General features: G+C 38.6%; 2 protein-coding genes and 4 long non-coding RNA genes across 15 annotated transcripts in view; 4 read left to right on the top strand and 2 right to left on the bottom strand.

The window, feature by feature from the left end:
* Positions 1–39697, top strand: part of celsr1a (cadherin EGF LAG seven-pass G-type receptor 1a) — a 125252-nt gene extending 85555 nt beyond the window's left edge. For 2 of the 7 annotated variants that reach the window (XM_035957994.2, XM_035957992.2), the window contains 30 exons: positions 667–824; positions 2831–2994; positions 3875–4000; positions 6273–6439; positions 7465–7650; positions 7742–7855; positions 7956–8130; positions 8223–8364; positions 10708–10828; positions 12420–12603; positions 14121–14222; positions 16822–16916; positions 17257–17466; positions 18441–18624; positions 18712–18855; positions 18948–19131; positions 21427–21594; positions 21676–21802; positions 21898–22098; positions 28524–28698; positions 30179–30291; positions 30566–30645; positions 30731–30857; positions 30960–31085; positions 32038–32132; positions 35508–35608; positions 35703–35843; positions 36238–36501; positions 36585–36960; positions 38226–39697. In XM_035957994.2, coding sequence (XP_035813887.1) covers positions 667–824; positions 2831–2994; positions 3875–4000; positions 6273–6439; positions 7465–7650; positions 7742–7855; positions 7956–8130; positions 8223–8364; positions 10708–10828; positions 12420–12603; positions 14121–14222; positions 16822–16916; positions 17257–17466; positions 18441–18624; positions 18712–18855; positions 18948–19131; positions 21427–21594; positions 21676–21802; positions 21898–22098; positions 28524–28698; positions 30179–30291; positions 30566–30645; positions 30731–30857; positions 30960–31085; positions 32038–32132; positions 35508–35608; positions 35703–35843; positions 36238–36501; positions 36585–36960; positions 38226–38253 — 4578 coding nt within the window. In that variant the 3' untranslated portion in view covers positions 38254–39697. Of the gene's footprint in view, positions 1–666; positions 825–2830; positions 2995–3874; positions 4001–6272; positions 6440–7464; positions 7651–7741; positions 7856–7955; positions 8131–8222; positions 8365–10707; positions 10829–12419; positions 12604–14120; positions 14223–16821; positions 16917–17256; positions 17467–18440; positions 18625–18711; positions 18856–18947; positions 19132–21426; positions 21595–21675; positions 21803–21897; positions 22099–28523; positions 28699–30178; positions 30292–30565; positions 30646–30730; positions 30858–30959; positions 31086–32037; positions 32175–35507; positions 35609–35702; positions 35844–36237; positions 36502–36584; positions 36961–38192 lie in introns of all 7 variants that reach the window. The other 5 variants (XM_035957993.2, XM_035957989.2, XM_023291895.3 and 2 more) reach the window with 3 other exon arrangements.
* A 7438-nt stretch (positions 39698–47135) lies between these two features.
* LOC129347911 (uncharacterized) lies at positions 47136–50941 on the top strand. The gene is made up of 3 exons (XR_008600251.1): positions 47136–47271; positions 48344–48493; positions 49788–50941. It is a non-coding gene; the product is annotated as an uncharacterized LOC129347911 (long non-coding RNA).
* Positions 50942–56712: 5771 nt separating this feature from the next.
* On the top strand, positions 56713–57616 carry LOC129347839 (uncharacterized). The gene is made up of 2 exons (XR_008600123.1): positions 56713–57067; positions 57411–57616. It is a non-coding gene; the product is annotated as an uncharacterized LOC129347839 (long non-coding RNA).
* On the bottom strand, positions 57263–60007 carry LOC129347838 (uncharacterized). Its single transcript, XR_008600122.1, has 2 exons — positions 57544–60007; positions 57263–57480 (listed from the first exon to the last, which is right to left on the bottom strand). It is a non-coding gene; the product is annotated as an uncharacterized LOC129347838 (long non-coding RNA).
* A 121-nt stretch (positions 60008–60128) lies between these two features.
* LOC129347910 (uncharacterized) lies at positions 60129–63776 on the bottom strand. The gene is made up of 3 exons (XR_008600250.1): positions 63677–63776; positions 62588–62688; positions 60129–60768 (listed from the first exon to the last, which is right to left on the bottom strand). It is a non-coding gene; the product is annotated as an uncharacterized LOC129347910 (long non-coding RNA).
* An 11253-nt stretch (positions 63777–75029) lies between these two features.
* On the top strand, positions 75030–132966 carry gramd4a (GRAM domain containing 4a). 4 transcript variants are annotated; one of them, XM_023285535.3, is made up of 20 exons: positions 75030–75370; positions 86551–86764; positions 92913–93033; positions 112809–112929; positions 114997–115058; positions 118100–118238; positions 118788–118813; positions 119140–119231; positions 119990–120081; positions 120880–120928; positions 121037–121108; positions 121199–121242; positions 121350–121459; positions 122659–122813; positions 124363–124380; positions 125296–125440; positions 125584–125677; positions 125933–126023; positions 126733–126801; positions 128101–132966. In XM_023285535.3, exons 1-20 carry the CDS (start codon positions 75342–75344, stop codon positions 128209–128211), a joined length of 1854 nt encoding a protein of 617 aa, XP_023141303.1. In that variant the 5' UTR covers positions 75030–75341; the 3' UTR covers positions 128212–132966. The 4 variants fall into 4 exon arrangements, with proteins under 4 accessions (XP_023141303.1, XP_023141304.1, XP_035811089.1 ...); XM_023285536.3 differs by lacking the exon at positions 124363–124380 and having other exon boundaries at positions 75031–75370; XM_035955196.2 differs by lacking the exons at positions 75030–75370; positions 86551–86764 and adding an exon at positions 92537–92685.
* The last annotated feature ends 11213 nt before the right edge of the window (positions 132967–144179 follow it).

Genomic DNA, 144179 nt, shown 5'->3' with positions numbered 1-144179 from the left:
CATTTGTGCTATCAAGAGCAGACTTTTTGTGTTTAAATGAGATATGTGAATTAAATTTAGATTAAATGTCACAATTTTAAGCTGAGATTTATTTTTGGTTAATTTTCCAACAGAATGTCATATACTGTGGATATTTTGCAACATTGATTTTGTTTCCATAGTTGTCTCGTCATACTAAGTGTTTTTTGTGTAAGCACAGCCTGCAGTTCAACCGAGTTTAGTCAAAAAGTCCTTGATTTTTTGCTTTGCAACTGTTTATCGCAACTGAGTCACTAAAGACTTCATATTTGTCCCAGGGAGCACAGATTTTTTTCATTTTTACAGAATCCAGTTAAAGCAAATAGTTTATTTTGGGTACATTTTTAAGTGAGACTAGTAGAATAAAGTGATTTTGATTCAATATCCAACATTTAAGCTGGGATTTGATGACGTTTTCCAACAGAATGTCACAGATGACTAGTTCATGGACCATTACAAAGATGAAAATCCAGCCATTCTTTTGGTTTTAAGAGTTTCTGGCTGAGACAAAAGGTGTAAAGTTGGCATTTTTTGGGGTTCAGTTTGAACACTCATGCAGGCAAAAAGAGACAATCGATGTTCTTTGTTATAGCAGAGAAACTCTATATTCTTGTATTTTAAACAGCTTTGTGTTATTTTATTTCTCAGCCTAACATCGGCCGCCTGGGCATCCCTCATGGACCCTCTGGAGAGAAGGTGGCCATGGTCGCCGTGGACGACTGCGACATCTCCATGGCGATTCGCTTCGGAAAGCAGATCGGCAACTACTCCTGCGCCGCTCAGGGCACCCAGACCGGACAGAAGAAGTAAGATGGAAAAACTTTACGCTCTCCGCTGCACCCAAACCAGTCAGAAGCATATCTTGTACCTTCGGGGGGCTCCGTTAAATTACCTTCATTACAGCAGATTACACAACTGGCTTTCTATTGTTCGATCCTCCTTTTATCTTTCTAATCTCTGCTCATCCTCGTGGCCTCTCTGCTGTCAGACGTGACAACCAAGCTAAAAGCTTAACTCAACACGGGCTTTAAAGGATTTACTGTGTGTTTACTACACACTAACCAATTTTTTATTTTTACAATGTGACAGTTTTTTTTGTTTTTTTTTAATGAGTCTTTAGTGGAGTCGGCGTGCTGGGACACATTCAGTAAGTGGAGGGTGGAGACGGAGAAAGCTTGAGAAGAGAGTTAATGAGGTTACATTCCTTCAGAAACCTGCTGCAGATGATGCTTTAACTGTGTCACGCTGCAAAATTCAAACATGGTGTGCACACCTGCAAAAGTGTCCAACTAAAGCACAAGCCAGAAAGTCTCAGTTTGGGCAAAAACCTTTAACCTCTCTTGCAACAATATATAACTTCAAAACAGTCGGTCCAGCTACCAAAAGACACTTACTAAGTGATTTTGTTGTGGGTTTCAGGAGTACGTCAGTATTTAATATTTCCATTGACTTGGAATACAAATGTCCTTGAAACAGAGCGACTAGAGTTAAAATACACTAAGTTGACCCTCTGCACCACGCACAGTTTTGGGGCTTTTCTTTGCCCCTGTTACAATTTTTTTTCTGACTGTTGGCTCTTTTCACTGCAGTAAAATATAACTTTAACTAATATAATCAAGAGAGAAGTCAAAAATGTCTTTGTATGCAGTGTTATAAAATTATAATGCTAGAAATCATAAAAAAGAATAAACAAAATCTGAGTTTCTTTGATTATTTATTTTAGAAAAATTGCAAAAACAAAAACCTGGAATCAACATATACATTTTTCAAAATAGTACTACTACTAATACTTAGATTTTTCATTTGTTTTAACACTTATTTCCTATCTGCTTTGAGTACACTGCCTGCAGTTCAGCTGAAAAGTCTCAGAATTTTTATCACTTGACTGTTGGTTGCTGCTAAGTCACTAACAGTTTGACAGTTGTGCTGAAAACTATGAAGTATTTTGCTTTTTACATAATCTTGTCGGCACCAGAGGTTTACTTTTTATAAATGTTTTTAACTTATATAAATCAAGTTATATTCAAGGCATGCAGAATAACAGAATTTTGATATAATGTCACAATTTTATGTTTGGATTTAGATCATCTTGCCGACAGATGAGTAGTTCAAGAACCATCATAAAATTCTAGATCTCATGAGTTGTAAATCCCACCATATATTTCAACATATATTTCTCTGTCACACTTGGAAAGTGAATAAATCACATTGTTCATATTCATGCATACATATTCTTACTGAATTATTTGGGAAACAGTGCAGCAGTGTTTTTGCAGAACGGCTCAGTAAAGAAATCTCTGTTTTTGTGGTGAGAAACAGCTTACTGATTCCAGTAAGACTCCTTCATTCAGTTCTTCATGTTCCCAGCAGAGGAACGCTGTTTGTGCTACATACGTGAACTCTTGCATGTTTTTTTTGTGCTGTGTTGCACCACATTAAGTCCACATTAAAGCCCTTTGGTGTTTGATGTTGAGTGTTTCAGAAGCTCTAAGTGTAATCAGCTTCCTCAGAGAGTGAGTATGTTAAACCTGAGTGAAATGCTAACAGCAGCCTTGTGACGGCTTAAAACCTTACTTCAGATACATCACATACTGAGGGTCACAGTTTCTGGGGTCAGTTGAGGACACTGATGACACAGGTCAGGATTTATTTACTATTTAAATTCTTAATTATCAATATTGCCAAAGTGTGTGTCCATATGAGCTTCTTACACCCCTGTTTATGAATGATCCAAGCATTTATCATGATCAGATATTGAGTTTTAAAGGATACTGCTTTCATTTTTGCTTTTTTTCGTCCGTGTCTGCTTCAGGTCGCTGGACTTGACTGGACCTCTGTTGCTCGGTGGAGTTCCCAACCTGCCCGAGGACTTTCCAGTCAGGAACAGAGACTTCGTGGGCTGCATGAGAAACCTGAGCATCGACAGCAAACCTATCGACATGGCGAGCTACGTCGCTAATAACGGCACCACAGCAGGTTCGATGTTCACTCAGCAGTAGTCCATTCCTCAAGTCTCAGGATCAAGTTATGCACCAACTTTCCAAGATTTTCAAGGACAAACAGTCATAAAACAACCAAATTCAACTCTGAAACAGACAAATTGCACAGAAATATACATTTAACACACAGATAATATATATATATTTTCTGTGTTTTTATGTGTTATTTGATCAGTAGACTAAAACTGACATTACTTATTTCTCTGATAAACTGTCCTTCTGATTTAAATCCTCAGTAGGAAGTCATATACTAACTTTTCAGGACTTTCAAGGGCAAGCAGTCATGATAAAAAGCCTAATTCACCACCTAAACAGACTTTTTCTGCACAGAAATACACATTTAATCCATAGATGATAATATATTTTCTGTTTTTATGTTCCCGTCAGTCAGTAGACTTAAACCGGAGCAGCAGAAACATTCCTCATTTCTCAGACACACTCTCCTGTTGATTAAAAATAGTCAGGAATAAGTTATATACCAACTTTCCGGGATTTTCAAGGGCACAACAGTTATGAAACAGCCTAATTCAGCATTTAAACTGACTTAAAACTGACAAATTAGAGTTTTTCTACATAGAAACACACATTTAGCACGCTGATGACAATATATTTTATTTGTTTTTATGTATTATTGACTCAATAGACATAAACTGATGTTTTTCATTTCTCTCCTGCTGAGTAAAATTCTCAAAACAAAATTAAATACTAACTTCCCAGGATTTTCAAAGGCATGAAACAGCCTGATTTAGCACAGAGACAGACTTAGAGCTGACTTATTTGGATTTTTCCTGCAGCATTTTAAAAGAAAAAGATGGTAACACAAGATTATAACATATTTTTATGTGTTTAACGTCCAGGTTGTGCAGCAAAGAAAAACTTCTGCACAAATGAAGTGTGTCAGAACGGAGGAGTGTGCGTCAGCAGGTGGAACACCTACAGCTGCGACTGTCCGACCGGCTACGGGGGCAAAAACTGCGAACAAGGTAAGAAACATGCAAGTTTTTTGCACAGTGCAGAGTGTGATTTAGTAATTAAACCACCACAAAGTAAATAGAGCTCATGCTGAGGATGTTTGCTTTCACATTTATACGATCTTACGTTCATAAAAAGACACGTTGCGGGCTCATGTGTGTTTACATTCAGTGGTAGTGTCTTCTAGAAAATAGTGTGCGTTTGGGAGATCAAATGGGATTAGAGAAAACCCTGCCCTGACTCATTCTGACTCATGGAAAGTCACAGTGAAGACGAGGCCTCTGCCCGCTATTGTTGAGTCGCTAAACATGGCCTCAGGTTTGGAGTTTTTTGGACAAAGAACAAACTCTGACTCACTTGTCAAAATGTGGTGGGATGAAACAAACAAAAAAAAAATACACTGACCCAACAAGCAGCTCGTGTATACATTAGACGGTGTACATGTACATAGATAAACAGCGAGGGGTCATTAATTTCCTTGTTAGCGAAGGTAACTTAAAAGCATTTCTGGGGCAACGGTGTTGTTATTTACACTCCATAAGCCCCTCTCATGTTCTGCTGGCAGTAAGCAGAGAACTTTGATTTGTTGCTTCAGGGCGAGCTTCCAGACAATGTGTGAACGTGTGAATACCTTCTTGTGTTATGAGGTAGCCGCCCAGCCAGTGCCAGGCCGCGGTATCCAGTATCTGAACGGGGCCGGGATCACAGCGAGCTGGGAAGAGCTTCTTGGCCGCCATGCCGCTTGTTGACATGTTCGGTTTGAGGCTTCACACTGTTTCGCTGCCATGTGAGAAACAGGAGATTTCTCATTGTGTGTAAATTACGCTGCCAAAATCATCCAGACTGGACGGACATGAAACCCAATGGAAGTCACCTACCGGGCTTAGTTTTCTCCTTTTCTTTTTAAGATCATTCTGTTGGAATTATAGTTGTGTTAGATCAGGTTGCAGTTGACACCAGTTTTAAAGAAAATGAACCACATATTTTTGGCTGACTATAAACACATAATAAACTGGAAACCATTTCTGAAGTCTGGATCTCTGGACTCGTGTCAGTCAAGATAGTAAACTTTTTGAGCTCCAAAACCCACCAGTGGGTTTGAAAGACGTTATTTTAAAAATAAACAGTCAAAATTATACTAATCATCAGAGCTAGAAACTGAAAAAAAATGAAAAAATCTTAAGATTTTTAATTTTCCTTGAGCTGCTCATCTGTAGCATACTGTTTATTGGCAAAATGATCCACATCTAAACTTCAAACTGTGATAATTCATCAAAATCACTTACTGTAAGTAAAAATAAATAAATAAATCATTTGCTGTAACCAAATTTGTTGAAAAACGAAAAAAAATTTGCATTCTTTGACGCAACTGTGAAGCTATTCATGACTCACCTGCAACCAACAGTCACATAAAAAAATGAAAGGGATTTTTTTCATATGAACTGCAGGCAGTGTAACTCAGAGCAGATATTAGACAAGAATGGAAACAAATTAAAATGTGAAAAATAAAATATCTATAGCATGTAGAGCTGTTTTTTTTCCAGTGCTGAAAAACTAAGAAAAAAAGAAAGGTGAGGTTTAAAATTGCAAAATGATGAATGCTTAGAAAATATAAAGCCGCTTTTCAGATTTAACCCCCCTAAGAATTGTCTAGTTTACTGACAGAGTTTTATGCGTATTAAGTGAAGTTCTGGCTCTTGCTAAAGTCATTGAAAACTGTAGAGTGACTGTTCTTACATGTAGTTTAAGCTTCAGCAAAGTAGTCGGACTAAAACTTCTAAAGTTACTTGCTACCTGGAACAAATATGTGCTTTGTCTCGTAATTACAGCTTGTGTATGAGTGTATTTGGGAAGACTTTGGTTCAAATATGTGCCCTGAGGAGCAGAGAACATACAGATTGTGCAGTATACGATGAGGATTATACAGGAGGAAGCTCTACTGAAAGATTGACCACTGCTTTGTGCAAAGAGGTCTCGACATCTACGAGAGCTTATGCAGAATGCGTCACGTCTGTGGGATTTTGTGAGGATTTTCAGGAACGTCTCCAGACACCGGATGTCTGTTTAATAATTACTTAGAAGTAATCCTTTACAGGAAAAAACTTGATTGTATCTGTAACAGCTCCCTTTCTTTTAGATGTACTATGAAATTTTGCCTTCAGTGACCTGAATTTTTCGTAAAATGCTCCTCACAGCATCGTTAAACTCATTTAAAGTTGAACTTTAATCAAGATTTTACCACAGTCTGATTCTTTTTCCTCCTCCTGTCCCGTCTTTTTCCAGTGATGCCGTCTCCTCAGTTCTTTGACGGCCAGGCTCTGGTGTCCTGGAGCGATCCAGACATCACCGTGGCTGTTCCCTGGTACATGGGCCTCATGTTCCGGACCAGGCAGCCTGCCGGGACCCTGATGCAGGCCAATGCTGGACCCTCATCCACCATCAATCTCATGGTGAGATACAGCTTGTTACAAAAACACATCATCAGCATACAGTGTATTTATTCTGAAATGTATATTTTCATAGCTGACGTAAAGGTCCAATGGCTGAACATCCACTCTGTCTTAAAAAGCTGGAGTTTTAAAAGAAAAGCTCGAAGAATATGAAGACACTATTGCCATTTCTCTAGCCCAAGATAAGTAGATAGCCTTCCAGCTTTACAGTTTACAGTTTTATTGAATTCTGTGTAAAAAGTGAAGAACTAACCGTCATTGAGCTAAAGATGTGCATTACCAGCAGGCATGTGTAGCTGCCTCGCTGTCCAGCAGGTTTATTTATTTTCTACAGCTGCTTCTGTTTACTCTAAAATATCTCAGCCACGAGCAAAAAAAAAACACCAGATGTTCTGCTGTTGGTTTCAAGAGTGAACACGAGAGTCTTCATGCACTCCCAGTATCTGAGGAACTGAAGATCAACTGGATTACTTTTATTTGTGATGGCAACGTCAGCACAAAAATTGTAAAATCCTTACTGTTAGCACGTTGGTAATATGGCTAATGTTACCATTAGCTTTGTTTGTACACCGACCTATCAGAGCTCTGTGGAAACTGTACAGCTGAGCAATACTTAAAGATGATGGCAATTTTAAGACTGATTTACTTCTGTGAAATCTAAACTCATTCTGTGTTTAGATCTGCTTGTTTCTTCAGAGGGAGTTTTCTTCCTGAAGGACATGTGGACAGCTGTCGTTCAGCTGCATTTAAAGCTACAGAAACTAAAACAGTCCAATTAGGACAGAACAAAAACCCAGAGTTACATAGTCATGATAAAATAAACCATGCTTGCAGTATTTTGAGCTTAAAATTTTAAAGACACATGCTGGGATCATATGAGACTTTCATTAATTTGCTGAAAAGGAGCACAATATGGGACCTTTAAGAAACTTTTAGTGAGCAAATTCAAATCGCCAAAGGGCCAAGAGGCTGTAAAGTTGAAGTTGCAGTCTTGTCATTAGATTTTCCCTCTTCCTATCATACAGGTGAGTGAGCAGCAGGTCCGTATGGAAGTGTTGCTGAGGCAGCACCTAGTGGCGTCACTGACCTTCCCTCAGGTTCGTGTCAATGACGGCGAGTGGCACCACTTACTGGTCGAATTGAGAAGCATCAAAGATGGAAAAGACATCAAATACATGGCTGCTGTGTCCCTGGATTACGGCATGTACCAGGTACGGGACATATTACATCACCAGGTGTGTAGGTTTCACAGAAAGTGATGAAATAAAAGTGAAAATCTGACAATTCTGTATTGTTAAGCAGAAGTCGGTGGAGATTGGTAATGAGCTGCCAGGTCTGAAGCTGCAAACTCTTCATGTTGGAGGTTTACCTGGAGAAGGAAACCATGTCAACAAAGGATTTGTTGGCTGCATACAGGTGGGTGTCTGAGTGCCCTCCAAAATAAAACATTGTTCCTCAGTGTTTTTCTGTTCTTTGTCTTTACCTGCCCTCTGTTTTTCTGTGTGCTCTCCATCAGGGGGTCCGTATGGGAGAGACGTCCACCAACGTGGCCAACATCAACATGGCTCAGGGCCTGAAGATCCGTGTTGAAGACGGCTGTGACCTCGCCGACCCCTGCGACTCCAACATCTGTCCTGAGAACAGCCACTGCAGCGACGACTGGAGCACCCACACCTGTGTCTGCGATCCAGGTGACACCCACATCCGTAAACCCTGACTACCTTTACAAACACTAAGCCAGATTCTGGGTGTCATTTATCCTTTTTAACTGTCTGTCCTGCAGGTTATTTCGGTAAAGAGTGTGTGGATGCTTGTCAGCTCAATCCTTGCGAGCACGTTTCCACTTGTGTCCGCAAACCGAGCTCCTCCCACGGCTACACCTGTGACTGTGGACAGAATTTCTACGGCCAGTACTGTGAAAACAAGTAAGGCTTCTTCTACTATGTGTATTTCTCTGCTGTACTCGTTTAAATGTAAAACATGTTGGATTGGGGAAGCATTACAGTTACCTACAGACCTTCATGCAGGAATCTCTCAAAAGCTGGGAAACCTAATTTCGAAAATATTTTCTCCCACCTTGTATTAATCATTCCACCTTCTTCCTGTAGAGAAACTTTGAAAACAGTATTTGTAGATGCATGTTTTGTAGAAAGCAAGAAAGACTACAGAATTTGACACATGGGGTTATGTCTAAATAAATCTGACAGCTCGTAACAAAGTTATTTGAGTTTGAATAACTCACAATCTTAAATCAGTGTAATTACCAACATTATTATGTCGACGTAACTCATCAAAACAATTTGCAACTTCAGAATTTTATCTAAATCAATAAATAACAAAATTCTCTTGCATTTTATTGTGTGCTAAGTGACAGTAACAGGTCAGCTGAATTACTTTTTAGAGAGAAATGCAGCATTTGACTTCACTCTCGGTCTGTTTACAAGCATAGGGAGCGCCAACAGTTTCAGTGGGAGGGCCTCACATGCACTAACGTGCAGGCATGGCTGAGTTGGCTGACAAAACATAGAACAGAGAAGTTTGGATTTCAAAACTCGCAGAGAAAGTGTGATCTCGTTCTCTGCTATGTACACTACTACTACACTATATAATTACATAGCCGACAGTTGTTTGCTGCTACATTAATGCTACATTTATGTTCAAAATCTTGCATAATATACCTTTAAAATGCAGAATGTCGCACTTTTAAAATCAGTAACATTTATTCCAACTGCACCGAGATGAAGTTGTGTTACTTCAGGGGCATGCATGCAGCTTTTTAACCCTGTAAAACTGAAATGCAGAGAAAAAGGAATGAATTTATTTTAGTTTTTTATATATATATATATATATATATATATATATATATATATATATATATATATATATATATATATATATATATATATATATATATATAGAGAGAGAGAGAGAGAGAGAGAGAGAGAGAGAGAGAGAGAGAGAGAGAGAGAGAGATAGACATATGTATGTATGTATGTATATGTGTGTGTGTGTGTATTGCAGTATATATATATATTTTTTTTTATTATTTTCTTTATTTTATATACACATATATTTCTTATATTGTTATTATTTATTATTATATATGTATTTCTAATATATTTATATATTACATATATTTTCTAGATTTGGGTTTTACAGATGTTTTTATATATATATATATATATATATATATATATATATATATATATATATATATATATATATATATATATATATATATATATATAACAGTCTAAAACCGAACTTTACCTCCCACTGAGACAAACCTCATTAATCTTTTTCTGGTTTACTTCTGCTCTTTACTTCTGCTAACGTTGCCAGTCTTTCAGTGCAGCTTTATTAGTTTGTAACCTGAGCCCAACAGCATGTGTGAGGGAGGGAGATGGAAAGAAAGATCAGGTATTAAAAAGAAATAATCAAAGTGATCTATCAGAGGTTTGAGCCAGCTGCGATGTGAAAGTTCACCTGAGTTAGCCGGCCCAGTCATTTCCCACCTGACCCCTATGACACGCATCACTCGGGAAGCGGGATTCCCCCTCCACGCTTGACTGACCCTCCATAGGTGTTTAGTCTCCGCTGCCCTCATACTGCTGCTCGTTCTATCAGATCACATGACAGTGATGGAGATCACATCTCTCTCCAGGGAGAAACGCAGTCAGTGTGTGGTTGTTTGAGTCAAACCGCCTTTAAAGTGTGGAGGAAGTTTATTCTAGATTCATTTCTTGGGCGATAACATAATCAGCTGTTTGTCTGATTCGTTTGAGCTGATACCAAACTAGCAACAAAAACCCCCCCAGATGCTTTGTGTTGTATGACGCTTTTTTTATGATATCCCACAAGACCATAAAGTTAAACATGTGTGTTAGTCATTATGGGGACTGAGAGACTGGTGATTAGTTTTCCCCAAACTGGTTTGTCCACGTTTGTGTAGAGCATTCAATTCAAATTAAATCATTGAAATGAATGGTTGCATGTCTAAACCAGTATTGTATCGTGTAGTTATCTTTAAATCTCACTACCGATTTCAAAGGAGCAAAAGGAGCCAGAGTAGTGATTCAAGAGTTAGCATAATTTAAAGAAAAATACAATTTTGTGGTTGCATTTGGTTTGTTACTTAGATTTAGTTCTATCGTTTGAAATTTGAGGTGCAATTTTTGACTTAAAGCATCTTTAAAACATCCTTGTGTTTGACAGATTGTGTTTTCTGAGCCTTATTTGATTAATTTTTCATGTTTTTTTGGTGACAGAGTGGAGAAGCCTTGTCCTCAGGGTTGGTGGGGCAGCCCTGTATGTGGACCCTGTAACTGCGATACAAGCAGAGGATTCCACAAAGACTGCAACAAGACCACCGGAGAGTGTCGCTGCAAGGTAAACACACGCGTAGCTTAGCATTTAGCAAGCCCATAGGGGATACTGGGGGGTTTATTTGTGGTATTTGTCCAAATTGTCCATCCATCCATTTTCTATACACCGCTTAATCCTCATTAGGGTCATGGTGGGGGCTGGAGTCTATCCCAGCTGACTCAGGTGAAGGCAGGGGACACCCTAGACAGGTCACCAGTCTGTCGCAGGGCTACATACAAAGACAAACAATCACTCTCACATTCACACCTACGGGCAATTTAGAATGATCAATTAACCTCAGCATATTTTTGGACTGTGGGAGGAAGCCGGAGTACCCGGAGAGAACCCACGCATGCACAGGGAGAACATGCAAACTCCATGCAGAAAGATCCCGGGAAAGCCGGGACGCGAACCAGGGATCTTCTAGCTGCAAGGCGAAAGTGCTAACCACTACACCACTGTGCAGCCCTGTCCAAATTGTTTTAGGTATTATTCTGTTTAGAGCTAAAGCTGCTTAGTAGTGATGCACAGGTCCAAGTCGGCAACACATAGTCCACAAAAATATGCTTTAATCAACCTAAACATTGCAGGACCCTTTAACTAGAACATTTAATGTAGCTATCTAGAATTCAGTTGCAGATATCTGTAACTCACTATGTAAATATCTAAAACTAAATTATGACCAGTTGTAATTCCAGTTTCAGATATCGACAGTTTAGTTGTTACTACTCATAATTCTAGTTTATATTATTATTTTTATTATGGAGTTCATCGCAAAATTTTCACAGTTAACGCAAGATGGCCGACTTCCTGTTGGGCTTAGAGTGTGGCCGTAATTGACTTTTTTGTGCACCCTGATGTGCTGCATGTGCTTCCCAAATTTTGTAGCTGTAGATGAAATGTCCCGCCGGTTGGGCTAATAACCACTTTTTTCAATTTTGTAAGGGTTGCTATGGAGCTGTTTTGCCACACACATGCACAAGTCCTATAAAATATCTTTTTTTTTGCCAGTTCTGGTGTATGTGCAAATTTTCACACGAATTGGAGCCTGTTTAGGCCCTCAAAAATGCAGTTCTTCTGGCAGGAGAAGAAGAATAATAAAAAACCGTCGCATTCCAATAGGGTGTTCGCACCGTTCGGAATATTATTATTCCAATTATTTATGTTTTTGTCATGCCCCCATGTCTGATGACAATAAAGCTATTCTAGTTCAAGATATCCTTACATCCTGTAAATTCAACGTATCTACATTGTCCTTTTAAAATATCTTAATTTTAGTTTGAACCGGTCATAATGATGTCACATTGAGTCATGAGTCAAAATGTAATAGGATACCCTGAATTACAGTTGTAGACACATGATGGCGCTTCAACAAAAAGTGCAAATGACAAGCAGTTTAACCACCATGCTAGTGCACCCTTCTAGTTCATTTTGACCATGAGTCTGTAATGGATAAGTCTCTTGTGTCTGCCTTGTTTGGTTTGGATCACTGTTTACTACAAATTACATACATCAGCTTTAATTTTGCGCTCAAAAGCTGCACTAAAGCATCACTTTTCCTCATTCCAGCTATCAAAACCTCAAATCTCAGCCATACGTGTGCTCTTCCCTGCAGGAAAACCACTACCGTCCGGAGGGTGAGGACGCTTGCTACCCCTGCGAGTGTTTCTCCATCGGCTCCGAGTCTCGAACCTGCGACGGCGTCTCCGGTCAGTGCCCCTGCAAAGGAGGAGTCATCGGGCGCCAGTGCAACCAGTGCGATAACCCTTTCGCTGAAGTCACTCCTACTGGATGCGAAGGTAGGTGAAACCAATATTTGCCAAATCCAGTGGTATCAATCTTAAATTAGTCTGTGAAAGAGCGGAGTTCAGCTGGTATTACACTAATTTGCTCATGTGTGAAGTGATTGCATACAAAGGGACTGAATAATGATTCATTTATGAAAAATGGAACCATGAAAAGTCGCATGATCTGCTCAATAAAGCCAATGCTCTGGGTTCACAAAGTGGACCTGGATGAATCTGCAAAGTGTCAGAAGGGAGACAAATAGTGTCAGTCACATCTGCTGGTGCTGCAGTTGAGCTAACTTCACATCTTTGTCACCGTCCAGTCAAGCAGAAGAGGCAAGTCTGACCAGTGGGGCTCACTTGGCAGCCGGTCTGCATAGATACAATACAGTAGAGATGAATGGAAGACAAAACCACAAGAGAAAATCAGTGTCAGGGCGCTCACTGTTTGACCCGATATGAGGCTCTGAGGACGTGTTTGGGCTTTTAATGGACTAGAAATGTGGATGCCTTTGTCACAATGTGGTTCTAGTTGTCGAAATTAGTTGTACTCAAGTGGATTTTGGCAATTTTTCAGATTGAAAGGGTCAAATAAATTTCTTTTTATGTTTCTTCAATTTTGTAAATACGAAACACATCCTCACTAACAAACATTTGCATTTAAAGTTACTGAAGCTTTCCCTCTTGAGTTTCAAGCTCACTGTTAAGAGGGATGCAGAGGTCAGTGACATTGAAAAGAAACAAAAACTTCCTGATTGGTTGATTTTATGGATTTTTACTGAATGTTTCAGAAACATTATTTCATGCAACTTAACTCTCTGAACTGGAAAACCTACCAGAAGGTGTGAAAGGTATGTTGTTATTTAAAAAAAAAAAAAAAAGAATCACCAAAATTACACATTTATCACAGCAAAAACCTGTAGGAGCAGACAAAACTGTCAACTTTATAACAGTCCTTGAACTCAACATGTGTGACTATTGGTTTTATTTGAAAAAGCAACAAAATCAAAGCTAAAAATTAGGATATTTCTTAAAAAAAAAATGCCAAAAATGATCCTAGTGATTGTAGATTCTGTAAAACGAACCGCAAACGAAAAGCCGTCAATGAATCAGCTGCAGCTACAAAATTCAGCTATTTTATTAAAAGTATAATCTCAGATTTAAAAAAAAAAAAAAAGGAAATTGAGAAGTTGTTTGTCATGGCAGTGAAACACTGTTAACAGTTAATGAAACGTTGGGGGATTATAGCCACAAACACACTAGCAAACCTGCAGGTCCCAGCCTGGTTTGTCCTGCTGAGATGAATTATGTATCACGGCTTGTGTTATAACAACCCTGCAGGATTAATTGGGTTGAATGTCACTGTGCTGGTCTGTCTGGCTGTTTCATAAGGAACCAAAGCAGGTGTTTGTCTTTTAAAGTGGATTTTTTTGCAGTGAAAGTTGAGGTTGTTGAGCTTTTACTGCAATACTCTCAAACCAGCATGACCCATATGAGGCGTGTTTAAAACTACTCTCTTCTCTTCACAGTGGTGTATGAGGGCTGTCCAAAGGCCTTTGATTCAGGCATCTGGTGGCCCAAAACCAAATTTGGACGTCCTGCTGCCATGAACTGTCCCAAAGGATCCATCGGTGAGTATATTTTAACCTTCTGAGGGTGAAAAATGGTTTAAAAAGCATGTTTTCCTTCTTAAAAATCACCGAAATTACAGCATTTGTCAGAGCTAGAAACTGCAAAAACACAAAGAATCGACATAATTTTAATTTTTCAACAATCCTTGAACTAGTCGACATGGTTCATTTAAAAATTCACCAAAAAGTTAAAGTTTGCTTTAATCAGATTTAGTAAAAAACAAAAAATTCTGTGATCCTTCTTGCAACAGAAAAACTATGTGTGACTCAGCTGTGATCAATAGTCACATGACAAAAATTCAGCGAGAATTTGGCTGAACTGCAGGCATTGTCTCCCCAAAGGAGATAGGATTGTTTGTTTTTTTTTGTTTGTTTGTTTTTTTATTTTATTTTTTTGATTATCAAAATTGTGTCAGACTGTTCATAATACACATTTAAGTTCTCTCTTCTTCTAGTCATGGTTGTGCTGTTTCCATAGAGGTTCAGGACTTTATATCACAGTGAAAAATGAGCCCACAGTGAGTACAAATGTGACAGGAGCAAGAGAACATCCACAAACTGCTTGGAGTTCAGAGGGTTAATCCTTTTTATGACAACTGCTGCTGAGTATTTATGTCTGGATGTCGTCAAAACTGGCTGATGAGTGGAGATCAGAGGAGTTTTAGGTCACCGGCAAAGTCACCGTTGAGTTGATGGGAATAGTTTTGCTGTTTTGCTGCCTTCAGTCTGAGACAGGCGATCTGTTATCTCCTCTTTAACTCCTCTTTAAGTGAGCCTCCAGTCTGTAGCTCTCTTTTTATTTACTTTAGCCCTTACAGCCACTAAGATTGTGTTATTTCTGTCTCCAAAAGTCATCTAATCTGGCTTTTAGAAAGAAAACATCACAGTCTCCGTGCTAAAATAGACACAGTTATTGTAACAGTTGTGTTTTTGTGAGTTAATGTAGTTGAAGGCACATAAACCTGAAGCTTAAAACGGTGTAATAAAGCTGTCTGATTGGTCCGTTAGTCCAACAGAACTTTTGGAACAACACCAGATACATAAAGAGCTGATAGTAATCCCTCCTTCTCACTCCTCCAGCTGTGTGTCTGAGAGAATCGAAGTGAACTCAACAGTAGAACTCGCTGACTTGTTTCCAGTAAAACATTGTCACTTCCCTGGTTACCCCCTTAGTGACTGCAGTCACCATGGCGACCTTTGTTGTCTCCCAAGACTCACTGGGGAATTTATTTGCGAGTATCGCTCTGTGCGTCTCTTTTTCCTTTTCAACAATAACATTAAGAGGGACTTTAGAATTGGATTCAAGTTTTTTCCCAAACTGCACCAGACTCAAGAAACCAAGTGTAGTATCACATATTTAATTCACCTCTAAAACACAAAAGGTCTTCTATTTTTTTTCACTCATTTAACCTGAACGCCAAGCAGTTTCTGAGTGTTTTTCCACTCCCAGCGCTCTTTTACTCACTGTTTTCACTGCAATATAAAGTCCTTTAACTCTGATAGAGATGTTTTTGGTACAGTATGTCAAAGTAATAATATCATAAATCAAAAAAGAGAAAAAATTAAAAGTTTCTTTGAATATTTATTTCACTAAAATTGAAAAAAAGTGAAATCAACAAATATTATATTTTTCTGAGTGTCCACAAGTGTTACCAATGCTGTGGGAAAATGGTGACTGTTTGGATTTTATGATATTTGAATTTGTTTCCATACTATCTGCTTTGTATAAACACAGCCTGCAGTTCAGCTGAAAAGCCCCCAAATTGTTGCTTACAACTGAGTCACTCATAACATCCTAGTTGCTCCAAGAGGTGCAGAATTTTGTGATTTTTACAGAATTTACTGAGAGCAAGTGGTGTATTTTTAGCTACTTTCTATTTGAGACATGTAGAATAAAAGGATTTTGATGAAATATCACAATTTTAAGCTCCGAATTGGATAAATTTTCCAAACAAACAGTATGTCACAGAAGAATAGTTGTGTAATTTTGGTGATTTTTTTTGAAGACAACCTGCCTTTCAAACCGATTTGTGGGTTGTTTTGGACTTTCGAGGCTTAAACTCTGCACATGTTCAAGTCAGTTCTGATCATTCAGGAGTTTGTTGTTGTGCAAAATGTGCAAATCTGATGTTTTTGATAGATAATGTGGGATGTCTGTCTTAACCACAAACAGTCCTGTGCTTCAGAATAATGTTCACTTCATGCACCTTTTTAGGATAATATCATAATGTTTTTTTTTATTTATATATATATATATATATATATATATATATATATATATATATATATATATATATATATATATATATATATATATATGCTGTTTTTAAAAACAATTAGCAATAGCATATAAGCAATTCTTACACCTCAGTAGTTTCTGCAGGTTTTCCTTTCAGACTGAATGCAGCCTGTAAGTAGACTGAGAGGCAAAAAGCATTTTAAGAAGTTAAACGTGTTGTTTTAATGTGTTATAATATAGATTTGTTATTATGCTCTGCTTATGTGGTTTAACATATAGCCTCACCTCCCTTATGTCTGGGAAATACTGGTGTGGAACTTAATTAAACTTTCATTTCTTCTGTTTTTGTCCTGTTTTCAGGTACTGCAATCCGCCACTGTAGTGATGAGAAAGGCTGGTTGTCACCTGAACTCTTCAACTGCACCACCGTCACCTTCTCTCATCTGAAGAAAATGGTGAATTTTAGGCACAATTAAACATAAACTCCAGCTAAAATACTAAGACGAGCCACTGTAATGGTGCTTGTTTTAAAAATCAGAATTATTAGTGTCAGTTGTTTTTAAAATCCACACTGTAACGGAGCTGCTGTGTGTAATTTGATCATCTTTAGGTGATTTAAACAAAGTGTTTGGCCTCTTGTGCTTCAACCTGAACCCAACACTCGAGGCTTGAACTTTCCAAAGTCTCAGTAATCCCAGGATTGACCGGTTTCTATTATGTCTTTATCAACACCCACTCAGCATTACGTAGCCTTGACCTGCCCATTCTTTCTCTTTTTACCCTCCGTTCTTCCAGAATGAGGATCTGAGTCGCAACTCTTCCAGGATGGACAGTGAACGCTCCAAGGCCATAGTTCGTCTGCTCCACAGCGCCACCAACAACACGCCGCGTTACTTCGGCAACGACGTCAAGATGGCCGCCCAGCTGCTTAATCACGTTCTGCAGTACGAGAGCCAGCAGGCCGGATTCGACCTCACCGCCATGAGGGATGCTGAGTTCAATGAGGTAGAATTTTTTTTTTAAAAAAAGGCTTTCTGGTGTTTTGTTTTGCAAAATGTTTCAGAATAATGAATTTGCAACTTAACCTTCTGAATCCCAAAACCCACTGACATGCTTGGAAGGCATGCTGTTATTTAAAAATCAACAAAATTACACCATTCGTCATAGCAAGAAACTGCAAAAACTAAAAAAAACTTTCAACTTTCTAATGGTCCTTGAACTCATCATGTGCGACTTTTGATTTCGTTGGGGAACGCATTAAAATGAAAGCTAAAAATTGGGCTATTTCATCAAAATTACTTCATTCTAAAGGTGTTGTTTAAGAATCTGCCCAAAATAAACCTGTTGTTCTTCCCAGATTCTGTAAAAAAGCAAAAAATTCTGTCTTCCAACAGTCATTTACAAAATTCTATCACTTTTCACCTGGAATAGGATGAACGACAGGCAGTGTAGTTGGAAAACAAGTATAGAAACAAATAAAAAATATAAATAATAAAATATTTATATTATGTAGCGTGAACATCTATGTGTAAAGGCTGATTTCAGGTTATGAAAATATTAGTAAAATTATTAATCTAAGAAATTAAACTTACACTTTTCTTTTTTCTTTTTAATTGCGTTGTAACTTTGTAGTGCTGCACAAAACTTATTTTTAAATTCTCTCTTTCTCTAGTCTTCTAGAAAAGTTTAAAACTTTATATTGCAGTGAAAAATGCGCCCACAGTAGGTAAAAATATCCAGAAACTGCTTAGAAATCAGAGGGATAACTGCAAGTTACATAAATCAAAAATTATTAAGAAGATATCATGAAACCCAGTTTGGAGCACTGGTGGCACATCGACCTGCACTGGTTGATTCTCACTTCAACTTTATCCATCACTGTACATACTTGTCAACTTGCCATCTTGTCTTATTGGGTTTTATATAATGTATATTCCTTAAATTGCTTCCTTAAAGTGTTCACTTTTGTCTTTTTCCAGAACTTGGTGCGAGCCAGCAGCGCCATACTGGATCCCGACACCAAGAAGCACTGGGATCAGATCCAGAGGACGGACGGCGGCACCGCACATCTGCTCCGTAACTTCGAGGACTACGCCAACACGCTGGCGCAGAACGTCAGGAAAACCTACCTGAAACCTTTCACCATCGTCACGGACAACATGAGTGAGCGTCACGACTGTCGTTCAACTCTTTACGTCACCTGTGCAAACAATTACATCCTCATCTTTTTCTGTTTCCTGTTTTCTTCAGTTCTCACCGTGGACTACCTCGACGTGTCCGACCCGGAGAGGGCAACGTTCCCTCACTTTAAAGAAATACAGGAGGAATTTCCCAAAGAACTGGGCTCTTCTGTCCAGTTCCCACAGTTTAACCTGCGAGCTCAGGTCCACAAAGGTAGGAACAGTGACTGGATTAAACACAATCACACTGAGGTTTTTAGCTTTGACGCCCCTTGGGCTCCGTCTTCTTTCTTCTTTCCACCTCAGCAGAACCAACTCCTGCCCCTCCAGCTCAGACCGATGCCCCGGTGGAGGAGGAGCACACGGTGTCCGACAGGAGGCGACGACACCTGGAGCCACCTGCCCCGCTGCCTGTCGCCGTGGTGATAGTTTACAAGTCGCTGGGGCAACTGCTTCCAGAGAGATACGACCCCGACCGAAGGAGTCTCAGGTAGAAATATGTGCAAAAACAAGCCAGCCAATGTAATTACACCCATGTTATGAATACACAAGCATGTATTTTTGTTGGACATTCATCAAAAAGGAGTGCAGACAAACTTCCTCGTGCACTTTACTAGAATTAAATAAGGTGTAATCCAGACAAACAGTTGAAAACACAGCCGCATAGAGTTAAAAATGGTGTTCAAGAGTGCAGAAACAGGAACACACACACTGTCTGAACTCTCAGATTTCTCTACTGTACGTCCCAGTGTGTTTATATTCTGTAAACCTTTGAAGAAACCCTATCTCGCATGAAAAATGTCATCTGTAATTTTAATACACGTCATAATATTTACTGCAGGAGCCACGTTATCACCGCCTGCATGGGCATATAAGATCCTGAATAGTTGCTGAGCTCGGGAGCTTTCTGTGCTGCTGCTCCGTGTGACAAGAAAGAAAGTCATGAGAAATATGTTTCTAAGATAAGATGATTACGTCAACAAAGGGACATGTGAGAATCTGACCATATTTAGACAATATCTGGGTTTGTTATGGTATAAGCTTGCATGAGTGTAGATGTTGAATTCAAGTATTTTGGATTATATTTGTTAACCCTCGAGGCCAGGGGTGCGGCCAGCGGGTCAAAACCGGCCCTCCAGAGGGTCAAAACCGGCCCTCCAGAGGCTCCAATCCAGCCCTCCAGAGGGTCCAATCCAGCCCTCCGGAGGGTCAAAACCGGCCCTCCAGAGGCTCCAATCCGGCCCTCCAGAGGGTCAAAACCGGCCCTCCAGAGGGTCCAATCCAGCCCTCCGGAGGGTCAAAACCGGCCCTCCAGAGGCTCCAATCCGGCCCTCCAGAGGGTCAAAACCGGCCCTCCAGAGGGTCCAATCCAGCCCTCCGGAGGGTCAAAACCGGCCCTCCAGAGGCTCCAATCCGGCCCTCCAGAGGGTCCAATCCGGCCCTCCAGAGGGTCCAATCCAGCCCTCCGGAGGGTCAAAACCGGCCCTCCAGAGGGTCCAATCCAGCCCGCGGGACGACTTTGTAAAGTGTAAAAATTTCAGAGAAGACATAAATTGCAAACTGAATTTGTAGAACTATAAATTTAAAATAATTTCTAGACATTGACTAGTCGTTTTGATCATAAAGTAAAATACTAGATTACTCATTGTTCTTTTGTCCTTTTGTGTCTCATTTTTGTCGTTTTGTGTTTCCTTTTTGTCTTGCTTGTGTTTTTTGTCTTATTTTTGTTATCTTTTGTTTTGCTTTATTCATTGTTTTGTGCATTGTTTTTGTCGTTTTGTGTCTGTTTTTGTCTCGCTTGTGTCATTTGTCCATTTTTTTGCTGCTTTGTAACTTTTTGGTCTAATTTTTTGTCTCTTTTTGTTTTGTTTCATGTTGTTTATCTCATTTTTTGTCTTTTGTTTCATATTTTTGGTCATTTTGTGTGTCGTTTTTGTTATTTTGTGTCTCGTTTTTGTAATATCTTGTCTTGTTTTTGTTGCTTTTTGCCTCTTTTTTTGTCTGACTTTTGTCATTTTGATCATAAAGTAAAATACCACCTCGTTCAGTTCAAGATGCCTGTGACTAAATGTTTTGTTCCTTTATAGACATTATGTGATCTGGAAGTTGTAATGTGTAAATGATAAACTGAGGCATAATGTTGAAATTTAATTTATTTTTCTTAAGAAATTTCAGGTTGTTCATGATGTTTGGTAAAAAGATAATTCCTTAAATGTGAAAATTTTCAGAACATACTTTTTGCACAAAAACAAAGGAAAAATGGGGAGTTGTGCTTATTTATAGGTTATTTTGCTGTGATTTTACTGGTCAACTTGAGATCAAACTGGGCTGAATGTGGCCCCTGAACTAAAATGAGTTTGACACCCCTACTCTATGCAGCATCTTGGCTTTTTTCTTCTTTTTTTTTGCTTCTGTCAGGTTTTTACTCACTGTGGGTTAATTTTTCACTGCAATATAAAGTCCTGCACCTTTATGGAAACAGCACAACTCTGACTAGAAGTAGAGAGAACTCAAAAATGTCTTCTGTTTAGTATGACACAGTATAATAGGTGAATTTCTTTGATGAACTATAATACAAAAATGGACAACATTTTTCCAAGTTGGGTAATTCAAAGACCATCAGAAAGTTGAAATTCAGATAAATCTCTCTGCTTTTATAGTTTCTGCCTCTGATAAATGGTTAAATTTGGGCTATTTTTTTAAAAAGATAATATGCCTTTTAATCCTGCTGGTGAGTTTTGAGGTCTATTCGGTTAATTTATTGGTTGTTTGTGTGCGTTTTCAGGCTTCCCAACCGTCCGGTGATCAACACAGCCATAGTGAGCGCCACCGTCCACAGCGAGGGCCCGCCTCTTCCTGCCATCCTGGATCCACCCATCACTTTAGAGTACACCCTGCTGGAGACGGAGGAGAGAACCAAGCCGGTCTGTGTGTTCTGGGATCACTCCATCACGTGAGTCTGAATACATTTTGAGTAGTTTGTGTAGGATTCTGCTTTGAATGACGCTGACAAAGGTTGTGTTTATGTGTTCAGGGTCGGGGGTACAGGCGGCTGGTCGTCTAAAGGCTGCGAGGTGCTCAACAGGAACAACAGCCACATTAGCTGTCAGTGTAACCACATGACCAGCTTCGCCGTGCTGATGGACATTTCGAAGAGAGAGGTACTGACTAAATCACTTCCAGCTTCATTGAAACCACCCTGCCTTTTATCTCGTTTCTAACTCCTGATCTGATGTCCTGGATCTTCTCTCCACAGCACGGAGACGTCCTCCCCGTGAAGATCGTCACCTACACCACAGTGTCAGTTTCCCTCTTCCTCCTCCTCCTCACCTTCATCCTGCTGTGCCTCGTCCGCCGCCTCCGGTCCAACCTCCATGTCATCCACAGGAATCTGGTGGCAGCGTTATTCTTCTCTATGCTCATCTTCCTGCTCGGCATCAATCAGACTGATAACGTGGTAAGAGAATATTTAAAGCAGAGTGCAGATAAGATGGAGATGCTGCAGCAGATGCTCACTGTTTCCCCGTCATATGACCTTAAATAGCCCAACATCAACACCGCCTGTCATGTTCCAGATGTAGGCAGGTTTTAATTAAAATTGTCTTGAGAAAAATTCCCCAGATTACACCATTTATCGGAGCCATAAACTCCTAAAATGAAGAGAATCCTTCAGAGAATCTTTGAACTACTCATGCTTGATGTGTTCACCATCTAAGTTTAAATTTCATCAAAATTATATTTAAAATTTCACCAAGAATTAACCATTTACTCCAGTGAGATTCTGTTAAAAACAAAAAATTCTGTGCTCCTTCCTGCAACTGAGAAGCCATGAGTGACTCGGGTGTGATGAACATTTACATGACAACAATTCAGAGACTTTTGGTAGGCGTTTCCTCCTAAGACCTGGCGTCCACATATGTGGACATCTTTTTTTTTTTTTTGGAAAAGAACATATTGTTAATGTAATAATACTACTGATAATAACAACAATGCTAATGCTAACAACAACAATAATAATCACAATATAAATTAAATATAAATATACTAAACATAATAATCAGATATTAGATATTATCCAATTATTATATTTATTGGTTACTCCTTATCCCAAATAACTGGAAAAAATCCAAAATGCAAGCACAACTAAAGCACTGGTTTTAGGAGGTTAAATATACCCTTGCAAACAGGCAGGCACATAGACAGGACACCTGGCACGTGTAGTTGTTTTAACCCCAAAACCCAACAGCGGGTTGAAAAAACACATTATCAAAAAAAGTAAAAATAATAAATACACCATTTATCCAATCCAGAAGCTGTAAAAACAGTTTGAATGATCAGATTTTCCAACAGCTCTTGAACTAATAATGTGTGATGTGCAGCTTCATTGGGGAAAAATAACCAAATCTAAGCTTAAATTTGTGCTTTTTTCATCAAAATCACATTTAAAATTTCACCAAAAATTAACTGTTTATTCCTGTCAGATGCTGTAAAACACACAAAAACATTGAGTTACAGGCACACTGGTGAAGCCATGAGTGACTCAGCTTTCATGTGACAAAAAATCTGAATCATTTTCTGCTGAACTACAGGCAGTGTTTAAACAAAACTAGTAGGAGAAAAATATGGAAACAACCTAAAGTCTAAGTAGTAAAATATGTGTAGTATGTCGAGTCACCAGTTATTATTCCAGCATTGGTAACACCTGTGTTCAATTAGAAATATGTTGCACATGTTGATTACAGTTATTTTTTCAGTTTTTATAAAACAATATTCAAAGAAATTCAACTTTCTAATGCTCTTAATGATGTTAAAGGTATCATCTGTTATTATTATCAAGTTGAACATCTTTAGCAGCTTTGCTCTGCTTAAGGCATTTGGTCTGAAAGTGGCATTAGCAAGCGGTTTTTACATTGCCACCTACAGTTTGCATAAATCAGGAGAAATATATTGAGAGAACGGCTTAACAAAATGCCAGAGGAATTACTTGGTAATAATTTCGACGTCCAAGAAGACAGACTTCATATAGATGTGATACAAAAGCACTGCAAGCATCAGCAAGTGGTGCAACTTTAATGGGGATAAAGACGTGTCATGGTGGTGTTTACTGTATTAGTGCATCAGAAACTTCCAGGCAGGCGTCCTCCCATATTTGTTTGGCCTGCAGGCAGCTTTCTACTTGCTGACGGGGGCTTTACGAGGCTTAATGTGCCGAGGCCTACCTGAGAGTCTGTCTTTAGCTGACAGATTATGTGTTTTGATGATCAGCTAATGAGTGTAAATGTTCGGAATGTGCCGCCTGCCGATCTGCTCTCCAAATATAACATTCCTGTAAGTCAATTCCAGCGAATCAACGGTAACTTTATTACTGTAAAACCTCTCTAATGGAAGATTTTGATGTGAGACACACAATGAGCTAATTCTTCTGAGATGATAATCTAATTTGGTGTCGGTTTGGTCTCAGACGTGACCAGAAACACGCATGTGAACACGCACATTGAGAAGTACAGTAGAGGATCACAAGGTGCGGGGTTCCTTTGAAGTCTGCTGACACACACACACACACACACACACACACAGACACACACTCAGCTCTGGAGGCCAGTGGTGGAGACGTGCTGCGACTGGTACTCGTCTCCAGCAGCAGGCCTCGGGGGCGGTAGGTCCTGGCAAAGGTTTCCCAAAACAACCTCGTAGCTTTTACTTGATAAATCTCTTGCAAGTCTCTGATACAGAAAACATCATTAATCTCATAATTGACAAGGAGTTCTGCTGCGTCTTTCTTTGAAAAGCTGAGACACCAAGGAAATACAAGAACAGATTTAAAGGAATAAGTCGCATTTTAATGGTATTAGCAGGTCGACGCCATTCTCATGTCTGTATTTAGCTTTAGCATGAAGCTAGCTTGGCATATCTGCAAACCCAACCTGGCTTAGTCAAAAAGTGCCACAATCCACCAACCAGCAGCTCTAAAGCTCATTAATTCCCATTTGTTTAAGCAGTATCAGCCTTTCTTAGCTGCCTGTCTGCCTTGAAAACAAAACCCATTCAAGGCGTCACCTCTGACTAGTCCGGCTAAACCAGATGTCTGCAGTCTTACGTAAAGACATCAAGAGATCGTCCCGGAACAACCGGTGGGTTGTACCCAGTTGTCAATCAGATGTACATGTTGGCTCTGGGAATCAAATTCAAGATGCATTTTCATGTGCTACTTTTTTTTCTTTATCGTTATTTACAACTAGTTTGCACCTCATCATTCACGGAGGTGAGAGCTGTCAAATCAGGTCGTAAATGTAACCTAGAATTAACAGCTGCCTGTCGATTAGAAGCTGCTGCACAGTTGGGTAAACCTGCTGTAAATCTCATACATGAACATTTTAAAGTATGACATGAGAAAAGACTAAAAATGAGGAATAAATCAAGCCGCAGTTTTGCTTTGGTGGAGTTTATTTTGACTGTTTTCCACCAATCAAAAGCTCCTTGCAGGTCTAAATTAGCTTGAGTTTGTGAACAACTGTACTAACCCTAAAAACCAGTACAGACACATACTAGTACAGTAGCAGGGTGGAAAGTTTAGATTAGATACAACTTCATTCTCTTTGCACAGAGTACAATGAAGGAAACCAATGTGTAAAAGTTCTTGTTGGTTGTATGAGATGTACACAAAACCACTCAGAGTGAACAGACTTCAAACAGCAATGCAAAAGAAACATAAGAGAAGAATAAAAATGTCGAAAAAATGGAGTCGCAGTTTTGCCCTCTGCTGATCTGAGTCTGCTTGAGTTTGTGACTGGTTTTCTTCTTTTTCCAACAGTACCAACAACCAACCACCCATACAGATACTAACTAGTATGGCAGGGCATGTAAATTGAGATTAGGTTAGGTTTGACTTTATTCCCAATGCACAGAGTACAAGTAACAAGGCAACAAAATGCAGTGAAGGACATCAATGTGCAAAAGTTATTTTCGGCTGTATGAGATGTATGCAAAACCATTCTGAGTGAACAGACTTGAAACAGAAATATGACTTGAGAGAAGCGTCCTTTCTGGACTTAATTTCAACTGTTTTTCACCAAATTTCCTTTGCTGATCTGAATCGGCTTGAGTATGTGACTGATTTTCTGCTCCTATTTCAACTACACTAACTTCAACAACCAGCACAGAGACATACTAGTATAACAGGATGTGTAAATTCGGATTAGACTAGATTAGATTCAATGTTATTGTAACTGTACAAATAAGAAGACAATGAAATGCAATGAATGAAACCAGTGTCCAAAAGTTGTGTATATGTGAGAGGTGTAAATTGGTCGTCAACCGAAACAAAAACATGGAGTTTGGATTTTTAATTTTAAAAAGTGTTAGTTTAATGAAATGAACAAAATAAAGTCTAACTGGATAAAGAAATCTCACTTATGTTGGGTTATACAAGGACAAAAATTAAAAACAGGTAGTAAGTTTTTGCCTCCTTCTTTCACTTTATTATTCCATTTCATAATCCTTTCAAAAACAACCAAGAATTGAGAAAGAACAAAATAGTCTTTGGGAGAAGTAGAAGTTTTTTCTTTTGATTGAATATCCACTGCAATATGCAAACATGTTCTGGGTGAACAGATTTGAAACAAAAACACAACAAAAGAGAAGAATAAAAATATAGAAAAAATGGAGCCACCTTTTTGTCTTTTTGGAATTCATTTCAACCTTTTCCCACCATTTAAATTCTCTCAGCTGATTTGAATCGGCTTGAGTTGGTGACTCTACCAACAACCTGTGCAGACACATGCTCATGTAAAAGGGCATGTAAATTTAGATGAGGTTAGGTTTAGCTTTCTTGTCATTGCACACACTACAAGTAAGAACACAACAAAATGCAGTGAAGGAAACCAGCATACAAGTGTTCTTGTCGCAAGACTGTTCTGCAAATCTGCAGATAACTACTAAATTGCAGAATTCGGAGACGCCGCGCCGCCATCTTGGTCTCACGGTTTCCGAGCGCCGGATAAATTATATGAGCTTTGACTTTTTCTCTTGTAAAAACCGTTCTGACTCAGTGTTTTGACTGGGAGGAGTGGGACTCGGCTGAGAACACGCTGCGTTATCTGCAGCTGAAGGTTTGTTAAGTGAAGAAGCCACATCTGCAGGTAGAGCTCTAAAATAACAGAAGAAAGAGAAAGTTGGACTTCATCGGTCTGAATGGAAGCTTGTTTGTGCATGTACACAAACAAGGAGTTTCCAGCGTGTTTGTGTGTGTGCGTTGTGTGTCTGAGCTGTGGAATGCTGTCAGTGTGTGCCTGAGGCCATCTGCCGCAATGATTTATAACCCTGTCAATGGAGTCTCTACTCTGTTTCTGTGGCTCTGATCTCCACTGCATCACTAAAATACACCATATCTCAAAGTGCCGGGACATTCCCTGACACACAGCATTCCTCTATTCCAGCAGCAGACATGGAAAAAGGGAGGAAAGCAGGTGAAGGAATGTGAGGACAGGTTGAATCACTACTGTATTACATAAATAGGTAAAGTGTGTCATGAAGAAGTTTGAGGTGTGTTACCTTCAGGGCTGCAAACAGGTGTTGTTTCTGTTATCAGCTAATCTGGCAATTACTTATTTCTGGAAAAATATTTTTATCTCTAGGTATTATTGGATACAGGCCACATTCGTAGATGAAAGCTATTTTATTTTCCAGCATTATAGCGGTGAACAATTATAATTATTTGGCAAGATATCATACACATCAGTGGGCGAGGTAGCTGAATGGATCATAATAAGAAAGTGAAACAAAATGGAAAAAAGTGCAAAAAAAGCAAATAAAGGTCGTTCTTTCTGCTTAAGGATGCAGGAGTCTACTGGGATTCAAGAGGTATAAAAAGTTCTTGAGAGTCTGGGACACCTTTCTTCAATTTCCCTAACTATGTATTTTACAACTGGAATTTAAAAGTATTTTCCAATTGCCTGTAGATGTTATCAGTCCTGGAACACAATGTTGCCACTTTTCTGTTTGTTTCTATACTTATCTATTATCTGCCCTTTATATAAACAGCCTGCAGTTCAGCTGAAAAGTCACTGCATTTTTGTCATGTGACTGTCGAACGCAGCTCAGTCACCCATGGCATCACGGTTGTGCTAAGGGACACAGAATTTTTTTGTTTTTTACAGGATCTCTTTAATGCGAACAGCGTATTTTTGGTGACATTTTAAATGAGACATGTAAAATATAGCAATGATATTAACCTCAGATTTGGTTGTCTTTCCGGACGTCACACATAATTAGCTCGAGCACTGTTGTTACATTGAATATCTGACAGTTATTTTCTGTTTTTACTGGTTTTGGCTCTAATAAATGTTGTAATTTTTTATGATAACATGCCTTCCAAATCCACCTGCAGTTTGTAGGGTTCAGATGAATAAACCAACTACACATTTGCAGGGTTTTGTCCATGTGCTTGTCTGCAAGCTAAAATAACAAAGACTTACTAGACAAATATGCATCTACTACTGTTGCAACATTAATATTCATTGCATTGCTTATCTAAAACTTGAGATGAAACCAAATACAGAGGCTCAGAATGATCGGAGTGCTTGGTTGATTCCTACATTTTCTACGCAACGTTAATTTTCTCAGATATATCTTTTTTACTTTCTCTTTAAAAAATTTCAATCACAATTTCCTGCAACTGAATTGTCCCAATTAAACAGCTGGAATCAGGCTTTTGGGGATAAATTATTCAACTGGATTGATTTAACGGCTACGTCAACTGTACTAGCTGTAGGCTGCATGGACAGAAAAATAGGTTTACTGGGTGTTCAGGTGATACTGTAAAAAGAGATCTCAAATCGTTTTCTCTCTTTTTTTTAACCATTCTTCTCTTATCTCTTCTTCCAGTTTGTGTGCACGGTCATCGCCATCCTCCTGCATTACTTCTACATGTGCACCTTCGCCTGGATGTTTGTTGAAGGGCTTCATATCTACCGCATGCTGACGGAGCTGAGGAACATCAACCACGGACACATGAGGTTCTACTACGCCATGGGCTGGGGCATCCCGGCTATTATCACCGGTAAGACTCAGAACTGAACACTCACAGAGGAGGCGGCGGGTTTATCAGAGCAGATTCATGCCGAGACTCGTCTCTTCTGACGAGATCCTCGTGAGAAGATTATTGAAAAAGGCAGCATAAAAAAGAGATATGACAAGAGACAGATACTGCTGTACACAATCTGTCAAAATAAGACAAAAACTTAAATATTATGCAAGAGGAAAAGAACCATCAGATTGCTGTGGAGAAGAGTCTTGCCAAGCCACATGAAGAATTTGTGGATTCATGTGTTTTTTATATCTAAAATTTCAACCATCTAATACACATATTAGTGGCACTTTTCCATGCCAGTCACTTTAATAACCGTTTGATGGTACAATAAAGTGACAGTGATGTAGTGGCAGGGCTTTATCAGTGTTAGATGCCAAGGTAGCTTATTGAATTAGACTTTTATATTGACATATAAATCTACTGAGTAAAACTTATAGAGAGCCAAAAATTATAAACAACATTGATAAATGATGAATGCTTATAGGATGATCCCTTTTCCCAAGTTGAGAATTTTTTGGGTTATTTTTTGCAGCATTGGTACATTTCTGTGCTTTTATTTTGAAATATGGAAACAACAATGATTCTACAAAGAAGGTGAATTGTGTATGATTGCCCAAAATGTTGAAACAACAGCCACTAGCACTGGAATTTTGCTCTACGGGACTTTAATGAACAAATCTAGGTCAGTCTATGTGTACAGCAGCTGACGTTTACAAACATTCATCTGCCACATTAATGCACATATGAAGTCAGTAATTCTTTTTTGATCATTTTTGAGTTGTAGTTCCATTAATGTAAATATTACAACTAATTTTTCATATTTTTGCAGCACCACATGACTGTACTTGAAGATAAATGAGGGAAACTCACAGAAATACAAGAAGAATTCAGTGAATGTGCAATAATTGTTAACTCATGATATTTAACCATCTAAACTCCAAGCAGTTGTTGGGCGTTTTTAGTCACGTTTTTACTCACTGTGGACTTTTTTTTCACTGTTGTAGCGAAAAGTGCCATTTGCTTTGCTGTTATTTGCAGAATCATGCTTTAGCAAAATGAGACCTGCAGAATATATGACTTTTTATGTCACGACTTTAAACTCAGTTTCGGTTACGTTTTATGCCACAGGTGAGTATTTTAAGGACTGTCAGAAAATTGACAATCAGACAATTCCTACAGTTTTTACAGTTTTTTGGCTAAGATAAATGGACAATTTTTGCCATTTTTTTCAAATATAATGTGCCTTTTAAACGTTCCAGTAGATACTGGGGTTCAGAGGGTTAATGCAGAGGTTGTCTAGTGAATGAAATCTGTATGTTTTGGGGAGGTTAGAGAGCTGGGAAAACAATCAAAGCAGAGCATAAAAAGAAGAAGAAGAAGCCATAACAAGTGAAAGAAGAACTACTCTGAAATCTAAAGCTTTGTATGTGTTTTGTCTGTGTGTGTGCAGGTTTGGCAGTCGGCCTCGATCCTCAGGGTTATGGAAACCCAGACTTCTGCTGGCTTTCTGTCCACGACACCCTCATCTGGAGCTTCATAGGACCCATCTTTGTAGTCGTCCTGGTATGTGGTTTAATGCCTCCTCGTTTACCGCTGTCTAACCTGACCTTTAATGAAATCACTGGAAGATTTATTAATGTTGCCTGCAGTAATTTTCACCTGGAACACGGCAGAGATTTATTTGAAATGTGATATTATGTGAAATGCATTGAAAGGCAGTTGTGTGACTAACCAATCACAGCCTTTAGTGAGACAAAAGAAAGTTTTTTGACTATGCGGCAATGAAAAAGGACATAAAATTCTAAATAAAATTAACTTTCTCTATGGTGTTTTAAAGGTGAACTTCGTCATCTTCATTCTGGCTGCTAAGGCCTCCTGTGGTCGCAGGCAGAAGGCTGTAGAGAAATCAGGAGCCATGTAAGTTTCATATTCACATTAACTATCACACAAACACTCTAAAAACATAAAATATTTAATGTTCTGTGTGTGTTTCTTACCTCAGTCCTGCCCTACGTATGGCCTTCGTCCTCCTGCTCCTCATCGGTGCCACCTGGCTACTCGGTCTGTGGGCGGTCAACAGCGATGTGATGATCTTCCACTACCTGTTCGCTGGATTCTGCTGTTTACAGGTAACACTGTTGTTTAACCTCGGCAATCCATACACTCTTGGACGTTTTACATGCATGAATTTGGGTTTACCCTTTCTCTTCTCTCTTTTGCTTTCTTCACAGGGAATCTTCATTTTCTTCTTCTACATAATCTTAAACAAAGAGGTGAGGAAAAACCTCAAGAACGTCTTCATGGGAAAGAAGAGCGTCCCGGACGAATCCAGCACCACGAGAGCCTCCTTGCTCACCGTAAGTGGAAAGATAAACAGTTCTTTTAACATTTCTGGAGGATTTTTATCAAATTATACCATGTCATGTCTCAGTTGTTCATTGCTTTCTTTTTAGCCTTCTGAACGCAGCTTTTCATTTGCTGATGTCACATTTTTACTCACTGTGGGTGCATTTTTCACTGCATTCTAAAGTGCTACACCTCTATGGAAACAGATAGAGAACTCAAACATGCCTTTTCTGCAGTGTAATGAAGTTATAATGCCATAAATCATTTTTAAAAAGATGAAATTCTTTGATTATTCATTATGCAAAAATTGAAAAACCCTGGAATTATCCTGTGCAACATTTCTGTGCCCAAAGGTGGTAACAACACTTAAAATTACATGCTGGCTCTATGTTCTATAGGTATTTTACTATTTGCATTTTTAATTTGTTTCCATACTATTTGCTCTGTGTATACACAGCCTGCAGTTCAGCAGAGTTCGGCCGATAAATGCCTGAATTTTTGTCACGTGACTGTTAGTCGTAGCTGAGTCAGTAATAGCTTCATGGTTACACTAAGATGCGCAGAATTTTTTGTATTTAACAGAATCTGTTTATCGCAAACTGTTTCTTTTTGGTGAATTTTTGTTCGAGACATATAGAATATACTGATTTTGAACTGTTATGATTTTAAGCTTGGATTTGATGAGGCTTCCCAATTAAACACACTCATACAGTTTAAAATCGTAGAATTTTCTCTGTTTTTACAGATTCTGGCTCGAACAAATGGTATAATTTTGGCCATTTTCAAACCCACTGATGGGTTTTTGGGGTTCAGGGGGTTAAAATATGTTTCTTGACCTCATTATCTGCAATTTTAAATATAATCTCTGTCATAACATTTTTGTTGGCTGCGTAAAAACTGAGTTACATTTGTTTATGATTTTCTGTCTGACCCTTCCACTCCTTTTTCCCCTTTTATCCTCAGCGCTCTCTCAACTGCAACAACACCTACACTGAGGAGGGTCCGCTGTACCGCTCCGGCATCGGCGAGTCCACCGTGTCCCTGGACAGTACGCTCAGGTCAGCCAAGAGCCGCAGCAGCTACCTGGCTTATACACTCAGGTACAACACGCTCACTGACCGCATGGCTGCTTCTGCTGCACTGCTGCATGATGACTGAGTGTTTGTGTGGACATCTCTATTCAAATTTCTTCCTGTGTACCCTGTTCTGCATGTTGACTGTTTCAAAGTCTCACGCTTGCTAACACTCCCAAAGTCCCTATTTTATAGGCACACTTTACAATTTTGCACACACTCTGTCTTCCTGCCCTTGTTCTCTAGTCTATTCACTGAATTTCTCTATATTTGGAGGGTGTTTCTGTCATTTCTCCCGTCATTGTAAAGTATTTATGCTTGCTTGAAAGACCATACTGAAATTTGCCAGTGCATGGCCTGGTTGCAAAAAAACCCAATACACACATATAGGAAAAGACATATCATCTTTTACTGAAAACCATAAAGTGAATAAAGCACAGTAGTGACGATATTCACCCACAATATTCATATACACTGTTGTTTTGTTTTGTTCTGTGTTGTGTGCAGTGATTAAACTGATAATTCTGTTTATGTGAGGTTTGATCTGGTACATGATTTGCAGAATTGTCTTCTCATCGTGCTAAAGAAATTAATTTTTTCATGTTTTTCATTTTTAAAAGTGAAAAAAATTATGTTAACACACCTGAGTTATTTAGTGATATGTGATATATTCAAAGCACTAGAACAGACAGATAACTAGTAACTACAGTTTCAGCAAAAACTGAACATTATAATATTTGTGAAGGTGGAATTTTCAGCATAATTGCATTAAAATGCATTAATTCTAGCAAAATTCCTGCAAAAACTTGCTAATTTAGTTTTATCTTGGCATACCTAATTGGTATCTCGCTGTGTCTGTCAAAATCTTGCAGTATTTAAAACACTGTTTTTTAAAGATTTGTTATAAACTTTGGCAAAAAAGGAGACAAAGGTTGAATAAATATACTACAGAAACTAAAGTCTTCGGTATTCAGAATTAGTGCATATAGCATTTTGTCCACTGACTAATGCTAGCTCTTTAGCTCATGAAATATTACAACTGCATTGTGTGATAAAAGTGAGAAAATGTACATTTATGTAATTAAATGATAACATGCTAAAGATTGAAATCACTGGACAGAGACAATTGCTATTTTGCGATGTTTTTAAACTTCCTGAAGGTACAATTTATTGCTGAATTACTGCATTAGTTTCGGCTAGGAACTAGCAAAAATAACTTTAGCTTGGGGTAGTTACTTGGTGTCTTTCTTTGAAAATCTTCCAGTGTGAAAAATAGATTTTTTCCATGATGTTTTATGAAATTATGGGTAATTTTAATTTAAAAAAATGCCAACTAGTTTAAAATTGTTAAAATTGTTTTCACTTCTAAATATAAATCTAACATATATACCTATATATTTAAAGAATATCAGGTAATATGTCAATATTATTATTTTGTATCCTCTTATAATTGAAAAATATTGATCCAAAAGTCCAGTGTCAAATCTGAAATTTAGCTTGGTATACACCTTGTTAAAAGGAATTTTGTTTTTAGCTAATGTAAGTTCAGCTATATGCACCTAATAAAATAGCAGCTAAGTCTATGTGCCACTGTCCTGCAGTGTGGAAAATAGTTTTTAGTCATAGGAAGGTTAATAAAACTTGCTAAAGATACTGTAATCCTGATATTTAGCGTTTTGTTCCATTCTAACACTGGACTGTTAGCAACAGCTTCTCTCAGTCATTGTCTACTAGCAGATAAATTTAATATAATTTCATGCAAAATATTGAATACTGCAGTGGAACATGTGTGTTCCTGGTTAAAAATTGACATTTTCAGATAAATCCTTCCCAGAACTTTTTTTTTTTTTAAATCTCAGGTTAATGTCAGCTGTGTGTCTTGTTCAGCCGTGTGTTTTCAGTGTATCACAGACATGTTTTCATTGCAGTGGAGTGATGTTACATATACCTGGTGTTTTACAGAGCACTTTTACAGAAATGAAGTTAGATCTGACTGTACGCCTCGGCTCGTAAAACTGTCATCTGGGTAATACAAGCCGAAGCAAGGGTCAATGAGAGCAAAAACGCCGAGGGGAGGAGAGACGTGGCGTGCTGCCTGAACGAGAGGCAAAGAAAGACATAGATAAGAGTTAGGTGAAGGAAAAGAGAGAGCAGGACAAAGGAGGGAAAGGCAGATTGGATTGTACCTGTGGAGGTGGGAATACCTGCAGACTTGTTGTTCCCTGCAGCTGCTGGCAGCTGCTTCCAGACGCTCCTCTTAGATCAGCCTTCCGACAGGTCAGAGTCTCCAGCAGCATTTTTGCCCTCCAGCACAACTTCTCAATCCAATCTGGAATAAACGATGGCAGGTAGAGGGACAGGAGAGGAGAAAAATGACTGAGAACTTCATCCACTTATCATTTGGTAATTATGGTCCATCAGATAAGAGAAGGTGATTATAAAAGGTAAAAGCTGCTATGGTATGTGCACCTTCAGTTTTTGCTTGAAGTATTTAACCATTAATAGATCAAAGCAGACAAAGATCCAGGTTTCACCCTGTGGACTACATATCGTATTTAAAACTTCACCAAAAATAAACAGTTTTTAAGGACCAGATTCTGTAAAAAAAAACTACAAATTCTGGGCTCTTTGTTGCACCTGGAAAACCATTAGTGGCTCAGCTGCAACCAACAGTCACAAGACAAAAATTCAGGGACTTTTTGGCTCAACTACAGGTTTGTTTACACAAAGCAGATAGGACACAAGTATGGAAACAAATTAAAAATCTAAGTTGTAAAATATCTAAAGTATGTAGATTGACAGTTTTTTTCCAGTATTGCTAACACTTTTGGGCAAATTTTCCTGTTTTTGTAAAATCAATAATCAAAGAAATTTTACTTCTGGCATCTTGAATTAGTTTTACAGCACAAGAGACATTTGTGAGTTCTCTCTACTCTTAGTTCTGATTCTGCTGTTTCCATAGAGGTACAGAACTTTATAGATTGTGGTGAAAAATGAGTCCACAGTGAACAAAAAACACCCAGAAACTGCTTGGATCACAGAGTTAACAATGAATTACTCTGCATATATCCGTCAGTGGCCATCAAGCAGGCGTTTTATTGACTCTAACCTGACCCAAACACACCTAAACCACCATTTCACAACTTGCTTTGTCTTTGTTGAAGCAGTCAACAGGAGCAGATGTTTTATGAGGGATGTCTGGTGTTTCAGCTGTTGAACATTAGTTGTCTAAAACCACGAGTTGGGGCTTGAAGCGATGCTGTGCTTCCCCTCTAAATCCCCACCTCTCCTTTTCCACTCCCATTTCTCTCTCTTGCCTTCCTGTCCTGCTCTTCCTTTCTCCCATCTTCGTCATTTAAGGGAGGAGTCTGGTCAGAAGCCCAGCGTGTCTTCAGGAACAGCTAAAGGACACACCGATCTGGATGGACCTCTGTTCCACAGGAACGGCACCAAAGGAGATGGTCAGTTTTTTATTTGCATGCATGTGATTATGCATATCTCTGTACTGTATTATTGGAGGTAACCAGTTTATATCCTCCCTCTTGTCAACATCAGACTCTGACTCAGACAGTGAGCTGTCAGTTGATGAGCACAGCTCTTCCTACGCCTCCTCCCACTCCTCCGACAGCGAGGATGATGACATAGATGTCAAGCCAAAGTGGAACAATGAGAGGCCTCTTCACAGCACCCCGAAAGGTATATATCTGGTCCTGTTGTGGATGGACAGAACGTCTAGGGTACCATCTTCACCACGATTAGCAGTTTGGATCCCAGTAATAAATTCACCAAAGGGCACATGTTTGTTTAATCATTAGTTTTGGCTAAGTGTTGCAAAATTGAATAAATTTTTTGCAAATTTGGTTTTAGCTCGGAATAGTTAATTGATATCTGACTATCTATCTGTCAGAGTCCTAAAGTACTGAAAGCATTTTTTAAAAGACTTGTTATGAAATTATAAGGAAATTTAACTGGAATGTCAATAAAGGAAGTTAAGCAAATATACTACAATAACTACAGTCCTGTATTCATATTTAGCATTACCAAACGGAAATAGAATAAAGCGAGTTTTGTGTCCTTGTCCTCTTACCAGGTGATTCAGTGGCCAATCATGTGAAGCCTTACTGGCCAACGGAGGCCACCACAGCCAGTGACAGCGAGGATCCAGGCGGGGCGGAGAGGCTGAGGGTGGAGACCAAAGTGAATGTGGAGCTTCACCCAGAGAATAAACTGAACCATGTTGGTGAAAGAGAGAGGGAGGCTCTGCAGGAAGGAGACAGACAGACGCCCAGCAACGCTAAAGACTCAGCACCAGCCGGTCAACCCAACAGCAACCACCAACCAGAGCAGAGGAAAGGTGAGGGAGCAGAATCTTATTTCAAATGGAGCTGAATTAATTCAATCTGAAGTTTTCTGACACGAATGTCTCGTCCTACTCAGGTATCTTGAAGAACAAGATCAGCTACCCTCCTCCGCTCACCGACAAGAACATGAAGAACCGTCTGAGGGAGAAGCTCAGCGACTACAACTCCCCGACCATCACCTCGCCTCCTCCCAACAACAACAACACCTCCTCCCCGCCTCCCTCCTCCGTCAACATTATGGCGCCTTCGTCGCGAACACCTTCGCTGGCCTCCAACGAAGGCAGCCGAGTCGGAAACCACGACGGCAGCTCCATCATCAAGCCGCCCATCGCACCGAGGCCTCAGATCCCCACCAGGCCGCCGCCGGCTGGAATCTACCGGGAAACCAACGGGGGAGTTGCCATGCACTTGAAGTCAGGGACGGTCAATGGAGGCAACGAGTCTGATTCAGAGTAAGAGAAGAAAGTCAGCATGTACCGTTGATAACTCTAATAACAACAACGCTCATATTTAATTGTGTAACTTAACCCTCTGAACCCCAAAACCCACTGGCGGCTTTGAAAAGCACATTGTCTTTAACGAAAATAGCAAAAATTAGACCATTTACCTGAGCCAGAGACTGAAAACACAGAAAGAATCATCTGATTTTCAAATTTCTAATGGTCCTTGAGCAACTCATCTGTAAACTGTAGTTAACCAAATATAAGCTACTCAAAATTACTTTATTTCATTTAAAAATTTGCCCAAAATAAAATCTTTCCTCTAACTAGATTCTGTAAAACACAAAAAATTCTTCCTTCGTTGTCCAAGCTGGGAAGCTATTAGTGACCTGGCTGCGAGCAACAGTCAAGTAGCAAAAATTCAGGGAATTTTTAGCTGAACTAGATTGAACTGCAGGCTGTGTGTAGACAGAGCAGTGAAATGTAGAACAACTACAAAATACAAGGAGTAAAATATTACATAATGCAATATGTGGAACCACTATGTTTTCTTTTCCAGCGCTAGTAACACGTGTGCATGTGGAGTTTATTTATTCATTTATTTTGTAAAATATAATGGCAAGGAAATTTAACTGGATTTTAATTTTTTGCTGTTTATGTCCATATAAAATTGTTATACTGCACAAACCACATTTTTGAGGTCTCTCTACTTCTAGCTATGGTTGTGCTGTTTCCATAGATGTACAAGACGTAATATTGCAGTAAAAATTGAGCAAAATGGGAGCAGAAATGCCCAGACACTTCTTGGGGTTCAGAGGTTTAAAAAAGGATTCAAAATCAGTTTGATAGTGATTTTGAAGTTACAAAAAAAATGTTTAAGCCAAATGACAAACAACAGTTGGCCATAGTCCAAACTGATGCTACACTGCATGTACCGTAACACAATCCATAACTAAAGGAATAGTTTGACATCTTGGAATATACACGTTTTGGTTTTCTTGCTTAATGTACATTGAGAGATGACAGTAATAACAATGTTATTATTCTGTTCTTGGTTGAAACCACATATTCATATTTCCCAAAATGTCAACTATTTCTTTAACTACAGCATGAAATAACATGACTATCCTGCCTTAAAGCTGCACGATGACTCCCTGCACCCCTGCACTAATGTTTTACCTCGCATGTCCTTCCTTTCTCCCTCCCTGCATCTCCTCCTTCCTTCCTTTCCCCTCCTTTAACAGCGGCAGTAACGAGACTTCCATCTGACCTGTTAGGATAACCCAGACCAGCCTGCCCTTGTGAGAGGAGGAGCCCAACAGCCTGCTGGGAAAAGAGAAGGAAAGCCAAGAGTGGAGGAGTAAAATGAAAAGAACGATGGACAGAGGGGGTGCTGAAGATTGGGTGGAATCTCTTCACCGGATCTGTCCATCCAACCCTCCTCTCATGTTTCATCTCTTCAGAGAGAGCAGTATTAATTGCAGACTTTAGGACTGCCTGAGATGAGAAAAAAGGCAGAGATTATGGAAAGATGTGAGAAATAATAAAGGGAATGCTGTGTTGGACTGTACCAAGAAATGACACAGTGGAGCCACGTGTGCCAAAACCACTACAGGAGATGTGGAAGACGAAGAACGCCCCCAGAATGCATTGCAAGTCATGAAATGATGCTCCTGTGGTGGCTATGAGGAGCCTGTGGAGGTGAAGTTAGAGGACAGGCAGATGGACAATCACTGAACCTACACAAGCTGGTACAGTTTCATTTGTAGTCCAAAAGGATTTCAAGGTCTACAAGTCCCACGAGCCGACAGACACAGCCTGTTCTCAGTGACTTTTGAACTCTGGACAGCACCAAGTGCTCTTTTCTGATTTTTTTTAACTTTTTAAACTCAAACGAAGGCTCCCGCAGTCGCTCAGTGCAGTGTATTTAGAGTGTAATTAATATGTAGATAATTTTAAAGGCGAATAAGAAAAATGATCTATTTTGTATTTCAGTTGTCACAAAGGACGTGTTTCTACACTAAAAATAATTCACCTGGGAGCACAGTTGTGAAAATCACTTCATACGCTGGTTTAACAGAGAACACTGGTGTGTTTGTCTTCGTCCAGGGCCGAGGCCGTACAACTTTCACACTCTAAATCTGTTGCAGTTGTGTGTGACTGCACGTTCACATGGGGCCTAAATGAACACTGATGTTGTGGAATGGAGGGGAATTTCCTCTCTGTTTTCCAGTTCGAGCACTATGAACCTGAAGCCTTCTTAGAGAGTGTCCGTCTTCCCCATTTGTTGCTGCAACACACACCAAAGTCACGGTAAATAAGCAGATTAGTGTTGAGGTCAGTTCAGTTTAACTCCGTTTTTTTTCTCAAATTCTTAACATGTTTTGATCTTGTTTCAGCATAATGGATGGACAATTAATATAAATTAAATGGGTTTTTTATTGTAAATTTCTAAATCTGAGTTAAAAGTCAAAATGACACCAACTCTAATGTATCTTGCAGCTTGTATACGGAAACTCAAAATGTTTACCACTCACGGAATGCCTTTGTACCTTCCATACTGTTCACCCCCAGTGTTCTGCCCTCATGTAATCAATGTTGATAAATGTCCTTGTTTTTTTTTGTATGATCCGAGACACTGGAAATGTTTTGTAACATAATGTATATTTATTTTTTATGGTTTTAAGACACTGGAAAGAAAAAAAATGATTGTGACTGTAAAATTAAAAATGACATGATGAATTTTTAACCGTTGTTTGTGTTTACATGCCTTGAGGCTGCTCAGAAAACATCGGGTAACATCAACTTTATGGAAACTAACACATAGTGAGTGATAGAAATTATTATTCACTCACTTAAAAGTTTTACACTAGTTTGATGGTCCTAAATCCTCATGCTGCTTTAGGGATCTCTGCCCTTTTCATTGGTGATTTTTCTTTTTTGGACAATTTTGGATGTGTTAATATGGCATACATATTGGCAATGGAGATTTTTAAATCTCAATATCTGTATATATGCATTTATACATGCGTATATATATCAATAATACATTGTGCACACAAAAATTTGTACTCAGGACCTTGTAGACAAAAACATCATAATTGATACCTACTGAAACTTTTTTTTATCAGCAAGAGGATTCCTGGCTTTGAAACTAGTAATTTTTATTATTTTCTAACAAACTGGGTCATTTTTTCATATTTGGACTATGGAGCAAATACATATTTTATTGTATTGTATATTGTTTTTCTATTATAGAGCATTACAAAAAAATTATTTTAGCATTTAATATATTGAAAATCTTTAATGTTTAAATGTTTTTTCATAAAAATCTCCAGTTGCATCATTTAAACAAACTACAAACTGGGATTTAAAGGGTAGAGCACACAGAAGATTTAGAGATATAAAAAATATAAAGGCACAATTAAGTACATAATGCATATACTAAAGCTAAAAGCTGTAGATGAATACATCGGAATCAACATTTGGCAAAAAAAATTAAACCACAATTCTCAAAAAGTAGTTGTTACATGTAATATTTTAAAGTCTGCTAAAAAGGCTGCTGAGGGCAATAATCATGAATATTTTACAGGTGGAAGTATGCAGATAAAGAATACTGTAAAAAGCTGAAGTAACAGGTAAATAAAAGGTCCAATAATTCCATCACAGATGACTGAATTCAAAAGGAGGTTCACCCTGAAGGACTGTGTATGCAGCAGACATCATGTCCATACAAGGTGATGTATTAGAGGAGGAAACGCTGTACCTCCATCTGTGTTACTGTGTACACACTGGCGTCCCACTACCAGTGTGAAACACAATGGACAGTTCAATCAGCAGAGACATTCTAAGTTGGTCTTCAAAGGGGATTTTTCAGGCAACATGTTAATTTCACAAAGTAGAATGTTATAATATAACTACTTGTGTACTTTTATAACCAGCTTCTGACCTTTTTTTTTTTTTTATCAAACTGCTCCTCCATCTTGGTGTGCGGCGTGAAAATTACACTGCAATACAATTGGCTACAGCTGCCAGCTAGGCTAGGATAATTAGCATAGCCTAGCATAAAGCCAGGAAGTACAAGAAATCTAATTAGCTTAGCCGAGCATAAAGCCAGGAAATACAAGGAAGCTAATTAGCTTAGCCGAGCATAAAGCCAGGAAATACAAGGAAGCTAATTAGCTTAGCCTAGCATAAAGCCAGGAAATACAAGGAAGCTAATTAGGTTAGCCTAGCATAAAGCCAGGAAATACATGGAAGCTAATAAGCTTAGCCTAGCATGAAGGCAGGAAACACAAGGAAGCTAATTAGCTTAGCCTAGCATAAAGTTAGGAAATACAAGGAAGCTAATTAGCTTAGCCTAGCATAAAGCCAGGAAATACAAGGAAGCTAATTAGCTTAGCCTAGCATAAAGCCAGAAAGTACAAGGAAACTAATTAGCATAGCCTAGCATAAAGTCAGGAAATACAAGGAAGCTAATTAGCTTAGCCTAGCATAAAGTTAGAAAATACAAGGACGCTAATTAGCTTAGCCGAGCATAAAGCCAGAAAATACAAGGAAGCTAATTAGCTTAGCCTAACATAAAGCCAGGAAATACAAGGAAGCTAATAAGCTTAGCCTAGCATAAAGCCAGGAAACACATGAAAGCTAATAAGCTTAGCCTAGCATGACGGTAGGAAACACAAGGAAGCTAATTAGCTTAGCCTAGCATAAAGTCAGGAAATACATGGAAGCTAATAAGCTTAGCCTAACATAAAGTCAGGAAATACATGAAAGCTAATTAGCTTAGCCTAGCATAAAGTCAGGAAATACAAGGAAGCTAATTAGCTTAGCCTAGCATAAAGTTAGGAAATACAAGGAAGCTAATTAGCTTAGCCTAGCATAAAGCCAGGAAATACAAGGAAGCTAATTAGCTTAGCCTAGCATAAAGCCAGGAAATACATGGAAGCTAATAAGCTTAGCCTAGCATGAAGGCAGGAAACACAAGGTAACAGTTTGTCGAGCGGGCAGGTGAGACTTCAGGAAATGAAGAAATATTATCCAGACACTGTAAAATGGCAAGTTGTCACTACTATAATTTAGTTTTTAACAAATTAAATAAACAAGCTGTAACATATTAAAGAGTAAGCTTGAAAGGAGTCCAAACAGCTGTCGTATTCTGTTTATTTTCTTTAAGCTAGGCTAAACTAACTAGCTGTTGCGTCATGTTTACCATACAGACCTGAGAACTGTATCAAACTTCTCATGTAAATTTTAGTTTTTCTTGAAAATGTTTTGTTACTTGACTTAAATTTGTTTATATCAATATAATGTATCAAAGAAATGATCCATTAAATGTGAAAAATGTTAACATTTCACTGCACAAGTTCTTCTCAAACTGCTGTTTGAAGCTGCTTTGTTGTTTTTGATAAATGACATTCAATGCGAGGCCTTGCACTAAACCTTCTCCACATTATTTACATTTTTTCCACAGCTCGGTCCACTTGAAGACCTGGCACTTTGCTCTGGTATTCCAAGGTAAGCCGGCTCCATCCAGCCCCTGTTTGTAGGAATTTGTCTTGAGGCATATGTACCAGATTAGTGGATCAAAGAACAGAATCAAACAGCACCGTGGATGATCCATTTGGTTGAACTGAAATGAAGACATCAGTGATTTATAACTGCAAGGTCTATTTTCCGTCCATGTCTTAGTTCAGGTAATCCAGGTGGATTTGGATATTTTGGAGGGTCAGATGTTGTGTCAGGGCCTGGAAATGACAACAGTGCCAAGTCTGTGACAAAAACACATACAGGTGCTGCTGCTGGGTCTTGCCAAATAAATTATTGTGAGCGGGCCGAGTGGAAGGTAAGACGGCAGCGTCAGGTTTCACAAGCCTATTGGGTGGTTAGTTGTCATGCCAACTCAAGCCAGTCCTACCCTCAGGTGACAAAGATCAAATAAGGAACCTGTCAAAATATGGTTTGTTGTGGGATAAGTTGTTGCAGTCGTGAAACCACTTCAGCTGCACCTATAGTCTATATTGCTATATCATTTTTATTATATTACACCACATTAATTTCCATTTCAGCTATTATTCTGTCAAAACAGGTATCATTTTGTCAGGCGGCCTATAATTCACTTTGGAGCTTCAACTTGAAACCTGAGGAGTTGAGTTCTGGTCTCTACCAGCGACCCCTTGCCCTCCTCTTTATCTCTGTCCCATCGCAGGCAGGCAAACTAAATAATTCAGACTCATGAGAGCCACAGTTGGCATCCTGAAGGAACTAGTACCTGCAGACAGGAGGAGAGTGGATGACTGGTACAACTGCACCATCTACTGGTGGACAATGCAAAGTTACATGTAAAGATAGAGCATGTCTTGCATTTCTGCACTTGGGGGCATTTTTTGAAAGCAAATAAACCCCTTAAAATAGACTGCACAATGTTAAAAGAGAAGCAACAGTAAAATGCTGAACTCATACATGATGAAACTCACTGCAGTTTAAAATAAAACACTCAAGGCTTTAACAGCTGCAGCTTGAATTGGTTTGATATGACCATGAACTGGACTGCATATAAAAGATGGATGTATCCTTAAAATCTGAAAAGGGAAGCCAATGCAGAAGTGAATGAAGCCTGCATTCTTTCAAACAGCCAGCAGGGGGTGACTCCTCTGATTGTGATTGTATAGAAGTCTATGAGAAAATGAACCTACTTCTCACTTGATTTGTTTCCTCTGTAAACATGTTTCTAATGAGTTTATGGCCTCAATCACTAGTTTCACATCCCCTTTAATACAGCATGATGTTTGTTTAGTAAATTATGATTCTGTTTTAAGGCTGCCTGTCATTAATCAGTGAAATGACATGGATACTAAAACGCCTCATCCTCAATATTTGGAACCAAAATGTGGTTTTTGAATTTATTTGTAAAATGTGTCAGTTCATTGTAACAAATATTTTGTTTTTGTGTTGTTTTTTTCAGTATCATGTCAGTTGTTTTTGGCTCCAGTCGTTGGTCAGCTGCAGTCAGTGGTCCAGTTTTAGTCAGCATCTCATTATGACTCAGTCCACCATAAATGTTTCCAAAGAACCCGGAGTATTTCAAATGATCTCAGAATTAAAATGTCCGTTTGTACAATATGCCGAGTCACTGATTTCAATAATAGGCACTGTTTTTAAATAATTTTTGTTCAAATTTAAGTACATAAATCGACCAATTACTTCGTGATAGGAATATACCCTTTGCAGTCATACAGACAATAAAACGGTGCTTTCTAAAATGAGGTTACCCTGTGATTGATAAATTGCTACCACATCATGCACATAGTGGACTCAGGTTCTCAGTCAGATCTGCCTTTATTTGTCACGTGTAGTTCCATAAAACAAGATGGTGTTGGCCAAATGCCAAACTTGAGACTTTAAAACACTAGTCCACAAACCAGTGCTGATGTCTCGGTGACTACATCCATCTTTTATATACAGTCTGTGGATACTACAGCTACACTAGTGGTAATGCAGCACTATCTTTAGTCACTTGCAACAAAAAATGCATAATTGTGCTGTAAATTCAGACATAAACCAGTGCATTGGTAATACTTATTAGGGGTTTAACATGGCAAAATTCTATTAATCTGCTCTGATACAGCTGTAAAACCCTGTAAAACAAGCATAAAAAGCAAAGACAAAAACAATGTTAGATGCCCAATGCTGATAGAAAGAAGCTTATGGAAAAATAGGATATTGGGGGCTTTTAAACAGCAGATTTATTAGTTGTGCAGCTGTTTTTAACAGAAACTAGCTTAGGGTGAATGTTATATAAAACAAATCTACCCCAGAGTGTACTTTCTATCACTGTAAACAGTTCTATGGTGATGTGTAGTAAATGTTTCATAAAGCACTTGTTTCTAATTTTAAAAGATTTTTTTGTATTAATTTCCTTGAGCTACAGAAGTTAACTCACTATTGCTGTTTGCATCAGCAGTGCTGTACTGCTGGACACACCCTCACATGTGGTGGTAAGGGTCCGTGTACGGATCTGGTAATTGGATTTTCCGTTCTGAAACGGGTATTGAAAAACAAAAAACGAGTGGTTATTTGATTTTCTTTTTAAAATGCAAAAATTAAAATTGAAATAAATGGCGTTTTTTCTTTCCATGATCAAAAAGGATATAAGATTTAAAAAAAAAAAAAGCTTTCATTTTCGTTTTATATTTAGAATAACAAGAAAGTAAAATCAGTAAGAGACAGAAACGAAAAAAGGTCCGTTTTTTTCATTTTCTGAGACCGGAAGTGGTCATCAGCACGTGTGGAGCCAAACAGAGTAGGGTGCATAGACTGTACATACATTTTTTTCGTGAGTTTTCATGGTCAAAATGAGAGATCAGGTGGCCGATCTTAAAATAAATCAATATTGAATTTTTTTTAGAACCTTAAAGTTTTGCGAAGCCAGGGGGCGGGGTTACTTGATTGACAGTCCGGTCTGGAATGATTGACAGGTCCGATGGAGGAGGCAGCAGAGACGCTGTTGTCCTCGTTTGGATTAATTCTGATATAATAACTAGTGATGGCTGATCGAGGCTTTGTTGAAGCTTCGACACTTCATTCAAAACATGGTTCATTACTCGAGGCCTCAATGACACACAGTGCTCGAGTAGGACATCTAGTGGTCAATAATATGAAGTGCAATCAAGACGTGGTCGGTTCATGGATTGTTTTGGATTTGATTCGCCATGCACACATTCCTCTTTGACTACACTAGATGATTGTATGGGTTCTAGTGGACACAAAAATAATATTACTAGTAATAATAATGACAATAACTATTGAAGAGCACGTTTCTTATTTCCCATGTTTGTCTGTAACCCTATATACTCTTTGCTTATATTCTGTGTTATGAAACATTTAAACGGTGCTGCTACATTCATGAGATGCTCTACAAATACAGACTGATGTCATTTTCACATGGGGCTGGTGCAAATAAAGATTATATGGATTATTATGGATTTTGGCAAAATATATCTTGGGGTTTATTGGTAAAGAGGTCAGTTAAGAGGGTGTGTTTATACAACTGGTTATGAGTTTTTATTGAGAAATAATTTATCAACAGCTTTGGGACTCAAGCAGTTCCTTCTTTTACTCACTATCTCCCCAGCCTTAGGAAAAAAAAACCTGTTCACACGGCACAGATGAGGCTGAGGTACACAGGAAATGTTCGGCTCCATTGTACAAGTTTGGGTAAACGGTTTTGTGGGTTGCCCAGTAAGCCAGTGGGTCTGCCGTTCTTTCTACAATTGCATTCGCAGTGGCGCTTTGCATTTGCCAGGCTCTACTTGCGTCTTCGTCTAATAGGCTCCACAGTTGAACTGAAAAATATTGAAGATCATCATCATCATCACCAGAAATGTCAGTCATTCCCTATTCAGAAGAGAAAAAAAATACCTGTGGAAGGTGCTGCAGGACGAGGCTGTGGTGGTGCTTGTGACGTAGATGACTGCTGCTTGGCATTCTTTATGTTAATTGTTGTGCATTCTGTTATTAAACGTTCTTTCACACTGGCTGCCACTCTGATTGGTGAATCCAAAAGTTTTGAACTGCAGAGCCACAAGTGTAGCAACAGTCAGTGAACTGTTCTTTTCTTTGGTTTGTAGTCTGTCAGCTAAGCACCTGACAAGGTTCTGTGCCAGGTGTTGTGGCATGGGGGTGGTGAGTTGGGAATATATATATATATATATATATATATATATATATATATATATATATATATATATATATATATATATACATATATTTATCTATCTATCTATCTATCTATCTATCTATCTATCTATCTATCTATCTATCTATCTATCTATCTATCTATCTATCTATCTATCTATCTATCTATCTATCTATCTATTCTCTACGAAATAAGAAATCTGACATACTACTCTCTCAAAGCAAATCACGGCAACAACAGCAAAAAAAACAACCTACTCTGCGAAAAACAATTCAAATGAACAACACTAAATAGGGATCTCCTATCCTGGAACACTCTCGATCCCGCTGAGTGATTCACATAACAGACCGAACCAATCAGGTGATTCGAAGCAGTTGCGTGCTTCAAACGTCACTGAAGTGATTCAAACGTCACGAGTCACGTGACCAAACCACGCCTCGGCACAGTGGCTCGATGCGTTCGCTTCATGAGCTACAGCGCATGTGTCGAAGCCTCGGGTATCAGAGGACCATCACTAATAACAACTGTTGGTTTATTTATTGGTGGAGCATCGGTGGCTTGTTTTAACCAGTTTTCTACCTTCGGCTGATTCTACCAGCAGACACTGAAAGGACTCTGATAGTTCAGTAAGTAAATGTTTATTTTCGTATCGGTGCCGCTTTTAATGCACTTTATATGCAGCTTTAGTGTCAGATATAATGTGTGCCATGCACTCCAGATGTTGGTGGAGTTTGTTTCAGTGTGTGTTGACCAGAGAAGAAAGTTAGCATAGTAAATATTAGCTTTAATGTTAGCGATGCTAACCGAGCTAGCTGTTCAGTTGTAGCCTGATTAAAGCTAACGTAGCATCAAGCTAATGTGTTGAGTTGCATGTAAACAGCTGAAGTGTGTTGTGTTCCTGTAATGTGGTTCATTAAGTTCATAAAACTGTGGCTGGTTGACATTAATGTAATGTTCAGGAAACTTAAATGTGATTAAAACAGTAACGTTAATGTTCTAGTTGTCAGTAATCAGCTTTAATTTGACACTAAAACAGACTCTGATAGTTTTAAATGACATCAGTTTCATTAATTTGTTGAAAATTGTCTCATTTGTTGTTGTGATGTTGCTGCTAATTCATTAAAAGCAGATGACCCGTGCTGAAGATACGTTTAGTTCTAGTATCAGAAGTACAAGAAGGAAAATGGAAGTTTAGTTCTGCTACATCAAAGATTTCAGGATTAAAATAACTAAATGAGTCTTTATGCCTCAAACTTTATTTTTACAATAAAGAAATAATGAAATAATCACAGATAATAAAAATATAAATAGCAGAGAAAACCTGAGAGAATAATTTCCTGAAAAGTCTGTGAAGGAAAAGCAGCTTTTTTATCCTGAAAGATCAGAATCAGCTCCAACATCTGCATCTGACAGCATCAAGTCAACCAGAAAGAAAAGAAAAAAGAAAATGACTTCTTTCTGATCACATCTGTTCCGCTGCTCACAGTCTGCTGCTGCTCACATTCTTCACATTTATTTTTTATTTTTATTTTTACATTTCACCCACAGCGTGCTTTAGGGCAGCCAGGTTGGACTTGATGTTTGAAATACTGACTGACAGCTCAGATTTAACTGTCTGTAGTTCCATTTTGATGGATGTTAAACTTTCTCAAAGCCGCCAGGAGCTGGGTCTTTAAAATAACTGCCGTCTCGTTACAGAGTAAAAGTAGCAGTTCCTCCTTTAAGGTCAGAGATTGCAGCATCTGAGGGCCTCTTCCAAAGAAGATGTAGTTGATGAAGGCGTTCTGGAGCAGGACCAGAAGGACCACGACCAAGCAGCCTTGAGATCTTAGACAGCGTCTCCCTCAGGTGGGTGTCAACACTGTTCACGGTCAGGTTTGTGGTAATCCCGTCAAAAAACAAAACAGAAAAAAATCTAGATTATAAATCAATATGTAACCAAAGCACTCTGTGTATAATGCCATAGTATAGGATGTAGTTCAGAAAATGTGAAAGTATAGTATACTTTTCAAGAATAACATAGTATGACCTGTAGTTCATAGTACAGCATGTTGGCAAAAAAAAACCAACTGATTATTATGTGGTTGAAAAAGTGCAAAATGATAGGATGTTGCCTAAAATTGTCATGTATGATATGTGGTTCAAAAAATGTCATAGTGCAGTATATTGTCAAAATAGTATGTTTTTCAAGAAAACATCAGAGTATATGTCGTCTAAAAAATGCCATAAAATAATATTTCATTGCACAAGTGAAAGTATAGTAATTTTTAAAATTGTTCAAATTCTTATATGTTGCTAAAAAACAAAAAAAACTAAAACAAAAAAAAGTCATAGTAATATGTCAATTTATGAAGCCTATAGTATAGAGTGTCACCCAACAAACGTCATAGTATAGCATGTCGCTCTAAAAATGTCATAGTATAGCATGTCACCCAAAAAATGTCATAGTATAGCATGTCGTCCAACAAACATAATAGTATAGCATGTCGCTCTAAAAATGTCATAGTATAGCATGTCGTCCAAAAAACATAATAGTATAGCATGTCGATCTAAAAACGACATAGTATAGCATGTCACTCTAAAATTGTCATAGTATAGCCTTTGGTTCAACAAACATCATAGTATAGCATGTCGTCCAAAAAACATCATCGTATAGCATGTGGCTCAAAAAACGTCATTGTATAGCATGTCGCTCTTGAAACGTCATAGTATAGCATGTCGCTCTAAAACGTTATAGTATAACATGTCACTCTAAAAACATCATAGTATAGCCTTTGGTCCAAAAAATGTTGTTTTGTCCCGGCTGTCTGAAGTAGGTGAGGAGCAACACCAAAACAGTCCAAACGCTGGTTTCCAGAGGGTTAGATGAGTATTTATTTGAAAGAGTAAGTTTGCAACAACACAACATGTGAGGGGGTTAAAAACAAATGGGTGTTAGTAAAAGAAAAATAAATAAACAGAACTAAAAGTGAACTTCATGTCTACATTGAAGGGCATTCCAACCAGGAACAAAGTAAAAGATAATCAATACAAAAAAAAAACTCTTCCTGTTCACCTCTGAAAACCCAAAAACACACCGCAGTAGCACCCTAAACTAAAACTACCAATGGGTTTCCTGTTTTCCTTTGTGAACAATTCAAAGGTCCCTCTCTATCTCCCCACACATCCACCAACCACTGGAACACATCTCCAAAGTTCTGCCGGGCCAGCTCAGCTTCCCCTCAGAAGAAGTGCCGCCACCTGCCAGATGAAGGAGCCTTTTGAGAGGCAGCTGGCATCATGATTGGACTGTACTTTGGTCTGTTCCAATCCAGCTTCAGCTCCAGAGACGGCAGGCGGGACGAGTCAACGGAGGCCGGGTGGACGAAGGCATGCAGCTGAGTACAATCCAGAAAACAACAGAGGAGGAGTGCAGCAGCCCAGAGCCAGAACGAACAGAGTATGTCTCTTAGAAAACATCATAGTATAGCCTTTGGTATGAAAAAACACCATCATATACATCGTATATTGTACAAATAACAAGTCAAAGGAAAGAGACATACATTGTAGAATTGTAGTAATTGTGGGCTGACTGATTTACTGATTATCAGTAATTTATTTTTTACTGATTTACGGTAATAAATACATTTAAAAATGGCGCTACTTTGGCTCTGAACCTTGATCTACCTGTGGTCGCTCTATCTTCTGGAGTGATTTGATTGGTTATACGTCACGAATAAAACTCCTTTAACTTAACATCTGTAAACAAAACAAAAACGTATCAACAAAGTTTACTGTTAGAGTTTGTGTTCTTCTAAGTTTAACTGCAAGATTTTAAATACTTTCATTTACTGCAAATGAATATCTCCTCCAAATGTCTCACTAATAGTCATTATCAGCCTTAAAAACCCACAAAACACCCCTCTATACTCGACCACACTTAATACAGTCCGGTTCCCCCTTCTATAAATCTGCTTGGAATCGTCCACTTCCTGTTTGTCAAAGTGGCCTTCTCCCTGGACAAGTTTTGTTGGAGCTCATGCAACAAACATTTTGGGTAACTGCACTTTAATATGGATGGATGACACTGAATTAGAGTCTGTTTTAATGAGACTGAGTTAAGATGTGTAGCTCTGTCATTAAATAGTAAATTATTTCTCTGAATTCACAGAGAAAAATCTGAAATGTTTGCTAGGTTAGCGTCCCACATGTTCTTTGGCTCAGCTAAAGCTAACTCTCTCCAACTTCTGGATCTCTTGAGTTGCTTGTTGTTAAAATATCTTGCTGTAGGTGCTGAAGCTTAGAAAGTCTGAGATGTTTGTTCAAAATAAGCTCATTCTCAAGTCTGATCTTAACTGTCCTCTTTTCTTTTAACTTTCCTAAGTTTATTAGGAGTTACTGGAAGAGCAGCACATCCAGACTCAGTCTCATTTATGTAGAGATTAAACTTCAGTGTCATTCATTGATGTTAAAGTGCAGTTTTTCAAATGTTTGTTGCACATGCTCCCGACCAAACCAGTCCAGGTGGAAGACGATGTGAAGAGAAAGCTCCAGAGGATGAATATCACACATTTACATTGGAAATAAATGTCCTTTATTTTGACATTGTCATGCAAATGATGTTCAAATCTTTGAGTGTTTTGTTGATGTTGGTTTCTAAATGTTTTCTGACACTCGGCCCCAAAGATTAAAACCTTCTACGGCTCACAAGCTGCAACAGTTCACACATTATCAACTATCATTCTTACTAAACTAAGATAAAAAGTGAAAAACTGTCTGATTCCTGCATTATGAATGTAAATCTTTTTGGTTTTTATGACAGTAAACTGAATATGTTTGGGTTTGACATTTTATAAACCAAAAGAAACGAATTAGTGGAGAAAACAATCAACAGATTAATGGTCAAAGAAAATGTGTTTTCCAACATATATGGCTGAATTACTCCAACATTACAAGATACATACAATTTAAATTCTATTTTATTTACATAACGCCAGTTACAGGTCAAATTGTCTCAAGACGCTATATTTTTTACATTTTTTTCGTCATACTTAAAATATGACAAAGTAAGAAATGTAAACCTCTTGACTAATCCAATTTATTATTTGGTTTTTAAGAGATTAATCGACAATTAAAATAACTTTCTCCACTAAAACTAATAAACATGAGGTCAAATAGAAGGAAGAGTTTTAAATACTGCAGTCCCACGACGACAAGAATAAAGTTTGTCAACAAAAAGTAAATCTGCTGGTGGATTCCATTAAAGTCCTAATAAATGATAATAAAGTGTGATACTAAAGGTTTGTGGTGCTAAAAATGTCCAAGTAAAGATATGAAGTTGAACATGTGGATGGAGGTTGATAAAAGTTGACCTCCCTTCATTTCTCTGGAGCGACTCCATGGATTTTATGGATGGTGGTTAAAGACCTGCTCTTCTAGTGGTCTTCCTTCTAGTCGCTGTAAAAAGTCAGTCCATCCTGGCCGACTTCAACACCTCTTCATGACAACTTGTTCTGCCTCCGACCTGGTGGAAACTCCAGAAACTCGGGAAAACCCATGGAGACTCGAAGAACTCGTGGAGACTCGAAAAACTCGTCGGGCGGGGGAAGGTGTGGTGGGCGGTGGGGGGAGTCAGGGCGGAGAGTAGGCGGGGAGGTGGGTGGTGGCCTCCCCCCTCTACTCCCCCCCCACCTCCCCGCCTACTCTCCGCCCTGACTCCACCCAGACTCCGCCTTGGCTCCGCCCATGTGGTCACTTCAGGAACTACGATGCCAAAGGGACGACGAATTTATTTCTTTTCATCTGATCTATAGCTCAGTGAGTTAAAGACTTGCCTGTGGAGCGGCAGGTCGCTGGTTCAAGACCAGACACTTCTTAAGGTTTTTGAAAATCCTGAGAAAGCCAAAGCATGAAAATTGCCGGTGGTGGGTCTTGAACCTGCGACCCTCCACTTGGGAGTCCGTCTTCTTACTCCCTGAGCTACTCGCTCAGATACTAATTCTTCTTTTTTTTGCGCATTTATCATCTATTTTTTGTCGTTTTCGAATTTTTTTTTTAAGTCGAGTCTCGACTCGACCGTTTTTCTCAGGAGGTTGGACTTCAGCCTTTGGCTGGAGGGTGGAACCCTCAGTTCCAAGACTTTCCAAAGCCTCCACACCTCCCGAGTCCTCAGGACCTGAGCTTTCACACAGTCTGAGGGCTGAAATTTTCTAAGTCCCACAGTAGTTCTCTGTTAGTTTGAGCTTTCAGGCAGTCTGAGGACTGAAATTTTTAAAGTTTCTCAGTACTTCTCTGTCAGTTTGAACTTTCTGGTTAACAGAAGCCTTAAAACTTGTGACCATGAGTCTTGATTTCACATTTAGACCATCCATCTGAGTTCTTCTCAGACCTTCACCTGTGGGTTTTTTAGAAATCCTCAACAAACTTTGATTCTCTTCACTGAACAGTAAAGTTTGTGGAGATCAGAAGGTAACATTAGTTTGATCAATGCCTTCAACTACTAGTAGACTTTATCTGGAAAGCAGTTTTCTGAAATGAGTTCTTAGTAAATCTGTCCACAATCAAACCAAGAACATAGAATGAGGAAATGTTTGAAGAAACAACTTGATGTTTTCATTTCAGACCAGAAAACACTTTAATACCTTTATCTGTTTTTGCTCTTTTGATCATTTTATAGTTTATTCTGTTTAATTTAATCTTCTAAAGTTTAACTGGTGTCTTTTCAAATGTTTTGTTTTTAGTTTGATTCTTCTTAAATGTTTAGTTTTGCTCTTTTCTCACCTTTTATTATTCTCTAATGTCTGTTTTGATTTCCAAATGTTTTGTCTTTTTAATGTTTAAATGTTGTTTTTTCAAATGTTTTATTGGCTTGTTTGAAAATTTTCCTTTCCCCGTGTTTAATTTTTCAAGTAAATCTTTAAAGTTTTTCTTTTTAAATGTTTTACCACCTTTTAATGTTTAATTTTCTTTTTAAATGCTTCATTGTATTTTCTGTTTAATTCCTATTTAAAGTTTTATCGTCTTTAAGATTTAATTTTCTAATTAAACATTTAATTTTTAATTCAGTGTTTTGTCTTTTTAAAGGTTTAATAATCTAATGTTTTGTATTTTTTAAAAATGTTTAATATTCTTCTTGTGTAATTTTTTTATTAAATGTTTATCTAAAAAAATTTCATCTTTAATGTTTCATATTTTTGTTTAAAAATTTTTGTTTATTTTCATAATTACGTTTTGTATCTTCTGTTTAATTATTTCATTAAATATTTTGTGTTTAATATAATTTAATTGTATTTAACATTTAATTTTCTTTTTAAAAGTTTTGTTGTTAAATGTTTTTTTCCTTTGATTTAATTGCTTTTTTAAAATGTAGTTTATTTCTTTAATCTTTATTTTCTGTCAAGATTTTAACCCCAACCTTAAAAATGAAATAAACCCTTAAATCACAATGAAAATATTTCTGTCACAATCATGAGTGAGTCAATTATTCAGTTTATCAATTCAGCTTTATTTGTTTATCGCCTTTTACACAGATGACAAAACTAAACAAGCAAAGAGAAAAAAACTATGCTAAAACTATGATTAAAACATTTAAAAAAAAAAAAGATTTAACGTGGTAATAAAATATGTTGTGTCCAGGGGATGGAGGGAGTTTATTGAAGTCTTCTTGGGCTCACATGGGAAATCATTTAAAATATAAACTTGATATTCAGTCTAAGGAAACTGCAGAGCGACAGAAGAACCAACAATATCTCCTGTTTTCTCCTTTAATGAGTCGACTCTTCTTGTGCTTTCAGACCAAAGAACTACAGACTCTTCACAACCTGCTCAAACTCTTGGTACAGGACCTCACCACATGGGTCAAGAAGGTTTCCGTCTCATTTCTACTCTGAAGCTCACCTTCTCCTGCTCAAACTGCTGACAAATATTTCTGCTGCTCTAAAGTCTGGTCTCCAGAACTTCCTAAAAACTCTCAAAGTCTCTTCTGCTGCAGGTTGCTTTGTAGAACTGTTCCAGAAAACCTCACTAAACCACATGGAGGGGCCTCAAGATAGTCGTCCAAATGAAACCATACAAAAACCAAACTAGCACAACCCAAACGCTAAAGTCTCCTGCAGCCTACCAGAGAACCTCTGAGAACAGAGAATCAGGACAGGAACTCTTACCTTCTGGACAACCAACGCTGGTTCACAAACAAGAATACAGAATGTGTCTGACCAAAAACCTCTAAAGACTCACTACAGCCAAGATAAAGACACAACTCAGCTGGACCAAATCCACTAATCACTGCACACACCATGTGCTAACTGTGGCTAAAGAACCACATTTACCAAGACAACTATCCAGTACAAAGCCCTAAAGCACACCAAGAAACACATTAAAGACGATTTTACTGCTGGAAGCTGCAAGCCAACGCCTAAAGAACAAAGTAAAGCAATGGAGCCAAACCCGGTTCTGCGGTGCAGAGAAGCAGAGGAAATGTTTGTCTGCAGCTAAATAAAGCAGGAAGACAGTGAGCTGCTCAGGTGTTCCTGATAACACCATGCAGCCACCTGGACAGCCAATAGGAACACAGCTTACTGGAAGTCCAGAGGGCTGGCTTAGTGAAGGAAATTTAGTTTAAAGTTGAAGCAGAAAGTTAATAAAGAAAGTTGAAAACCACCTTCTGATACCTGAAATCTCTGAGTTTTCACACAAAGAATGCCTGAACATGTCAAACTGGTTCCATAGTAGAACCATCATTGTAAAAACGTCATATTATGGTGTGTTGCTCAAAAAACATTAGGACCCGGCTGTCTAGGGTCGCCGAGGAGCAACACAAAAACAGGACAAACGCTGGTTTCCAGGGGGTTAGGAGGATATTTATTTGAAAGAGGAAGTTTACAACAACACATGTGAGCAGAAACATCACAAAGTCTGTCTTTAGTTCAGCTGAAAATATTAGTTTTTGTCTTTTTTATTGACCAAACTTTTCAGGAAGTAGATGAAGAATAATTAAAGCTCTCATGTAGAAGTCCAACTTATTTTGGATCCTTGTGGAGAGTTTAATCTTAGAGTTTGTAAAGCTAGAGTCACATGGATTGTTTTGACATTTAATAACAGAGTCCTGAAATAAAATTAGTTGTGGATTTCTGTCATTTCGTCTGGAATAAACAAATAACAGCAGCATAAATCTCAAACGTCATCATGAGGAGTCTGGATTGAGGTTTCTCACTTGATAATGATCAAAACATGAAATTTAGGTTGATTTAAAGGAATATTTCACCTTAAATCTTTGAATGTTGACCTAAAAGGTTGGTTTCAGGAAGTATTCCACCTACAAGGTCCTCAAACATCCACCTTAAAGGAACATTCCACCAAAAATCCTTGGACATGCACCTAAAATGTTGGTTTAACCGAGTATTCCATCCAAAATCCTCAGAGACCTGAGGGGCTGGTTAAAAGGAATATTCCACCTAAAACCTCAAATATAGACCCGAAAGGGTGGTTTAGAAAAAATCCTTCAATGTAGACCAAAAAAGTTAGTATGGAGGAATATTCCACCTGAAATGTAGACCTGAGAAGTGGTTCGGAAGAATATACCATCCCAAACATCCTTAAATGTAGACTAAAAGACGGTTTGGAAGAAAATTCCACCTAAAATCCTCCAATGTAGACCTAAAAGGTGAGTTTAATGGTATATTCCACCTAAAATTCACTACTGTAGACCTTGGAGGTTGGTCTGATGGTATATTCCACCCACCATCCTTGAACATAAACTTAAAAAGTTCGTTCAAAGAAATATTCCACCTAAAATCCTTCAATGCAGACCAAAAAATTTTGGTGTAAAGGAGTATTCCACCTTAAATGTAGACCTAAAGGAGGGTTTGGAGTAATATTCTACTCTAAAATCTTCCAATGTAGACCTAAAAGTTTGATCTGATGGTATATTCTACTCAACATCCTGGAACATTTACCTAAAAGGTTGGTTTAATGGTATATTCCCAGAAGAACCCTTGAACATCAGGCTTAATTGTATATTCCCCCCAAAATACTTGTACATATACAAGAAGTCAGTGTAAAGGAAATGTAGACCTAAAAGGATTGTTTAAAGGAATATTTAAACTATTATTTTCATTATTTAATAATCTGTTATCAGTCAGAACCCTGGCAAACTTATTTTCAGCAGTTTTTTTAGTGGAAGTCACAAATAAAGGAGCTCTTGGTTTTTCCCAGCGTTACTGAGTCCAAAGCTGCTGTTTCAACACAGACACATTCACATGCATCCACAAACCTCTCAGCACTCAAACACCCACAGACAGGAGGCCGGCTGGACCGAGGCTCGGCAGCGTCCTCAGACCCACGAGTCGGGGAACTTGTTGGTCCGGTTTGAAGGCCTCCGTGTGGTCCAGTAGAAGTCCACGTAGTCGGTGTTGGCTTTGAACCACAGCGACTGGCCTCCATCAGGTGGACCGGCTCGTCCTCGTAGGGCTCCTCCTGTAGCCTTGAGGGGACCACAGGAACATTCAGTAGCTGTTGGAGTTCTTCTTGTCAGGCTCGTGGTAGAACGGCTCTGAAGAATCTTGTACTTGTCTTATCTGGAACAATCTAACAGCCTAAACTGTTAACAGCGATGTAAAGAAGCAAACACACAGGCATAGATTAGGACTCAAACTAGATTTATTTTAGAAAACAAATCAGCTTAGAGACATTTGTTCACACATGTGGCTGAATAGGAGGCCGTCCAATCAGATTTGAGCTCTTCACTCTGTAGGTTGTTTGTTGGGTGAGACTCTTGGACCTCCATCAGCTGACGTGGATGTTTGATGGTCTTCCTCTCTAGTGCCAGATGATTCATCCATGAATTCAGCAGCTACAGACTGAAATGAAGCTCATGCTGCCGTTATTGAATTCCTGTTCCAGATCAAATGTTCAGAGCTCACCTTGAATGCAGCCGTCTGCTGTCTGATAGTTTTTCTCATTGTAGTCTTCAATAAAGTCTTTTTCCTCATGTCAGGATGTGGTGAGACTCTTTCTCAGTCGCTGCAGACGTCCCTCATTGTGCATCTCCAGAGAAGAAACAGAAAAACTGCTCACTGCTTCAGCATCACAAACGCTCTCCAGCATTTAGAGTGTTTTAGGAATTCATTCATTGTGTTGTGAACTTTGAAGGAGCAGAAACTTTACAGCTGCCAAAGATATGAGCTCTAATTCTGTATGTTCTAGGAAATGAAGTTCATCAAATGAACACTTGATTTTTGCTGATAACTCTCATTAAATTACTGAAGAAATCTGACATAAAAACCTGTAAACTCACAGGCAGCTTTTGTTCAAGTTTGTCTATAATTCTATCATCATGTTCTGGAACCAGGACTCTGCAGAAGTTCCTTCAATCAGATACTTGTGTGTTTCTAGTTAAGGCCTCAGGTTTGAACGTACAGCAGAGGATTAGAAAGGAGTGATTTTAATGTTTAAATCAGTCCAGTAAATGTTTGGCGTGAAAATTATTAAAATTTTGATTTAGATACATTTGTGTCAAATAATATTGTAGTCTCACTTAAATATATCCAAATGAGTTCAGTGTATTTACATTTTATAAAATATTTTATTTCTTAATCTCAATACTGTAGGGTCTGACCCTAAATATTATAATAATGATGTCAATTTAAATAATATTTTAGTGCAGAGTCATAAACTTCAATCAGCTAAACTTACATAATAAATATCACTGTACAATCTTAACCTGAACATTCATATTATTGAGGTAAATTTTCATAAATCATGATATTCTAGAGTCTTAACTGGAATATTTCTAACATTAATCTTTTTGTATTGTGCTGATAAACAACAATAACCGGACTTCCAGATAATATTTGTTGTCTGTGATTGTGAGACTAAATTCCTCCACATTCTGGAACTGGACTGCATTTCCCAAAATGGAAACATGGACAGAATTTAACACTCATGTATCCATGGCAACGCTAACGTTTCTGCTTCTTACCAAAGTTCACAACACAAGTAAAGATTTTAATGTAAAACTTCAGGGATGACTGCTAACCATAAGTATTGTGATCAATACTTCATGATCAATATCAGGACAGATGTTACAACTCCAGCTGTTCCATTAGACTGCAGTTATTCACAGAGAAATTAAAACATCACATTCCTCATAAAAACTAGATGGGACTTTTATTAAATAAAGTGTTGGTGAATAAACAGTGTAAAAAGTGCAAAGCAGCTCCATTAAATCAGGAGATGTGAGACTTCCACAGCATGGATCACCATCTGCTGTGTTGATTCATAGCTGAATGTCAGAATGAACTGAGCTAGAAAAGCTGCTTTGAGCTGCAACATTACGGTCTGACAATCCAACACCATCACAGTTTTCATCTGGTTGTTTTGCTTCAACATGCTGTGAAGTTCAGTTTTTACCTGAATCAATACAGAGATTCTATTTCCAGCCAAGACTGGAATAAAAATTAGAATGTTATGAGGTTATTAATGCAACTAAATCCTTTCAGATGGAACGATTTACTTCTAAGTTCTAATTCAAGTTTCAGTTGGAGCTAGGGTTGTCACGATTTCAATTTTTTGAGCCACGATTATTGTGGAAGGAAATATTGTGATTTTACGATTATTCACGATTATCGACATTATGAAAGAAAAAAACCCAGTGTTTGTATTTAAATAAACTCTTTAATAATACTTAAACTTTTAAACATTTACTGTTCTTATAAAATAAAATAAATTGTTCCAACACGTCTTTGTAGTAAATAAAAGTGCAAATTGCATTACAAAACAGTCATTAACTTGAGGAACTTAAAGGCTTCTTTAGCTGCCATCATTAAAACAAAAGTTAGTGAGTAAATTCTAGTAAGTTCTAGTGAAGTGCCTCTTTGAGACTTTTATGTATTATGGAATGTTGCAATTTAATGTATGGTTGATAACGTAGTGTTTACTTTGTAAATCAAACAAAACAAAAAGACATAAAAAGAATACATTTAAAGATTCTAAAAACACTTCATTTTAAGCTTTAAATATCCTCCACAATTTTAGACAATATAACTACAGAAAAAAGGATAAATGTGAGTCTTATTTATTTTTACTAAAATGTTTATATAAACAATTCACCACTAATTTTACAACAATTAATCAAAACACCCGGATCATTTCCCAGGGAAAACTCTAGAGTCTGACAGGAGGTCCAGGCAGACAGACAGCCTCCCTGTCCTGGAGGTTACTGTCTCCTCCACTACCACTGTCAGCGGGCAGCGGGGCTTCCCGGACCACACTCCCTGCTGAGGGGACCGGGCCGACAGCATCTTCGGAGGAGGGCACGGGCTTCCGGAGCCAAAACAACCGGCGGGTCGGGAGCTCCGGTTCCCTCCTGCGCTCCCGTTCCCCACCCGCCGCGGCCCGCCGCCTTCCCCTCGCCTGCGGACGCAGGAAAGCAGCCCGGCTGCGACAGGCGGGGAACGGGAGCGCAGGAGGTAACCGGAGCTCCTGACCCGCCGGTTGTTTTGGCTCCGGAAGGAAACTCGGGGGGTCCTCGGGGCGGCCCGGCCGCCGGACCGCTGACTTCGGAACCGACAGTTACCGCACGTGCAGCGGACAGTCCCATCTTGGCAACCTCATTGCGCACAGCGGCCACAATATTAGGGACACTTCGAGTAAAGAATCTGTCATAACTGATCATATAATTCTCTCTATCTCTCTCTCTCTCTCTGTGTGTGTGTGTGTGTGTGTGTGTGCGCGCAGTGATGTCGATTAGACAGGAGCGCGCGCACAGGCCAAGGAGCCACTCTCTCTCCACTCTCCACTCAGCGCAGCTCACGCTTCTTGCATTGCACCTCTCGCGAGGCTTTTCTACGGATAATCGTGGTTGTGAAAAATGTGACGAATATCTATTTATAATCGTGGTTATTGTAAAACCGGTTAACCTTGACAACCCTAGTTGGAGCACATTGCATTCACAAAGAAAAACAGTGAAACCTTCATAGCAACATTTAATAAACCTAAAGCTTCCCTGTTGGCTCATTGGTGGAGTTTGTTACTGAGCATCTGAACCTTAAATCCAGTGAGACGACCATCTTCAGTCGAGGCCAGTCAGAGAACTTCAAGACCTTCCATCAGCTGGACCAGATGTGGCATCATCTCCCTCTGAACATCTGGATGACAGGAGAAAAGACAGAAATCAAACACAGATCACAGAAATACAATTTATTCACTTTCATCATTTTATAAAAGTAGCATGAACTTTATTAAAACTTGACAACATCAGTAATGAAAGTAAATGTTTTTATCTCATGTTGAAGCTAAATTTAAAGTGAATTTTAATGACAGTTTATCCTGAGAGGAGTGAGAATGGAGCTTTTCTTTCCTTTTTAGAATATTCCCTCAAAATATTCTGTTTATTATTGGCTTTAGAAGCATTTTTCTTTATTTATTTTTAGATACCTCAGACTGATACACTTTGCTGGTTTGCAGATAAATTCATGTACAATGACAATAAAGATCTTCCATTATAACATATTTTGCTAAAACAAGAACTGCAAACCTTCTCAACCATCTCTCACTGCAAAATTCCAACTGCGACCATGAATTATCTGATGTAGTTATTATTATAATCTTTACTGAACCAGCCCTGGAATTAATAAAAATCTGTATATGGATATGATTTTCTCTGATGGGACCACTATGGAAGCTGTAGTAATTATTAACTATCCTTTGAAGGGAAAGATTAGGTCTTCTTCAGGTGGATAAAAAAAAAAATGCTCTCCCTTTAAAAAAAAAAAATGTATACAATAAAGTAAATCTCTTCTGCACTGCACACATATTACACTTTTGTATAACTCTGGATGTCAGAGTAAAGGCAGACAGATCCACAGATCAGCCACAACATTCTGACCACTGACAGCTGAAGAGAACAACATCCATCATCTTGTTCTAATGCAACGTTCTGCTGGGGAACCTTGACATTCATGTGGATGTTTGACATGTACCACCACCTAAACACTGCAGGACAAACAACCCCCTAGTCTCCATGGCAACAGCAGTCCTTGATGCCAGCTGCCACCCTCAGCAGGACAAACTAAAACTGCTACTACAGGAGTGGTCCGAGGAACACGACAGAGCTAAGCTGTTCACCTGGGTTCCACACTCCCCACATCCAGATCTGATTGAGCATCTGTGGGATGGTCCAGGATCAGCCTGGTCTAGGTAGGACCCACCCTGCAACCCACAGGATCCACAGAATCCACAGGACAGGTCAGAGGAGTTTTAGTAGCATAAAGGGACCAACACAGTATTAGTCAGGTGGTCAGAATGTTATACTGTTATATTGTCATGCTGATTATATGATCAGTAAATGTTACCATCAATTATAACATCCACATTGATCAGGAAAAAAAACTATCAGTTCATTCAGAAACTGTGGGGTTAAACCTAAAAACACAGACCTCAACAGCAGTTTGTTTCAAAGCACAACACCAGCCGGTTTTCACTAAAGAAGCTTTAAGAGCAACAGTTAAATGACAGTTTTGTTCTCATTAAGTTCAGAGTTAGACAAAATAATGTACACACATCAGGAAAAGAAAAACTTTTATAAATATTTCATATGGATAAGTACTTCTACACATATAGATACCTCTTTCTAAGTTTGATCAAATCACGATAATTCTGTGTCCTGTTGTACGATGTTTTCCCAACAGATGGCGCTACCCTCATGAATGGAGCATCAACAAGTGACGTCTACAACACAACAGAAATGTCTGGAAGCCAGTAGCCACCACTTTGAGCACCTCTTGTAATTGTAGAGGCCAAAGATAACTTTTATTAATCTCGTGATGTCTGAATAAATTTGGTATTGAAATATTTATGCAAGTTTTTCTTTTCCTGATGTGTGTAAACATTATTTTGGCTGACTCTGTATAATGGGTTTCTGACAGGTCACCAGGCAACATCTTTTTATAATAATGACAAACATACCTGCATTCTACAGGAGTGATTTTCCTCATGTGCAGGTAAAGATGTGTGAGGAGCTTAGAGATGACAGGAGCAGGAGTCATCCTCACTAATTCAGCTTCCACCTAGAAACAGAAAGACCACAAACAAACACACTGATATACTCTCAAACGTTCAACCTCACAGCCTCAAAATATCTGTTTAGGAAGTGTTGTGTTTCTAAATTCTGCTGAAAGCATTGACAAACATTCTCTTACAAGGTTGTGTAAAAAGCAGCCTGTCCTCTGAGCTACTGAGAAATTTTCCTGAACAAAGTTTCTACATGTAAATCAGCTCAACAAAAACTAAAGCCTCAGTCAGAGATAACAGGTATCGCAAATTATAAACAACTTTCTCTGTTAACTCAGACTTTCTGCTTCAACCTCACATAAAAAGGGGAGTTTAACTCATCAGGTGACTGAAAATGAACGGCTTGTGCTGTTCTAGATCCAAAAGTAGGATGTTTCAACACGTTTTACGACAAATACATGCAGTAATAAATAAATACAATGGCTAGTTGTTAGTTTATTCACTATTAATGTCATTTTATATACTGGCTTGAACTTGAGCAGTGGAAGAGAGAAGGAATTTAATGAAATTATGGAGATTCAGAGAGGTAATGTTGCGCAATGTTAAGTTAAGCGCAGTTTAATTCAAACCAGCTGAATGTTAAACTTCAGTGCAGCTGAACGGGTTTCAGTTAACCTTAACCCTTTGATGCATAACCTGGGTCAAAAGTGACCCAAATCCAATGGAAAATGGGTATCTCCTCATGTGGTCTACGTATCAAAGGGTTAAAGTAAAATAACTTTTTTAAAAGCTAAAATACACAGCAGAGAAATACAGGTTGAGAAGGTCATTCTAATAATGAGGACAGCTGCGACAGCAACTAACACAGGTGTTCAGCGGTAAGTTAGCCACCTGTGCTAACTAGCCCGCTAGCTAACTTAGCCGCTTAGCTAGCTAACGCGTCCGGACCAACTGCTCAAACACGACAAAACACAACTCTTCACAAGTCGCTGACTTAACGTACAACAAAATAACGCTACAGGTTAGAAGTATTTATCTTCTTACCGTGTTTTACTCCAAAACCAGGTCAACATAGTGATGGTCCTCTGATACCCGAGGCTTCGACACATGCGCTGTAGCTCATGAAGCAGCCACTGTGCCGAGGCGTGGTTTGGTCACGTGACTCGTGACGTTTGCATCACTTCAGTGACGTTTGAAGCACTCAACTGCTTCGAATCACCTGATTGGTTCGGTTTGTTATGTGAATCACTCAGCGGGATCGAGTGTTCCGGGATAGGAGATCCCTATTTAGTGTTGTTCATTTGAATTGTTTTTCGCAGAGTAGATTGGTTTTTTTGCTGTTGTTTTTGCTTTGAGAGTTAGTAGTATGTCAGATTTCGTATTTCGTGGAGAATAGATAGATAGACAGATATATATATATATATATATATATATATATATATATATATATATATATATATATATATATATATATATATATATATGTATATATACATATATGTATATATACATATATGTATATATACATATATGTATATATATATATATATATATGTATATATATATATATATACATACATATATATATATATATATATATATATATATATATATATATATATATATATATATATATATATATATATATATATATATATATATATACCCAACTCACCACCCCCATGCCACAACACCTGGCACAGAACCTTGTCAGGTGCTTAGCTGACAGACTACAAACCAAAGAAAAGAACAGTTCACTGACTGTTGCTACACTTGTGGCTCTGCAGTTCAAAACTTTTGGATTCACCAATCAGAGTGGCAGCCAGTGTGAAAGAACGTTTAATAACAGAATGCACAACAATTAACATAAAGAATACCAAGCAGCAGTCATCTACGTCACAAGCACCACCACAGCCTCGTCCTCCACCACCAGCAGCACCTTCCACAGGTATTCTTTTTCTCTTCTGAATAGGGAATGACTGACATTTCTGGTGATGATGATGATGATCTTCAATATTTTTGAGTTCAACTGTGGAGCCTATTAGACGAAGACGCAAGTAGAGCCTGGCAAATGCAAAGCGCCACAGCGAATGCAATTGTAGAAAGAACGGCAGACCCACTGGCTTACTGGGCAACCCACAAAACCGTTTACCCAAACTTGTACAATGGAGCCAAACATTTCCTGTGTACCTCAGCCTCATCTGTGCCGTGTGAACAGGTTTTTTTTTTTCTAAGGCTGGGGAGATAGTGAGTAAAAGAAGGAACTGCTTGAGTCCCAAACAATGTTCCCTCTAATTTTTCCTGAGTCTGAGCAAACACACAAACTCCCTGAGTGTCCCTTGGACCACTGTGAGCAACATCAGACGTGTGCACTGTGGTCACACCAGCATCACATCCATTCAAGTTACATGGTTCATTAAAAGAATCAAATTACAGCATTTACATTTCTGTTAAAACTCTTTGTCAACAGGAGCCAGTTGAAGGCTGCAGTGATTTTAGTGACACTACAATGTATAAGAGTGAAGTTATTGAATATTTGTTTCTCTTTACTGTTGCAGCGGTTTTGCAAATTGCAGACGGACCCTGTTCACTCCATAGACACCAATGTTATTCCTGTAGCTTGAAAGACAGCTACTTTTGATAAAACTGGGCTTGTAGCACATTGTCTGCCTTGCAACAATGGGAAAGAGGCACCGTTTATGTTTTGACAACCTATATCTAATGAGTTATTGATGCTGGAAGTCTGAATCTGTGAATATCTTTCCAACTTTACTGAACTTGGGGCCACTACCACCTAAGGAGTGATATATTTAATTCTGAAAAAAGCATTTAGCCATACTTAAAGCTTTAAGTGCTTTATTAACACGGAACTAAAAATTTTGTATTGTTTTATTATCACAGGTTCTGTCTGAAAAGAGGTGGCATCATTTTAAACAGTGAAATCAAACTAACAAAATGTAATGACCAACCAGTGAGCAATACTGGATTCTGCAAAAACATAAACAACTTTTTAAAAAAATCTAAATCTTATCTTAACACAATTAATGTATTAACTTATTTTTGTGTGTATGCATGTATTTATTGATTTATTTAATACTGTTAACATATCAGAGTTCTGAGTGAGTTTTTCGTAAGATAGACAAAGGCCATTTATTGATTACATATAGGCTGTTAAATGTTTATTAAAAACTAAAAAGCATTAAAAAAAAACAATTTAGGCATTTATTGAGTCACTAAAATACTGTAGAGTACAGACCACATCAGCATGATTATAAGCATCCTCTGGTAAATGAACAACCAGATACTGATGTCTCTCACCATATGGACTTCAGGAGATGACTGGGGGATGATAAACTGTGACCTACTGGTTGGGTTCTCTCTGTTCTCATGTTTCTTACATGTTTGTCCCCTGACAGCCAGGTCCTAATGTTTTTTGAGCAACACACCATACTATGACGTTTTTACAATGATGGTTCTACTATGGAACCAGTTTGACATGTTCAGGTGTTCTTTGTGTGAAAACTCAGAGATTTCAGGGATCAGAAGGTGGTTTTCAACTTTCTTTGGTAACTTTCTGCTTCAACTTTAAATTAAATTTCCTTCACTAAGCCAGCCCTCTGGACTTCCAGTAAGCTGTGTTCCTATTGGCTGTCCAGGTGGCTGATTGGTGTTATCAGGAACACCTGAGCAGCTCAGTGTCTTCCTGCTTTATTTAGCTGCAGACAAACATTTCCTCTGTTTCTCTTCACCACTGAACCGGGTTTGGCTCCATTACTTTAGTTTGTTCTTTAGGCGTTGGCTTGCAGCTTCCAGCAGTAAAATCATCTTTAATGTGTTTCTTGGTGTGTTTTAGGGCTTTGTACTGGATAGTTGTCTTGGTAAATGTGGTTCTTTATCCACAGTTAGCACATGGTGCTAATGTGTGCAGTGATTAGTAGATTTGGTGCAGTTGTGTCTTTATCTTGGCTGTAGTGAGTCTTTAGAGGTTTTTGGTCAGACACATTCTGTATTCTTGTTTGAGAACCAGCGTTGGTTGTCCAGAAGGTAAGAGTTCCTGTCCTGATTCTCTGTTCTCAGAGGTTCTCTGGTAGGCTGCAGGAGACTTTAGCGTTTGGGTTGTGCTAGTTTGGTTTTTGTATGGTTTCATTTGGACGACTATCTTGAGGCCCCTCCATGTGGTTTAGTGAGGTTTTCTGCAACAGTTCTACAAAGCAACCTGCAGCAGAAGAGCCTTTGAGAGTTTTTAGGAAGTTCTGGAGACCAGACTTTAGAGCAGCAGAAACATTTGTCAGCAGTTTGAGCAGGAGAAGGTGAGCTTCAGAGTAGAAATGAGATGGAAACCTTCTTGACCCATGTGGTGAGGTCCTGTACCAAGAGTTTGAGCAGGTTGTGAAGAATCTGTAGTTCTTTGGTCTAAAAGCACAAGAAGAGTCGACTCATTAAAGGAGAAAACAGGAGATATTGTTGCTTCTTCTGTCGCTCTGCAGTTTCCTTAGACTGAATATCAAGTTTATATTTTAAATGATTTCCCATGTGAGCCCAAGAAGACTTCAATAAACTCCCTCCATCCCCTGGACACAACATATTTTATTACCATGTTAAATGTTTTTTTTTTTTTTTTTTTTTAATGTTTTTGAGTTTTAATCATAGTTTTTTCTCTTTGCTTGTTTAGTTTTGTCATCTGTGTAAAAGGTGCTAAACAAATAAAGTTGAATTGATAAACTGAATAATTGACTAACTCATGATTGTGACAACAGAATTATTTTCATTGTGATTTAAGGGTTTATTTCATTTTTAAGGTTGGGGTTAAAATCTTGACAGAAAAAGAAGATTAAAGAAATAAACTACATAACAAAAAGCAATTAAATCAAACAAAAAAAATAATACAATAAACTTTTTAAAAAATTTTATTGTTAAAAAGATTTAAGAAATTTAAGATGTAACTTTCTAATTAAACATTTAATTTTTTAATTAAATGCTTTGTCTTTTTAAAGGTTTAATAATCTAATTAAATGTTTTGCATTTTTAAAAAATGTTTAATGTTCTTGTTTAATTTTATTTTTTAAATGTTTAATGATGGAAAATATTTTATCTGTAATTTTTAATATTTGTATTTTAAAAATTTTGTTTAATTTCATAATGACATGTATTGTGTGTTGTTGAATTATCTAATTCAATATTTTGTCTGTTTAATAGAGTTAAACATTAAATACAATTAAATTATATGTACATATACCACCTTTTAATGTTTAGTTTTCTTTTTAAATGCTTCATTGTATTTTCTGTTTAATTCCTATTTGAAGTTTTATTTTCTTTAAGATGTAATTTTCTCATTAAACATTAAATTTTTTAATTAAATGTTTTGTCTTGTTAAGGGTTTAATAATCTGATTAAATGTTTTGCATTTTTAAACATGTTTAACATTCTTCTTGTTTAATTGTATTTTTTAAATGTTTAATGATGGAAAATACTTTATCTGTAATTTCTAATATTTGTATTTTAAATATTTTGTTTAATTTCATAATGACATGTATTGTATCATGTTGAATGATCTCATTCCATATTTTGTCTGTTTAATATAATTTAATGTAATTTAATGTTTAACTCTATTAAACAGACAAAATATGGAATGAGATCATTCAACATGATACAATACATGTCATTATGAAATTAAACAAAATATTTAAAATACAAATATTAGAAATTACAGATAAAGTATTTTCCATCATTAAACATTTAAAAAATACAATTAAACAAGAAGAATGTTAAACATGTTTAAAAATGCAAAACATTTAATCAGATTATTAAACCCTTAAGAAGACAAAATACGGGTACCCATATAGCTCAACGGGTTAAGCAGGTGACCCATGTATAGGGGCTGGTCCCCGACACAGCGTCCCGGGTTCGATTCCCGCTAGTGGACCTTTGCTGCAAGTCTTCTCCCGACTCTTTTCCCCCATTTCCTGTCTGTCTCTCACTACACCTATCCAATAAAAGGCCAAAAAAGACAAAACATTTAATTAAAAAATTAAATGTTTAATTAGAAAATTATATCTTAAAGACAATAAAAGTTCAAATAGGAATTACACTGAAAATACAATGAAGTATTTAAAATGAAAATTAAACATTAAAAGGTGGTAAAACATTTAAAAAGAAAAACCTTAAAGATTTAATCGAAACATTAACAGACTGTCTGAAGGTTCAAACTAACAGAGAACTAGTCAAGAACTTTTAAGATTTCAGTCCTCAGACTGTGTGAAGGTTCAAACTAACAGAGAAGTACTCAGGAACTTAGAAGATATCAGTCCTTGGACTGTCTGGAAGTTCAATCTAACAGAGATCTACTGTGGGACTTAGAAAATTTCAGCCCTCAGACTGTGTGAAAGCTCAGGTCCTGAGGACTCGGGAGGTCTGGAGGCTTTGAAAGTCTTGGAACTGAGGGTTCAACCCTCCAGCACAAAGGCTGAAGTCCAACCTCCTGAGAAAAACGATCGAGTCGAGACTCAAGTTAAAAAAAACTCGAAAATGGCAAAAAAAAAAAAGATGATAAATGCGCAAAAAAAAAAGTATCGCGCGCAGCTTAGAGGGAACAGTGGTCCCAAAACTGTTGATAAATTATTTCTCAATAAAACCTCATAACCAGTTACATAAGCACACCCTCTACTGACCTCTTTACCAATAAACCCCAAGACATACTTTGCCAAAATCCATAATAATCCATAAAATCTTTATTTGCACCAGCCCCATGTGAAAATGACATCAGTCTGTATTTGTAGAGCATCTCATGAATGTAGCAGCACCGTTTAAATGTTTCATAACACAGAATATAAGCAAAGAGTATATAGGGATACAGACAAACATGGGAAATAAGAAACGTGCTCTTCAATAGTTATTTTCATTATTATTACTAGTAATATTATTTTTGTGTCCACTACAACCCATACAATCATCTAGTGTAGTCAAACAGGAATGTGTGCATGGCGAATCAAATCCAAAACAATCCATGAACCGACCACGTCTTGATTGCACTTCATTTTATTGACCACGAGATGTCCTACTCGAGCACTGTGTGTCATTGAGGCCTCGAGTAATGAACCATGTTTTGAATGAAGTGTCGAAGCTTCAACAAAGCCTCGATCAGCCATCACTAGCTATACAAAGACTAGCTACACTAGCGCGCTGTCTTCTATCTTTGGTCTGACCAATCGCTGCTCTCTGGCTCCGCCCTCTGAGAATCTTGCTGTCGTTTGGCTCCACACTTGCTGATGACCACTTCCGGTCTCAGAAAATGAAAAAACTGACATTTTTTCGTTTCTGTCTCTTACTGATTTTACTTTCTTGTTATTCTAAATGTAAAACGAAAATCAAAGCATTTAAAAAAAATCGTATATCCCTTTTTGATCATGAAAAGGAAAACGCCTTGTATTTCAATTTTAATTTTTGTATTTTAAAACGAAAATCAAATAACCACTGTTTTTTTGTTTTTCAATACCCGTTTCAGAACGGAAAATCCAATTACCAGATCCGTACACGGACCTGGTAAGGCGGCTATTTTGCCTTGCAAAGTTTCAAATGCACCTGAAAATAATCGAAACCTCCAAGTTCATACAGGCGTCATTTTATTATAGACGCATAGCATAAGAAACATGACTAAAAGAATCCTTTTTTAACAATTGGATGTGAATTTTGGTCAAGATAAGGGTTCAATTTCAAGTTAAGAAGAAATACAATTATCCTTGGGAACAAAAAGCATTCACTTTAGGTTTAGCATACATTTAGTGGAAGGTCCTCAGAAATACATTAATACAAACAGTTCCAAAGCTGGTGGAAATAGCAACAGTTCTCTCACATCATCAATGATAAATGTGATCGATCCATCTTATATATTTTATGATGTGTTTGTTTAAAAAAGACATCCTTATGAAATCTTATCTGGTTATTTATTTTGCTGAAATGAATCCAAAAGGAAACTATGTTAGTGTTCCATCAACCGTCTTAACTAAATGTGTTTTTGCATCAGCGGCGTCGTCATCCGTCCTCCCCTTCCTCCCAACTGTTCTATAATTGACTCTGAATGCTCCGGCAGTTGCATAAGACACGCGTGGTTGTGCAAGCCTCCAGAAAATGCTGGTTTGGGATTAAGAGGTTTATTACAGCGTTTCTAAATGGGCACAGAGGGAGGATTTGGGAAATCTCAACAGCAGTAGTTTTGCTAGAAGACATCTGAAGAGGATCACAAACAGAAAAACCGTTGTGTGTGTGTGTGTGTGTGTGTGTGTGTGTGTGTGTGCGTGCGTGTGTGTGTGTGCGTGTGTGTGTGTGTGTTGAGCATGACTGAAGGGAATCCCATCTAAAAGCATTAGTCCTCTTGTTAGCTGCACAATCTCCGATGACCACGCAAACCCTGAGTGGTTTCCCGTAGGAGCTTACTGTATTTACAGATCAAGTTTTGCAAGGTCGTGTCCAATTATACAGCAGAAATAACCTGCAGGAGATAAGAGGCCTCATGGAAATGAAGACAGGCAGAGTTCAGTTACATTTGAATGTAGAATGATTGATTCAGGTGAATTATTTTTACCTTAAAATGATTATGTAAGAAAAATTAATAAGGAATTCATGATTGATTTCATAGCGAATGTAACATTTCCTTGATAAACAGGTTGCTAATGAAAGAAAATGCAACAAAATACTAATTGACCTTTGATGGAAACATGTACTCTAACTTATATTGCCACGCTAATGTACATTTAAAAACAATTAAAACCTTTACATGAAGTTTAGAAGTGTTTTGGGTGTTAGGATACACAATCCTATCTTACTATCCTATTTTTATTATATCTTGAAAAGAAACAAAAAGAAAAAAAAACATGGTTGTATTTAATCAGCTGTTTTATCTAAATGTGTTTTTGTATCAGCAGCCTCATCAGCACTAGAAACACCATTCACTACATTCTCGCCACTAAATATAGCCTAAATATATTGTCTGTAGTTAGAAATTTACTAAACAGTATTTTGTTGTAGTGGTGTGTCTTGTCTAAAAAGATAAATCCAAAACTGAGTCCAAACTCTGAGCTCATAAATTAAGTCTAAATCTGAAAAAAGATACATTTTTGGCCACTTTGGCAGCTGTAGAAACAATATTTGCAAATTTTCATCATCATAAAAGTTGATATGGCGATCGTGAGCAAACGCACTCGAATTCTTACACTTTCAGCACAATCAGAGCAGTCATTTTGAATCACGTTTCAGATCCAGCGTTCAGCCTCCTTTTAGCTCTACTTTGGTCTCTACCAAGTCGTGGGGAAAAAATGTGACTCTTTAGCTGCTAAAGAATGCTGTGTCTTAAAAAACTCATTGAAATGAGGAAGAGTGAACACAAGCAGTACAGTTGTGGGGTGGAAAACAAGTTCTGATGGCAGAAACAGAAAATATGCAAATGAAAACAGCTTAAATGGGAATTCAGCTGCACTAAGGTACAGTGCATGCGAGCACAGAGAGCAGGAGAGAAGCAAACGGATAATTGATTGGATGATTTATGTCGGCATCAATGTCAAAATCATCTTGTTTTGATCCAGTGTCAATTAAAAATTAGTTGACGATGCTGCCTGGAAATATGATTGAGTGAAATGGTGCTCAGGAATTCTTTAGCTAGCAGGCTACATTCATAGCTATATTAATATGAATTTATACCCATAAAAAGTACTGCATCAGTGGTACAAAATGCTACAGGCGGTTCTTTAGAAATCTAACACTCTTAAAAGAAAACAAATCACGTGAGGCTTCTACAAATGGACTGCCAATGGAAAAGCTTCTCTATCAGCACCTCACACATTTGCCTACACAAATGTGAAGTTAATCTAATCACGCGCTATCTCACTCTGTTTTCCCGCAGCAGCTGGAGCCACACAAACATGTCTGGTGATCAGAGAGCTGCACCTGAAAGACGGTAAGACACATCCATGACTTCTTCTGCCTGTTTTAAGGTTTTAAATACAGAAAGAGACCTCAATTAATGCGGGGAAAATCCTGGTAGCAAGCCAAAGTCTGATCCACTTTAAAGCTTGTGTGTGGAGTTGTTATGTATGTTGGTAAGAATCAGGCCAAAAATCTAGAGAGAACAGGACTGCAGTGATCCTCATCGGTAGTCTGACACTAGACACAGAAAGTACTTGTGATTACTTCCCTGTAATCTTTGGTCTCATCTCAGCGGTCAGAAGTCAGTTGACTCCCGTTTCTCTCTCACTTTCTATCCGTTTCACTGTTTCACTGCTCCAAACAGCCTCTTCTTCTCCTCTCATCTGAACTCAAACAGCGATGAGACGATTGTCGGAACGATCCGTCGACTCAAGACCAAAACTTCATCACTTCATGTAGAGATAGAATCGCAGAAAAGGTGGAATAACGCCAGCGAAGACTCCTGAGTTGGATTCTGTTGCTTGCAGAAGACGAGGAGAATCTCACAGTGTGACATAACAAACATGCAAAGGTTAGTGGATTTTAGTTTTCAATTTTATTTCTAGATTGGATGGGAAGCGCTGTATTTTCAAGGGTAGTATCTAGTCAGCTTATTTGAACTCACTGACCTACCTGAGACCTTGACAGACAACCTGTAACCAACCAAGGAGAGACAATAAAGGAGCCTAAATTTAAATTTGACTAATATATTTGATCTACTTTTTTAGACTAACTTAAATGTTTTATTGTGGCTCAGTTAAGATTAGGTAAGAAAATGATGGGTAATCATCTAATAAGGATGGAGGTAGCCCTGATGAAATTAAAAACTAAGGAAATTTAATCTGTATTTTAAGGGTTTCCAATCGTGGGGCAGCTTAGTTTCTAATCTACAGTTAAGAACTTACACATTTTTAGTATTTTTTTTGCATCCAGTATTTTTCCATTGAATGTCAGTATGGCTTTGCCATAATTTGGGATTTCAGATGACATTTAGTTGGGCTGAACAATTAATCATTTTGAAATTGTGAAACAGTGCAATTAGCAAATGACAAAGATTATGATTGAAGAAACATGTTATGTAACATGTCTGAGGTTTTAAACCGTTGTGTCAGCGGTTTTACAAATTCACGGTGTCCTCCTTGTGCAACAGTCACGCTTTCGATGGTATCTCATGTGGTAATGGATATTGACCTGAGGCTTGCCTTTTAAAAAAATATCCAAATTCAATGTGCAACTGTCAGAAAAATTGCTGCAATTGTCAAAATATTACATCAACATATCTCAAAACCACTTCTTTTGATTTCCTTATTGCTAAAATGTCAAAAAATATATTAACATGTCCACAAAATATTAACAAAATGTCTAACAAGCATTGATCAAATTTTCTGAAATATTGATAAAGTGCCCCAAAACTATTGTCATGTTCACAAATATTATTAAAATGTCCAGCAACATGTTTAAAATGTGATAATAATCAAATTCTTAAAAATGTTGACAATATATTAGAAAAAATATTTAGAAAGAAAATCAAAATATATTATTAGAAAATATGAATAGAATGTACAAAAATATTTTAGAAACATCTAAAATATAAATACAATGTCCAAAAATATTGTCACATTTTTAAAGCAATCAAAAATAATAATAATGAGAAAGTTGCAGACAAATATTATGTCAAAAAATATGAGTAAAATGTCCAAAAATATTTGTTCAAATATCAAAATGTCAAGGAGTCAGATTTTTTTTGTTCCAAAAAGTTTATTTTAATTGTCCACAAATATTTTAAAAATGCCTCAAAATATAAATTACCCCAAATGGCCAGGAAAGGTAAAAAATTAGATAAAATATTGGAACATTTTGAAAAAAATATTTAGGAAAAATCTGAAAAATATTATTTTGACTGAAAAATATTAATATAATGTCCAAAAAATATTTCTCAGTCGTTTTGTAATATTACATATTTTTCTAAAAAAAAAAAATCATGAGAAAATCACAGAAAAATATTATGTCAAGAAATATGAAAAAAGTCCCAAAATAGGTTACAAATGTTAGAAAAAAAATCTAAATTAAAAGTCCAAAAATCTTGATAAAATGTCAAGGTTTCCGATTTTTTTTGCAGCCCCCATTTTTTTTAATTTTCAGAAAATATTATTAAAATGCCTCAAAATATAAATTACCCTAAATAGGCGTGATAGATAAATAGATAACATTATTGTCAGTGGGAATATATGGCTCAGCAATGCTGGATTAGATTGACAGTAAAGCTTAATCACGTCCTAATGAGGCCATTGTTTACCAGTCGCTGGTTAATTCATCAGCCACAGGGCGGTGGTAAGGAGAGCTGACCGGCTCACCGCCTCCTTCGGAGCGTCGCTGTCTGTCAGCGGCCCCTTTAAGAAAGCAGCGCCGCACACTGACGACACATCCTCGGCCCTGCTCGCTGCCCATTTCTGCGAAATCAACGAGAGACCCGGGGAAGGCTAGTATCTGGGAGCTCCGGGCCACCGCTGCTGGTCAGGCTGCTCTCTCCGGAGAGGAGGGGGACGCAACTGGTACATTTCTTTTTTCTTTTCTTTTCTTTTTTTCATTTTGTCTGCCTGCCAAACCGCTCAACCTTCACCAGGAGACGACATTTAGTCGGTACTGTCGGGATGGATGGACCAAGTGAGCAGGTTTCGCCGTGAGACTGGCGCTAATTTGGAGCAGCAGCAGGTGTACTGAAGGATAAAGCGGACTCAAGGCAATCTCAGTGTTCATGAAACTTTGCTACGATTTACGTGCTGGGTAAGGACGTCTATTTTCTAATCGTTTTTACACCATTCAAGCATCTGTTGTTTTCGTTTTATGTCATTCATCTCGCCCGAGTCGTCCAAAATGCGGATTATTTTTGGTTTTCATTTCGTCTCCCTCAAGTGTTGCGGCTAAACACAAAAATGTCGGAACGTTAATTCGAGGCCCTAAAATCAAAGTGAAACGGTTAATTTGACGGTTGGAAAAAGTATGACGGACACGGTTGGCCTAGCTAAACTGTATTGGAGACTAACGGTCGTCGATAGTTCAAAAACACACTGATAACATCCACTGCTGCTGTTTTAAAGGGGCATTTCTGTGTGTTTTAATCCACAACCACCTCCTGTCACCCAATAATGACAAATACTGTTATGAAAACTAAGATTTTAATTAAATTTATGTTAAAAATATATTTACAGGCATCAGACATTAGCTTCAACTTCGTGTAGTGCACGTGAGCGACTTCAGAATCCGACTAGTGACAGCTAATTCTGTTTACTACAAGATTTCAGGCGAATTTTACGTTAAACTACACTTACAGGCATCGAACATTAGCTTAAACCTCGTTCAGAGTACCTGCACGACTTGAAAAGCCATATAATGACAGCTAACTTTGTTTAAAACCGCGATTTGAAGTGAATTTGATGCTAAAATAAAGAGGCAGGCATCAGTCATTAGCTTAAACCTCCATAAGACTAAATCAAACTAAGATTTAAAGTGAATTTTTTTTACTAAGAATATACTTATAGGTATCAAACATTAGCTTAAATCTCATTTAGTGTACCTGTATGACTTGAAAAGCCCAAATAATGGCAGCAAATTTTGTGTAAAACTAAGATTTTGGATTAATTATATGCTAGAATAACTTAAACCTCCTTAAGTGCACCCGAATGATTTCAAAAGCCTAAATAATTATAGTTAAATTAGTTAAAAACTAAAATTTTTGTTACATTTCATGCTAAAATATACATGCAATCAGCAAACATGAGGTTAAACCTTGTCAAGTGTACCTGAATGACTTGAAAAGCCAGAATAATGACAGCTAAATTTTTTTACAAGCGATTTTTATCGTAACCTGACTCTACAGCCATGAAACATAGGCTTAAACCCCATTTGGTGTACCTGAATGACTTGGAAAGCCCAAATAATGATGCCTAATTTTGTTTACAACTAGGATTTGAAGTGAATGTTATGCTAAAATGGACTCGCATGCATCAAACATTAGTTTAAACCTCCTTATGTGTACCTGAACGATCCGAAAAGGCCCAATAATGACAGCTAACTTAGTTTAAAACTAAGATTTTAGTTATACTCCATGCTAAAATATACTTGCAGGCTTCAAACATGAGCTGAAACCTTTTAAATAGTACCTGAACATTTTAAATAGGCTGAATAATGACACTTAATTTTCATTAAAGCCAAGATTTTTGGTAAATTTTATGCTAAAATACACAAAGAGGCATCAGACATGAGCTTTCACCTCCTTAACTGTACCTGAACAACCTGACAAGCCCAAGATTTTATGTGCATTTTATGCTCAATAAAACTTGCAAGTATCAAACATTAGCTTCAACTTCGTTAAGTGCATCAAGATTCTTATTTTAAGTTAATTTTATGCTAAAATAAATTTGCAGGAATCAAACATTAGCTTAAACCTCCATAAGTGTACCTGAAAGACTTGCAAAGCCCAAATAATGGCATCTAATTGTGCTTGAAACTAACATTTTTAGTGACTTTTATGCTAAAATAAGCTTGCAGGAATTAAACATTAGCTTAAATTTCCTTAAGTGTACCTGGACAACTTGAAAAGCCTAAATGATGACAGATAATTTTGGTTAAATCTTACATTTCAAGTGAATTTTATGCTAACATGTACTCAGGGGCATCAAACATTAGCCTAAACCTCGTTGAGTGTCCCCGAACCATTTGAAAAGCCAAGTACTGACATCTAAATTTGTTTAAAACTAAGATTTTAAATGAATGTTATGCTAAAATATACATACAGGCATTAAGCATTAGCCTAAACCTTAAATGTATCTGAATGACTTGAAAAGCCTGAAAAATGACAGCTAAGTTTGTTTTTGTTTTTTAAGTGAGTTTTCTGCTAAAATTTACTTACAGGAAGTAAACCATAGCTTAAACCTCCTTTGGTGTACCTGAATGGCTTGTAAAGCCCAAATAATGACAGCTGATTTTGTTTAAAACTAAGATTTCAAATGAATTTCATGCTAAAATGAGCTTGCAGTCATGAAACGTCAGCTTAAACCTTGTTAAGTGTTCCTGGATGACTTGGAAAGCTCTGTTTCTGTGTACTGCTCAAAAAGATGCAGTCAAAGCTTGATTAAATCCCCATTCATATCAGTGAGGAGAAGATTTACTATCTCTTGTAAGTACCTTGTTCAGCTGACACAAAGGTCACATGTGATTACTCTGTGATCTGAATCACTGTTTTATGAGCCAGAGGCCAGACTGCCCAGTATTGATTGTTGGTACTCGTGTTTATATAACTACATGGTGGAATAATAGCAGCAGATCAGGACTGATGCTGTCTGCTGTTGCATCACTTTCTGACAGCGTGTGAGCAATTCTGTAGGAATCTGCTTACTTCATAATATCCGTTCCAAAACAAGAATGTCCCCGCTTATGAATCGCTCATTTTTATTGCCTGTTAGTGGTGTTTGTAGCCACTTAAATGACTGTCACAAGATGCACATGACTTATTCTGTCACAAACACAAACTGACATTTAGAAGAGATCCCGGATGTGATGTTAGGTTTAAAAAAAATGCACACTATAACTGACTTTTATTCTTCTTCAGCCAACTGCACATTGCCCACAGGGGTTGCATTAGTGTGTCAGATAAAAGCTTGTGTATTCTTCTTGTTCCTACCATTATTCTTGTGTCAGGATTTGTTTACTGGGACTGTACTGTTTGTATACATGTGTCTTAGTGCCTGAGACTCTTGTTTAGCCTCCAACTACAAACAAAGCAGAGTAGTTCTAATTAAAGTTCATGATATTTGTACTCTCTTCTTCTTTTCCTGCTCCGTCCCCAGGGTTGGCATCAAATAGAATAGGCTTGATGAAAAAAATCACAAATGTGCACGAAGCTAGAGGCTGTGTGTATTTGAAGAGATGATGCAATAGTTGCCTATAGGCCGATTAAAACATTTTAATGTTTCTGTCCTCTTACAATGGCACCTGGCAGCAGACTTAGTTTCAGTTAGTATTCAGCATGGCAGTAGCCTGATGTTTTTTTTTTTTTTCCTTCTGACCATCTGTCGCCTCTCGCTTCATTATAAATGCAGGAAAGTGAACTAAACAAAAGTTGCAGCTACACACATGAACCTTCTGGCTAATGCCTTCAGACGAGGTATCTAAAGGTCATCCCACTCCCCTTCTCGGTCCCTCTTAGTATCTTATGAAACTTGTAGAAGTTGAGAATAGCTCCACAGGTGACCGTTTTGCTATATCCAGCCTGGTCTTTACAGAAACTAAGCACCGTGGATGATAATGACGACAGGATGTTCCTCTGCGGGTTTATGCGGCACATTCGAGTGAGAGCACCTGTAAAAGGAAACTAGCTTTGCATCACACACAAAGGCAGAAACACTACACTGTGGCATTTCAGTCTAACAAGCGGTTATTATCCAACCTGACTGACTAATGTCCCAGAAAATACACTTTCACAGACGGCGGCCTACTTGTGTGAGCGCTGAAGCTTTTTGTTTTCAGTATGCCACTGTTTGAGTGCCTCCACTGCCCTCCTTCTCTTTCATTCACGGTTGATGGACAGTACTGATATAGGATGAGCTACTCACGTGTCATGTGGCTATAGTATGTCGGTATCGTCTTATAGATGTAAATAGCCAAGAGTGCTAGTGAAGGTATAGACCTGTACAGCCCTGAAAAGCTGAGAACATTTAGGTTTATCAGATAGATACTCAGGTAAAAGTATAGCCATTCCCTGTTAACAAAACATAAAAGAATGTAAAGACTGTGAAAAGACTCATAAACAAGTATTTTTTTGGTTACTAACAAGGATGTATACGTGAAAATGTAAAAATTAGTATAGCCCGGTGAATTTGTTACATTTATTTATTAATCAAAGGGAATAATGCAGTATTATTTTTGTTTTGTTATTCTGACAGTGGGCTTTTTTATTTATTCCTTAAAGTTCTAATCTTTAAGATTTAAGCCCTTGCTGTTTTGTTGACAACCCTAGTTGCCATGGTAACTGCCAGTGGGGTGTACCAACACAGCAAACACCTCCTGAGTGACAAACACAACAGAGGAGCACCAGTGTCTGTTTATAGAGCAACCACACACACATTGTTTTAATAAACAGGTTGGTGAAGAATATCTGCAGTTGCAGTCAGCTTTTATGCTACACATGGTGCAAGTAACTTCCACACAACAGCAATGTGCAGAAACAAAAGAGTTGTACACCTAAATGACAATTCCGTGGGCCTTGTACGCTGCAATATGTAAAAACAGGTTTTGGCACAGAAATATTACTTGTTTTGTGGAGGTGTTTTCTGATAAACGCCTGTGTTTGCTGTGGTTTGCACTCAATATAAAAGTCACCTTATGTTTTCTCCAGCTGTATTTAAATATGAAGCAGCTACACCAGAATGTTCTGTTTGCATTAGCTGTAGCTTAATACATTCTGTTTACAGAAAAATGTTCAATAAAGAATATTGCTGCATTACATAAAGGCAGTTTGAATTGATGTAGCTCAGCACTAAAAAGTAAAAACGAATATACAAAAGTGGTGTCTTTGTACAAATTGCTGTTGCAAAAGAAGCCAGTACTATAAATACTTTCCTATGGGTTTTGAGGTCATGGAAATACTAAGTTTTGTTACTTTTTATCTGCTTGTACCTCAAACTTTTTGACCAGAAGTTAACGTTTTATATAAATGCTCCTTTAATGCCGTTTCTGGTCATTAAATGTTCATTTTAAAGTGAAAATCTTTGCATTGAAGAAGCATCACATGTATTGAAATTTTACTCTCATATTCCTTAAAAGACAAAGTGATGGACAGTACAGTTGCTAAAATATATCTTTGTCAGTCAGCTAATTATTTGCAGTAATTGCAGGAAAAATGCATTTTTATGTAGGTCAGGGGTATTAGACTGCCTTTTGTATCCTTATTTCAGTGAATGACTGTGATTGGCTGTTGTAGGGAGTGTGACCTGTGTGACCAGGAGTAACCTCCAGCTACTATGGGTTATTAGCAACAGATTACTCAGGGTGACACACACACACACATACGGTGTATTAAGCTTGTACAGAGGATACACACCGGGCTTGTAAAGCTACTCAGCCTTGACTAATGTATGCAGTAATAAACAAACACTACCAGCCTGTGTGATACTACATTGTCATATTGTTTATGTGCACGTGTGCATGTCTTTGTTCTATTTTATGACTGCACCAACCTCTCCCCTAGCTGGTGTGTTTGCAGTTATGATTAGGTGAAGGTGGATGGAGGTGTCTTTGTGTTTGTACAGAGCAAAGCAGATGACTCACGAGGGCTGTTTGTGCATTTCCCCACGGTAACATTCAAACTGATCAGACCTTGAGCAGAAGCCCTCGCCTCTTCCTCCTCCTCTTTTCATCCTCCTATTTAAGATGTTGTGGTTGAACCTGCCTCTTGACCAGAAAAAGAAGTCTTTACAAAAGAAAATAAATAAATGCAAAGTAGCCTGAAGAACACTGCAGTGAAAGGATTCAAATGATACAGTGTTTGTCACAGAATTAAAGTCTATTAGGGAGGAAGCACACCCACACTTTTTATATTATCAGATAATACAGTATATAAGGTGCTCCAGTGCAAATCTTTTAATTGCAAAGTAGTAGATGATAAATGAACAACTTGAAGTCTGTTTAAGGCAGTTAGAAATATGTGATTTTACTATATTACTCAACCAAAAGCTGTTATTAATCTTCCAAAAATAAGCAGTAGTCTCTTCTCTGAAACACTGGGAGTGTAAAAGCTGAAGGCACTGATTGACAGCTGTCACATCAGCCCACATGAACCACACTAATTATACAAAAGGACCAGAGTTAAGTGTAAAAGAACCAAACTGAATATATTTATCACTTTGTGGCCATGGAATAAGTTACCAACTGTAAAAAACTGAGCACACGAGGCAACTTAAACTCTTTGTTGGTCATACATTCACCCACAACAGCAGATTATCCATATATCCCAGTTATCCCTAACTACTTAAAGTTTGTAAAGCTGCCCAGTGTAGAAAGGTCATGACAGAAGCAGGTATTAGTGGTGATCCTCAGGTCTCCGTCAGTGTGTCTCTTCATGAAATCTATCAACTTCTTTCCATCTCATTATTCTCAGGAAATTAAAGACACTGAGCTGCTCTGCAAATTCTGGCATCCAGTGAAGATGCATTTTCATAGCTAGCTAGCAAACTGCAAATTGTAGTAGTAGGTGTACTCTCGATTAAGCAGGAGAGCCACTGATGGTAATGCACTGTAGTTTGAATAACATATCATGTCAGGATCATGCATATTCGTATTCCAGTGTGTGATCAAGTCATGATTTCTGACCCGCCCAAAACATTCTGTATGAATAAATGAGGAAACAGTTTAACTGTCCAACTCCACAGTTTAGCTCTTAGCATATGTTTTCAACAACTATTTTCTGACACGTATAATGTGTTTCGAAACTAATCTCTGAATGTCTTTTGCACAGACTTTAACAATAAGTACAGCTCTACTGACTCACATTTGCTTGACCTTGTGAGCTGCCTGCAGCCTGTCTTTGTGTCTCATCAGAGTGAGCCCTTTTGAAGCTTTATACAATGTTGTACAATGTCTATCTTCACTGAGGGAACAAGTATTTAGCGTCAAGAATTATCACTTACGTTATCTTCTTCCAAAAGCAAGAACAGATGGACTTACTTACTGCAGTTAACTTGAATGCATCAGGTTTGGCTAAATACGTGTGGAGGTGTGCATTAGTCAAACGATTCACCAGTAGTAAACAACTATGATGTATATATCCACAATGAAATAAGATTTCACACATTTTTAATAGTAAAAAACAGAAATCAATATATTGTAGTCAATGCTGATATTGTGGTTGACTGCCACAAATATATCAGTATATGAGAAACAACAGAATAGCTTGGAAACATGTAGTGCGCTCTTGAATAGGAGTTGTTGGCACACATTTACAGATTGGCTAGTGTGTCGGTGTTTGAACATGATTTTTTAATGCGACTCTGATTGGGAAATGTCCATTTCTAAGGGTTGTTGTTCATTTTGCAGCTAATGCTTTCATCAGTCACCACTGTTATGGCTAGATTTTCTGCTAGGTAACCAAAGATTGTGTGAGCTGACCAGAGACAGGCTGAGCTGTTGCTTCCAGCATGCAGTGAGTGGATTCAGGTAGTTGCTGTGTGAACAGATTTCATTGTGACAGATGTCTTGACAAGTGAAGGGAAGCATTTATTAACCCGCCACTCACTACGTTTCCACTCGCCCCTCAGGGAGGAAATGTAAACCCTCCTGTCACGTCTGTAATTTCCACTTACATGTGGTGGGATTGTGTGGAAATGTAATATTTGTTCATAAAATGTCAGTTTTTACACTAAAACCTTTCACAGACTGTTTGCCTCTGGGTGCATTTCAGTTCCCCTAGCTGCACCATTTTCCCTGATTGCACCTCTTCCCTGTGTCTCCTGACAGAAAACACAGGGAGAAATGCATTGACTTGTCTTTGAAAAAAGCTAAATCCAAGCTTAACCCTTTGAACCAGGCATTTCTAGTTAGTATTTGCTCCTGTCACAGTTTTACTCACTGTGGGCTTATTTTGCACTGCAACATAAAGCCTTGCACCTCCATGAAAACGGCATGGCCATAGCTAGAAATACAGACTCTAAAATGTTGTTTGTGCAGTATGACAAAGTTCTGATTACATAAAAAAACATGGAATCACATGTATGACATTTTTCCAAGTACCCAGAGGTGTTACCAATATTTGGAAAAAAATGGCAAAAAACTTCTTGAATTTTTGTTAAGTGACCATTGACTTCTGCTTAGTGGCTAGAGGTTCACAGTTGCTATGAGTAGTGCAGGACTTTGTGGTTTTTTGTTTTTTTTTTTTTTAATCAAATTTAGTTAGAGAAAATGATTTGTTTTTGATGATTTTTTTTAACAGACATATATAATAAAGTGATTTTGAAAAATATCACAATTTTAAGCTTAGATTTTGTTAAGTTTCCCAGCTGAAAAACCATGTCACAGATTAGTAGTTCAAGCATCACTGGAAATTGTTCAAAATCCAATTATTACTCTGCCATGGAGGCGGAGTTATGTGACGATTGGCGTTGGTTTGTCTGTCTGTTAGCAACATTACTCAAAAACAGATTAACATATTTGGATGAAATTTTCAGAGAGGGTCAGAAATGACACAAGGATCAATTGATTAGATTTGGGCAGTGATGCGGCCTCTGGTCTCGATCAACAAATTTTTCAAGATTTCAGCCGTCGGAAATGATATGTCTAAGCAACCATGGTGGAGTACTGCGCTGTCTGAGTGCTTTTCTAGTTCTCTCTGTTTTTAAAGTTTCTGACTGTGAAAAATAGTGTTATTTTTGGTGATTTTGTAAGGATAACATGCATTCATAGGGTTAATCAAGACTTCATGTGAGATGCTTACTAGTGATTATTCTGCACTTTAATGTATCTTTACTTTGCTGTTTGGATTTCCCAATTTTAATGTTTGAGGCTCAATATAATGTGTGTCAAACCAGTCTTGTTTATTCTGGCACAGAGAATTCACCTAGTGTAGTAAATTGGAGTGAGGAATGTCCTTCATGATGGCAGACTCAATCAATTTCTGGATTCTGTGAGGATCAAGTAATGAGGACTGAACAAATTAAGGAGCCTGTACTTAATTGAAAAGAAAGTGGTTGGGCTGATGGCTTTGTTTTCCTAAACATACAACTTAATGCGTAATCATTGAGAAAAGCAGGTGGTAGGTGAAGATATTTCAGCGGCCTGGTTGCTGCACCTCTGAGTTGAGAGACGAGTTTGACAACAAGCCCATCAGCGCATCATTTAACCAGTCATTCACAAAAAATACAGTCCAACAGTGATATCAGTCAGATAAACATTATGTCATCTTGTTATGTGACAGTAAAGCAGATGAAGTAATCTCAAGAGTATTACATCATGAAGAACTACTTTTAATCCTTTAGCGGACTACATGTCACAGCAGTACAATCAAACAAAACACAGTCAGATCTACTTCACTTTTTGACTGCTCAGCTGCTAGTACGAATGATTGACGGTTGTAACTTCTTTTTTTCTTTGTTTTTGGTCTAATCAGGATTTACCTTAATGTGCTGCAGTAAGATTTTATTGCTGTTTTATTTATTCAGCACTGCTCATTCAAAAAAAAAAAAAAGACTTGTGGTGGCTCGAATAGGGGATACAATGCCCTCCAAAAAGTGTAATAACAGCAGAATGAAATTTGAGGATTTTTGCCGCTTAAGCCATTTGAATTTGACATCAAAACACTACAATGTCACACAAGTAGACGCTCCCTTTTAGATTTTTATTCACACAGATTTTGTCATTTTATGCAAAGAGTCATTTGAACATTGAGTTTCCCTAACACACTTTTGTAGGGCACTGTACTGTATGTGTGCAGTAGTAGCCTAGAGCAGACTGAAATATCTTTGCAAGTAACAGTTTAGCAGCTGTTGTGGTTTAAAACTGCCTTCTATTTGGATACTGGTCATGATTTGTAGCACACAGTTGTGCTTTAAATGGATGTTTCTTTGTTTTGTTACCGTCATGGGATAAAGCTTGCTGCAGTGATCGTATGTATGATGACTCAAGCGGCCTGACTGTTCTATCTATTATCATTATATCCCAGTGCTCGACACCAAAATACAACCATTAGGCTTTTCACACCCTCCTACGACCAGTGCTGCTGTACCAGCTATAGAAATTAAATCAATGGATGAGGTCAGCAAATACGCTGCTGTCAACTGTTTTCCAGAGGAGTTCAAGTTAATGTGGTTGTCCAATGTTCCGGTGTAGGCCAAAGGGTAGAGCAAAAACCAAACTCTGATGAGATTAGAACTTCAATAAAATTGAAGGTTAGAGGTTGGCTTGTGTTTTATATCACATGTGACCTTGTGTATAGAATAGGACCCCAACTTGGATATATGATGTTTGGTCTCATCGATTTCCACATTGTTGATGTTGAGCTTTCTAAAGTGAATTTATTGAAAATGGGTCAAAACAGGTGGAAGAAAAAAAGGATTCATCTCAAGCAGCATGGAAGGATTTTTTATTCATTTTTTGCAACAAATAATTCTGGGGGTATTCAAAGCAGATGTGTGTTTTGTTGTTGGTTATTTTATGTTTGAACATGTTTTGGACTCCAGGCGACATTTTTTTCCTTATAATCAAGCAATTGTGGTATTATTTCTTCTAATAATTGATTTTTGTTTTGTTTTTCTGTTTATTCTCGGATTACTCTGAGCAATGTGCATTAATGTCCAGACAAGAAAAAACAGCTAAACTTCACATTCTGAGAACTGGAAGCGTTTGAAATGTTTTGCATTTTTGCTTAAAGTTGACTTATCCTTAATCTGTTATCCAATTTTCTTTCCATTCAATTTTCAGTGAATGCAATATTTATTGTTAAAATAGCCTAAAGTGGAGGTAGACTGCAAACTAACAACACACATTTCTTTGGCATTGACACTTTTTTAAAGATAATGTTCTGGCCTTTATTCTAATGTGGAGAAAGACAGTTGGGGGTAAAACATGCTCTACAGTTCTAAGGCTAAGAATTAAACTGGGAACTCATTGCTGATGGCTTTTGTGTCCTTGGGATTATTCACCATAAACACTCGACTACTGGATTTAATGACTTTCTAGCAAATCAAAGGAATCGTTCATGCTGTTCATGCATAGTATATCTAACATAGATCAAGTGCTCACATAATTGAGTGAATTATGGCAACATAAAAACAAACTTTTTTTTTCATGAGGTCACAGAAAGATGAAATTACTGGGAAAACAGTGGTAACAAAATACAAGATTGAATGACCCTTCGCTGGAAGCAGTTTTCCACGCAGCCACTAAAGTAACTCCTGTCTTTTTATTTTCATGTACCACAGGGTTGCCGTCCGCCATGTTAAGGTAAAGCCCAGGTGTGCGGTGTTGACCATGCTAAAGCGCCTGGACAAGATCCGCTTCCGAGGCCCCAGGACGAGAGACGACTTCCCGGACCTGGCCGAGTCGCCACCTGCCTCCGACAACGAATGTAGCGACGACATGCAGCTGAAGCCACGATCAGCTCTGCGGGACACAGATGACGTCCTGCGAGACCCTGTGAGTGCTCACCAAGGATATATGTGTGTGGTTGGCCTGAGTTTTTACCTGACCGGGTGTTTGTTTTAGTTCCTTCTCTTTGTTTTGCAATTTCTTGGTGCTTCTCATCCTTTCTAAGTAAAGACTTGTTTCATTCTTGTGCTATGTCAGCCTTGATTGGGTGGACACATATGGAGGGTTTTTGTTGATATACTCATGAATTATTCCGTCTGAAAAAGATGCTCTCAACTCATTACTTCAAAACAAAAAAACAGACGGAGGGGAACATGCATTAGCTGCTGTTTCACCTCTCTCATGTTGTTTAAGCTTTCTTTGCTTGCTTATTGAGTGTTAGCGTAGATGCAACACCCTGCTTCTTTTTAAAGCCCACTTCTTTCCTGCTTATACCCCGAAGAGGAAAGGATGGAGGGAGGGCTTGTCACGATAAAGAAAAATGGAGGAGATGACAGCGTTAAAGGTTTTCCATCGGTGGACATGACTTAGAGATGGCAATCAGCACCAGACAAGAGCGGAAATAGTGAGAGCAGTGTTGAGATGAACAGATATTGGACAGCAGGAAGGGAATGAAAAATGGAGGGAGTGAAGAGATTAAAGCAGGGAAAGTGATGAAAGAGGCAAGAGGACAAGAATTTAGCCTCAGAAGATTGGACTCCAAAATGTCTAGAAGGGAAGACGTGGATGAGACGGAGAAGGAAATTGTGAGAAAGGAGATTTTCAAGCCCTGTGATAAAAATAAAGACAGATCACGTTTACTGATATTTTTTTTTCCTCCCACACTAGATGCTGTTCATATTTCATGAATGTGCACTTGTCTCTTGTCCTTGCTGGTAACAAAAACACCAGGATTGTCGTCATCATCTTGCACACGCTTTGATAGCACAATACCCAAATTAAATACTCCGGATTAGTCACTTGATGGTATCATTTCCTGAATGAAGGCCCAGGGGATCTCTGTCCTCCTTTTATTATTTCCTCTGTGTTTCTACTTCAACAGATCGTTGATGCAACTGTTGCACAGCAGTCTGTTTGTGTAGTTCTGTGGGTTTTCCTGCATCCCACTGACAACCGCTCAAAGCCTGGTGGAGGTAAACGAGCAATTTCCAGTCAGTGATCTAGCTGACGGCACTTTTAGCGTATTCTCTAGGCACGTGCCAGTATTTGCATGCACAGTGTTTTTATGTGTGCACCTGTGAGCTTCAGTTTGTATGTGCTGTGGTGTTTGGCTGTGTGAGAACCAGCGCGCTGGGAAGGCATCACCCACATCACAGCACTGATGAGTCACACTCCACAGCCCCAAAATAGACCAAGCCAGCTCTTATTCCTGCTGGGAAACACGCACACATGAGGCATGCACTTTCCCATAAAACATGCCATTCCATTCTATAGCTAAAAGCCGCCGCTGCTTGTTGGAAATCTCATCTTCTCTGTGCAGTGATGTTCATAGGTCCCTGCTGGCTCGCTGTCGTCCACTCAGACTGCGATGATGACTGCCTCTCCACCTTCCAGCGTCAGATCACATGACCTTGGTCTAAACCTCACCTTCATTTCCTCATGTGTTCAAAAGAGGACAGAGTGTGCCCTTGGGCTGTAGAATACGTGCACTGATACTTTTTGACAAACTAACCTGTGTCATCCATATTAAATAAGGGGAGTGTCATTGGGCAGATGGTGTTCAGTCATTGCACAGACGACTGCATATGACCTCACTGGCCTCTTCTTACTTTGCCGACTAGATCAAGCGGCGTCCTCACTGCATTTGTCATCCCCTGTGTTTTTGAAACCATTGTCTGTAGTACTCATGAGGTACATTTTAAAATGGCAAGTTGGTATAGTTCAAGACAATGTGCAAAGTACATGTAACATTTCTGTTCAAATATGATAACAAATGTACACTATATTGCCAAAAGTATTCGCTCACCCATCCAAATAATCAGAGTCAGGTGTTCTAATCACTTCCATGGCCACAGGTGTATAAAATCAAGCACCTAGGCATGCAGACTGCTTTTACAAACATTTGTGAAAGAATGGCTCGCTCTCAGGAGCTCAGTGAATTCCAGCGTGGAACTGTGATAGGATGCCACCTGTGCAACAAATCCAGTCCTGACATTTCCTCGCTCCTAAATATTCCACAGTCAACTGTCAGCTGTATTATAAGAAAGTGGAAGTGTGTGGGAATGACAGCAACTCAGCCACCAAGTGGTAGGACACGTAAACTGATGGAGCGGGGTCAGCGGATGCTGAGGCGCATAATGCGAAGAGGTCGCCAACTTTCTCAGACATGCTGGTGGGTTGTTGTGTTTGGAGGGTTAAATATATTAAACATAACATAGTATTCCACCTGTATATCTGTATGTTTTAATTAGGTACATTTTTTTTTTCAAAGGTAAACTGTCAGATATTCAAAATGACAAATCACCCAAATATTAGGGCTTAAGACCTCTTCAACCTTCCATTTATACTCTCACCAGTCCTGAATACTTGAACCTGTAATCATCCCCTTACGATTTAAATCAAGTCTCTTATCTCTCTGTTTCATAGGAAGGGCTAAAGATCAGTTTAGTAATGGCAGAAAAATCCCAAAACACCACCGTAATCGGTTTGGATTATAGTCTACATTGTAATCTTTCTCTTTTGAACAGTAGCCAAGATGCAGGTTGTTTGTCTATGGTTTTGACGTATCTACTGCAGAATACCAAGGAAATAGGTTTATGTTTGCCAGGAAGCTTCATAAAGAGATGTAGAACCTTGCAGCTGCTGCATAAATAACTGATGCTTCTGATTTTATTTGCTCTGCAGTCAGAGATGCTTTTCTGAATGTAACTTTAAGCAGAATTTTTTTCTTTTGCAGTTTCATTTTATTGCAAAGTGACTTTTTGGGTATGAAGAATTGTCCTCCTGATCCTCTGTCAACAGCAACTCAAGTGTTGTTTTTTTTAGATAGGTTTCAAAATCACAGTGTTAACAGGAAATCAGCTTGGATAGCAGGAAGGTGTACAGTTTCACTGGCAGAAAAATAAAAGTGAAAGTAGAGCAGACACTAAGACACTACAGACAGATAAATTACTATCTGTCTGTCAGGCTGAGGTTAACAGCATTATCTGATATTGATATATATATGTATGTATATATATATATATATATATGTGTATATATATATATATATATATATATATATATATATATATATATATATATATATATATATATATATATATATATACATATATATATATATATATATATACATATATACATATATATATATATATATACACACACATTACACACAACTGTACAGGGGTACAATGAATAATCTGCACAGTCTGCTAAAATCATTGACCAAATTCGTTCCCATCAAATTTAATTGTCATGAGCTTTGTTGCTGGCTAGGTATCAGAAGTTGTAATGTTTTAGCAGTAGTTCACATCCATTGCAAAAGACAAGCATTATAAAACACATTCATGTCTGTATTGGTAGTTAGCCCATGCCTACAACAAGTTCAAGCTGAATTTAAAAGCTGATACCGAAATCAGAGTCATTGAATAACTGCAATTCATAATCCAAATAGACAATTGTTTTTGTATTTTTTTGTGACTGACAAAAACCATTTGTTAGTTTTTTATCAGTGTCCATGTCAGATCAACAAATACCACCAGCAACCTGCTCTACCAATAATCTGCCAAACATGAAGATGCTCTCTTGTGACGTTTGTTTACGAGCCAAACAAGGCTTTGAAAACACACCCTCTGCATTTCTCCTCCTGCTGTGAGACTCTCAATGGACCTCATGAGAGAGTTGCAGGCTTAAAATGTACATGACAGCAGAGAGGGAGTAGTACGTAAAAAGCCCAGGAGCTGCTCTCTAGGGTGAACTAGGATTTTTTTCTTGATGGTTCCATACTAAGGCAACTGTGCAGTTCGTGATAGTGTTTTTCTAGCAGCAGCGAGAGGAGGAAATTAATAAAGAGAAAAAAGGACCAGAGGAGCTCTAGGGAGTTTGTGGATATCAGTTAATCTCCAAAACAAGAGGGGAAGAAAGAGGTAGGGGCCAGTATTAAGATCTTTACTGACTCCACACAGAATTTCCAGGTTGAGTTCATGAACGTTATGAAATAACTGGAGCAGGAAATGATTATGCTAAAGAAGGGAGTTGCAGAACTGGGTCCACAGGGTGGAAATAGTGCTGAGAGTTGTGGCTCAGTGGACAGGTCACTCTGTGGAGGGCAAAAAAAGCTGTGTGTTGAGTTGCAGTGGATTAAATGTGGTTCCTGACAGAGCTCACTCCCTGACTTATCCAGTCAGAAACAGGAAAAGTGTAAATCATGGAGACACTAAGAAATCAGAGTGTCTTCAATTGCAGCTTTGTCTTCCTGTCCATTGAAAAGAAGTATCTGAATGTTCTCTTAAAATGTTTTTCGTATTCATAGTTGGAGCTTTTCTCAGTGTTGTCCAATTTGGTTTTGGAATATGTCATGTTCTCTTAGACATATATTTAATTTTATGTGGTTGGCAGTTGATTACTGCTCCTTGCTGAAGTTGCTAGACATAGACTGTGGATTGTATTCTTGCATTTTAGATTTGTAAATATGTTTGGCAGCATCATTTGGTTTGTATTTTACACCAGGCAAAGATTCCATTATGTGCACCTTCTGCAGAACTAATGGTTAAATTACTGAAAGCTCAGAGCAGGTGTGATGCAAAAGAAATGTACTTTTCTATTATTTGCATAGATTTTATGATTTTGTCTTTTCTGAAAAAAGCAACATTCTCTGATATAATTTTCATACCATATTGATCATTGAATAAGTAACCCTTTTTAAAGCCCAGTGAGACTCCTCAGCTCACATCAGCCGCAGTCATGAAAGAGGGAGAGGGGGAACACAATAATTAATCAGCCGATAATCATCCGGGGTGACGTCAGGGCTCGACCTACTTTTGACAACCAAGAGATTCTGACTGTGTGGACGACTGCATAAAATATCATGAATGTGTGTCAATGCATCAGCTTTGGACCAGCACGACGAAGCAGCTGGAAAACCCAAGAGAACTGTAGCTGAACACTCGTAATGCAGCAGAACTTCATTCCATTCCCACCGTATGCTCCTTACATCTCCATCATGTCTTGTTCATCTTTGTCTTCTCTGCCTCGTTCGTCCTCTCTTTCATCCTCCTGTCTCCATTTATTCTCATACCCTCTTTCTCTTTTCAGACCGCATCCTCTTTCCTCCGTCATGACACACTTCCAGAAGAGGCTCTCATTTGTTTTCTTTGAAGTGCTTCTTTATTCAGGGACGCACTATCCATCTCTGTATCCCTTCTCTCTCTTGTTAGACTCTGGCTCTCTCCCAGAGCACATTTTTTCAGGTCACTGTCAGTTTCGTGCTATCTCTCCCTCCTTCTCTCTCAGTCTTTTGCAGAGAGCACATCAGTTGGAGACATTGCAGTGAGTCTATGCAGACACACACACACACACAAACCATGCTGGTTGCTGTCGGGTAGAAGCTGCTGCAGCGTGTGTGTGTGTGTGTGTGTGTGTGTGTGGCAGGAGACTCTTAAAGGACCCTTGCTATAGTCGAGCAGCGATGCTCAACCTGCAGTGCTCATCATCCGCTAACATCTCCCTCCTCCTCTTCTCGCTCTTTCCTTTCCTCTTTCTTCATCACCAACTCACCCCTTTTTTTCCCCTCACACTTTGTCCCTTGTTCCTCTCTTCTCTCACACAGTCGTCATCTCTCAATCGTTACCATTCCCTCCGTCCACCTGCAAGCATTGTGTGTCAGGGTTAAAGCCCTTAGTCAGTGCGGTTTGAGTCATCACTGTTGCTGTAGTCAGAAGGCGGGTGGGGGGGGATTCTCCTCTTTTTTCGGCTTCCTCCTCCTGTGTCGCTCCTGCTGGACTTAAACCGGGAGAGGAAACATTAGTGTGAGTCACTGTGCTCATCTGTGTATGTGTTAGATCATATGGGATATCCCTGCGTGTGTGCTATTGTATGTATTTTGTGCCAAGTACTTGGAATTCGAATACCAAACCTGTCTTTTTCTTTTTTTCTGTTTGTGATTGCAATGATTGTGTGGATGTGTGTGTATGTGTGTACTGTTATATGCACATCTGTGTGTGTGTGTTGTATGCATGAATGTGTGTGTGCACAGGCTGGCTCGGGGTCTCCCACTATGGCTGCAGCCATTCAGGACTTCCAGAGGTCGGAGTCAGATCGACTCAATGAAGTTAAAGGTCACTTGGAAATTGCCTTATTGGAGAAACATTTCCTACGTAAGTATGCATACTTTTAAATCTAATTTAATTGGACGAGTTGCATTTATTTAGATGTGAGGCACTCTCTTTAGGAGCTGTAAAATGTCTATAAACTACTACTAAACACACTCTAATTATGTTTTGGGTCTATGGCCAGACATTTGCTTGAAGTAAGTCTGTTTTTCAGTGTTAAAACCTGTTTATTTGCTGTTGTTTTCCTATTTTGCAATCCTGCAATTGGTAGCCTTGCCTACATCTAATTTCAGTTACAGATTTCCTATAGTACTTGGAATCTCTCACTGAAAATGTGGCATTTGGCTCGTGGTGATAGGTGGCAAGATTGTTTGTAGCAGTAAAAACAAGAAAGCAGCACAGTGAGATTTAGTGTCTGTAAAAATGTGTTGCACTGGTAACTTTATGTTGTGTAGATATTGCCTCTTTCTTATCTGCTCTGCCTTTTCTACAGTTTCTGATTGTGTGCCAAATGTAGCAGGAAACCTCCTGTAGTTGAGAAGATGGTTTGGTTATACTCAGTTGTTGCTGTAATGGAAATCTCTGCACTAAATCTCTTACTGACACACACTGATGTCTTATTTCTTCAGAGTCACAGTAACCACACTCTTACTTGCCTTTTTTTGAGATAGTTTAGAGACGTGTAGTTCTTGTTTATAAGTTGCATTCAAAGGCCTGTCAGATGTGATGTCTTGTATCTTTGACTCTACATCTAAAAATGCGTCTGCTTTAAACTGAAAGCATCTTGTGATATCACTGTGCTTTGTGGTTTGACAGTCTCAGATGACAGTCAGGTTGTTATAACTCTGTGCTCTTGGTTGCTGTTTACAACTTGATTCTAACAGACTAGCTATTCACCATAACCACAAAATGTATTGCTTAACTCATCTTTGAAGTAGAGCTTTAATCCTGTATCTGTAAGCAGTTCTTTGTTCCACTGCTTGCTATGACTTTTGGTGGTGTTAAATTCAATGACATGCCTCGATTCAAGAGTTTTATCTTGTCTTATCATTAAAATTTAGGATAACTCAGCAAACTGCCCTGTGTAAAAACAACTTTACTCCATTTTCACAGAATCATCTCCAAGTGGTAAAAAGGGAAAAAAAAATCAGCACACATGTTGAACGAACTTGTAGAACTTTATAATGTGATCATTAATATGGGTGATAATAATGTCAGTAACGTCCTGTTTTGGTAACTGTATGTTAGCAACCCTGACATTACACTGGAAGCATAATGGAAGCAAGCAGCTGCCGAGCTTATGTTAATCAATTTAGCATGCTAAAGCAGAGAGGCAGACTGTGAGGTGGAATTATGAAGCAGCAGTGTACCCCCAGTAGCCCTGCAAAACATTGTATGTATTACTTTTGTATTGTACCTTGTATATCCCTGCAGCGTAGAGTGTTCAAAAGGATTTTGGTAGCTATTTTGGGGGTGGGAGGTTGGTCAGTCTAAATTAGATTAACAGTATACTTGTTATGCTACAGTTGAAGCTTAGTTGTCTCATTATGAGGTTTTTTACAAAGCTTCTTTTCTTGGTGTTCTTCCTAAAATCATGTTTGCTCAGGGATCAAATTCTAACCACTGCTTACGATATACACCGATAAGACAAAGAGCAGGTGATCAAGATCCCACTACAATGTCAGGCTAGGACAGACTGTGCTGAATCAACAAGGGCTACCAGAAGCATCACAGTTAGACTCTTACATAGCTTAGCTGTCTGAACAAAAAGTCAAGACTTTGTCAACCACAAGCCTGTGCAAATGAGGAAAACTGGATGCATATATGAGAGCCAGATTCAAAGAATTATTTGCCACATACTATTTTTTCACAGTAGGTGCAATGAAATGTTAGATGATCTGCTAAAAAGGTTTACAAGAACTGTAATAATGATGATTTCAATTAAGTCCATTCAACAACTTTGACCCTAGTTTTAGGTAGTACACATGTTCTGCCTTTCATATTTCCTAAGCAGCGGGGATCCTTTAAAGAGTTCCATATTTTGTGGTGCAGAAATGCTGGATTTTTAGTTACACCTTGCATTATTGTCCTGTTGCGGAAGCCGAACTATTTTTAGTTTGAGTTTCTTGACTGACTGCATCACATTTGCATTCAGGGCACTTGCTGACGACAGAACCGACTCTATGACAACTGAGCAAATCCCCTCCCTCCCCCTGTGAAATGGGATTGATAGCTATGAAAAAAAAAAGTGGCCCTTGGGTTAACATAGTTTTTTTTCTTTAAAAAAATGTTTTCAAGGTCAACACTAAGTTCTGCTGCTTAAATCCAAGGAGTTCTGTTTGACAACATGTACCAGGATTATGACTCCTACACAGTGCAGCATCCACTAAACACTGCAACATGCTCTCACTACATGTTCAGTGTAGCTTCAGGGTGGCACTGCAGTTCTTTGCAGTACTGACAATATGACTGTACTGCTGATTGCAGAGGTAATTGGAGGTTTAGGGAGGTGATAGATTTATCTGTATGGATCAAAGAAAAAAAAACACGGCTAGGGGAGAAATTGCAGGGTTTGTGCAGAAGCAGAGGAGAAACTTGGAAAGCAGCCTAATTAAAAATCACAACTGGATGATGCTCACCCAGTACACATTTCCAAGCGTGTCTAACCTGGTATCCGATAAGGGGTACTGTTTGTCCTGTACCGTTGCAGCACGTTGCCAGTCCGGTGGTGTGTAATGGACTGTGAAGTGTCCGCCCCCCCCTTTTCCCTTTTTGCCTATGTAAGTCTGTTAGAGAGAAAGTGAGAGAAAGGCCGAGCGAGTGTGTGAAAGAGAATACCTCAGGCTATGTCCTCGCCTATAATGCCTGTGCCTGAGCTAAAAAGGCTGGACTCATTGTCACCCTGTCAGGATGCTAGTTAGACGAGCTTTCCTTTCTGTTCGCCCTTTCCTTGCTTCCTCGTTTTTTTCCTCCCACCTTCCCTTTCTTTAAAAAAAAAAAAACAAACTCGATTTCTCCATCCCGTTTAGCTGCTCTTTCAGATTCTGCCTGCCATTGCCTGCTCTTCCATTTCTGGATCAACCTCAGCTCTGTTTTCTTTTTTTTTTCTCATTCATCCTTTCCTCCTCGTCATCATGCTTTGATTCACCTTTCTCTTCATGCTTTCTCTCTGTCACACACAGCGCTGTGATCTTCTGAGATTCTTCTGCAATCTGACAAACACGTGCAAACACTCAAGCAGGTGAAACAGCTGTGACAGCGTTAAAAGCAGAAATGTCACTCTACCTAAGATGGCAGCCACTTGGCATTTTATGTGGGGATAAACCTTCATATATGTTGCCTTCTGCTGATTGGGAAAGGGTAGTAGTGCCTCGAGGTAATGTTGTTTCCTCTAGGGTCACTTGAATTCCCATTACTTTCTTTTCCTCATCCCTCTATACTCTGTGGTTATCTCTTTCGCCCATGCCTCTCAATCTCCTATCCCATCTCTGGCCGGAGTAATCGTTCTTGGGGGGGAACACTGAAGCATGACAATCCATTAGCACCTAATGGAGTTCTGAGCTCTCTTCCCTGTCCTTTAGTTATTGTGTATTCTATTTCTACTGTTTTCCTTTTGCTCTCTCCTCTGCTGTCATGGTACAGCAAACATCGGACTGTTGAGTACTGTATATACGATTCCTTGCACAGCGGCTTGCTACACAAATGGCCATTTGTCATTTTCTGTCATGTGTTGAGAACAGATGAAAACAGACTTATAAGCTTATATATACAGTTTGTCATCAGGTAAAGCTAATGAGATTAGCGGGATAAAACAAAACAGTCCTTGTACCAACACATTATGGGTTTAAGTGTTGTGTAATAACTTTTCTAGAATATAGGCAATATAGGAAAACAAATGCAAAGTCCAACTTAAATCCTTGAGATTGAAGTCCTAGTTGGTTTGACCACATTAGTGCTTACAGAGTGCACTAAAATACTAAAAGCCTCAGTATTCTGTTGGGAGCAGACATTGCAACCTGAGGCCTCTGTCTTATTCCATTACTCTCTGTTATATTTGAGACTGATCGGGTGTCAAAAATGCTGGTAAAGACCTCTGTCTCAGTTTTGATGAACGATCGCTGTCAGTGCTAATCATGTTGACAAGTACATTGTGTTTCCTGTGACTGGTCAACTTGCCAGTGGATCGTTTATTATGAAGCTGTGAGAAATGTTAGGAAGTGTTTGGCGGAACAAATGCTTTTCTTCAGCACCACTGCATATTGTTGCGTCATGATGTCTGTCGTTTCTTACCTGTAGTCAGCGCTACAGTTTTAGATAGTGACAGCCAACTTGGTTCAGTGTTAAAATTTCCAAACAGCAAGTCTTCAAAAGTCAGGGAGTACTTCAGATTATCAGACCAAAAAGGTGATTTATGCACTTTACAGAGTTTGGATCACAGCAGCATAGCATAATGCAAGAACAACTGAAGAGAAAATACACACAGGAGCTGTTTACTTCTCTCCTACTCTCTGTGCTCAATTATACAGTATTTTAATATAGTGGAATTACCGTTGTAGTTGTTGTAATTTACAGATTTATCTGTTCCTGCAGTCAGGCAACAGAACAAGTGTGAAATACTGACATAATTAGAGTAAGTAATCGGAATTCCACAATGATACTGTAGTTTATGAGGCAGATTTATGTAGTTGGCTGCTGATTAGGGCTATTTTTCTTCATTTGAAGGTGGTGCCTGATTTTTAACAAGGCTGATTTATTGGGACTTAATAACAGGGTTGCAGCTACTCAGCACGGCTCTGACCTGACATGGCATTCATAGAGTCGACACTCAACAGTGAGGATGGTATCAGTGAGACAAAATTAAACCCTGAGAACAAGATTTGCTTTGTTTCCTGTAAATAGCTAATATGGTGGCAATTTGCGTTCAGCACAGGTATCCTGAACTCCACCACTAACAATGAAATTACTATCTAGAGATGTCAAATGGCTATTGTAGAAAAACTGCTGGTTTTAAAACTAGATTTGATTTCATGAAACTCTTAGAATTGATAACTTAAAATACTGTAAAGACATGTTGCAAAAAGAGGAAACTGAAGTTCTCGCTTAAAGAATATTTCAATTCAAGACTGCAAATTTTCATAATTTTTAGACATTTTGTAGTGTAAACTGTTTTTATACATAGGTAACAGATCAATAGAAAAATAAAAGTTAAATGCATTTCTAAAGCACTCATGGTTAAAAGAGCAATTTCACTCTTGAGAGGTCACCGTTTACTCACAGCCAGCGCATCCTGCTTATTAATTTGAAACTACTTTAGATGAGACCATCAGCTAAGCATGTAAAATATTGATGAGCTCCACTTTACCGCTGCTAGCTTTTTAACTATTCTAATTTCAGATTGCAGACCAATTTTAAATCCATGATGGCGTTTCTTTCACTGTGGAAGAAAGAAAATATTTTGACCTTTACCATGAAAATTGCAATTCCAGGGCGAACGGTCAAGAATGCTCTGTTAGGAAGTACAAGCAAAAAACACAGAGACCCAGACTCATCATTTCAGACCTTTCAGTGTCTGCTGGTTTTGTGCATCAGTATTTAACCCAAGAAATAATTTGGTCTTCTTGGATCTCTTTCACATTCAGAGTGAACCAAGGTGTGGGCGTTATTTTCTCACTCTGACGTCTTTCTCTCTGCTGCCTAAAATATAGCCGGGGCCCACGCTGTACGCTAAAACAAACACACTGCTTAAGTGTGTTGTCTCCTCCCTTCACAGGAGCCGTTAGTTTCCATTCCAGATGGCATGTGTGTGTGGATACAATGACCCATGCCTTTTCCCTCGCCAGTTTGTTGTGATTGACCCGCGCTATTCCGAGGACACTAAACTGGTTAATTAGTAACCAAGTTTCCGGACGTGAGATCACATAGAAAAAGGCTAACGCACACATATGCAGCGTAATGGCCTTCTGTTGTGTTTCCTACAGTTTCCTTTTCTGTCCTTCTCACTCTATCCTTATTTACTCCCTCTCATCTAGTCCCTTCTTATGCTTGTGTTAATGCACATACACCTCCACAACACACTAATCAGATTAGTTTAAAGGGCCAGCACTGTTTTATTTTACTTTTTCACCACTGAATAAATGCCCATGTGCCTTCACCTCATTCTACCTTGACCAGTTGGAGCACTACAGTAATCTATATTGTCTGTGTTTGTGTGGGTCTGTTTCAGTAACTCAAGTTGGAGAGATGGCTCACTCATATCGCACTCAAAAACATTTGCTCGTGTACTCCTTTTGGTGCTCAGATATGGTGACAATTTGATTGTATTTCTCCAAGTTTTGATATTTCCTGACTGAGATCTGTCACCAACATTTTTTTTAATTGACTTGTAAAGTACTTTTGAGTGATAACTTTTATTTTTATTTTTTTTGCTGTTTTCATATTTTGAAAACTTGCTCCTTATTCACTGTCTCCATTAACGTGGATAGATTACCTGCTGAACAGGAGTCATGTTCCTGTATGACTCCTACATGACTCTCGGTACTGTATGATTGCGTTATTATTGTTTGCAAGCATACTAATACATGCTAATATTGCAAAGACTTGAAAATGATGTTCAAGGCCAGTTATGGTAGTCATGTTTTTATGATGTTTGTACTGTTTATACAGTGGTAGCTATTATTATCATTTTCTTAGTATTAGGTCATTATGCAAAATGCTTTGTAGGAATACTGGATTAAGATTACACTTCAGTTGAGACTTCAATCTAAAAAAGAATCAATCAAGTGGCACTGGAAAACCATACGTTCCTCTAGAAGTAATTTTACCACATACTGTTTCTCAGATTTGCAATTTACTAGATTCTGAAATGTTTTAGGAGTTGACCAATGGGATTTATTCAGGTTTGTTGCCAATACCAATGATTCAAAATCAGGGAGACTAATAACTTATGTGTATTTCTGGAAAAATGGACAGTCTTGGTTTCAAAATTTAGAATTACACAAATTCCAACATTTATGTTTTCATATGTTTAATTAAAAGAAACTTTCCAGCAATTACCCTTCATTGTTAATTGTCAATCATAGCATATAGCCATATCTTGTGCTGTGTTCAGCTCAAGACTAAAAAATGGTAGCACATTATTAAAATAATTAATTTTTATTGGGCATTGGTTTAAGTCTGCCATGCAATACCCCTAATACACATTGACACTAAATGCATAAAAACCTATAATTTGTTGTTGAAGATTTTTACCATGTTGACCACCCTAGATAACATCACTAATGTATAATGTGTTAAAATACTCTTGTTTAAGTGTAATTTTTGCAAAACACTCTAATTGACAGTTTCAAATACTAATCATCTAGGTGTCTGCATTTAAATCATTAGTAATTTCCACATCTCTTCACTATTCTGCAGTGCTATGTAAGGCCGGAGATTTATAGCACCAAACACAGAAGACACAAACACAATGGAAGTTTAGATTATACAAGTATTTTGGCACAGAACTGTGTTGTAACTGCGTGTCATATCTGCAGTGTCCAGTGTAGAAATACAAGCATGTTTGCTTTTCAGTGTGAATCATTGCATGCTTCTGTCTGTACATGCCAGGATTTACGATAAGCACTTTGAGAACACAGTTTCCTTGAGTGATAACTCTGTGATAGTTCTGTGATTATTATAGTAACGGATGTAAAAGCAGAGGGATACATCAGCAGGAATCTGCCCTGTGGGTAACGGTACTAAGCTGAACTGACCCTCCTGTGACTGGTAAAATGGCAGAGGGTAGCACCAGTGGAAATCACTCCATATCATTATATGAGCAGGCTTAATGTGGTGAGCTTTTATTGCTGCCTTTCCCTCTCTTCCCTTGGTTCTCTCTTGAAATTATTCATCCACTCATTCAGTCTGTCTTTCTTTGCCCTTGTGCCCCTTTTTTGCTTCTCTACTTTTTATTCTTGCCTTGGTCATATTTCTGTTGCAGATTTTTACAGTGGAAAAGACCTCATTTTTCGTCAGAGCTGAACATTGGCAAACTAAAAAAAAACACAAACACATGCCACAGTGTCGCATACAAGCCAAATGGATAATCACACCGAGGCACAGATGCACTGGATATTTTTTCTGTTGACATCCACCCTTGTTCTGGCAGGCTGAAGTGTGTACATGTTGTAGTGCTGCTGTACTCTCACACTGCACAGTGCACCAGACAGGCCCTCCCTTAACTGGAGTTTATTGGTTTTACCACCACTGGTTCCATAAAATTGGAAATGACTAGATGTGTGTATTGGTATGTGTGTGAGTGAGGCTATTCTGTGTGAGGTCGTGTATTGAAGGTCACTGCAGAGGAACAGGCCATTCTTTGTGTTCTACGGTCCCTCACTAATCGATAGTGTCCTAGCTGCTGCCCTACTTCACAGCATGCACACAACAACGCTACAGACAACACACAAGTCAAAACTAATGGAATTATAGATGAATTGGGACTATAATGCAGTGCTTTCTCTTCAGTAACATGCAGTATTTGACAAAATTGCGGAAAAGCCACCCGGAAAAACAACTACATTTCAGCTATGTGTATTAAAGACATTTGGAAGTGTTTTATCCACCACTGATGAGCTTAAAAGAGTTGAAGACAAAAGGAATTTACAGATATGAATCAACACACCTTTAGTGAACCCCCACAGGTGTTTTCAGTCGATTTGGGCTACACTTGATTGGCAGGTGTCTCACTCCAGAGTTAGTTTTATTGCACCTGATGGGGTGGGAATGCAAGTGCTGTGGGAATGGGAGTATGATGAAAATCTCTGCACAACTCTCTTGACATTTTTCTCATAGTAGGAAATGCACAGGTCTGACTTATTGACATAAACAATTGATAATGTGTCCTAGTAAGCGATGACACTATGACAACAAGTCATCATTAATTTTATTACTGTCAAAAATGTCACAGAAACCGACCAACTACCCATAATTATCATTAACCCAATATTTTAGCATGCAGGTTCCTTTGTGATCTTTGGAAGCTGTAGCTGAAAAAGCTGGACTCACTTGCCAACCAGTGCCGCAGTTTACATGAAAATCTTGCCACTCTGGCAGTTATTTTGGGCCTACAAGAGCCATAACTGCAATTTTAGTTGTGAATGTCACATAAAAGCTGCATATATAGAGTTAGAACTGGTTAAAGCTGATAAAAACTGTTTCAAAAGTTTGGTGAAGCATTTTTTTCCCGCCACATTTTGCACAGTTTTATGGCACCACACTTAAGTGCAGCAGCACAATTGGCTCTAGATTGGCTGTTGTAAAGCAGATGATTGACTTTTTGAGGAGAGAGGCGGGCAAATTCTGTCATAGAAATGGTGAATCACAGTCTTTTAAGTCTGTTTACATCCATGTTTGTCCAGGCTCATAAAATCTGTCCTGAATACTTTGAAGAAATTTGATAGGTGGGTACCCAAATTTAGTGTCGCCAATCCAAATGTGAATTATGATCACAATCTCCACTTCTGTTCCTCAGCTATGGTGTTGAATAATAAAATGATAGAACATGATGAGGATGTGTCTCATGATGCTGACCTTTTGAATATAGAATCACATCATATTTTTAGTCAATTAGATAAATGTGTGAAATTCTGTAATAATTAGCACATGAATTCCAGAGTTGTGGCCTTTGACCATTAAATTCCAATCAGTTCATTGTTGAGTGCAAGTGGGCGTTAGGGCTAGATTTGAAGAAATTTCGTCCAGGTACTCCTTATATATCGTGTTCACAAGGATATAACGGACATGAGGTCAGAGCGATTTTGACCTTTTGAAAACAGAATCAGTTTAACGTTTAGTAGTTAAGTGAGCATTTGCGCCAGGTTTAAAGAAACTCCTTTCAGGCGTTAAGGACACATTGCGGACAGACATACTGATGGACAGCTTGAAAATATAATGTCTCTACTGTTACTGGCTTCGAGGTATAAAAACTACTCACATCCACTTAGCAGCTTTTCTTCCCCTGAAGCTTTGAATTGCATTTCTCTGACAGATGGTGTTTGCTCAGTTTACAAAAAACTCTATGAAATAACTTTTGCAATCAGCAGTAAATATGACACATAGAAGTTATTTCAACTAATATAGGAATAAGGGCAGCATTTTGCAGTATATAATGTCCAATTTTTGGGGTGAAATTGATTTTGCTTCTTGTAGTCTTGTATGCTGATTAAAAATATAGAAAAAGGCCTTAGCTGATGCTGAAATCTTTATTTCAGAGTGCTTTTTTTTCTGTTAAGCTGAATTGTAGCAGCCCTTACAATACTTCATCTGATGCAAAATTGCCTGCAATTTTGTATCAGCAATAAGACATACCAAACCATGGTAACAGCCTACAGACTGCAGTTTATGTTGCAAATAGCTGTGTGTCTGAGTTGCTGCATATATTAGATTATAATGCCAATGCTGCACAGTGCTATATTTTGTCTTGGAAGATAAAACGAAATAAGCCAGCTTTCTTAAAGCTTTTTACGGTATTGATTTAGCAGTACAATATATGAGAAAAGAACAGAGGTAATTAATTAGCACATTGCTAATTTGGAGAGTTGGCATACAGATGAATATGGGAGTAATTGAATAGTCTTAGTTTAGTATCCTTTGAGATAATTATTCAAGTGAATGAGCATTCTGCAGGACTCATTACTCTTACTGTGGTGGTGATTCATTCTTCTTTCTAAATAGGCAGCTACAGTACAGGCTGCATGATAATGAAGACATATTTCACAGTGTCTGTTAGGGAGACAGTCTTTTCTGTCAAAGGTGAGCTCTGTTTGACAGGAAATAAAGTCACTGATGCAGAATTGGACTTGACAGTTCAGAAGCATAACTATCCGTTATTGAGAGTTTGTGGGGAGGAGTGCGATGCTAAACAAACCTGTGATTGATCGCATTTATGATAGCTTCTCACACTGTACTCTAGTCTGTGTCACAGTTCCTACATTTTAATTTTGAGCTTGCATATAGTAGTGTTGAGTCATCATTCGATAGTGTGTGAGAATGCAACAGGTGGCTCTGTGGGTAGAGACACTGAGTGGAAAGTAGAGACACTGAGTGGAAAGTGGAAACAGACTGGCTGTTTGTCAAGGCAGCAACCAGAATGTCAGAATGCTTACAAAGACTTTGTCCGGTGAAAATTAAGTGTTTTTTTTTCACCCATTACCATGTGCATATGGTGTTTGCTTTGTTTTTTTTTTATATGCAAAAAGAGATGCCATAAGCAAAATAAGTAATCGGTGCCATGGCTGAACATTTCCACCTTAAAACTGTAGCATACTGATGAAATTCTCAAAGACATGAGTTCAAATTTCTGGGGTTTCAAACATAACAAACCTAATCTTTTCAGCTTGCAGGTGGGATTTTCTGTGTCATTCTTCTTCTTAATTCTTCTCAGTTTGTGGTTTGAACCTATGTTGCACCTTGCCATTCTGTAGTGCAGAGTATTTTTACAGCGTTTGAACTGAGTTGTAAGTGAGCTGGTGAGCTCAAGCTGCTGTGAGTGGGGAGTAGTAGGTAAAGAGACAGGCAGACTCTACGTGGATTTATATATTCTGGAGTAAGCAACATTGTAGAGTCACATCATAGCCATTTTAAGGCAGGACGGGGAAAACACGTCTAAATATGCAGCTTTAAAACACAGTGATGAGTTTTTAGTCATTAAATCAATGACCTGAAAGGAACCTAAAGTGAGACATTGAACTGTGTATTGATAAAAACCAATGGCTGAATGACAACCACCATCTATTAACAGAAGATATAAAGCTTTTTTGATGCAAGTTTCAGGCACGCATTCCTTTTCGTTAGCAACTGAATATGTCGGCTTCATGTCTGAATGAGCACCATGGTCACTTTTCTGAAAAGTCGTGATTGCAACATTGCAATGTTTTGACATGGTACAAGAGTGAACGGCATTTATCACATTATTGTAAAGGCACAATGTTGCTTTGAGTTATGTGAAGTGATTTTGGGAAGCTTTTCATCACTGATTTTGGTCCAAAAACATCACAGAAAGTGCAAAAGGCACAATTTAAAATCCAAAATCACACAGCACTTTACTTGTTTACTTTGCTCTACATTTTAACATTTACTAGCATACAAAATAAAATTTTGTATAAATAAAACTTTGCTATGATGACAGCAGAGACTTACAGCTCAAATACATGAACTTACCAGTAATTAGTATAATCCATCATTTTCTTTTTTGCTTTGACAGAAAGTTAACAGTAGCAGATGTTCAGTTTGTTGAGTCTTTCTTGTAAGTTTATATTGCATCAAACAGCAGCAGGATCCATGTGAGCATCTTAAAGAGAGAGAGAGCTGCATGCATTTGTACACATTAAGCAACAGGACAACAGCAGCAGTAACTTCATTATTTAGTTGCATTATCTGCGACATGGAAACAGGATCAATACAGTTCAGGAATAGCAAGTCACACAGTGTACTTTTCCTCACCTCAAACCGATGTGCTGTCACACACACAGTCACAGTTTATAATTTACAATTAAATCACTCGTTTCAGAGCACCTCAGGTTGACTCCTGAGCTCCATCACAGCTGTCAGGATGTTTTTATTGGCAGACATTTAATGAGAGTGCCGTCACTTGACCAAACTCATGAAGCCAGCGATGTTACAGATTCCATGTTTGAAAAGTTCTTATGTCCCTGAAATGTTATTTGGAAATCTCATTTGTTTTTCTTACACTTGCCCTGAAAGCACTCGGTTCCCATAGTTGAGAGGAGCCTGCGGTCTTGACCATTTATCTGAGGTAGTGAAATCTATGATGTGATTACCGTTCTCCAAACAAGCAGATGGTATCCTCCCTGCTGACACAACATTGGATTATAGAACATTGTTGATCTAGATTATTCATTACATGCTTATGTTTTTGCCATATAAATATTTGAAACTTCACGTAAACACTCGCTAGCATAGACATACTGTATCTCCCCACACATTGCCTGACTAGGAGTCTGGCTTGCTTCCATGTGAACAAGAGTTCAGTGGAGGCTGCATGACACAAGAAGCAAAGTGTCGTCGTTTTGATGTTACAGGGAGAACTGTGAAGTTTGAGATTTAGTCATGAGGTCACTCTAATGTCGCAGACGGAGAGGGGGGGAGGAAAAAGTGAGACCAAGTGAGTGAAATCTAGGTCATCCTGAGATACCAAGGCCAGAGTGGAAGGAGGCCACTAAGAGGAGCAAGAATTTAAGAAAGCTACAGATCAGATTTATCTAGCTCAACCTGAAGGTACCTCCAAATACATTGCATATTGGAATGAGACTTTTGAATATATAATAAAGGAAGTCTCTGAATAAATCATTTACATGTAGTATTTTGTAATTTGGTGCTGTAATTTATGCAGAAGCACTTGTTTAGGAAAATAAAAAAGGTGTGAACTTGACACTTGCAAAACGAGGACAGTATTTATAGTTCAAGTGTGATCAGGGCTTTGTCTCTTGAAACAAAGGTGAAACTGAAAGAACACACAATTCTGTCTCTCTTGTACAGAAGTAATTGCAAAATAAGTCATTGTATCATATACTTATTGCCAGTTGTATTTGGGCGTTTTTCTTCTTGTTGTTGGGCTTGTTTTGTTTTTGGGTTTTTGCTTTTTGTGCTCCGACTTTCTCTTTCGTTGGTCAGGGCCTTGAATGGTGTCTTGACATCTGTGATCAGCTGGATGCCAGAAAGCTCAACCTCCCATTCTGTTCAAGTCAGCCAGTGTCGTGGCAGAAACTGTACAACACTGGGAACAATGAGAGGCCAGTGTGAAGCAGCTGATTCTCCCCCTCCCTCCCTCTCTGTCTCCCTTTCTCTGAACAACCCCCCACACTCCCCCACCTTACTTTCATGAAAGGAGTCATTGTCTCTGGCCTGGATTGAAAAACTCACACAGTACTTTTCCTTCTTAAAAAACTTTGCCTGCTTAAATGAAAACCAATTTGCGGTTCTCGCGTAGCATGTACAGTACTCATGCACACTCGCTTATCCTCACACGCACATGCTCCTGCACACAAATATGAACTTGGCACGAACCACAAACACAATAAATCCTCGGCCATATTCTCAAACTAGTGTAAACCTGTTTTGACACAGGAACATGCATAATGTGTGTGCGTCTGACAGCTCCAGAGTGTTCAGAAATCTCAGATTCCAGGCCCTCTTAGTGTGCTGGCCACCCTGCAAAGCCCCACCTCTCCCTACCTCTGCTGCCCTCCTTCTCTTTTTACCCAGCCGAGCACACTCACAGCAGCTCTGACCATTGACCATCACTCTGTGCGTGGAGGCCTGTCACAACACTCTGTTGTGCTGCCGGTTGTAAATTATTTCAGAGGAACCTGTCCCTGATTTCTGCCTCGTCTCTGGATGTGACGTAAACGTGGAGCACGTACCTCAACATTGATGGGCTTGGAGGCGTTTTAAGGTCATCTCTCAGGAGAGGGGGCAACACAAGCCGGACGGACTTACGTGACCTGCAGCCGTGGCTCGATTTCAAGAAAGAGCCAAGGCAGCCACCCTGCCTTCCCGTTCCTGTGGGAGTGTGCCAGGGACCGGCCGAATTCAGAGACGTATGGGTGTGTGCAGGATGGAGGACTACACCTTTGACAGCTTTGAACTGCTTTTCAGTGGAGCTGTCGATAAGGTCAAAAGCCATAAAAGTAACCTCAACCTCAGTAAGTTTGACAGCTTTGAACTCAGGGATAAAAGTGCATTGTTAATGTGAATATAACAACTAGCGCATGTAATCAGCCAAGAAAGATTATGATTGGTGCTTTAAACTTTTGTTTACCATTTGATCAACCTCATGAGGGTAAACGGGGTTTTTCACCACATTCATATTTTTTATATTTGCCAACAGATAGCTATGTCCTGTGTCAATTTTGTCTCAATTTGCTACTTCGCATCTGTCATAGAGAGATAAGCAAATATGATCAATTTGAACTGATCATAACTCATCCCTGTCTAGCTATAAATAGAATCTCACTTACAGTAGTGCATCGTGACCATAGAAACTGCAGTCCAGCCGGGGTCTTCATATTAGCTTAATATGTAATCCAACTTTTCTTCTTGCATTCTGCACTTGCTGATTTTGGAAATTGTTTTTGCAATGTATGCAGTTGTAAAGGAAGTATGTCAACTGACAGTCTGTGGTGGTTGTGGCTCTCTTGTGACACCTCAGCAGTTCCCAGACACCACACTCTTTCCCAATTTGCAATTTTGTTTAGTCTTTTTTTACTTCAGTAACCAATAACTAGAAAGAAAAAAAAATGCTGATACTGAACCATTTTTCACAGGAATGTATCACAAAAATCATCCTGTTGAGGGAAATTAGCTTCTATTTTTGTAATATCAGTTATGTTATTCCATTTTGAAACTAAACTGCCTTCAACATTGCCAGTATTTTCTGCTGTTTTCAAAACCTTTATTATAAGCTCATATAATGTGTGTACGTTGTTTTACATCAGTGTTTTTTAGTTTCACTTCATTGAAATTAAGCTTTCATGGAAAGCCTGTACAGGAGAGAAGGTCAATGTGATTAAAAGTGACATCTCCTGGCATGGCATTTAGGTAATCCCCTGTCTGTGTTACAGACAAATGGTCTAGTTACTAGCCTTCATAATGGCCAAAGAGACCCGGTGGTATGGTAACCTAGGATGAAGCAGTGTATATATAGAAGACAGCAATCCAATTTTAGAAGCGGAACAGGCATGTTGACAGTATTATTAACATGCTATCTGATGTAGAGGGCCTCTGTGGAACAGGAAAACGATTGTACTCTATCGTTCTTTGTCTTACACACATACCATAATGTGTCATGCTGTGCTCCATCACACATTTGTGGCCCCAGTTCCAGTACATGGACTCTTGGAATTGGGCATCTCTCTTTGTGGTGGTAGGACGGAAATGGCCAGTGTGGAAGGAAGAAAACTACACAGAGGAAACGTACATAGAGGATCTTGGATGCAGGAATAACCCGACTTAAAGGGAAGGAGTGGAATTCAGATTGGAGGCAGGAAATACGAGGGGAAAGGCAGGGAGTGGCATTGTGGGGAGAAGGAAAAGGTAAACAGGAGTACGGGTTTGAAAGACAATGAGTGAGTGAGAGCAGCATATCAGTAGAGTGTAAGCATTATGTGTTGGTAGCTGCAGAAAAAAATAACAATAGACCAGTTGCATTACTGAATCACTGTATTAACCATGACATTACAGAACATTATTACTATCATTCGGTCACATAGCAAGGATTTAAATGCTTTATTGTTGTATGCAGCAATAAACAAATTATCACTGCAAAGAAATTCTTAGTTTGCAGCCACTACTCAGTGCAATGATTAATCTGTTTACAAACTACCCTCATTCAGACACACTCATAACTCGCATCTACTGAGACATACTGAGGGAGCAAATAGGAATATACAAGGACAGTACAGCAAAAGTTATGTATAGAAAAAGTACAAAAAGAAAGCATGACCAGTTTTCATGGTGCAGAAGAGATAAGATCTGTTTATTGGTTCTGAGGTAGACAATTTGAATATGCAGTGCGGAGGGCAGGTGCAGTAATATGTGTGTAAGGTCCTTAAACTACAGCACATTGAAACAAGGTACATTTCAAATGGAACTGAGTGCATTTAAAATGAACTGCTCCAACTTGGCATTAGAGTTAAATAGTCTGAAATTGCAAATCAGATTAGCAGTAACAGAAAAAAACAGACAATTATACTTGTCTGTGACAAACTCAGAGAAAATTCAATCCACTGAGTACCATTTTCTTTACTGCTCGTCTTCCTTAAGAGGTGTGGTATCTTTCAGCTCATTGTTGTAGATTTGTGACCAACTATCTTAATGCTTTCATCAGTTGCTGCCATACTGGAGCATTTTGCTGCTAAAATGCACATATTTCACCTGTTTCCTTCAGTGTCTAATAGCCTCTTCCTTTTTTTAACAAACAAGTCTACAAACTTACAAAGTCTTCACCAAATGGAGTTCTTTTCTTCTACATTAAACGCTACTCCTTACCTGCCTGATACGCCCACTTTGAAGTCCAGACTTTTCTCCTGTTGCTTATCTGTGTCACCATGTAACGCATTTACATAATGCCTGCTTAGTGGCTAATTTGGCATGCCCTCAAATAAAGAATGAGCAGCTGCCTCCCAGTCCATCAGTATTTCCTCACTAGAGTCGCATTTGCTTACTCTACAACGTCTCAATGTCTCCAGATGATAGTAGCCGACAGCTGGTGTGTACTCATACAACCTCGGGTTACAGTACATAACCAACTTTACTTTCCTTTTGTTGGGTTAGTTCACCAATCAGAGCAGAGTTTTCAAACAGAAGGCATGTAAATATACTTGTAGTAGACCCAAAAGATCGAATTATGAACCTGTAAATGAGCATAATATGGGCTCTTTAATTTCATTAATTACACAGAATTAATACTTAGGTACTTCACATCTGTTAAATCTGTTGACAGGTTTGGCAGAATTTTGATAGTCTGTGTTACCGCTTGTTGCACCATCTAAATGGCCTAAAACACAAATAATGTATAAATTAGCCACTAACATATTCCTATCTGTCTTGTCATTATCGAGAGCCAATCTCTTCCTGCTTCAACACAGTGTTTAACAGAAAGAACAGAGTATTATGTTGTGCTGAAGTCATCCTCTGTGTCGGTTGCTGTTTGGCCTTAGTATAGCGTAAACTCCTGATCCTATTCTACCTACACCAACCAGGGTGCATTGCCGCTGCTGTCACCCATTTGTTTAATGGGCTTACAGTTGACCGTGGATCTCCTGGCACAGGGCAGCCTAGCAAGGATTAAGCTGCTTAGCCCATTGCAACCTTTGGCCTTCCTCTTGCTCAGTACACCTACAGACACACCTGCAATCACTCTTTCTGTCTTGTTAACTTATGTACATACTGTACTATAAACACATTCTCGTGTCAGGAGATGGGGAAAGAGATGCAAGCAAATTTTCCTAGCAGGCTAGGGGAGTCATATTACATAGACTAAGTAAGTGGGGAAAGAATCATAGTGTCTGTTTTTCTTAAAGGTTTTGAAACCAAGACTTCAATGAGAACCAAACAACCCTGAGCTGCTCTTTCCTAACCAGAAATGCAAGAGCAGAATCAGGCAGATATATAATACTGGATGTGCAGATAAAGTATATGGCCTCTCTCAGGATGAGCACCCAGGGCTGTAGTCGATGCTGTAGCTGCAGGAGGTTCTGGCAATGAATGTTTTATTAGCATTAATGGGAAAAGAGAAAGGACAGGGGTGAGATATGAGATTAGGTGATGAGAAAGAAAAAATGAGCAGCTAAATTCTTGTAATATGAATCCTCTGCTGCTAATGTAATGGTCTCAGGAAGAAGTGGGTTAGAGGGGGCAGGTGATATACATTTTAATTAACAGTGGGTGCACGCCCTTGCTTTCAGAGGTATTTTTATCTTTCTGTATGTCCATGTAAGTATTTATGTGCATTAAGGGAGGGTTTTATCAGTGCATGGGTCAAAGCCGGCTGTCTTTGTATCTTTATGTGAGCACCTCAGTACATGCAAGTATTGATTTATTGTTACCACCTCTGCACGTGTGCACACTTTCATTGCCTCTCCTCCTCCAATATTCATGTGTCCCTTTAGTCAGGGACAATACACTGAGAGGAAACACTGCTGATGTTGCACCCCAGGCATAGAAAACCCTGATACGTGAGACCAGTTGATTCTAAGAGTTGATTGACAAGGAGGAAGCATGGGGGACAGGTGAAGGTGAAGGATATGGATGGCGGTAGAGGCGAAATGTGAGATACATCAATAAGCAAAGGGTGTCTATTGGAAAATCTCTTCGGTTCAATGACTTAGAATTTGATTCCATTCTTAATATTTCCGTAATTTATCCCTTTGAGCCCCAAAACTCACTAGCAGGTTTAAAAGGCATGTTATCTTTTTAAAAATCACCTGAATTACTTAATTTCTCAGAGCTAGAAACTATAAAACAGAAACTATTACTGGATTTTCAACTTTCTGACAGTCCTTGAACTACTCATCCATGATGTGCTGTTCTGTCAGAAAAAGTAACCAAATTTAAGTTTGAAATTGTGATATTTCATCGAAATGACTTTTCTCAATGTGCCACATTTAAGTTTGACAAAATGTACTGTTTGTACCAGATTCTGAAAAAATCTGATACAAACAGTATGTTTTTAAAATATTCTGTACTTTGTGCAACAGACTAGCCATTAATGACTGCAGACTATGTTTATACAGAGTAAAGAGAAGACAAATATGGAAACTAAAAACTACATCAAAAAAGTTATACTTGTATATAGAGTCACTGTTTGTCCTTTGTTATTTGGACATTTTTTTCAACTTCTTGAAACTTTATGGCATTATAATTTGCACAATAGGTGTTTTTGAGTTCTCTTTATGTCTAACCATGCATGTGCTGTTTCCATAGAGGTGTAGGGCTTGATATTTCAGTAAAAAATAAGCTCACAGCAAATGAAAATGAGACAGGAGTCATAAATGAACAGAAACAGCTTGGAGTTCAGAGGATAAATAGATTATTCTCTAAATTAAGCTGTCTGTTTTAGTGTAATTGAAGTTGGAAATGAAAGCGTAGTGTATCTACGCTGCAGGAATCAATTTTCCACATAAATTAAATCTGAATTACCTTCATTCAAACTAACAGAGTGCCCTTTTCATGACCCTGACTGTGTGTGTGGGGCTTATTGTTTTCATAACACAATTTAAGATACTCATCGTCAGTGTGTGTGTGTGTGTTGTGTTTTCCAGAGGAGGAGCTGAGGAAGTTGCGGGAAGAGACCAATGTGGACTCCCTGCGGCAGGAATTGGAGAGAGAGCGGAGTAAGAGGATAGATCTGGAGCAGAAGATGAATGATGTGCTCAAAACCAGGTAAGACAACAAGACAGTCACATGCACAAGTGGACAACAGCAGATGAGGGAGGCAATCAGGAGGGAAAGGCGGGAAACTGTGACACTGCACTTTGTGACATTTCGGCTCAGCAGAGTTTATCATGGGTCAGTTTGGCTGCTGTGTGTGTGTTCCAGCGTTGGTGCTACCCAAGTTTTCTGATATAAATAGAAGCATCAGCAGCTTGGTAGGCGGGGAATTCCACGAGGAGGTGTGTTTGTGTGTGTGTTTTGAGCGAGATGGAAAAAGAGAAAAAACAGAAGCGAGTCACGAGTCCACAATCTGAGTCTCTGAACGCTCACTGTGACACAGAAGCTATGCTGGTGTCAGGAAAAACTTGCGTCTCTTGGCACCCACCGGGCCACCCTTAACCCAGGGTGTGGGGCTCTAAGTGTGTCTGTGATCAAATGATGCTTCTCTGGCTGCCAGTGGGAAATTCCACCGGTGATCTCTAAGTGATTACCAGCACAGAAAGCATGGCCTCAGGAACGTCAGAGACAGTTAAAGAGTTTGTATGGGGTGAGGTAATGTACCATGACTTGGGAGTTTTCCTCAGTTAATCCACAGCAACTTCCAGATGGAGAAATGAATGTGAGGACAGCAGACGGTAAACATTTCTTGTAACACAAATACTCAAGTTCCCAATTACCAACTTCTCTTGAAGCGTTAACTGTCAGTGAAGAGTAATTACTTTGTTTGTGGGGAACAGATTAACATTCTCATTTTAACTATTTTGAAATTTTTTTGAACATTACCAAGAAATTTCAAAGCCCTCTACAGCCCAGAACTCTCCGGCATGTTCAAAAGGAATGGTATCTTTAAAGAAAGTCACAAAAATTACACAATTTTTCAAAATAAGAATTTGTAAAAAGAGACAGAATGATTAGATTTTTAAGTTTCAGGCAGTTCTTGAACTGTTTGCTGTGCAGTTGAGCTGGGAAAATGAACCAAATCTGAAATTACAATTGTGATATTTCATCAAATACACTTTATTTTACATGTGTCATTTAGAAAATTGCAAAAATTTCACAGTTTGCACACAAAATTGGGGCAACTGAGAGAGTATGATTAACTCAGCTGTGACCAACAATCACATAACAAAGATTCAAGGACTATTTGGCTGAACTGCAGGTAATGCTTAAACAGAGCAGATATAAGGCAAATATGGCAACAAATTAAAATTTAAGTAAGTTGTAAAATATGTATAGAATGTAGAAACAGTACTGATATTTCCAGTATTGGTTTCCCCTATGGAAATTCGGTAGAATGTTGTACATGTCGATTCCAGGTTTTTCAATTTTTGTAAAAGAATTCATCAAAGAAATACAACTTTCTCTTTGGCTTTTGTATTGTCAATGCCAGTATACTGTGTTATATTGCACAAAAAACTTTTTGTTTTCCTACTTTTAGCCGTGGTTGTTCTGTTTCCATAGAGCTGCAGGACTTTATATTGCAGTGATAAATGAGAAAAATGTGACAGGAGGTGGAGGGGGGGACACCCAGAAACCGCTTGAGGTTAATAGAGTTCAACTATTAAATATGAGAAGTTAACAAGCTTGTTGAAGCAAATACACTCTGTATGCTGTTTCCTCCTTTGACATCATTTGTTTGTATTTATGCAGATTTATTCATGTCAATGAAACCTATTTTTGTGGTTTAACTTTAGCTCCCGTTGACAGGTTTGCATACAATTACTGTGACAGCTGAATCAAAACATTGTATGGAGCTAATGTGCGAAGTTAGAAGAGAATCAGTGCTTAGTTTTGGTGTAGGCTTTCCTCTTTCACTCTTTGTTTTTGTGCTGTTTTTTTGCTGGCATAGATTATTTTGTCACCCCTCTGCTGTGAGATTGCAACAGTGACAGAATTGACCTCACACAGGCACATTAAGACTGAAACTGCTTCTAATCAGTCTGTCTCTGTATGCTGAATATCTCAAAGTCTTCTGTCAGCTTTCCACATATTAACACGTGAGCTTTCTGAGATGTTACCGCTCTGATAATACAGAAGTGAGACTGACAAATCTTCCACCTTTTGTTTCTCTCTCAGACTTGAGGATTCTCCACCGCAACCTCCCCGAAAACAGCAGTCGCCCTCAAACAATGGAACAGGTAAGAACCCCGGAGGACGACATAGAGGGAGAGTGGGTGGGTGGGAGGGCGAGTGGGAGTCTGGGGAGGAGACAGGAAATGAGTAGGGAAGGACTTCGACGTCTTCCGAGTGTGGGAGTCAAACAAGCCAACTGTTTGCGTGCAGGGGAGGTGGGGATGTAGGATGTGTGCGGCGGAGTGCTCGATAGGAACAGAGTGTGTCGGAAGTGTTTGTGGGTTACTGCAGGGCAGAAAGCAGTGTGGAGTCTGCGTGACAACAGAAACGCACAGTCACCGGCTGATTTCCGGTGTGCATTTTGCACTATCAGGAGCAAGTAACAAGCTATTCTGCTGTGGAGCTTGTTTGCTGTCATTACTCCTGATCCACACTGCCAAAAACACGTCAGCGAGGGGAGAGGGGAGCTCGTTTGCGCAATAATAGTCAGATGGTTTTTCTGTTTTGCGTATATTTGGACTGAATAACAGGCTTTGTCATAGCTTGACTTCCAGTGACCCATTGACTCTGTGTGTGTGTGTTTGTGTGTGTGTGGTTTTACAGAAAGGGAAAGGGAGGGAGAGACGGAACGGCTAATTTTGGAAAATGGGTTATGATTGTAGATCACTTCATCTAGGGCAGACATGCCTGAGCTTTAGCTGGTATTGGAGGTGTGTGTGGGTGCCAGTGTTTTTCTGGATAGGATAATAACGGGCACGTTGGAGTTAGTTTGTGTGGATGAAGCGAGAGAGACTGAGCAGAGTGATTTGGACTGATGAGACTGTGTCAACTACAAATTAAAACAGAGTCTAACAGAATGTGATTCAGCCCCACTTGAGCTTTCACTTTCCCATAAATGCATTAGCTGATAGTTTTTTTTTTTTTTTTTTTTTTTTTTTTTTTAACAATATTTATCCTTGCAGGGAAATCTGACTGAGCACTCAGGCTGTTAGTCAGCTGCTGCAGCTGCTCAGTACAACCACAGCAAATTGGTTTACCCTCGGAGGTTGCACCATGGCAGCTGAGGGTTCTTGTCTTTGCTCAGGGGCACTTCAGCAGCAGCAATTGACTGTCAGCTTAAGCCTCTTTATCCTCTAAGCAATGTGACAAGCTTTTTGTCCTTGTGTGCCTCTTGTGCAGTGTACAGTACTAACCGAGCCACATTTACCACCGACATTCTTATATATTTTCTCATATATTATCTTCATTTTATGATGGCTTTGAACAGTTTAGAATCCTAAAATGTTAAGGTTAAATGCTTCAATAAATTACCCACAGTACGTTAGTGTCTCTATTTAGAAAACCTGGAAACAAAGTGCCAAGTATTTTTAAAAAAATCATGTTTGTATTTATCCATTTGGATCCCCATTTGTTACTACAAAATGAAATGGAGTTCAGTTAGTGTATGTTACTGCTGGAACTAGCTCCCCTTGAAAATTAGATTTGGCCAAAATTTTCATGAGTTACTGCTTAATTTTTTTTTTTTGTATTTTATTTTATTGTATTCTTTATCTCTTGCATGCTTTTACTTTTCTCGTCTTTTTTAGCTGTTTTATTTCATCAATATGAATTATTCTATAAATCTGTGTAAAATTTATCCAACTTGTCTGTACCGTTTTGAATAATTAGATTCATTATCTAAATTTTGATTACCGTACATGTTTCTTTTTTTGTAGCACTTGCATTATTTTTTGTAGCATAGCTATCAACTCCAAATAATAACATGGTAAGGTAATGACATGCCCCTTACTCTTTGAGATTAGCATTTATTGTTACAAAATAGTAAGCAGAATAGTTTTTTGTTTGATAGCGGTACATGCTAATATTTTAATGTTGTATTACAACAAATAAGCACTGTTTAATCTACTCCCTTCATTGTTGCTCTTGAGTTTTTGGTTTTGAAAAGCTAATGAAAGTGCACTACACTCCAAATCTCTCTTATTTAATTACTCTCTTACTCTCTATTACTATGGCAACGTCAGTAGCAGGACGTAGGGGTGTAGTACGAAGTGAGATTAATGAGTTAGCGAGGTATACTGAGTCTTAAGGTGGACTTTTCAATGTAACAGAGATACCTGTTTTATAACCTGGGTGGATCACCATGGTAACTAATGCTTCACAGCTAACTCAGCTATAAGAAGCATCTCCCTCTCACTAGTTCTTTTCTCTACCATTTTCTCCATTAGGGTTATAGGTTTGCAGCAGAGAGAATAACCTATATCTGCAAACCTGTTTAGCTGTACATTAGTAATGCCATTGAACTCAGCTGTGCAGTTTCAGTAGCACAAATTTCATGCATCATATTATCGCAGGATCCTACATGAATTCATTTGGTGGTGCAGGAAAGGCATAAATATGTTTTTACACTTTGCTGCCAAATATGTTTTTACTGCTAGTATTGCAGCGAATCGAACAAATATTAGAAAATTGATTTCTATTGGCATTTACTGTTGAGAATATTCAGTAAATAACATTATTTTCACTTTGACAAAACTGAAATGATTTCCTCACATTCTCCATTCTTCGTCAGTGTCAGGCCTAAATGCATTTCTAGAGTATCATGTTTAAATGTATGAGGTTAAAAGTTTAAGATTTCTAATGTGCAGCTGTCGTGTTAGAAATAAAGTGGCTCCGCTAAGAGTGCACTGAGTCGTAAAATAACTATGTTCTCTTACATAATTAACAAATTTCTACCAGGATTCCTGTCTTGCAACATTTGCAGGAACAGCACTTTTTACCGTAATAAATTCCATTGACTGAAATATGTGGCATGCGATCAGTCCATTCCATGTGGAAGAAGAATCAAAAGTCCCCTTTTATGATGTAACGTCGACTAACAAAGAAAGTTGAGCTAGAAATGCTTAAATATGATTAGATAATCACTTTTTGACACCAGATTTAATTGATTTAGTCTTAATCCAATGACAAGCCATGAGACAAATGACATTGATTGATGAAATTAGCTCACCACATGCCCATCATTTTATTTGGACAACGTTTAATTGCTGGTGCAGAGGACCAGAAGAACAACAAAAACAAGCTAACTGTATCTGTCTGTTCTCTTTAGCGGATAAACAGCAGAAGGAGGTGTGGAGTTCACGGCTGCAGAAGTGGCTGTATGAGCGCTTCGGGGTTTACATCGAAGACTTCCGCTTCCAGCCGGAGGAAAGCACCGTGGAGGCCGAGGAACCGTTAAGTGCTAAAAGGTGATTAAATCTGCTGTGGAACAGAACATGAAGTGTCTGTCTTTAGGTATTGACTCTGTGGCTTCAGTGTTGTGGAATAGGACAGCAGCAGGGGAGCACTAAAGGTGTACAACCAAACTCTCGTTGTCACAGTGGTCAAGAATTGGTGAAATCATTTCTGTTATCTGGAGAATAGAGTCATTTTTCACACCTTGAATGTGCGTCTTGATAAAAGCTATATCATACGCTGCTGCATGTACCTTAGACATGTGCTAGAAATATACTGTTGTTGACTCACTGTCACTTTGAACTGTTCAGCTGCTTCATGATGTCGTCAGATCAGGTTTTATTTTGCTGAGAAAGGGACAGAGGACATTGGAAGCTTTTCTCTCATTTAGTTTCTCTGCTGCTTCTTTCTCTCTTCTGTAAAGAAGAGTGAGTCATGCCACTCCAATGAAAGCCAAGGTGTCACCACCTCCTCTCACACATAAAGCAGATTTTTCTTTACTTGTGCTTGTACGTGAGCATCTACGTGTGTTCTGACCTTCACTTTCTATGTTTTCCATCCAGGCTGACAGAAAACATGAGGCGACTCAGTAAGTACTCAAATTCACACAATTACATAGAACTATAACGGAAGCAAATTAAGCTGCAATTTTGTAACATGATGTATTATAGACCTAATTTTAATTGCACAGTAGTACTAATTTTTCATTAAACATTCACAGATAAAAACATACTTCCCCTAACAAAGAATAATCTCATTTTCAGAAGTAAACATTATGTACAACAGAAACAATACTGTTCTGTTCTTTATTTTTGACTCACAACACTCAAATTCTACAGGATAAAGTGGTTTAGAGAAAATACATGGATGGTTGGACACGACACTGAATATAACCCTTGACTGTTTTTATTTCAGAGCGAGGAGCCAGACCTGTCACCAACTTCTTAAGGAACCTCTCCGCCTTATCTAATTGGCACTCCGTCTACACCTCAGCTATTGCCTTCATTGTGAGTGTACACTTTTCCCACTCAAAATTACTAAAACACATCTATTATGTGAATGCATGTGCCAACTTTGTGGTATCTAATAATTTCTCTAAGTTATATTGCTAAGAAAGATATGACTCACTAGCGATATATAAGAGTCTAAGCTTTAAGAGAAAAACTGTGAAATATATAGTTTTGCTTTGACCCCATTTGATCCCACAGCCCTGATGCATGACCGGGAAGCTAAATGAATGGCAAAGTAATTTCTGCTTCACGGTGACGGGCTGCAATGACTCTGCCAAAGACCGCAGAGGTCTCATCAGATCGTTATTAACATATTAACATCCACAGTTCATGGTCGTGTTAAATCATCTTCAGTCCATTGATTTGTGGCCCTGCCACAGAGATCATCCTGCTTTAGTGTTCATAGGTGACTCTCATAACATTTACTGCTGCCATAATATCACCCAAAATTAAATGATTCTTTCAGGGTCAGAATAAGCTTACTAATTCTTCTTTATGTGTTCATTTTGTCATCAATTTGTCTTAGTGTCATACATAAAGCCACACAAATTTCCTCTGTTACATGAAGCTTGATAAATGGTGTTTAAATGGCTATTAAGAAACATATCTAAAACTTAAATTTGAACCTTCTGTATCTACACAGATAATTAGAATTTTCTGTCAGCACTGATAAGCTGCTGTTTTGATGAAGCAAATGAGTCACTGAGTCAACACAGTGAATACAAACTTTTAACATGCATTTAACTGTGGTACAGATTTACATGAATGCTGCTTGGCATGGATGGGCCATTCCCATGTTCCTCTTCCTGGCTATCCTGCGCTTGTCCTTAAATTACCTCATCGCCAGGTAAGTAAAACACAATCGTTTATTCATCGGACAATCCTGCATTAGAGGAACAGTCATCATGTCAGTTTTATTGTTGCCACACCTTTGAGCTGAGCACTTTTGTCAGATTTTCAGCTCTCAGAATCATCATTTATTTAGCTTTTTGTGCAATAAAACCATATTAAACTCAAATTCTGAGGCTGTAAGTGCCCTATTTGTTAACAGAAACAGACTGTTGACTTTGAGCTACTACGAATAGACTGTTGGGGTTGACTTTTTTGATAGTATGCATGATCATGCCACATACAATATATTCAATGAACCTGTGTCTTATTTGGTGGGAATGTATGCGTTCTGTTCTTATTGCTAAGCATTTAATAAAGAAAATGCCTATTATGTTTGAGTCAATTAAAGATCAATGGAAAAAAAGTTTATTTCATCATTTTGATGCTGTATATAATCTCTTTAAGTGGAACCAAGAATTCATGTATGAAGGGAAACCCTGACACATTCTCTTATTATTGATGATTATAATTGCTACTACAGGAGACCAATAAACAAACAAGACAAAGCACCTGTTTTTACTCACAGCTGCAGAAGCTGAAAACAAAATCCCTTTAAAGCTGGGTATTTTGGGGATCATTATGAAAAGAGGGCACATTAGTCTTTGTCAGGCATTTGTCTGGACTCGGACTATCAAACTAGGACACTTGATCTCCTTAAAAGTGATGAAGATGTTGGAGAGTAGTCTTTAGGCTCAATTTCATTCAAATACTGTGTAGAAATGCACATTATTTACATGTACTTCATATTTTCCAGAGGTTGGAGGATCCAGTGGAGCATTGTGCCTGAGGTCTCTGAACCCATGGTAAGATGACTTCCCTCCTCCTGTTTCATTGCCTCCTCTTTGTGAAAATATATCCACCATCGGAGGTCAGTATGTTGTTGCACTAACTCGTCGCTTTGTTTTATGCAGGAGCCTCCAAAGGAAGACTTGACTGTATCTGAGAAGTTCCAGCTTGTACTTGATGTCGCACAAAAAGCACAGGTACGACACATGCTCATGGTACTTGTCAAATCAGTTCACTAAATTAAGTAAACACTGCTTGTTCACGCCGTGCTTTAACTCTCCTTACAGAACCTTTTTGGTAAGATGGCAGATGTTTTGGAGAAGATAAAGAAGTAAGTTTTAGAAGATTGTTGTACTTTACACTTCAGAATCAGCATATAAAAGTAGGTGGTATAACTGACTTATATGTTGTGCGTGTTTCTGTTCATTTATCCGTTAGCTTGTTCATGTGGGTGCAGCCAGAAAGTACCCGGAAACTTTACATCTGCCTGTGGGTGGCTTTCATTACCTCCTGCGTCCTGCCATACAAACTAATGGGTTTCATGATTGGTAAGACATACACTAAGCTTCTTTATCCATCTGACATTCTGTACATTCTGCGGTTAGTCCTTGAAAGAATGCAGAGACTTTCACTCAATCCAGTGCACACAAACAAACGCATTCATAGAGACTTGTGTAATTCTTCTCCCTTTGCCTATGTGAGGCAGCTGCAGGCTATTGACATGTGTATCTGATAACATTAGCTACTACATTTTCTTGAGAACAGAGTGTTTACAAACCACTGTGGGCTCATATTTCCTAGGATGATGCTTAGAACATAAATAATTGTTGACAAAAAACCTCATTCAGCCATACAAACAGTTGGCACAGTGTGAGTCCTAAATACACGTCATTCTTCTGTAAATGAAAGGAACAACCAAAATCACTGTATGTTTAGAAGCTGTATCAGACAGTAAGGTGTTGTTAATGTCACGATAAGTGTGACATTTGCAACCTCACATCAGTGTTGCGGTTCAACTTCAAAGATATGATTAGGCTTTAAATGTCAACCTGCTTCCAGACCTCTCAACTCCTACCACAGCTCAGATTTTCTCTGTGAATCATATTGGTGAAATATGAAAAACAATGAAACAGTCAGAGCCAGGATTAAAAATAGTCTTTGTTTTGCTGCATAGCGAGCTAACTACTGTGCTACACTTGTGTAAATTAGATCAGAAAAATGCTAATACACATGGATGTGACAAGTTGTGTAAGTCCAGATGGAGAAATAACAATTCTACAATGTGGATATTTTTTCATGAACATTATAAATGTTACTTGCTCCTACCAGTCATGTTCGCTGACAATAACATTATCAAGCAGGGATTGACTCTTACTAAGGAGTGTTCCAGGAAAAATGCAAAATAAAACAAAAAATGACACCTTTGGTAAAACTAATTGGCAACCAGACTTAAATGTCAGTATCCAGGGTTACTGGCTTTATGAATATGTGATAAAATATTGGAATGTGAATGTAGTGAAATCATATAAAAGATTTTGAATGATGTGACGGGTTCAGTTCGTGGTACTGAGATATAAAGTGACAGCCTTGAACTGAAAATGAAAGGCCTTTAAAAGTAGGAAATGACTTAATCAAAGTTTTTGCACTAACTTTTCTTTTGCTAAACAAGCTCACTGAGGATAATTTTGTCGATAACTTCTTCCTCCATAGCGGCATTGTCACCCGTGTCTGTTTCTCCTCTCTGCAGGCCTGTATGCCGGTATCAAGTTCTTCATCATAGACTTCCTGTTTAAGAGCTGTCCAAAGCTTCGGGACAAGTACGACACTCCCTACATCGTGTGGAACAGCCTTCCTACCGACCCACAGCTCAAAGAGAGGACCAACGCTAACGTGTCGCGGCGGGTAAGGCAGCAGAAACACATGCACATCTTCCTCAGTCACTGCCTCCTCTTGCAGGATGTTGCTTTCAACTAACTCTGAAATGATACATTTAGACTGAAACCTGTTTAAGACTAAATATATTACAAGTGAGAAATAATAGTAATAATAATAGTACTGCTACTCTAAGTCTTTGCTTAGAAACTCTGAACAGAGGGACTTGTTGGATTTTGACCCTCTGACAATACTCTTCTGTGACATGGCGTTCACTTGGAAAACCTAACCAAGTGTAAGCATTAAGTTCATTAAGAGCTGTCACCTGAAAGCAGCTCCACAGTTTGACAAGTTCTGACTTTTCAGACCTTGTGGCAACACTCAACAACCATGGACTGCACTTTAACTCAACGCTAAAAAAAGCAGCTTTTCTGCTGAAGGGTATATGAATGTAGTGTATAAATTCACTGGTTCTGGCTCTGTAGTTGCATTTACTTTGATTTCTTTGCCTTATTTTGATATACCGGGCTATTTCATAAGTGCTTTCCGGTGACAGGTGGTGCAGCGTAGAATTTGTAAGAGTCTCAGCTGTAACCAACAATTACATGACAAAAAGTTTTTGGCTAAACTGGACCGAACTACAGGCTAGGTTTAGTCAGAGTAGAAACGAATTATACAAACACACCAAAAATAAAAACAATGCAAGTAGTACAGCATTTGTAGTATGTAGAGTCACCATTTTCCCACTATTAACACTTATACACACTAAGAAACATGTTGTGTATGTTGATTCTACATTTTAAAATAGTTTTTAAAAATAAATAATTGAAGAAATTCAACTTTTTTATGATTTCTGACATTTCAGCTTTGTTATACTGCACATAATTGAGTTATCTTTATTTCTAGTCATGGTTGTACTGCTTTCATAGAAATGCACAACTTTATATCGCAATGAAAACTGAACCCATTGTGAGAAAAAAAAGTGTCAGGAGCAGAAACTACATGGGGTTTAGAGGGTTAAGCTGTCCCTATTTCTAACCTAAAACCTTGACCACATTCATACATATAGAAGCTTTGCGGTTGCATCACAAAACCTAAAGCAGCTACTGCAGTGGTGCCATTGAGGTCCTCTGGAGATTAAACCGTAGCCTTGACTGCAGAATAACTAACAGCTTTAGTGAATTCAGGTTATTTCCGTAGAACAGTGCAGTGAACTGCTTCAACAAAGAAGCCAATCTGTTTAAAAAAAAATCTTTTCAACACAAGGTAGACACAGATATTAGATGCACAATATATTAATGTGTGAGTGGCAGATTACTTTAGAGAGACCATCCATCAACTGTAGGTCAGGTTCAGTCTTTTATGTCGTCCCCCCACTGAAGTGTGAGTCCACCTCCCACTGACCTCCTGTGGTGGAGCACAGAGCACAAGGACATCTATAAAATATCAAAATATCATCCCTCCTGTCAGCCAGGCATTGCCCCTCCACTGTCTGCTTTCATTGTGTGGATACCGCAAAGTGTGTGTCTGACATGAATGGCCTCAGTCACAGGTTTACTCTGTCGTTTCTCCCTCTCAGCTGTCTGCCAGTGAGAAGGTAGGGACTCTGGTGTGTCTCCCTTTGGTTCCTGTACTGTGCCTGGGTGTGCCGCCAGCTCACCTCAAAGCCTGTGTGCGATGCATAACACACCTTAGGACTTAGAATGGATCAAAATGTCATAACAACACATAGTCTGCATTTTCAAATCCTCCCTTTGTGCTTTTTAACATTACAATGAATTGTTTCATCTGTATGTACTCGATTTAACAAGAGACATTTTTGATCCATTGACATAAATGCTCTGTGAGAAGTAGCAGCGTGTTTACCAAGTAGCTAATCTGCACATAGAACAGACCCTTGACCGATGTAATTTCATGTTGGCTCATTAAATCCTTCCTGTTCCCATTAGACAAAGTAATTAACCCCCAAGTGTAGCTGCTGTTAGTGTTTATAATGTTGCTTGATTGCCTTCAACTGTTTTTTTTAAACAAATATTTGTGCAGGTCTGATCAATATAATAATCCCTCCATGTACGGATTGTAAAAAAAGATCAGCATTTCTCACAAACTAACAAGTATTGTTGGTCTGTTGACTGTCTGAACTGTTGCGGCTGCTGATTGAATGAATGAATGAATGAATGAATGATTGAATTATGGCCTCACTATCTGCTTTGCACGTCACACCTGAGCCTGCAGCGACGCACTAAATGCAATATTGAAAAGTTGAGGAGCTGTTTTAAGTTTGGCCACTTGATTCTGAAGCTGTAATCCAAACAGATGTGCACAGATGTTGACAGTAATTCAAAATATTTCCCCCTTGTCCCTCCTCATGTGTTCACTCATCGTTACATCTTCTTCTTTTCTTCCATGCTGTCTTCATTTTGCTGCCTTTTATCCCCACCTCTATCCTGTCATTTTGATTCCTTCCTCCTGCTTCTTCTTCCTCCCGCCTACATTGTTCGTCTTTCTCCAGGTTCAGCCGGTGGTTTCTCGAAGTAGCCTCGCCACAGTCCCATGTGGGGTGAGCAGAGAGGAGGAAACAGGTCGTTCTCACAGCACTAAGAAGGGAGCCTTTCATGAGATCTTCAACCTGCCGGAGTCGGAGCGCCCTCTGGCGGGTGAGGAGACTTACTACAGCTTTAATAAAAAAAAAAAAAAAAAAAAAAAAAAAAAAAGACCCGTTTCCACGTCTAATAACTCCAAGTTTGACGTCAGTGCAACCTGAAATCATGAGCTAAAACCAGTTTGTGTGTGTTCTCAGTGTGTGAAAACGGCTGGAGGTGTTGCTTAATAAACAGAGACAGGAAGATGCCCACAGACTACATCAGGAACGGAGTGCTTTACGTCACAGAGAAGTAAGTGGAACATTTATCTCTCAGGAGAGCATATTTTATCAGAGTTCCTCTGCTCTCCTACAGTCAGGGATTGGTTGCAATTTAAAACCACAACTTCTCTCCTATGTATCCATTAATCAGTTGACAGGACATCAAGCAGGACAGCATTCCTCCTGAGAATGTCTCATCTTAAAACCTTTTACTACTTTTACAGTCTGTTTTGCTGCCCTTGTTTTTGTGATGACTCTTTCACTGAGGTCTCTTTCTGTCCTTCAGCTACTTGTGCTTTGAGAGCTCTAGCTCCAGATCCAGCTCCTCCAAGAAGAATAAAGTCATCAAGCTGGTGGACATCACCGACATACAAAAGGTAATCACAGTAAATCATGAGTACTCTTCTCAGTGAATTATAATGCAGCTAAACATGTGTACTTAAACTCTCTCCAAGCAATTTCCTGGCTTTTTTACAAACTCTTTTTGGTTCCAGTCCAGTCTTTTTTCCTCACTGTAGGCTAATTTTTGACAGCAGTGCAAATTCTTGCACCTTTATGGAAACGGCAAAGTCATGGCTATGAGGAGAAAACTGAAAAAATGTGGGGAAAAAATCATGAAAAAAGAAGAATGATAGTTAATTTTTTTCGATTATTTATTGGACAACAATTGAAAAAAAATCATTGAAAATGGGTTCTTTTCAATGATTTGAAACAAAAGAGACATGTAGAATAAAGTGATTTTGCTGAAATATATTCCTATTTTAAGCTTAGATTTGTTTATTTTTCCCAGACACAAGCAAAAATGACACACGATTAGTTCGAGGACTGTCAGAAAGTTAAAAATCTGTTCATTTTTTAAAAATTTTAAAGTTTTCATCTGTGATAAGTTTTGCCATTTAAAAAAAAAACAAAACATGCCTTTCAAACCTGGAAGTGGGTTTTGGGGTTCAGAAGAGAAATGGCTGAACGGTTTTGTACGCTTTGACTAAATCATTGGTGATTTTTATGGATTTAAATGTAGTTACATAGTGTTTATTTGTGATGATATGTTGTGAAACTAATAATGTCTTGTTTTCTCCTCCACAGTACAAAGTGTTGTCAGTCCTACCAGGAAGTGGGATGGGCATCTCTATAGCGACTCCTTCCACTCAGAAGGTACAGACTGTTGCACAAGCAGGCCAAGTTTACTAAGTTTGTAAAGAGTGTTTTAAATCATAGACACTGTAGACTGGAAGCTTTAATTTACGCAGAGAATTTGCGTAGTGTCTACTGTAAGTGTTTACAACATCTGATGGTTTAATGATGAACTGCTACACACTTATAAAAGCTACAGCCTTGAATTTGTTGTTACCTCCTTCAAATGTAGTTAGTTCTTTCCATCAGCTACATGAATGTCATCAGTAACCCCCCAGCACTACTTTTCATTTCCTTTATTATTTTAACATCAGTCCCTCCAGGATTCACAGGCTTTTTTTGAGTTTGTTGTGGCCTAAAATGCCTGAATTTGTGGCAGCTTTTCTAAAAAATTGCGATGTAAGTTGTGATGTTTTCAGCATATTTGTTGCAATGAAATTGCGGGAGACAGTGATAATTGCTTAAAAGTTGCATTTTTTTCAACATTTTAATTGACAATATTTATTCCTACACTAATTCTTTATCACACTCCAACCCATTTACACAAGCTCGCACACCACGGTAGGAAATTAGCAGCAGGTTGGTAGATTTAAGGCACAAAATGATAATTTACTGTTGAATTAATCATATTTGAACATATCAGTCAATGGCTTAAAAAGTTAATTTCACACCATGGCACACATGTATTCACACACGCACACTCACAGCTTGTCATGTCAATTAATTAATCTAACTTACCTTCATTCTTCCAATGCTTGTAACAGTTTCCGTCACGGTGATTTTTTCTGGTCTGTGGTCCGCTCGTTTCAGTCATTCTCCTAATATGTTTCGCGGTTTCATCGGTTTGTCAATCGATGATTTTCGTTTGTATTCCACCACAATATGGCACGGGGTGCAAAACAGGTTACCTCTGCTTTCATGAAGAACATCAGGGAATTGTTTTTCACGGTTTTTAGCAGTAATTTTTGTTGGTAAATGAAAGACATTAGAATCGGACATGTCTGTATCTTCAAACCATAAACAAGGAAGTGAATTCGGTCATGTACGTGGGTTACGTTTGCGCTGGGAACTGCTATGATTGGTGGAACTCACTGGAGTCTGGCCAAAATTACAGAAAAGTTGCGGTGAATGGAAAAAATTGCAAGGTCGCGCAGAATTCACGGAGATTGATTATATTTGCATTTATTATTTATTTATTATTATTTCTCATAGATCACTGGGGGTTTTTCTGTTTTGCTTTTTTATCCAGTGCAGCTTTAATGGGGCAAAAATCACATCTGATTTGCAGATGTCTAATAATTGCATGTGTGTCCCCTCCAGCCACTGGTGTTTGGCGCCATGATCCACAGAGACGAGGCCTTCGAGGCCATCTTCACCCAGTACATGAAGATCATGACGACCACCAAACCACCGGCCAGCGCGGAGCTCTAAACGTCCTCCATCCCAGCAACACACCTCCTCGCTGGGGCTGAAATCTGAGGCCGACATCCTGCTGAGCTTCATCTGGACTGAAGACACTTTAACTCCACACTCTCCTGCTGAGCTTGAGCCTCCTCCTCACCTTCTGACGGGCTTCGGCTTCCTCGTCGACGGTCCGGCTCTGATTGGCGGATTTCCCCAGTTTGGGCTGCAGCGGAGGAGATTCGTGGGTGCATTTAGTCACACTCCTCGTGGGCGTCGGACAACATTTTCTAACCGAGGAGCGAGGACCAGTGTGGTTTTTATCAATCAGCAGAAGGCTGGTGGAGGAGGCTGGTTCTCCTCCCGCCTCACTGACCAACTAACAAGCCGACTGCTTTCCTGACTTACTTGTTTCTGTGTTTGCATGTGTGAGTGTGTGTGTTTAAGGTCTTGAACTGCGTCAAGTGGCTCTTTTTTTTTTTTTTTTTTTTTGCTTTGTGTAGTTTTTGGTTTTTCCTTTTTATTCCTCAGTCAGTGGCATGACGTCTGCTGTGGTCGGAAGAGTTTAAGAAGCGCTCCACCTGGATGTAAAAAGAATATCATTAAAAACAAAACAAAAAAAACTAGCAGGTTAAAATTTAAATTTTTTTTTTAACTGCCAGCCATGTGTAGGAACAAACATGTAAGTTTTAGCTTTATGATTCACAACAACCATCGAAATACTTAAAGTGGTCGACCGGTGCCCGACAACAGCTGTAGGAGTGTGTGAGTGGTCATTGAGTGTTGTTGTTTTTCTTTTTAAATGTGTATTATTAGCTGTGAAAACGTCAGATGTGACCGACACAGAGTCTTTCTGTTAGTTTACATTGCTGCTGTCTGGTTTGTTTTTTTGTTCCTACTCTTCTTTTGAGACGCATTTCAGCAGCGACGGTCTCAAAATAACAAACGGAAGAAACATTCGCTGCTTCTGTGTTCGTGAATCGTGCAGTGAACTAGAAAAAAAATGCCTTCGTTTTTATTATTTTTTTTGTCTTTGTAACAATCAGCCTTTTTTGGACGGTGGTAAAAACGAGAGCACAACGCTGACGGCTGCTTAATAACAGCACAGCGAGAGAACATAACTATTTCAAGGCACAATCTGTACATACGTCGAGAGATTTTTCATTATCCAATCGCTGGTGTTCTCCCCGCACTTTACTAGAAGTGGAATTGTTGACGTTTTGGAGGTAGTGAATAGATTTCAAACGCTACTTCAGCCGGTCAGTGTTGGCAACAGTTTCTCCCACTTCAACGGTGTTTCTCTTGTGACTACTCGAGACTTTCTGGTCTGAGTGCAGCACAAATACAGGCTGAGCACGCCGAGTTCAAAGCAGACAACCTTCACACTGACCATAAAGGAAGAAAAAGTATTTTAATATAAAGTGAACCCACCGTTTGGCCCATAGAAGCGCTTCAGACGTTTGAGAATATGAATATAAAATCTGATCATCCAAGGCCAGAGCAGAAATAAAACGAATATTCTAACTGGGTGAAAGGTCAGGTTGTTTGAGGTTACATAAGCAGAAATCTAGATTCAGGATTTACAAGCTGCCTAATTATTTGCTTCTTTCTGTAGCACCACGGCGCTTCCAGATCATCTAAATGTACGCTTTTTTTTTTAGTATATCGAGTAAATGGACAAAGGTCTACAATATTTCAGTGTCACTTTATTTTAAGACGCCGCTCACCAGAACAAAGCTGGTCTTTGTTCTTATGGAACGGCTCGATGTGTAGAAAATTATAATGCCAAACTACATCAGACACTTTACCGTGTTTTTGTGAGAGGAAAGAAGACAGGATGCAGGACCGGAAGGTCACGATTTCTCTTTGGATTTTTTTTTAGTCAGTAGAGTAGCTCCTATCTACGGAACGCCCAGCAGCACAAGCTTTAGTTTCCTTGTAAATCTTACAGAAACACTTAAAAAAAAAAAGGGGAAACCTTGACATTTGACTTTGACCCTGGTCTGGTTTTACTCACCGACCACCTCAAGAAGGATCATTTCTGTTAACTGCCCTTAAAGTGTCAAGGCTTCTCTTCAATCTATACAAGTCCTCTTGTCATCAATATGAATCAGCTGGATATGAAGTTGCCAACGATGCAACGGACCAGTTCAGACATTCTGGTTATTTTTAGTTGAAACTAATTAAAGGATGGATATTTTTCATTCACATCCATTCATATGATTTGAGGCTGTTGTGAACAGGCTGCCTTCCCAGACATGGGTTTCTATTTTTGCTGAGGAATAACTTTGATCCATGAATGGGGGAAAGACCTGTCGGATACTTAGATCAGGTGAAATCAGTAATTAAACGCTGTCTCACTGTGTGATTGGATGGCTCGTCGTAGTCTTAAAGCTTTTACCTGAAGCCTTTTTTTGTAATCTGTTAACTGTGAGGATCGACTGGAACACGGCCGTCGCTCAGATAAAGCACAGAATGTATCACGTTCTAAATGTCTAGGGTTGGTTTTTTTTCTCTTTTTTTTGCCAAATCTTTTGATTTTCTGTCTGCCATATTCTGCCTACGCTCATGTTTACAGAAGGTTGTAAAAAAATGTTTTGTTCCCTTTTTTTTTTAAGTACCAGTTTGAATTCCTTTGAGTCTGGAGTTATGAAGACTGGACTGCTGTTTCTGAATTAATGTCTCCGCTCTCATTGGCTCTACGCTGCTCATGTGACTCTTTCTGCTGACCAATAGGAGAACCATAGTGACAACAAGAGCAGTATTTTAAACAGCATGTAAACTGTCATATCCAATATTTTTGTTCTATTTTAGTGGAAATAAACACCAGATTTACATTCTTTATGCAGAGCAGAGACGGTCAGCGTGGACTGAAATGACAACATCAGTGTTTTTGACAGTTCAGTGACAGGATGCAACTTTTGGAAAAGATGTAGAAATAGAGCAAAAGTTTGATTCCTGCAGTTTTAAAGTGATGCACATGGCTTGTAGAAACACTTCTTGCTTTCTTACTGAGAGTTAAATGAGAAGATTGATGCCACTGTCCATTTTATGGTGACTAGAGCTGCACAATATTGGAGGAAAAATGATATTTTTTTCTACAAAATAAACATTGTGATTTGAAAAAAACAGTAATTCCTATCAGATGACTTGAATATTACTATTTTGAAAGATTTAATCACTCTAGAATGATGGGGTGATTGTATAGAGGAGCGCATTTGCATTGAAAATAAAAACTAAAGCAATTTTCAATCTTTCTCATCTGGTGTAATTTAGCAAAATTGTGTTTTACTTTGAAGGTTTGTGGTGGTGATTTAAATGTTCCAACAAGTTGTTGCTTTGTGTAGTTGCAAGATACTTCAATAGAGTCCCTGTTTTTGATCAACATTATCCCTTCTGCTGCAGAAGTAATTACATGAAGCTGACTTTGCATCTCATTTTAGCAACCAGATCTTCCTGTTAGCTTTATTCCTTTGCTCATTTTGCTGTGCACATGTAAATGTTTACCAACTCTCTCTTGCAAATTAAGCTCAAATTAGAGTCAATTCTATTCTATGAGACACTTTTCTTGTAAATATGTCACGAAAAATAAACTGCGTGAGGTTTGTTTTTGTAGCGCCAAAAAGAAAAGTTTTAGCATGATGCTTTATTTCACATCACACTTCCTGCATTTGTATATTGCAGCGTCGATGCTAAAACGATGCATTATGCAGCCCTAATTGTGACTTCTGTTGCCTTTAAACAGCCAGATTAGCTGCTTCTGTTGTTTTCTGCTATGCTACAAGCTAACAGGCTAGAAATTAGGAATCACTTCACTGGTTTAAAGACTTGCACTGACCATCATATTGCAGTTTTTCTAAGCTAACTTGGCACCAAAAGTCCAGGCTGCAGCACCTGCTTTCAGTTAGAAATTAAAACCCTGTAAAATTAGCCACTCAGCTGCATTCTTTATGTGATTAACTCGTGCATATAATTAACCCAAACGACTCACATGTGATTTCTCATGACCATAACAACAACAACACAGAGCTTAAATTCCCGCTAAGAGGTGAAACATCTAGAAACTCGATCTTTATGTCTGTTTACATCCCGACCTGGGTGGCTCTTGTACGTACAACATGACCGTTTCATTAATCTTCTCATCTGACTCTGGGCAAGAAAGCAATTAAGTGCATTTTCTGAAAATGTTAAGTTATTCTTTTGAAGTTTGGAATGTTTAACTACACATGCTGCGCGTTTTCTCAAACAGAACAGTGTGAGGCTTTCGCTGCTCTCAGAAAACAGTGGTGTTGTCTCATCAAGGTCCCTCCAGCTGGTGTCCTTGCTGTCGTATTAAGTGTGTACTTCCTCTTACTGTGCGTAGAAGTGGATTTCTGAAAGCATTTGTGCAGAACTTCACTGTACCGGAGCTCATTTAGGACAAAATCAAAAGGAAACAGCCTGAATCTGACGTGACGACTGAAGTGAATGAAACGGATTCGGTTCCTGTTTTGTGGACCGTGACAGCTGTCATATTATTTGGTCAGTTAATTGCAAATTAAAGCCTAAGTGTTACTGGGAAACACTGCAGTCACTACAGTGAGTAATTAATTTGTCATCTGTGACAGTGGCTATAATGGCTTCCTCCTTTCTTTTTATTTTTTTTTTCTTTTTGTCAAAGAGGAATTTGTATACAAATTACTGTACAGTGAAGAAAAACAAACCGCTGAGTTTTTAAAAGACATGTCTATTGTAAAGGATAATGTGATGTACATTTTTTTAATTTAAGTAAATGAATTTAAGGTATTTTTGTGCCTCTTTTCTTCTTTTTAAAGCTGCAGTACCTCCCTGCCGCCACATGAGGTCACTGTGAGACTTCCTATCAGCTCTAATTGAGTTTTCTCATTTTCTTCTCCTCTCCTCGGAGGGTTCGGAGGTCAGGGTGAGCTGCCCGACCTTCTCACTCAAGGATTTTCTCTGCGGTCTGTGTGGGAATAAGAAAGTAGGTGATTTGACACCTTCTACATGCCTGACCGCTCTCGCTCTATTTCATGGTGATTGGATGGCCGTGGAATCAATAAGGGGCTAGAGGAAGGTGTGTGTGCATTAAATCTCACTCCTGTGACCTCCGAAACAAAATATTAAGACCGTTTCTGGCGTGGCCCATATTTATTTTCTCCTCATATACTGCACAGATCCAGTTAGGAGTGTAGGAATATGAAGAAATCATTCCTAGATAGATACTGTGCCTCGGGGAAACTTACACTTGGATCATACAGCTATTCATACAGTAAAAGTGCCAGATTCACAGAGATCATACTCACAGTTAATTGAAAAAAATACCAAAAAACAGATATAATTGTGTAGTGGTTCATTTAAAAGGACAGTAGTTTTCAGATAATGAAAACGAGCTGCAGTGAAATCAGTCATTAGTAGAATCTGATATTTTTCAGTATCATTTTTTTGCCACAATTGTGTATAGAAAACAACTTTATAAAAAATAAAATTTTTCAGATTTTTTTTACTACTATTCTTTCAGTCTAAAATCAGTAAATATTAGCAAATTTACAAAAACAAGGTGAATTCACTCATCTCAAAAAATATTAAAAACGTTACATTGATTTTTTAAAAATATTTTTTACATGAAAATAATAAAATTTAACAAATTTATTTAAAGTGTATTTTCCTTTTTATAAATTCAATATTTATTAAATATTGTAAATTTATTTCTAAAATTAGATTAAATTAGTGAAAATTCCCAGAAAAAGAATAACAATTGTGTTAAATGAATGTGCTTTCACTAATATATTGATATCTGGAGCCATTAGTAAACTGTGAAAATACACAGTTGTAATTATTCATAAGTCAGCTACTGGTCTAAGAATATCTGATTATTGTTATTATTATTATTATTATTATTATTATTATTATTATTATTATTATTATTATTATTATAGGTAATTTTATTGTTTTTAAATATATAAATATCCTTCATTAAATTATGAAAAGCTTTGAAAAAATACACCCGATTCAACATAAAATTAAGGCAGAACATTTTTTTTTTTAATTTATGGAAAATTACTGTTAGAGATTTAAGAGATGGCTATTTTTGTTGGACAGTATGCAGTTTTTTAAAATGTGTTTTTTAATCGTATATTTATTATTATTATTATTATTATTATTATTATTATTATTATTAATATTATTATTATTATTATTATTATTATTATTATTATTATTATTATTATTATTATTATTATTGTTATTATTGGTATACTGAATCTAAAAAGTATTTATGTGCCCGTGTGCCATCAAAACATATTTCAATGTTTTTTACCTGCAAACCTAATGGAGCATTTAAGAAAAAAAAAATCTTTCCTTGTTTATTTTTCCAAGTGGCTGAACTCAGATCTATTCAACTGTCAAAGCTCTTAAGCGACAAACCTCGGCTTGACGTTGACACATGCAGCTGTTTCCTCCATACATCAGTCAGCTGGGTGTTTTACAAAGTTCTACACTTTGCCCCAATTTGGTATGAATGCTGCCTTTTAGCTTCCTTTTTCAGGTTGTGGATGACAAGTTCTCTTTGTGTTAGAGGAGGCATGAAGTCCATATTACTGGATTCAAGCTGCGAAAATGAAAAATCTGTCTGTGAGCCCTGATCGCGAGGTGACACCTGTCATGTTATTTGTGTTTCTGTGCAGGCGGAGGATGTGACTGAACATGAAAAAGCTGCAAAACGTTCTTCTGTAGGTATAATACGCACCCCTGTGGGAGGTGCAGAGTTAAGCTGCTCTTTAATCCAATTTACATTTTGATTGAGGTGTGATTATTTTCACGTCAAACTCTTTCCTCTATACATCCGACACAGAGAGAAATACAGAAAGTTCAAACAGTTGTGCTCGTACATTTATTCCAGTTCAACAAAAATCAAGATATTATTCATCTTCAAGGACCCAAAAGTCAACCAAGAAAAGCAGTGTTTCATCCTGAACACATTTCCTGCAGACGACTCATCAAAGCTCAGAAACGCACACCGTCCCTGAACACACCATTATTGTCTTTTAAAAGAAGTGCATCCTTCACTGATCTGTGCTGACTTGGTGAATTATTCCCTCACTTTGTTCCTTTGCTCACATAAATGCTCTATTTCAAGACGATGCCAGAGAAGCGGTGTCGTGAACTTTCCCACATTTTGAAGCGACTCTCTGTAAATGACACCTCGGAGTCACTCGGAGACCCGCTGCTGCTTTGCTTGATGGATCTGGTGTATTTTTAGTCGGCCCAAAAGAGACAAACGTGGCACCATTTACCATCGATGGAACGGTGACACGGTTTGACAGCTCAGCTCCGTCTCCTCGTCCACGCTGGGACGTGGTTGCACTTAATTGCTATATGCACAGCTCAGAAAAACCCTTTTTGGTATAATTTAAACTTGTCCTTTGAGTCCTTTTCGGCACAAATATTGAATGAGTTGCAAACTGCTACAGAGCTAGCTAGCTATAAGTGTACACATTTACATTTAACTAAGTTACACCACAGTTTGACCAACAACTTCGATTGCTAACATGCATCTAGGCCTCAGCTTGCCCAACAGTTATCATGAGACTGTGAAACTGACTAATTAATCCATCATTTTATATCAACTGTGGATGATGGTTCAGTGTGAAAGGTGCTACTTATCACTCTGGGACATTTTAACATCTTTTAGCTCTTTTGTTCTTGGAGCAAGCGACAAACTACTAAACAACTAAAACTGCAGTTCACTAGAGGCTGCCTCCAAAAGTGAGTGTATCCCCATAGACCTCAATGCTAAAATGCTAAACTTAACATCAGAAATAAACGTTTCCTGGTCCAAAAAACTGTTTTTGCCTCTTTAGCTAATTTTCCCATTCATGACAACTGCACATAGCTTGCCTATTTCATTTATAATAAGGCTCAAAATATTACATGATAGCTATTTTTGGATTAGCCAGGAGATAAGACACCACACTGAGCTTCAAAGCCTCTCTTCAGGAATTTTACCGGAGACATTTTGTCCTTCAATGTCAAAGCCAGTGGCTCTGAGCTAAAAACTAATTCTAGCGATCACGTGTGCTAATGGGATACATTTTGCCATTTGTTTGCGCAACTCACAAAGTCAGGACGTCACAAAACAGATTAGATGACCTGCTCCAAACTTTATGCACATTTTAGCATCTCTAATAGCAATGTTGTGTAGTGCAATGTTAAGGAGGACATTCGTTCACCTGAAAAAGCATTTCGCTGTTAATGCTCAGCAGAAGCTCTTGTTTCCTTCACTTAAGTCATTACATGGTTCACCTGCACAGGTGTTTTCACTCATGTGGCCTAATGAGACCTGCTCTGTGGGAGCATGCAGAGTATCCTCCACAGTCAGAGCCGTACTTGCACTTTTTAGGGCAGGACAACCTTAAACTTGTTTGTTTCCTCTATAAAAGTTAAGTACGCGGACTTTGGTGACTTTAATTCCCTGAACCTGAGCAGAGCTTAAATCAGGCACAAGAAAACATCTGCAGCTGTGCATGGTGAGGTCAGGGAGATACACAAGTTTCCTTTACTTACATTCCAATTTAAGGATTTGCAGTTGAATATGAGAAGCTGCAGGAGTTAATGTCCAACTCTGATGTGTGAAATCTGTGTTTTTGACGTCTTGGAAAACAAAAGGACACATATTTGAGGCTTTGTGTGTCTGTTTTAGTGGACATTCGGCAGCTGTGGTGGGTTGAGGTGACCTCTGAGTCTCTGTGGTTGGTAGTGTGAGTGTGTGCTGCAGTGAAGAGGACATCAGTCATTAGTTAAATGTTGAAATGATGCTTCCCCCTAAAGGATAGCAGGCCATTCTGGCTATAACTCTCCCCTCTAGCAGCTGTCAGCGCCGGTGTAATGACTCCCGCACACACATACAGTAACATACCGGGGCTCTCATCGTGGCTGTTAATGGAGATTATTACGACATGCACACAAATTCTTGCCACTTTTACCATAACTAAAAGCTGTCAGTCAAAAGGAAAAACAATGAAATGATTCAGTGTTTTCCTTCAGCGTGCAGAACGGCTTCCTCCTCTAATTTAATTTCCATCTTTCTCCCTCTCCAGCACACACACAGCCACCTATCAGCCATTAAAATCTGATCTGGAATCCGAACACCAATCAGCATTTAGCGAGCACACAGTTCAATACCGCTCCTGTAATTGGATTCTCACCCAAAACAGCTGCAAGGAGTAGCAGCAGCAGCAGCAACTCTTTGTCTTTACGGCTGATAGGTCTTTTATGCAGATCCAGTGTCAGCTTTACCCTCCCAGTGAACCTTTTTTTTTTTTTTTTTTTTTAATTTTTTGCTTATTACACGACGTAGACTACAAAGCAGCGTCGAGAGCTACGCCCACGCCGACAGGAAACAGTTATTTCTGTCTGCAGGCCCCGCATTGTTTGCTAATTCACAAAACACGCCACACGCTGTTTTTATAGCAGCCAAATGAGGTTTTTCTAATGGGGTTGGGCCTTTTCAGACAGTCTGAGAGACAGACACACCAGCAGCCAGGGGGGAAACTAAAAAAAGCCTCTAGCTGGTGATACAGGTTGATGGCTGCATTGTCCACAACTGTAGGCAATTAGAAGGAAGTCAGGCCTCCGTTTTTTGAAGTTCAGACGTCTGAGGCGAGAGGAGGGTGGAATGAAAAAATCACAGAAGCATTGAAAATCTCACCTACTATGATTCTAAATGAAACACCAGCCAGCCATTTTTTGAAATAGTGTTAGTTGATGTAATTATGTGGAGGGAATGGAAAAGGCAAAATTGAACCACAGTGGAGCCTTAACAAAGTGGATTTTGCAGCCCTCAGTGTGAAGCGTTTCTAGGTAACAAGTACACACTGTATAATTTATACTCCCCCCTACTCTGCAAAATCGAAGCCATAATATTGGGTAAAGGAGCGCTGCCATCTTGCTTCAATGGCGTCATTTGCAACCAGATACACCACTGATTTATCTCTCACTTTCTCTCCCCTTAATACAATCCTATATACTAAAATTTTATGCAATATACTACCTACAAACTGCTGTAATGCCGCCATAGTGCGACATTCTGTGCCGTCTGTGTTCTGACTAAAAGTGGAGACGTGGTATCATCTCCTGCCCACTTAGAAATGAGCAATTCACATTTTCACCGTATCAGTTTTTGGATAAAAAAGGTTAGCCACTTGTCTAGGAGGCTACATAAATACATTTCCCCCATAGACTGGTTGTGCTCAAGCAGCAAGAACAGTGAAAATGCCTCGAATTGCAGTTCCTCAAACGGCCACTGGAGGCTGGCTCTAAAAGCGATCAAGTCCTCATAGACTTTCATGTTAAAATGCCCAACTTTGCAGCAGAAATAAACGTATTTACAGGCTGATACGAGAAACAGTTTTGGTCTCTATAGGTAAATGCCCTATTCATGACAACTGTACAAGGGGTTGAAGTTTATTTAAGTCATCCATTTTGATTGTATTAAGGGTTAATATTATGCAAAATTAAAGTAGTGGCCACTTTGAGCTTTAAAAAATAAAGTGCCCTAAACTGCAGTTCTTCGACTGTCCACTAGAGGCTGGCTCCAAAAGTGATCCAATCCCCATAGACCCCCATGTTAAAATGCTCAACTTTGCAGCTGAAATAAACATCTTTAGAGTAGAGTATAAAAAGCAGTTTTGGTCTCTGTAGGTAGAGTTACGGTTACTGTTTATGACTACTGTAAAATAGGTACATTTTTAAATAACTTCCCCCTTTAGATTGTGTTAAGGGTAAAAGTTACACTTAATTAAGCCAATGGCTGCTTTGAACTTTGCATGGCTGACTTTAATTGCACTCAGGCTTCACCTCTTTGATCATTTTTAGATTAGATTATGGACATTTGGCTTGGATTTTGTAGAAGGATGCAGGCGCTACGAAGATGGCTGCTCACTGTGCTTCAATACTGCTATATTGCTTATAATGTTAGCAATTTATTGCATTGTTTTTGCTATTTCTCGTCAATTTAAGGGTTTAGACGGGAGAGTGTAGAGGTGTCTTATTGCCTGTTACACAAAATTACATTATGTCTTGGTTATTACTTTAGTAGCTGTTTAATTATTGGCTCATGATTACCAAATATTACCCTATTATTGACATATTATTACAGATCTATAATGCAAAGTGCTAGCAATTACTTTAAGTTTTTTCTTCAGCAAAAAGAGAAAACTCTCATAATCTTCTCCATTTTCAGACCAACTCTCCCTCAATTTTCATACGTCCCCTAATAATAGAAACACTAACATTAGCCTGTGAAGATTAACCACGAGTGCCGAATACGTGTGACACAACATCCCCAGAATGTGAAATAAGTATCTTCTATGCGACTGCCGTACATGCCATCAAATATTAAAATATTCAATATAAATTAGGTGGGAGTGTAATAAACGAGAGGCATTTGAGCTGCTTAATGCTCCACCATATCTCTGTGATATATTGAACATAAGTAGTTATGTTAATGAGGTCATTATTTAAGCTAATTCGCATTCATTAGCAAATAATTCTACGTCAGCACACTTGTCTTCACATAATGGCCGGTATTAATGGGGAGCTCTGCATCTTCACTTATTAAGGAGTTATAAGAGGAAAATCGCTCTCTGCTCATTAATATCTAAATTTATCCGGCGAGGTGTTTCGGAGTCTAATCAGATCATCGACTCTGCTGAACACCAGGATGAAGTTTTATCATGTTCCGGCAGAATTAGCATAAACACGAGCAGGAGAAATGTGCTCGGACAGAATGTGACTTCACCTTCACCAGAACATCATCGGGATTTGGATGCCCGCGGTCTCACGGCGGCGGTCACTTTAAGTTATGTACTTTTTTGTGTATATCCATTTTAATAAACTGATTTTATATCCCTGCAGCCTCTCCTGCCTCCGTCCTCATCGCCTGCAGCGCTGGGATGCTAAAAGTCACTCAGGGGTCAGCCGACTTATTCACATTCAAGCGCTGCTCCGTTTGTTGGGAGTTTTGACGAACAGGGGTGCCAGCTTGGTTCACGGGAACATTTGACATGCCGGTGCCAATTAGGTCCAAAACCTTCCCCCAGGACTCACACACACATACACACTCTAGCACATAAACACCCACGACCTTCCCCGAGGCCTCCAGCTGTTTGCTGTATAATGAAGACTGTGAACGTGGAGGAGGGAAGCTCTGCGCCGCTACCTGAGCATTTGATCTAACAGCGCAGAAGTTTGTGCTACAAAAAGCATTTTAAATGTACCTGGGATCAAAAAAAGTCAAGCGCATGCTGATGTCTCAAATAATAAACCGATAATTTTTCCAAAAGTTATGCTACGGTTTGTTGGCACTTGGGAATTCTCGCTGTGACCCGGCACTGAATCTGCTTTAATGAGGTGCTTTTTGTTTGCTCGGCTCGGCTGTTCTGTTAAACTGTCTCTGTTAAATCTGCTGTGGTGTCCTGACATACTGTGTAAATATTTCTCTCCATACTTTTAATGTTTGTTTTAATGTTTGGATGTGCAGAACAGACTTTATCGGTGCAGACAGCAAGCCTTTTCTGTCTTGACCCAATTACATTTTTCCTTTCATTTAAGGGGACTTTTTTTTGTAGTCTTCATCTTTGAGGACAAAAGTTTTTCAAAAGCAATAAAACCCACATTTAGTCAGTTCAATGCGCTGATGTGTTTCGCACAAAAGCAAACCATGAAGTCGAGGTGAAGTACAATTAGATGTTTGTAAACACAGTATACACATCTGCGATGGATGGAGTCAGACCTACACCACAATGGATTACAGTGCTTGTAAAAAAGTATTCATTCCTGTTGGAAGTTTTTCCCTTTTATTGCTTTTCAACATTAAATCGTGGTCACACAAAAACAACAAACGTCTCTGGACTTTTTACAAAGTAATTCCAATTCATTAAAGAAATATGGTACATGTGCAAATCTATTCTCCAAAACTGAGTGACTGCACAAAAAAAAAAACAACTAATGACTGAGGCTACCAAGACACCTACGACTCCCCTAGTGGAGTAACAAGCTTCAGCAGATGAGACGAAAGAGACTGTTCATTCATTCAACTGTTGTCTGTTCTTCACTGGTCAACGTTTTATGGGAGGATGGCAAAGAGAAAGCCACTGTTACCAAAGCTTGTATTAAATCTCGACTAGAGTTCACCAGAAGGCTTGTGGGAGAATCTGGAGTCAACTGGAAGAAGCTTCTTTCATCTGATGACACCAATCACACTAGATGCGGCATTTGGCGACACCAAACACTGCACATCATCAATACACCATGCCTGCTGTGAAGCATGGTGGTGGCAGCATCATGATGTGGGCATTGTTCTTGGCAGGAAGCTTAAAAATAGAGTGTAAAATTAATACAGCAAAAAAATAATTCTGGAGGACAACCTGATGCAATCTGCAAGAGAACTGTGACTTAGGGGAAACTTTGTTTCCCAGCAAGACAATGTCCCAAAGCATACATACAATGTTGCACAAGAAGACAACAAAGTGAATGTTCCGGAGCGGTTGAGTCCAGACCTCACTCCAACTGAGAATTTGTGGTTGAACTCAAACAGAGCTGTTCATTGTTGAAACCTGACAGAGCTTGAACACTTTTTTGAACAAGAGTGGGGTAAAATCATCAAGATTTGCAAGGCTGAATGAGTCCTACTCTGTAACTGCAGCCAGCGGTGCATCCACTAAATGCCGACTGGAAGGAGGTGAATACTTAAGCAATCATATATTTTATGTTTCATATTATAATTAATTGACATTACTTGGCGGAAATCTGTTATCACTTTGACATGAACGAGTCTTTTATTTGGATAAATTCATGTCAAAAAGGACAAATTATACTAATGATTCCTGTTGAAGGGCAATAAAAGGTGGCAACATCCAAGAGTTGTGTATATATTTTTTATAGGTACTGTATGTGTTACACAAGATGTCTGTATGCAAATTACTGTTTGAAGGAAGTCTTGTGGGAATAAGTCAGTGAAGAAACCCTTCCTCAGGTTAGCTCATGTTGGTTTATTATCTAAATGCTAACTGTGAATGAATGCCTCTATCATTTCTACAAAGGGAAAATATGAAAGTCTAACCGACATGTCAGAGGATGAGTTACATGTTGGGTTATAATCAAATAAGCAGAAAACAGACGAAGTGAAAACATCAAATATAGAAAGTTGACCCAACTCACTGGATGTGCTGAAGAAAAGTGCAGAATGACGCCAGCCTTGGCCTTTAATCTTTACACTTGTGAATAGATTCCGCTCTACCAGATATATCAAAGGCTTTCAAGGCTCTTTGGAACGTTTTCAAATCATCAAATGTTATTTCAACTTTTGCGTCACTACCGCAAAAGGTTTCAAACCACTGACCTCGACTAACCAGCTCTCTCCAGAGCTTCTGTTCCCATTTTAGCTCGCTGCGCTGCTTAAATGAGCTCGACCTGACTCAACCTGCTGCACCCCACCGCGGAGGCCGCTCATGAATATTTTAACAGAAGTTTGCTTATTGCACAATGAACTGTGCTCCCCGTTGCTCGGAGCCACATACATGCAGGCGCTCATGCATGAAGCCGAGCGAGTTTACGCACACATGCACACACACGAACACGCATAAAGCTGCGTTTCTTCTCACCAGGAGTTCCCGTTTCCACTGCACTGTAAATACAGGTATACATAGCCACACATGCACGCAAGAAAGTCATCGCATACCCAGACGCCGCACACACACACACACACCCACACACACACACACACACACACACACACACACACACACACACACACACACACACACACACACACTGTAATCTGATGACTTTGGATGCTAATGAGCTGTTGTGGTGTTTACCCGTCACGCATGGCGGGTGTCGCATGGGGGCAACGCCGCCTGCTTTTAATGATGTTTATTTGGCACACGTCTGAGGAGTGAGCGGATGCTGGCTGAGGGGTGTGTGTGTGTGACTGACTGGCAGATGTTTAAGATGAGGGAGGGAACGCATCAAGCAGATATCTCCCGCAGATCGCCGACAATGTCACGACCCAAGTGTTCGAAACGAAGCAACGCGAGCGGCGCTTTGCATCCGCCGCCACTTTAATAGCATGTTTCTAATTGTTATTCTCTTGTCTCGCTGACTGCTGAAGCATGTTTGCCTCTTTGAACACAGACAGATTTGTTAGGTCATCAAAGAGCAGAGCTTCAACTCGCATTAATGTTTCTGTGAACTGAACAGAGAAAACCAACCCTGGAGATAATTAGGAGTGCAGCCTGGATTTTTCTCTAGATAGGAGTAAATCTTTCAAGGAGTTGTGTTTGCATATGGAGGCTGGCAGGTTGGTTCAGGAATGGACTGTGCTAATGTGTCCTTGACGAAGACAAGTGTTGGAGGCAAAACATAAACCTTTAAACAACACACTGAATGATTTAATTTGAATAACAATTTGTAATCTATGTGCTCTTCATTACCCAGTTACTGTATATAAAGTTGGACATAACACATCTCAAAACAAAAACCCCATATAACTCAAACGTAATTCTCTTATCTTATATCAACTCCGATCATATTCTTGTTTCCTAATTATTGTCTTAAAGTTTTGTAAAGTGTCCTTGAGTAATTTAAAAGGCAACAACAAATCAAATCGATTATTGTTTATTGAAATAAACATCTCTGGACCATGGGCTGTCTTGTGATGGTACCCACCAGTCACTTAAAGTGGTCTTTTTAGGTCTTAATATAATTTAAATGGGTGACTTATATAAAAATTTTTCTCCTGCACAGTTTTAATGAACAGAGAAATTAGCTATAGAGACCAAAATCATTCTGCTGCTCTTTTTTTTGTTTTGTATTTTTGCACAATTTTGACTACACTCCAGAGATTTGCGTTGGGAGATTAGCACTTTCTAAAGACCCTATGATCACATTTTTCCCTCCATTGTGATGTTTGATGTGAACATTAACCAAAGCACCTGAAC

Source organism: Amphiprion ocellaris, chromosome 21 (assembly GCF_022539595.1).
Source record: "Amphiprion ocellaris isolate individual 3 ecotype Okinawa chromosome 21, ASM2253959v1, whole genome shotgun sequence".
NCBI classification, from domain to species: Eukaryota; Metazoa; Chordata; class Actinopteri; family Pomacentridae; genus Amphiprion; species Amphiprion ocellaris.
The sequence above is the reverse complement of the archived record's forward strand: the minus strand, read 5'-3'. Positions and strand labels throughout refer to the sequence as shown.

Excerpts from the sequence above, each read along its gene's own strand:
- gramd4a (XM_023285535.3), top strand. The coding sequence starts at position 75,342 with ATGAAACTTTGCTACGATTTACGTGCTGG. Across the intron at positions 115,059-118,099 it reads GCCCTCAAACAATGGAACAG|CGGATAAACAGCAGAAGGAG; the intron begins GTAAGAACCCCG and ends TGTTCTCTTTAG. Across the intron at positions 121,243-121,349 it reads GTTTTGGAGAAGATAAAGAA|CTTGTTCATGTGGGTGCAGC; the intron begins GTAAGTTTTAGA and ends TTTATCCGTTAG.